General features: G+C 44.8%; 2 protein-coding genes and 1 gene segment (V, D, J or C); 2 read left to right on the forward strand and 1 right to left on the reverse strand.

Annotated features, from left to right (window-relative positions):
• Positions 1–45066: 45066 nt before the first annotated feature.
• On the forward strand, positions 45067–46023 carry LOC131197885 (olfactory receptor 6X1-like). The gene has a single exon (XM_058182382.1). The coding sequence runs from the start codon at positions 45067–45069 to the stop codon at positions 46021–46023; it is 957 nt and encodes a 318-aa protein (XP_058038365.1).
• An 11988-nt stretch (positions 46024–58011) lies between these two features.
• LOC131197886 (olfactory receptor 6X1-like) lies at positions 58012–58968 on the forward strand. The gene has a single exon (XM_058182383.1). The coding sequence runs from the start codon at positions 58012–58014 to the stop codon at positions 58966–58968; it is 957 nt and encodes a 318-aa protein (XP_058038366.1).
• Positions 58969–68326: 9358 nt separating this feature from the next.
• LOC131197317 (T cell receptor alpha variable 26-2-like) lies at positions 68327–103743 on the reverse strand. The segment is given in 2 exon segments: positions 68327–69056; positions 103608–103743. Coding segments are annotated over 2 exon segments (453 nt in total).
• Between the last annotated feature and the right edge of the window lie 40436 nt (positions 103744–144179).

The following is a 144179-nucleotide window of genomic DNA, read 5'->3' on the forward strand; positions in this document are numbered from 1 at the left end:
GTCATCTGATAACTGTCATGTTGACTCAAGATTGCCACCTTATGTTGTAAAGTGGGTGTGCCCAACCCCATGCTTAGGCAGGAAACCCTACACCATTTCAGACAAATGGTTATCCAACATTTTCTTAAAAATTTCCAGTGTTGGAGCATTCACAACTTCTGCAGGCAAGTTGTTCCACTTATTAATTGTTCTAACTGTCAGGAAATTTCTCCTTAGTTCAAAGTTGCTTCTCTCCTTGATTAGTTTCCACCCATTGCTTCTTGTTCTACCCTCAGGTGCTTTGGAGAATAGCTTGACTCCCTCTTCTTTGTGGCAACCCCTGAGATATTAGAAGACTGCTATCATGTCTCCCCTAGTCCTTCTTTTTATTAAACTAGGCATACCGAGTTCCTGCAACCGTTCTTCATATGTTTTAGCCTCCAGTCCCCTAATCATCTTTGTTGCTCTTCTCAGCACTCTTTCTAGAGTCTCAACATCTTTTTTACTTCGTGGCGACCAAAACTGAATGCAGTATTCCAAGTGTGGCCTTACCAAGGCATTATAAAGTGGTATTAACACTTCACGTGATCTTGATTCTATCCCTCTGTTTATGCAGCCCAGAACTGTGTTAGCTTTTTTGGCAGCTGCTGCACACTGCTGGTTCATATCTAAATGGTTGTCCACTAGGACTCCATTTAGATCCCTCTCACAGTTACTATTATTGAGCAAGGTACCACATATCCAGTACCTGTGCATTTTGTTTTTTTGGCCTAAATGTAGAATCTTATTTTTTTCACTGTTGAATTTCATTTTGTTAGATAGCGCCCAATGTTCTAGTCTGTCAAGATCTTTCTGTATCTTGAGCCTATCTTCTGGAGTATCCTATTCTACCTGATTTCAAGGAATCTAAACAACTCAAGATCTAAACAACTCAAGATAAACAACTCAACAACTGGCAGATGACCTGAATGAGTTTTACTGCAGGTTTGAAAGGAAACTACAGTCACCTATCTCCATAACCCCTATCTCAGACAAACCAACAACAGCCAAGCCTCCTACAACTGACCACATTTCATTGGGTTCACAACCCCTAGTGATCACAGAAAAGGAAGTGCAGGACGTATTTCACAGACAAAAGCCAGGAAAAGCTCCAGGCCCAGACAAGATAACTCCTTCTTGCTTAAAAGTCTGTGCTGACCAATTGGCCCCCATCTTCACCCATATTTTCAATAAATCACTAGAGATGTGCTATGTTCCTTCTTGCTTCAAACGCTCTACCATCATCCCAGTGCCGAAGAAGCCCACCATCAAGGAACTGAATGACTACAGACCAGTTGCTCTAACATCTGTAGTCATGAAAACCTTTGAAAGGCTAGTGCTTTCCTACCTGAAAACCATCACGAATCCACTCTTAGACCCCTTGCAATTTGCATACCGAGCAAATAGATCAACAGATGATGCTGTTAATATGGCTCTGCACTACATCCTACAACATCTTGAATCTCCAAAGACCTATGCAAGGGTCCTCTTTGTAGACTTTAGTTCAGCATTCAATACCATCATTCCAGACATTCTTCTAACTAAGCTAAACCAGCTACAGGTACCGGAACAGACTTGTAAGTGGATCACAAGCTTCCTAACAAACAGGAAGCAGCAGGTGAAGCTAAGCAAGATCACATCAAATACCTGTACAATTAGCACAGGGGCCCCCCAAGGCTGTGTGCTCTCCCTACTTCTCTTCTCTCTGTATACCAATGACTGCATCTCCAATGATTCATTTGTTAATCTACTGAAGTTCGCAGATGACACAACAGTGATTGGTCTCATTCGAGACAATGACGAATCCGCATATAGACGAGAGGTCGAACGACTAGCCTTGTGGTGCAACCAAAACAATCTGGAACTGAACACACTCAAAACCATAGAAATGGTGGTAGACTTTAGGAAAAACCCTTCCATACTTCCACCTCTCACAATACTTGACAACACAGTATCAACAGTAGAAACCTTCAAATTTCTGGGTTCTATCATATCGCAAGATCTCAAATGGACAGCTAACATCAAAAACATCATTAAAAAAGGACAACAAAGAATGTTCTTTCTGCGCCAACTCAGGAAGCTCAAACTGCCCAAGGAGCTGCTGATCCAATTCTACAGAGGAATTATTGAGTCTGTCATTTGCACCTCTATAACTGTCTGGTTCGGTTCTGCAACCCAACAAGAAAAACACAGACTTCAGAGGATAATTAGAACTGCAGAAAAAATAATTGCTACCAACTTGCCTTCCATTGAGGACCTGTATACTGCACGAATCAAGAAGAGGGCCGTGAAAATATTTGCAGATCCCTCGCATCCTGGACATAAACTGTTTCAACTCCTACCCTCAAAACGACGCTATAGAGCACTGCACACCAGAACAACTAGACACAAGAACAGTTTTTTCCCGAAGGCCATCACTCTGCTAAACAAATAATTCCAACAACACTGTCAGACTATTTACTGAATCTGCACTACTATTAATCGTTTCATAGTTCCCATCACCAATCTCTTTCCACTTATGACTGTATGACTATAACTTGTTGCTGGCAATCCTTATGATTTATATTGATATATTGATCATCAATTGTGTTGTAAATGTTGTACCTTGATGAACATATCTTTTCTTTTATGTACACTGAGAGCATATGCACCAAGACAAATTCCTTGTGTGTCCAATCACACTTGGCCAATAAAATTCTATTCTATTCTATTCTATTCTATTCTATTCTATTCTATTCTATTCTATTCTATTCTATTCTATTCTATTCTATTCTATATGCCCAGCCAAAACCTATATTCTATCACTGTGAACAAATAAATACTTACTTAAAAGTGAAACTCCCCTACCCGCAATAAAATACCATATGCCACCAGACTCCAAATTTTGGGATTAGACAATTTAGAACTACGCCGACTTCAGTCTGATCTAAGCACAGTACATACAATTATCTACCACAATGTCCTACTTGTCAATGACTACTTCAGCTTCAACCACAACAATACACGAGCAAATTTTTAAGAAAATGTTGGCTAGCCATTTGTTTGAAATGGTGTAGGGTTTCCGGCCTGGGCAGGGGGTTGGACTAGAAGACCTCCAAGGTCCCTTCCAACTCTGTTATTATATTATATTAAATAATAGATACAAACTCAAGGTAAACCGCTCCAAACTCAATTGCAGAAAATATGACTTCTCTAACAGAGTGGTTGATGCCTGGAATGCACTACCTGACTCTGTAGTTTCTTTCCCAAACCCCCAAAACTTTAAGCTTAAACTGTCTACTTGTTGTGTCCTCCTCACATCCGTCCAAACGATGGCTTAATTAGCCAGCTCTTATCGCTCTGTCAACAAAAGAATCAGCGTCTGCCAAGAGCCCTCGATAGCTGCCAAGACGCTGGTGACTCACAACCTTCAGCTCTAGTCAATCCGTGGATTTGCCTGATACAAAGAGACACATCAGCTCTTGCTGCCTTTTATATCCTGTGGGGTGTGGCTCCATGTCTCAGCACTTCCTAGGCCTGCCCCTCTCCTGTTTCTATCGTTCCCTTCTCTCCTCTACAAAACCTGGGATTGAGCCAAGCCTGATTGCTGTCAGCTGGGTCTGCAGGCATGGCCTGGGTGGGGGGGAAGAGTCAGGAGAAGGAGGCCTCGTTATCCCTTTCGCTTGGCCTGCTTCTGGCTCCTGGAGCTGATCCATGGAGGCCGGTGCTTCCGAGATAAGTCCTGACGGCCCTTCTCCCTCACTGTCCAAATCACTTTCTGGCAGCAGGCCCGGCTCTGAGTCACTTTCTGGCAGCAGGCCCGGCTCCAAGGCACTTTCGGGCAGGAGCCACAACACTACTGTTGACCTCACCCCAATCCTTAGAGGTCTGTAAGGGGTGTGCATAAGTGCACCTGAGTGCCTACCGTCCCTGTCCTAATATTCCTTTTTACTTAGTCTTTTCATGTATCCAAATTATGGTTATACTTTTACCCGTTATCTTATATATGATTGACAAAATAAATAAATTAAATTAAATTAAATATATTGTGTTTCATAGGAACAACTGAGAGGCAGATGTTTTCCTTCAGAAGCAGTTGGACAGCCAGATGTTTGCTTCACCGACTGTCCTGTGCATCCTTCTGGTCAGAAAATAATGGAGAAGACCTGACATTAGCTGGAGAGGTAAGTCTTTCTACTACTTTTGAAGCTGGTGCTGCTTGGACTTATTTTCTTACCGTCTGCACACTCCACTGCTGATTCTGAGATTCAGCTTGCACAAATTCCTTCATGGTTTTACATTTTTTACCTCATGCCCATCAACAAACACACTGAACCTGCACCCACAACCTTCTTTTCAACTAAATACATCTGTTCTTGTTGTGTAATTCCTTCCAGATAATTTAATGCCAATTTCCCAGAATCTTCCAGGGGATCCTATTCTACCTGTTTTAAGGAAGCTAAACACAAGATATGTCGAAACACAACGTATAGCTGAAAACTGTAGTCCAGGAGTCAAGGCCCACAGGCCAGAAAATGCCCGCGGAGTGCTTAATCTTGTGCCCTGTTGACCACCAGCCCCTCCAGCAGACCACCAGCCCCTCCAGCAGATGAATCAGAGGAGGAGGAGGCGGCATGGGAGTCAGGATCAACATCAGGACAACCTGGGGGCTCTGAGGGGGAAGAGGGAATGGAGCTGGCAGAGGGGGGAGAGAGAGAGGGAGGGCTCTGAGGGGGGAGACACAACAAGAGAGAGGTGGAGCCTGGGCTGTCCGTCAGATCTCAGATGGAGATTCAACAACCCCCAGGTCTGGTGGTTGTTGATGAAGAAGAGGAAGAACAACTGGGTCCAGTGCCTGATACATGGCTGCACAGAAGGCAGAGGAGAGGAGAGCAGTGGAAATCTGTGGGCCGATCCTTGGGACAGAAGAGCCACCACTGCTAGCAAAGCCCCACCCTAGCTCTGGGGATACAAGGCAGAGGGTAGAGATGAATAGATATGGCAGACAACTATTCATCTCCCTGCCGGACATATTTATTAGCCTGTGGTGATAGAAACTTTTTGCCAAGGCTGCTGGCACTCCTAATAAAGGAATCTCTTGAGTTCACATCACAGGGCTCGTCGTGTTTGGGGAGTGGCATCAGAACAAATCTGGCCTGCAGGGCCACCCTGGAAACGGCGAAGAACCAGCCTACGGGGTCTCTTCCAGTGACAACAGAGCTCCATGTTTGCTGACAGAACCCTCGGGCCGCCACAGGCGCCCCCAACACGAGTGATTTCGAGGTGGCCCACCATGGCCACACCCACCTCCCCCCCCCGAGGTCAAACAGAACCCTGATGTAGTCAAACATTGTGAAGAACTCCTAACTTAAAAGTGAGATGATGATGATGGTGATAAGAAACATTTTTCCAGATGAATAATGGGGTACTATCCCCAAAATATGATTTGGAGGATTTCAAAGCAATTCACTTTTAGAACTCCTCTGCCGATCTTTGTGTGCCTTGCAAATGAAGCTCAACACTAGTTAATGAACTGGCAGCTGTGATTTCACATTGTTATGTATCTAATAAGAGTAATAATGGTTTAGAATAGAATAGAATAGAATTTTATTGGCCAAGTGTGATTGGACACACAAGGAATTTGTTTTGGTAAATATGCTCTCAGTGTACATAAAAGAAAAAAAAAGAAAAAAAATACCTTCATCAAAGGTACAACATTTACAACACAAATGATGGTCATAGGTTGCAATTTAACCCTTAATGACAGCAACAAAAAGTTACAGTCATACAGTCATAAGTGGAAAGAGATTGGTGATGAAAACGATGAGAAGATTAATAGTAGTGTAGATTTAGTAAATAGTTTGAGGTTGTTGAGGGAATTATTTGTTTAGCAGAGTGATGGCCTTCGGGAAAAAACTGTTCTTGTGTCTAGTTGTTCTGGTGTGCAATGCTCTATAGCGTCATTTTGATGGTAGGAGTTGAAACAGTTTATGTCCAGGATGTGAGGGATCTGTAAATATTTTCACAGCCCTCTTTCTGATTCGTGCAGTATATAAGTCTTCAATGGAAGGCAGGTTGGTAGCAATTATTTTTTCTGCAGTTCGAGTGATCCTCTGAAGTCTGTGTTTTTCTTGTTGGGTTGCAGAACCGAACCAGACAGTTATAGAGGTGCAAATGAAATACTCAATAATTCCTCTGTAGAACTGGATCAGTCGCTCCTTGGGCTGTTTGAGCTTTCTCAAACTTTTCTTTTTTTCTTTTTTTTTCTTGTGATTCTATTCTATTCTAATGGTTTAATAAAATTGTACATATCTCGACTCTCAAGTAACGGATTTGGAAGGGACCTTGGAAGTATTTTATTTTATTTTATTTTATTTATTTTATTTTACTTTATTTTATTTATTTATTTTCATCAAGCATGCATTTTATTGACAGATACAATTGTAAACATAATTATAAACACATGTAAAGGGTATGAATAAAAGGAAACATTAGGACAGGGATGGTAGGCACGCTGGTGTGCTTATGCACGCCCCTTACAGACCTCTTAGAAACGGGGTGAGGTCTACAGTAGACAGTCTAAGGTTCAAGTTTTGGGGATTTGGGGAAGAAACTAGTGTCAGGTAGTGCATTTCAGGCGTTGACAACTCTGTTACTGAAGTCGTATTTGCTGCAGTCCAGTTTGGATCAGTTTACCATGCGTTTGTATCTATTGTGTGCTCTTGTATTGTGGTGGTTGAAGCTGAAGTATTCATTGGCTGGTAGGACATTGTAGCAGATGATTTTATGTACTATGCTTAGGTCAGATTGAAGATGGCGAAGTTCTAAGTTGTCTAAGTCCAAAATTTCAAGTCTCGTGGCATAAGGTATTTTGTTGTGAGCAGAGGAGTCGAGGAAATATTTTCTTGTGAAATATTTCTGGACTCGTTCAATTGTATTAATGTCCGATATGCGGGTTCCAGACAGAATATATTAAAGAATAGTCAACCCCCTCCTCATGCAGGAGACCAGAGGTGGGTTTCAGCAGGTTCTGACCAGTTCTGGAGAACTGGAAGTAGAAATTTTGAGTAATTCGGAGAACCAGTAGTAAAAATTCTGACTGGCCCTGCCCCCATCTATTCTCTGCTTCCCAAGTCCCGGCTGATCGGGAGGAAATGGGGATTTTGCAGTAACCTTTCCCGGAGTGGGGTGGGAATGGAGATTTTACAGTATCCTTCCCCTGCCATGCTCACCAAGCTACACCCACAGAACCGGTAGTAAAATTGTCCGAAACCCACCACTTCAGGAGACCTGTACTGGGGATTCGAACCGCCAAACTGCCGACTTTTCTGATCGACAAGTTTCCGTGAGGCTCGGTGAACAAGCTAAGAAGCTTGAAGCTAAGACTTCACTAGTCAAAAGTCACTGAAGCAGTAGGCATGAGTTTAAATGGACTCCAGAGGATGGTAGAGGACAGGAAGGCCTGGAGGAACATTGTCCATGGGGTCGCGATGGGTCGGACACGACTTCGCAGCTAACAACAAAAAGTCAAAAGGCATAATGTCACAGGGAAACAGAATTTATTTTATTTATTTATTTATTTATTTATTTATTTGTCATAACAATATAACAATATATATATACAAGGATAAATAAAGGGTTATATAATATATGAACGTATATATGAGGAGAAACGAGGTACTAAAAACATATATATACATAGGGGAAGAAACAGTAGGACAGGAACGGTAGGCACGTTTGTGCTCTTATGCACGCCCCTTAGAGTCCTCTTAGGAAAGTGGTGAGGTCAACCATGGACAGTTGTTTTGTTTTTTTTTATAAAAAAGTTTTATTTTTACAATCATATCAAATAATTCATCCAATGTACAATTATATACAATTAGTCGTGCTTGCCCAGTCACCACCCCCCTTTTTAACTCTCTTCCCTCTTCTACCTTCTTCTGCCTTCTTTCCAAACCTTCCTCTCCTTCTCTTATCTACATCCTCTCCTCCCTCCACCCTGCACTCCTTCTCCCTCTTCTACCCCTCTTCCTTCCTCTTCTCCTCTTTCCTACCTCCTACTCTCTCTTTTCTCCCTCCCCACCATTCTAAATGGTAACTGGGCAGATCCGACCCTACATTAATTCTTCAATAATCCCTGTACATTAACCATCACTCCATCTCTACCCTCAACCCCCAGTTCCCTCCCCTTACCCCTCACCCCCACCCCGACTTCCCAGAACAAAATGCAGGGTATCAAAACTAACAATCATAATCCAAAATAATTCCTAAATTATAATCTCTAGTCACTCCACACTTAATCACACTCTCAATTCCCCTCTCCTTCAGAAATATATCTAATACAAAATATTTCCTAAATTTACTCATATGCTATTTGATATTTTTTTATCTGATACTTATTTTGAATATAATCAATCCACATTTTCCATTCTAAAATATATTTTTCTTGTGTATAGTCTTTCAAATAAGCAGAGATTTTAGCCATTTCTGCCAGATTTGATACTTTAAGTGTCCATTCTTCAATTGTAGGTAATTCTTCTTTCTTCCAATATTGAGCAATCAAAAGTCTTGCGGCTGTTATTAAGTTCAAGATCAATTTAGTCTCTATAGCTGTACAATCCATAATTATTCCTAATAGAAAGAACTGCGGAGTAAACTTAATCTTCTTTTTCAAAATATTCTGCATGATCCACCATACTTTAATCCAAAATGCTTTAACTTTTTTACAAGTCCACCATATATGGTAATAAGTGGCATCTTCACAGTCGCATCTCCAACATTTAGCCTGTACATTAGAATACATACATGACAACTTTTTGGGGTCTAAATGCCATCTATAAAACATCTTATAAAAATTTTCTCTCATATTTTGCGCTTGTGTAAATTTCACATTCCTCACCCAAATTCTTTCCCAAGTTTCCAACATTATCAACATTCCAACATGCTGAAAATTTTGTGCCCACTTAATCATACAATCCTTAACCAGTTCAGTCTCTGAGTCTATTTCTACTAATACACTATACAACCTCTTAATATGCTGTTGGCCTTGATCTCTCATTTGTTTTAACAAATTATCCTCAGTTTGCTTAACACCTATTTTTTGATCTAGTTTCCATCTAGCTTGTAATTGTCCATATTTGAACCATGTATAATTTTTCCCTTCTTCCCCCATCTTTTCTCTGGATTTTAATTGTAATTCCCCCTTTTCCATACAAAGAAGTTCTTTATAGGTAACTACCTCCATCTTTTGATATATATTTATATTTTCTATCATGTATCTCGGGATTGCCCATATTGGAATCTTTCCATCTAATTTATATTGATATTTCCTCCAGACCCTCAATAATGCATTTCTAATTATATTATTTTTAAATATTTTATCTACTTTCTTATCATATAATAAATAAGCATGCCACCCATATAACAGACCATAACCTTCTATATTCAAAACTCTTTCCTCAGTCAAATAATCCAATCAGTATCCGTGGACAGTTTTTGAGTAAAGCCTTTGGGGTTATGAGAAGAAACCACAGAGTCAGGTAATGAATTCCAAGTATATACAATTCTGTTACAGAAATCGTGTTTTCTGCAATCTAAACTGGAGCGGTTGACATTGAGTTTAAATCTGTTGATAGCTCTTGTGATATTATTATTGAAACTAAAAAAGTCATTGACAGGAAGGACATTACAACGGATGATTTTATATGCTAAACCCAGATCTTGACGAAGGCGACAAAGTTCCAAATTTTCTAGACCCAAGATATCAAGAATTGCAACATCTCAGAAACAAGAAAGAAAGAAAGAAAGAAAAAGATGAGGATTTTAGCAGTTTCTGCTCAATTGGCCGAAAAAATGAAAAACAAAACCAAAACAAAACCCAGCTTCCTTCTTTGGCCTGGCTGGTATTATGGACAAGAAGATCAGGAGCTATTTTAAGCCTGGAGCACAGAGGCACCAATTGCAAAATTTCCCTTGTCGCTTCATTCTTTTTTTTTTTCTTCCTATTTTTGATTGGCCCGCCTTCTGCTTCCTCTCACTGTGTATCTTTGAAGGCACAGAAGTAGACAGCGGAGTCCTTCAACTGGATAGCTGGTTTCTGCATGTTGAACGTCCCTTTTTGCTTGTTTTCATGGGAAACGTGAGTAGCTTGGAATCCTGGAGCTTGTTCCGAATAAGATGCCAAAAGCAATTCGGGAAGTTGACCGGGAAGCTGAATGTACCAGAATACGTAATGTGTGTCTTTAAACTGTGCTTCATAAGAACAATTGAGAGAGACAAGTTGTCCTTCAGTAACAGTCACAATCCCAGTTGTTTGCTTCAGAGATTGTCCTGTGCTTTTTCCTGGACAGAAAATAATGCAGAAGACATGAAGAGACGTCAGCAAATAGATCCTTTTCCCTATTCCATTGAGGACCTGTATACTGCACGAGTCAAAAAGAGGGCTGTGAAAGTATCTACAGATCCCTCACATCCTGGATATAAACTGTTTCAACTCCTACCCTCAAAACGACGCTACAGAGCACTGCACACCAGAACAACTATACACAAGAACAGTTTTCTCCCAAATGCCATCACTCTGCTAATCAAATAATTCAACACTGTCGAACTATTTACTAAAGCTGCCTTACTATTACTATTAGTCTTCTCATCGTTCCTATCACCCATCTCCTCCCACTTATGACTGCATGACTGTAACTTTGTTGCTTGTATCCTGATGATTGATATTGATATCGATTGTTTCCTAGTATGATTTGATTGCTTATTTGTACCCTATGACTATCATTAAGTGTTGTACCTTATGATTCTTGACGAATGTATCTTATCTTTTTATGTACACTGAGAGCCTTTGCACCAAAGACAAATTCCTTGTGTGTCCAATCCCACTTGGCCAATAAAGTATTCTATTCTATTCTATTCTATTCTATTCTGTTCTGTTCTGTTCTGTTCTGTTCTGTTCCGTTCCGTTCCGCTCCGCTCCACTCCATTCCATTCCATTCCATTCTATTCTATTCTATTCTATTCTATTCTATTTCAGAAATAATCTTCCTGCTGCTTGGACCGATTCTCTTGCTGTGTCACAACATCTATGCTAATTATGAGGGCTACCATAGACAAATTCCTTCCTGGTTTTATATGCTTTCTACCATGCTCTCCACCAAACATACTGAAAATTTACACAAAAGATCCTTCCTTCCAGTTAAATACTCCGTCCATGTTCTTGCAATATTTCTGTCCATTTTTCAAGCCTTTTTCCAGGGGATCCTACTCTACCTCATTTCAAGGAACCTAAACAACCAAATATACAGTATATCTAGCCAAAAACCTATAGTTCAACATGGTGAGGTAGACAGGTCCAAAAGTGAAAAAAATGGACAAAAATAATACATGGCTGGAAAAAAATGATAAAAGCATATTTTTGAAACCGGAGACATTTTTTTATGTTTTAATATTTTTATTGTTTTTGTATAGCAAATTTCATTTCTATATTGAACAGTATGTTTTCTAGGTATCCAAAGTGTTAAAATATAAACATCATCATAATCATTATCAATGACATGGACAAGGGGATAGATGGGGAACTCATCAAATCTGCAGATGACACCAAGCTGGCAGGAATAGCCAATACTGCAGAAGATAGGCTCAAGATACAGAAAGATCTTGACAGACTTGAACATTGGACATTATCTAACAAAATGAAATTCAACAGTGAAAAAAGTAAGGTTCTACATTTAGGCAAAATAAAAAAAATAAAAAAACCCCAAAATGCACAGGTACCGTATATTTGGTACCTCTGTATTTATTCTATTCTATTCTAGTAGTAACTGTGAGAGGGATCTTGGAGTCCTAGTGGACAACCATTTAGATATGAGCCAGCAGTGTGCAGCAGCTGCCAAAAAAGCTAACACAGTTCTGGGCTGCATAAACTGAGGGATAGAATCAAGATCATGTGAAGTGTTAATACCACTTTATAATGCCTTGGTAAGGCCATACTTGGAAAATTGCATTCAGTTTTGGTCGTCACGATGTAAAAAAGATGTTGAGACTCTAGAAAGAGTGCCGAGAAGAGCAACAAAGATGATTAGGAGACTGGAGGCTAAAACATATGAAGAATGGTTGCAGGAATTGGGTATGTCTAGTTTAATAAAAAGAAGGACTAGGGGAGACATGATATCAGTGTTCCAATATCTCAGGGGCTGCCACAAAGAAGAGGGAGTCAAACTATTCTCCAAACTATTCTCCTACCCTCAAAACGACGCTATAGAGCACTGCACACCAGAACAACTAGACACAAGAACAGTTTTTTCCCGAAGGCCATCACTCTGCTAAACAAATAATTCCCTCAACACTGTCAGACTATTTACTAAATCTGCACTACTATTAATCGTTTCATAGTTCCCATCACCAATCTCTTTCCACTTATGACTGTATGACTATAACTTGTTGCTGGCAATCCTTATGATTTATATTGATATATTGATCATCAATTGTGTTGTAAATGTTGTACCTTGATGAACGTATCTTTTCTTTTATGTACACTGAGAGCATATGCACCAAGACAAATTCCTTGTGTGTCCAATCACACTTGGCCAATAAAATTCTATTCTATTCTATTCAAAGCACCTGAGGGTAGAACAAGAAGCAATGGGTGGAAACTAATTAAGGAGAGAAGCAACTTCGAACTAAGGAGAAATTTCCTGACAGTTAGAACAATCAATAAGTGGAACAAGTTGCCTGCAGAAGTTGTGAATGCTCCAACACTGGAAATTTTTAAGAAAATGTTGGATAACCATTTGTCTGAAATGGTGTAGGGTTTCCTGCCTGGGTAGGGGGTTGGACTAGAAGACCTCCAAGGTCCCTTCCAACTCTGTTATTATTATTATTATTATTATAATCATATCAACATACAAAAATATATTAGATAATATTGATCCAAAGACAGATTCCTTGTGTGTCCAATCAATTCTATCTATCTCTACCTATTAAAAAGTATACTATCTTCCATATTGACATCAATTATATAACCATCAAAGTATTTACTACTCAGTTTTTCTTTCCCATGTAGTCCACATTTTCACATAAATCCACTCATCTAACCTCTGTATCTATCAACTAGCCATTTGTAAAAAAAAAAAATTCCCAGGTCATAAAATATTCCAAGTCTTCTTTTTCTTGGGCATTCTACCCAAGTACAATAAAGGGAATGTATATTTGATTTTACAGGTACTGACTGCAGCTAGAATTGTATTTGTACAACGATGGAAAAGTGAAAAGATCCCAATAGATGAAAATATGATTTTAAAAAAATATTAGAATGTGCAGAAATAGATAGGCTAACACTTACAATTAAGGAAAAGAAAGAAATTGAATATTTTTTTGACTTGGGGCTTATTTTATCAATGGTTAGCTGACAAAAACAGGAGCCAGGGAAAGGTAAAAGTTCCCCTCACACATAATGTGCTAATCGTTCCCGACTCTAGGAGGCATTGCTCATCTCCGTTTCAAAGCCAAAGAGCCAGCGCTGTCCAAAGTTGTCTCCATGGTCATGTGACCAGCATGGCTAAATGCCAAAGGTGCATGGAACGCTGTTACCTTCCCACCAAAGGTGGTCACTATTTTTCTACTTGCATTTTTTTATGTGCTTTCGAACTGCTAGGTTGGCAGAAGCTGGGACAAGTAACGGGAGCTCACCCCGTTACACGGCACTAGGGATTCGAACCGCTGAACTGCCGACCTTTTAATTGACAAGCTCAGCGTCTTAGCCACTGAGCCACCATGTCCCTAGAAACAAGAGCTAGAAACAGGGAAATATATGGAAGGATCAATGATATAAGGAAGGTATGTGAAATTGGTTAAACAAATATCATTGTTGTTGTTGTTGTTGTTGTTGTTGTTATTATTATTATTATTGTTGTTGTTATTATTATTATTATTATTATAATTGATACTAATGTAATGAATACTGCTGTAAATACTTATTTCCTAAAATGAATTGTACTCAAACAACACACTGTTCAATTGAAATAGGAATTTTTATATGTTATAAAATAAAACTTTAAAAAAAACATTGTGAGGAAATAAATACTTACTTAAAAATGAGATGATGATAATGATGATAAACAGCCACATTTTTTTCCAGATGAAAGATGGGGTTAGCAACCAAAATAATAATAATAATAATAATCTTTGGAGTATTTCAAAGCTGGTGTATAAGTCACCTTCAGAGTTTTCTGACTGATTTTGCTGTGGAAGAGATGCAGAAATTTCACTTCAAGAAAGACATGGGCTTCTCACATGTAAATTTGGTGGCAAAAGAAAGACAAACCACAGGATATGGTTCACAGAGCGTATGTGCTACAGAGGATATCGTGTGTGTCACCTGGCAAAACTCAGGTTGTCTCAAGATTGCCACCGTGTGTTTCAAAGGCGGCATAAGAAAGCAGCTGGGTTGAAGGACAGATCCCAGGGCTGAAGGCGATTTCTGAAAGAAAAATATCTTGCTGGCCAGGTGAACGGGGATGAAACTGCGAAGATAAATAGACGTGAGAGGCAGTGGTGAAATCCAATTTTTTTACTACCGGTTCTGTGGGCACGGCAAGGTGGGCGGGGTGTGGCTTGGTGGGCGTGGCTTGGTGGGCATGGCAGGGGAAGGATACTGCAAAATCTTCATCCCCAACCCACTCCAGGGGAAGGATACTGCAAAATCCCCATTCCCTCCCCACTCCAGGAGAAGGATACTGCAAAATCCCCATTCCCTCCCCATTCCAGGGGAAGGATACTGCAAAATCTCCATTCCCACTCCACTCCAGGGGAAGAATACTGCAAAATCCGCATTCCCACTCCACTCCAAGGCAAGGATACTGCAAAAACTCCATTCCCACCCCACTCCAGGGGAAGGATACTGCAAAATCCCCATTCCCTCCCCACTCCAGGGGAAGGATACTGCAAAATCCCCATTCCCTCCCCACTCTAGGGGAAGGATACTGCAAAATCTCCATTCAGACCTCACTCCAGGGGAAGGATACTGCAAAATCTCCATTCAGACCTCACTCCAGGGGAAGGATACTGCAAAATCTCCATTCCCACTCCACTCCAGGAGAAGGATACTGCAAAATCTCCATTCCCTCCCTACTCCAGGGGAAGGATATTGCAAAATCCCCATTCCCTCCCCACTCTAGGGGAAGGATACTGCAAAATCCCCATTCCCTCCCCACTCCAGGGGAAGGATACTGCAAAATCTCCATTCAGACCTCACTCCAGGGGAAGGATACTGCAAAATCCCCATTCCCACTCCACTCCAGGGCAAGGATATTGCAAAAAGTCCATTCCCACCCCACTCCAGGGGAAGGATACTGCAAAATCTCCATTCCCTCCCCGCTCTAGGGAAAGGATACTGCAAAATCCCCATTCCCACTCCACTTCAGGGGAAGGATATTGCAAAATCTCCATTCCCTCCCCACTCTGAGGCCAGCCAGAGGTGGTATTTTCCAGTTCTCCGAACTACTCAAAATTTCTGCTACCAGTTCGCCAGAACCTGTCAGAACCCACTGGATCTCACTCCTGGTGAGAGGGATAGAGAAAGAGAGATATTCATAGCCTGAAATGTGAGTCTGAAAGAATCACTGTTGTTAAGTGAATGAGTTGACAATTGCAGAACACCCCCTGACACCCCCCCCCCTCGTCTCTGCTCTTAATACTTTTTTCTCCAGTTTTTGATTGGCTGCCCTTCGGCTCCTTGTCACTGTGTCTCTTGAAATGCACAGAAGTAGACAGCAGAGTCCTTCAACTGGATGGCTGGTTTCAGCATGTTGAAAGTCCCCTTTTTCTTGATTTCATGGTGAGTAGCCTGGAAGCCTTGGGCATCGTTGCTAAAATTGGTCAACAAGATCTTCAGAGACTGACCAGGAAGCTGAATGTACCAGAATGGGAAATTCGAGCTACTTAATTGTGCTTCATAGGCACATCGGAGATAAAGAGATTGTCCTTCAGTAACGGTCACAACGCCAGATGTTTGGTCCACTTTCTGTCCTGTGCTTCTTCCTGGAAAGAAGATAAATGAACAGAATAGAATAACAGAGTTGGAAGGGACTTTGGAGGTCTTCTAGTCCAACCCACTGCTTAGGCAGGAAACCCTACACCACTTCAGACAAATGGTTATCCAACGTCCTCTTAAAAACTTTGACTGTTGGAGCATTCAGAACTTCTGGAGGCAAGTCGTTCCACTAGTTAATTGTTCTGTCAGGAAATTTTTCCTTACTTCTAAGTTACTTCTCTCCTTGGTTAGTTTCCACCCATTGCTTCTTGTCTTGCCCTCAGGTGCTTTGGAGAATAGCTTGACTCCCTCTTCTTTGTGGCAGCCCCTGAGATATTGCAACACTGCTATCATGTCTCCCCTAGTCCTTCTTTTCATTAAACTAGACATACCCAGTTCCTGCAACCGTTCTTCATATGTTTTAGCCTCCAGTCCCCGAATCATCTTTGTTGCTCTTCTCTGCACTCTTTCTAGATTCTCAACAACAAATGCATAAGGCATGAGTGAGTTGAAGAAGTGGAAAAGTATTTCTTCTCCCTCTTTTCAGAGACAACCACAATGCTGGTTGGACTAGTTTCTCTGCGAACATTATGAGGGTTTATTGTTGTTAATTGCGAAGTTGTGTCCGACCCATTGCGACCCCATGGTCAATGTTCCTCCAGGCCTTCCTGTCCTCTACCATCCTCTGGAGTCCATTTAAGCTCACGCCAACTGCTTTAGTGACTCCATCCAGCCACCTCATTCTCTGTCGTCCCATTCTTCTTTTGCCCTCAATCTTTCCCAGCATTAGGCTCTTCTCCAGTGAGTTATGAGGGTTACCCTCCAGTGAGTTATGAGGGCTACCCTGTGCCAATTCCTTCTCATATTTATATTCTCTCCATCACTCTCTTTCCCAAACACACTGGACAAACACATACGCACCCTCTCCATTCCAGCTCATTACGTCTGTTCTTGTAATTCCTTGCAAATAATTTACTCTCAATTTCCAAGAAATCCAAAGCATCTATCTCATTGTCCTAAACAATCAGGAGGAACCTAAACAACGAAAGATCAAATGACCTTAATGCCAAAGCCCACTGCAACTACATAGCAAAAAAGGCCCTAAGAGTTGTAAACCTAATTTTACGCAGCTTCTTTTCTAAAAACTCTACACTACTAACTAGAGCATACAAAACATTTGCCAGACCTATTCTTGAATACAGCTCATCCGTCTGGAACCCATACCACATCTCTGACATAAATACAATAGAACGAGTCCAGAAATATTTCACTAGACGAGTTCTTCACTCCTCCAAAAACAACAAAATACCTTATACCAACAGACTTGAAATCCTGGGATTAGAAAACTTACAACTCCGTCGACTTCGACATGACCTGTGTTTAACACACAAAATCATCTATTGCAATATCCTTCCTATAAAAGACTACTTCAGCTTCAATCGCAATATTACAAGAGCAAAAAATAGATTCAAGCTAAATGTCAACCGCTTCAAACTTGATTGCAGAAAATATGACTTCTGTAACAGAGTTGTTAATGCTTGGAACTCATTACCTGACTCCATAGTCTCTACTCAAAATCCCAAAATCAACTGACCTCACCCCATTCCTGAGAGGACTATAAGGGGCGTGCATAAGAGCACAATATTGCCTACCGTTCCTGTCTTATTGTTCCCTTCATTATATCAAATTAATATAGTTGATGCATATTTTTTACTCATATATATATATATATTTTCTTCAAGACATGTTGTTTTATCTATGACAATTGTTTGTGTATACTGTTGTGACAAAAAGAAATAAAAAAAAGATATGCCCAACCAAACACAATGGTCTAACACATGGAGTTGAAATAAATACTTAATATATTCATAACGTATGGAAAGCAATCACTTACTTAAGAGACAAAGGATGAACCCAATGCATATCCAGATGAGGGACATGGATGAAGGAGAGGAGATCAGCACACCCAAAAATAGATCTGAAGGATCGGTGCAGTCCTGATCCACTATTTTGGTAGATGAGAAAGATAAATGGCAACCAGCGGATTTCTTCTCGAAGTATATAAGTTCTTTTTCTAACGAGCTATAGGTACAATACTGCAAACCAGTGGATGTGATTGGTGGTGAGGTCAACTCAAAGCCCCATAGGAAACTCTTAAGAAGACAAGGAAAAAGCTGTGATCTCAGTACTGCTAGCTGGTGTCTGTATGTGGTATGACAGTTTCAGTGGTCAGCAGAGAATGGAATGGAATGGAATGGAATGGAATGGAATGGAATAGAATAGAATAGAATAGAATAGAATAGAATAGAATAGAATAGAATAGAATAGAATAGAATAGAATAGAATAGAATTCTTTATTGTCCAAGTGTGACTGGACACACAAGGAATTTGTCTTTGGTGTATATGCTATCAGTGTACATAAGGATATTAAAATACATTCATCAAGAATAAAAAAATACAACACTTAGTGATAGTCAAGGTTACTAATAAGCTATCAAATCATACTAGGAAACAAATAAAAGAATATAAATTGTAAAGATACAAGCAACATAGTTATAGTAATAAGTGGGAAGAGATAGATACTAGTAAGGAAGAGAAGAATAATAGTAATACAGTCTTAGTAAATTATTTGAAAATATTGTGGGAATTATTTGTTTAGCAGAGTGATGGCCTTCGGGAAAAAACTGTTCTTGTGTCTAATTGTTCTGGTGTGCAGTGGCCTATAGTGTCATTTTGAGGGTAGGAGTTGAAACAGTTTATGTCCAGGATGTGAGGGGTCTGTAAATATTTTCACAGCCCTCTTTTTGACTCATGCAGTATACAGGTCCTCAATGGAAGGCAGGTTGGTAGCCATTGTTTTTTCTGCAGTTCTAATTCTCCTCTGAAGACTGTGTCTGTTTTGTTGGGTTGCAGAGCCAAACCAGACAGTTACAGAGTTGCAGATGACAAAAGATCTGGATTACGTCCAATTACATTCATGGACCTTAATCTCAAACATACCATTGGAATTTAAAACTCCCTTTGGGCCTTTTTTGTCACCCTGTCATCTACTTTGTCTCACTGTGTCTCCGAAGGCACAAAAGTAGACAGCAGAGTCGTTCAACTGGATAGCTGGTTTCTGCATGTGGAAAGTTCCCTTTTTCTCATTTTTGTTGACGTGAGTAGCTTGGAATCCTTGAGCTTTGTTGAAAAATGAATTCAGAAGGTGTTTTGGAGGCTGACCAGGAGACTGAATGTACCAAAATAGGAGATATGAGCCACTAAACACTGCTTCATAAGAACACTGGAGAGAAATAGTTTGTCCTTCAGTAACAGTCACAATGCTAGTTGTTTGCTTCACTGATTGTCCTGTGCTTCCACCTGGACAAAAAATAATTAGAGAATCCATGAGGTAAATTGGAGAGGTGGCCAAGTAGGTCCTTCACTCCCTCTTTTCAGAAGGAAACTTAGTGCTTCTTGAACCTACTCTCTTTTAATTTTCAGACATCAATTCTAATTACGAGGGCTACTCTGTGTAAATTTCTTTCCAGTTTTATATACTTTCCATCATGCGCCTCACAAAACAGAGAGAGAGACAGAGAGAGACAGAGAGAGACAGAGACAGAGACAGAGAGAGACAGAGAGACAAAGAGAGCCGGGGGGGGGGGAGAGGGAGACAGAGATTTCATTTCAACTGAATATTTCAATTCTTGTAAGTTCTGGGATATAATTAACTGCCAATTTTTAGGAAAACGTTCAGGGGATTGATTGATTTGATTTGAAGGAACCTATGAAATTGAAAACATGCCCAGCCAAAACCTATACTCAACCATTGTTAGGAATAAATAGATACTTAGAAGAGAGACGATGATGATGAAGAAGAAGAAGAAGAGCCACATTTTTTTCAAATTAAGAATTTAGGTACGAAACTCTCCCAAAATAATCTTTGGAGAACTTCAAAGCTGGTGTAGACACCTTCGGAGGTTTGCTGCCAACTTTGCTGCAACAGAGACTTAGAAGCTACATATTCTTTCCTTTCACAAAGGAATTGTCTTCTAACATGTAAATTTGGTGGTAAAAGGAAGAGAAACCACAGGAAATGGTTCAGAGAGCTCAAGAAGGTGATGTGTGTCTCCTGTTAAGACTCAAGTTATCTCAAGGTTGCCACCATGTGTTTTAAAGTAGGTGTTGAAGGTGATTTTTGAAAGAACAATGTATTATTGGCCAGGTGAATGGAGAAGGAACTCGGAGGATAAATAGCAGAGAAAGAGACAGAGAGACATAGAGAGAGAAAGACGTTCTTTATATAAAATGTCAATTGGAATCATTTTAAAGTCTGAAAAGGTTAAAAATCGAAAGATGAATCCCAGTGTTGAATGGACATGTTGTGCCTCGCTCGCCCCCCTCTCCACAGCCGGGCCCCTCTCATCTCCTGCTGGACGCTGATAGTGCAGAAGAATGTCCTGGCATGCCTCCAGCCCCCAGTCCTGGCACCATGCCCGGACAGACCAAGCAAGACGAATGGCCTGACATGCCTCCAGCCCCCAGTCCTGGCACAAACGGAGCATCTGGGCCCCTCCCCCACAGCATGTGAGCCTGGGGAGTGTGAAACCAGTCATGAGCTGGAATTGCCAGCAGCTGGAGGCTGGAGGGACCCAGGCTTCCGGAGAGTGAACTCCAGCGACGTCAGCAAAAGGAAGGGAGGGGCAGGCCTGGATAAGTGCTGAGTCATGGAGCCACATCCCATGGCCTATATAAAGGATTTGCTTTCTGGCATTCTTGGAGTCAGGCAAAGTCTAAATTGGATTGCTGAAGTCACATCCTGGTCTCCTGCCTGCCCTGAGAACTCTGACAGAACTTTGGCAAAACTGCAGAGGTACGCTTGATACGGACTTCCCCAACCTGGCCGTCAGAGGAGGAGTGGGACATGACAGGACAACTCACTATGCTGGAACCTAAATGACACGACAGCCTTCTTTGCATGACTGTGGAGATAAGATGTTCCAAATGATTAGATAATCATTATCAGATATTTTCCCAGGCGGTCCTTCTTCATGAGATCCAACACTTAGTGAACACAAATATCCCAATTTCCTACCTCTCACTTCCATTGCAAGGTTGATCTGGATTACATCCAACTATATTCATGGACCTTCATCTCGACGGAACTATTGGAATTTTCATTTCTGAGCTCACCTTTTCTCCCCTTTTTTGTGCCTTTTTTGTTGGCTTCTCCTCTACTTTGTCTCACCGTGTCTCTGAAGGCACAGAAATGGATAGCAGAATCTTTCAGATGGATAGCTGGTTTCTGGAGGTTGAAAGTCACATTGTGTGGTGTCTCACTCACTTTCCCCGCAGCCGGGTCCCTCTTATCTCCTGCTGAACGCTGAGGAATGTCCTGGCATGCCTCCAGCCCCCAGCCCTGGCTCCATGCCCAGGCAAACGGAGCAACTAGACCCCTCCCCCTCCCCCACAGCATGTGAGCCTGAGGAATGTGAATTACCAACAGCTGGACCCTGGAGAGATCCTCACTTCAGGAGAATTGAGAGGCGACATCAACAAAAGGAAGGGAGGGGCAGGCCTGGATAAGTGCTGAGTCATGGAGCCACACCCCATGGCCTATATAAAGGATCTGCTTTCTGGCATTTCTCTGAATCAGGCAAAGTCTACCTTGGATTGCTGAAGTCACTTCCTGGTCTCCTGCCTGCCTTGAGAACTTTGCTAGGCTGCAGAGAACTTTGGCAGAGCTGCAGAGGCACGCCTGATACGGACTTCCCCGACCCGGCCGTCAGCGGAGGAGTGGGACACGACACGTTGCTCTCTTCTTTATTCCACCTTGCGCTGCCTAGGATGAGGAAGGGGTGGGCTTTGGTCTTCATCTGAACCCCTTCTCCCTTGTTCCAACTCTTCCTTGCTCTGCCCAGCCTGCCTTTGCCCTTCCCAAGTTTTTTCCACAGCCAATGGATCCACTCACTCACTCTCTGTCAGCTGTTACTCTTCCCCTTCAGATTCAGATTCCCAACAGGAGCTTGACACTGTCCTTCTTCATGGGATCTGACACTGACTGACCACAAATATCCCAATTTCCTACCACTCACTTCCATTTCAAGGTTGATCTGGATTATGTCCAACTCCGTTCATGGACCTTCAGCTCAAAGGAGCTATTGGAATTTTCAGTTTTGAGCTCACCTTCGCTGCTTTTCTCCCTCTTTGTGCAGTGGTGGGATTCAATTTTTTTTTACTACCGGTTCTTTGGGTGTGGCTTGGTGGGCGTGGCTTGGTGGGCGTTGCAAGGGAAAGATACTTTAAAATCTCCATTTCCTCCCTAATCCAGGGGAAGGTTACTGCAAAATCCCCCATTTCCTCCCGATCAGCTGGGACTCGGGAGGCAGAGAATAGATGGGGGCAGGACCAGTCAGAATTTTTACTACCGGTTCTCCGAACTACTCAAAATTTCCACTACTGGTTCTCCAGAACCGGTCAGAACCTGCTGAAACCCACCTCTGCCATTGTGCCTTTTTTTGTTGGCTTCTCCTCTACTGTTTCCCACTGTGTCACAAAAGGCACAAAAGTAGACGGCAGAGTCTTTCCATTGGATGGTTGATTTCTGCATGTTGAAAGTCCTCTTTTTCTCTCTTTTAGTGTCATTGTGAGTAGCTTGGAATCCTTGAGCTTTGTTGATATATGAATTCAGAAGGTGTTTTGGAGGCTGGCCAGGAGACTGAATGTACCAAAATTGATTGTATGAGCCACTAAACACTGCTTCATAAGAACAATGGAGATAAACAGGTTGTCCTTCAGTAACAGTCACAATTCCAATGGTTTGTTTCACGGACTATCCTGTGTTTCCTCCTGGACAGGGAATAATAGAGAATTCATGAAGTAAATTGGAGACTTGGACAAGTAGGTCCTTCTCCCTCTTTTCAGAATTCTTGAGGTAAATTGGAAGTTGGACAAGTAGGTCCATCTCCCTCTTTTCAGAATTCAGGAGGTAAATTGGAGAATTGGACAAGTAGGTCTGTCTCCCTCTTTTCAGAATTCTTGAGGTAGATTGGAGAGTTGGACAAGTAGGTTCTTCTCCCTCTTTTCAGAATTCATGAGGTAAATTGGAGAGTTGGACAAGTAGGTTCTTCTCCCTCTTTTCAGAATTCATGAGGTAAATTGGAGAGTTGGACAAGTAGGTCCTTCTCCCTCTTTTCAGAATTCATGAGGTAAATTGGAGAGTTGGACAAGTAGGTTCTTCTCCCTCTTTTCAGAATTCATGAGGTAAATTGGAGACTTGGACAAGGAGGTCCTTCTCCCTCTTTTCAGAATTCATGAGGTAAATTGGAGACTTGGACAAGTAGGTCCGTCTCCCTCTTTTCAGAATTCAGGAGGTAAATTGGAGAATTGGACAAGTAGGTCTGTCTCCCTCTTTTCAGAATTCTTGAGGTAAATTGGAGAGTTGGACAAGTAGGTTCTTCTCCCTCTTTTCAGAATTCTTGAGGTAAATTGGAGAGTTGGACAAGTAGGTTCTTCTCCCTCTTTTCAGAATTTATGAGGTAAATTGGAGAGTTGGACAAGTAGGTCCGTCTCCCTCTTTTCAGAATTCTTGAGGTAAATTGGAGAGTTGGACAAGTAGGTCCTTCTCCCTCTTTTCAGAATTCATGAGGTAAATTGGGGAGTTGGACAAGTAGGTCCTTCTCCCTCTTTTCAGAATTCTTGAGGTAAATTGGAGAGTTGGACAAGTAGGTCCTACTCCCTCTTTTCAGAAGCAACCTTAAATAAAACTGGAAAACTGGATAAATAGGGGAGAGAGAGAGAGAGAGAGAGAGAGAGAGAGAGAGAGAGAGAGGGAGGGAGATGTTCTTCATAGGAAATAAGAGTTGGAATCATTTTAGAGTCACAAATGGTTAAAAATGGAAAGGTGAATCCCAGTATTGAATGAGCAACTCAGAATGCTAGAACCTAAATGTCAGGAAAGATTTCTTTGCATGACTATGGAGTTAAACGGTTCCAAATGATTAGATAACATTTTCTCTTTTCCTTGGTGGTCCTTCTTGGTATTAGACACTGAGTGACCGCAAACATCCCAATTTCCTATCTCTCACCTCCATTGCAAGATTGATCTGGATTAAGTCCAACTACATTCATGGACCTTGATCTCAAAGGACCTAATGGGATTTTCATTTCTGAGCTCAGCCTCACTGCTTTTCTCCCCCTTGGTGGCTTTTTTGTAGGCTTCTCATCTACTTTGTCTCACAGTGTCTTTGAAGGCACAAAAGTAGACAGCAGAGTCTTTCAATTGGGCAGTTGGTTTCTGCATGTTGAAAGCTCCCTCTTTCCCGAATTCATAGGCAAACCCTTCAGTTTTCCAACGTGAATCCAACAGGTATTTTGGAGGCTGGCCAGGAGACTGAATGTACCAGACTGGGTAATGTGTGCCACCAAGCACTGCTTCATAAGAACAATGGAGATAAATGGGTTGTCCTTCAGTCACAGTCAGAATGCCAATTGTTTGCTTTAACAACTGTCCTGCGGTTCCTCCTGGACAGAAAATAGTAGGGAAGTCATGAATTTAGTTGGAGAGGTGGAGAAGTTGGTCCTTCTCCCTCTTTTCAGAAGCAACCTTGGAGCTGCTTGGACCTACTTTTTTGCTGTTTTCAAACATCAGTTCTAATTATGAGGGCTACCCTGTGGTAAATTCCTTTGCAGTTTTATATTCTTTCCATCATGCACCTCACAAAACAGAGAGAGAGAGACAGACAGACAGACAGAGATGGAGGGAGGACAGAGATAAAGGCAGAGAGAGATGGAGACACACACACACACACACACAGAGAGAGAGAGAGAGAGAGAGAGAGAGATTTCATTTCAATTGAATACTTCAATCCTTATAATTTCTTGGATTTAATTTACTGCCAATTTTTAGGAAAACTTTCAGGGGATTAATTTGATTTGAAGGAACCTATGGAATTGAAAACATGCCCAGCCAAAACCTATACTCAACTATTATTAGAAATAAATACATACTTAGAAGCGAGATGATGATGATGATGATCAAGAAGAAGAGCCACATTTTTTTTTCCAGATTAAGAATTTGGGTACTAATCTCTCCCAAAATAATCTTGGAGAACTTCAAAGCTGGTGTAGACACTTCCAGAGGTTTGCTGCCAACTTTGCTGCAACAGAAGCTACGTATTCTTTCCTTTCGCAAAGGGATTGTCTCGTAATTTGTAAATTTGGTGGTAAAAGGAAGACAAACCACAGGAAATGGTTCAGAGAGCTGGAGAAGGTCACATGCGTTTCCTGATAAGAGTCAAGTTATCTCAAGGTTGCCACCATGTGTTTTAAAGGAGGCGTAGGAAAACAATTTGGTTGAAGGAAGGATCCCAGCATTGAAGGTGGTTTTTGAAAGTACAATGTATTATTGGCCAAGAGAGGGAATGGAGAAGGAATTTGGATGTTAAATAGGAGAGAAAGAGACAGAGGGACAGAGAGACACAGATAGAGAAAGAGGTTCTTCATATAACATGTGAGTTGGAATAATTTTAGAATCTGAAAGGGTTAAAAGTGGAAAGATGAATCCTAGTGTTGAATGGACAACCACAATGCTAAAACCTAAACGACATGATAGCCTTCTTTGCATGACTCTGGAGATAAGTGGTTCCAAATGATTAGATAAAAATTTCTATTTTCCATGGTGGTCCTTCTTGCTGGTAGACACCAAGTGATCACAAATATCCCAATTTCCTACCTCTCACTTCCATTGCAAGGTTGTTCTGGATTAAGTCCAACTATGGACCCAATGGGCCTCTGTGGCTCAGACTGGTAAGACAATCTGTTATTAACAGCAGCTGCTTGCAATTACTGCAGGTTCAAGTCCCACCAGGCCCAAGGTTGAGTCAGCCTTCCATCCTTTATAAGGTAGGTAAAATGAGGACCCAGATTGTTGGGGGCAATAAGTTGACTTTGTATATAATATACAAATGGATGAAGACTATTGCTTGACATAGTGTAAGCCGCCCTGAGTCTTTGGAGAAAGGCAGGATATAAATGCAAATTAAAAAAAAAATCTACATTCATGGGAAGGAAAGCTATGGCAAATATAGGCACCGTACTAAAAAGCAGAGACATCGCCCTGCCAACAAAAGTGTGTATAGTCAAGGCTATGGTTTTCCCAGTTGCAATGGATGGGTGTAAAAGTTGGACAATAAGGAAGGCTGAGCGCCAAAGAATTGAGGCCTTTGAACTCTGGTGCTGGAGAAGACAAATGCGAATCCCTTGGACTGCAAGGTGAACAAACCGATCAGTCCTAGAGGAGATCAACTCTGACTGCTCTTTAGAAGGCCAGATCCTGAAGATGAAACTGAAATACTTTGAGAAGGAAGGACTCCCTGGAGAAGAGCCTAATGCTGGGAATTATTGAGGGCAAAAGAAGAAAGGGGCGACAGAGAACGAGATGGATGGATGGAGTCACTGAAGCAGTTAGGTGTGAGCTTAAATGGACTCCAGATGATGGTAGAGGATAGGAAGGCCTGGAGGAATGTTGTCCATGGGGTCGCGATGGGTCGGACACGACTTCGCAACTAACAACAACAACAAAACATTCATGAACCTTAATCTCAAAGGATCTAATGGAATTTTCATTTCTGTGTTGACTCTCACTGCTTTTCTTCCCCTGCTATGTCTTTTCTTTCTTTCTTTCTTTCTTTCTTTCTTTCTTTCTTTCTTTCTTTTCTTTCTTTCTTTCTTTCTTTCTTTCTTTTGTCACAACAGTATATATAAGCATAAGCATGAAAATAACTATATAATTTATAAGCATATATATAAGCATAAGTATGTAATAACTATATTAATTGGATATAATGAAAGGAAACAATAGGACAGGAACAGTAGGCACGTTTGTGCTCATATGCACGCCCCTTTTAGACCTTTTAGGAATGGGATGAGGTCAATAGTAGACAGTTTTTGTTTAAAGCTTTGGGGATTTTGGGAAGAGACCACAGAGTCAAGTAGTGTGTTCCAAGCATTAACAACTCTGTACAGAAGTCATATTTTCGGCAATCAAGATTGAAGCGGTTAACATTAAGTTTAAATCTATTGTTTGCTCTTGTATTGTTGTGATTGAAGCTGAAGTAGTCTTCAACAGGAAGGACATTGTAATAGATGATTCTATGAGTTAAACACAGGTCCTGTCAAAGGCGGCGGAGTTCTAAGTTTTTTAAACCCAAGATTTCAAATCTGGTGGTATAAAGTATTTTGTTGTAATCAGAGGAGTGGAGAACTTTTCTTGTAAAATATTTCTGGACATGTTCAATTGTATTAATGTCAGAGATGTGGTATGGGTTCCAGACAGGCGAGCTGTATTCAAGAATTGGTCTAGCAAATGTTTTATAAGCTCTGGTTAGTAGTGTAGTGTTTCTGGAAAAGAAGCTATGTAAGATTAGGTTTACAACTCTTAAAGCCTTTTTTGCGATGTAGTTGCAGTGGGCTTTGACACTTAGATCATTGGATATGAAAATTCCAAGGTCTTTAATGGGATGGGGGTCATCTGTAAGGTAATGTCCATTGAGTTTGTATTTAGTGTTTAGATTTTGTTTAGATTAGTTTTCTGTTGGCTTCTCATCTACTTTGTCTCACTGTGTCGCTGAAGGCACAAAAGTAGACCGCAGAGTCCTTTGGCTGACAGGCCTGTATCTGCAAATTGAAAGTCCCCTTTCTGTTTTCAAAGGGAACGTGAGTAGCTTGGAATCCTTGAGGATTTTTCAAGTAAGACGCCAAAAGGAATTTCAGCGGTTGACCAAGAGGTTGGATGTACCAGAATGGGTAATTCGTCCCAGAAAATTCTGCTTCATAGGAACAATTGAGAGAGACCCGCATTGTCCTTCAATAACAATCACCGTGCCAGATGTTTGATCCACTGACCGTCCTGTGCTTCCTCCTGGACAGGAGATAATGAAGAAGGCATGAGTTGAGGTGGAGAGATGGACAAGTAGATCCTTCTCCCTCTTTTCAAAACCAACCACAGTGTTTCTGGGACCTAAAAGGTAAAGGTTCCCCTCGCACAGATGTGCTAGTCATTCCTGCCTCTAGGGGGTGATGCTCATCTCTGTTTCAAAGCCGAAGGGCCAGCACTATCCGAAGACGTCTCTGTGGTCATGTGGCCAGCATAACTAAATGCCAAAGACGCACGGAACGCTGTTACCTTCCTATCAAAGGTGGTCCCTATTTTTTCTACTTGCATTTTTTACCTGCTTTCAAACTGCTAGGTTGGCTGGGACAAACTTTCAAACTGCTAGGTTGGCTGGGACAAGTAACAGGAGCTCACCCCATTATGTGGCACTAGGGATTCGAACCGCCGAACTGCCAACCTTTCGATCGACAAGCTCAGTGTCTTAGCTGCTGAGTCACTGTGTCCCTCAAGTGTGAGGGCTACCCTGTGGAAATTCCTTCTCAGATTTATATTCTCTCCATCATTCCCACCACCAAACACACTGGGCAAACAGACACCCACCCCCCTCTTCATTCCAGAAGATTATAACTGTTCTTGTTCTTCTAAATCCTTGCAAATAATTTACTCTCAATTTCCAAGAAATCATCCAAGGCATCTACCTGATTTGAAGGAACCTAAACAACGGAAGATAGAGTATTTGGCCCAGCCAAACACGATGGTCTAACAGAGGTTCTCAACCTGTGGGTTGGGACCCCATTGGGGGTCGAATGACGATTTGCCAGAGGTTGCCTAAGACCATCAGAAATATAGGAAGTATACTTGCGAGTCGAAGAATCGCGCTCCAATGGTTGACTCCACAAGCCAGCTGCAGGCTCATCAAATCGCTCGCCGAATTCGGCTTCAGGCGCGATGAATTAAAAAAGAGAGAAATCTTTGCTCTGATGTCTCCCTCTCAAGCCAGCTGCAATCACTCCCAATCGCTAGCCTAATCTGGCTTCAGGCGCGATAAACTTAATAAGGGATGAGTCTCCGCTTTAATGCCTCCGTCCTCAAGGCAATCGCAAGCAGTTCAGATCGCTAGCCAATACGGCTTCAGGCGCGATAAATTCAAAATGAAAATAATTTTATGGTTGGGGTCGCCACATTGTGGGGAATTGTATTAAAGGGGTCGCAGCACTATAAAGGTTGAGAACCACTGGTCTAACATATGGAGTAGAAATAAATACTTACTATATTCATACTACGTATAGAAAGCAATCACTTATTTAAGAGACAAAGGATGAATCCAATGCATACCCTGGTGAGGGACATGGATGAAGGAGAGGAGGTCCACACGCCCAAAAACATCTGAAGGATCGGTGCAGTCCTGACCAACTATTTTGGTAGATGGGAAAGATAAATGGCAACCAGTGGATTTCTTCTCAAGAGAAATAGATTCTTTTTCTAAAGAGCTTTAGGTACAATACTGTAAACCAATGGATGTGGTTGGTGGTGAGGTCACTTCAATGCCCTATAGGAAACTCAACATCTGGCTTTCTAAAAAAGGGTAAAGGGCATCTCAGTACTGCCACCCGGTGTCTCAATGTGGTATGACAATTTCAGTGGTCAGAAAGCAGATAATGGAATGGAATGGAATGGAATGGAATAGAATAGAATAGAATAGAATAGAATAGAATAGAATAGAATAGAATAGAATAGAATAGAATAGAATAGAATAGAATTTTTATTGGCCAAGTGTGATTGGACACACAAGGAATTTGTCTTGGTGCATGTGCTCTCAGTGTACATAAAAGAAAAGATACGTTCATCAAGGTACAACATTTACAACACAATTGATGATCAATATATCAATATAAATCATAAGGATTGCCAGCAACAAGTTATAGTCATACAGTCATAAGTGGAAAGAGATTGATGATGGGAGCTAATAATAGAATAGAATAGAATAGAATAGAATAGAATAGAATAGAATAGAATAGAATAGAATAGAATAGCACTTAGAGTTATATACCATTTTTACAGTCCTCTCTAAGCTGTTTAAAGAGTCAGCATTTTGCCCCTAACAATTTTGGGTCCTCATTTTACCCACCTCGGAAAGATGGAAGGCTGAGTCAACCTTGACCTGGTGAGATTTGAACTGCCAAACTGCAGGCAGCCGGCAGTCAGCAGAAGTAGCCTGCAGTACTGCACTCTAACCATCGCGCCACCATGGCTCATAACTTTATTGTCACTTTGAATGTACACTAATCGGCATATATTAAAATGAAATTTTGTTACATACAGGTCTCAAAGGGTCTTCACCTCTAATGGACACTGTATGAACGTGACAAAATAAATAAATAAAAAGATGAATACATACATACATACATAATTATGCATATACCCATATATGGAGAACGGTTGCAGGCACTCGGTATGTAATGAAAAGAAGGATTAGGGGAGACATGATAGCAGTGTTCCAATATCTCAGGGGTTGCCACAAAGAAGAGGGAGTCAAACTATTCTCCAAAGCACCTGAGGGTAGAACAAGAAACAATGGGTGGAAACTAATCAAGGAGAGAAGCAACTTAGAACTAAGGAGAAATTTCCTGACAGTTAGAACAATTAATAAGTGGAACGACTTGCCTGCAGAAGCTGTGAATGCTCCAACACTGGAAAAATTTAAGAAAATGTTGGATAACTATTTGTCTGAAATGGTGTAGGGTTTCCTGCCTGGGCAGGGGGTTAGACTAGAAGGCCTCCAAGGTCCCTTCCAACTCTGTTGTTGTTGTTATTATTATTATTATTATTATTATTATTATTATTATTATTATTATTATTATTATTATTATTATTATTATTATTATTATTATTTGATCTATTATACGACATGGAGAAACAACACAGTCTAGTTCAGATGTATACATGTACCTGGCGAGAGAAACGAATCTTGTGAGTTTGCCAGACGGATGGCATAGGGAACAAAGCTGTTACAGAATCTGGTAATCCTGCTAGAAATACTTTGAAACCTCCTCCCAGAGGGGAGCAACAGAAACAGACTGTGAAAGGGTGTTGTTCTGTTTCCCTCCCCCTAATACTCCCAGCAAAGAGTCAGTCAGAGGCCTCCTTTTCTCCTTTTATTACATAGATACATGTCCTGGCCACGTCTACCCACGGGCCTGCCAAGTTTCTGGAGATAACGAGGAAATTATAGATAAGGCCAGAATTACTCACGAATAGATTCTTCCCTCCATTGAGACCGTTAGCTCGCGCCAATTCATTGCTTTGTCCAAGACAAAAAACCAGGAAGTCCCGCCTCCTATTTATAGTCTCTGCAGATGTCACTGCATGACAATTATGGCTTGGCTTTGTCCCAACTCTTCCGCTGCTGCGCACGCCGATCATGTCTACGTAATCTTGCATCACTCCAAAACTGTTCTTGGGGCGTTGCCAAATCAGAAGGAGGCTCCCGAGAATCAGGCTTTGCCGGCCCCTCCTCCTCCCTTTGAGTGGGTGCCAGGGAGGGAAAGGGCTCACAAGAAGCAGGGCTGGCCAGGTCTTCTCCCTCACTTTCTGAATCATCCGAGTCCAGGAGTCCGGGTCCAGGAACCTGGGTCACAACACTATCCCTCACCGCAGGGCCCTTCCCCCGGGGCTGACGATCGGGATGCGGTCGGGCTGGGTTCTGCTCATGGAAGGCCTGTACCAGGTCAGGGGCATGAACGTCAGAGGCATCTACCCAGGAGAAATCAGTCCCGTATCCCTTCCACGCGATCAAATATTGGAAACGACCCTTCAGCCAGCGGGAGTCTCGTACGCTGTGGACTTCGTATTCCTCCGATCCGTCCTCGGCGACAGTGACGGGTGCTGTTGGGCACCGAAGGGGACTCGGTGTGGCCTCAGGAACCAGAAGGGACCGGTGAAAAACGGGGTGGATCCGCATGGATCGTGGCAGGGTCAGTCGGTAGGCTACTGGGTTGATGACTGCCTCGACAGGGAACGGGCCGATGAATCGGTGGTCCAACTTCTTTACCGGGCGGTCGGACGGGAGGTGTTTGGTGGAGAGCCACACCCGGTCTCCAACTGTCAGCGGGGGCGTTGCCCGTCGGGAGCGGTCGGCGGACCGTTTGTAATCCTCCTTTGCCCGATTCAGCTGCTGACGTACCAACTGTTGGACCGCATGCAATTCCGTCAGGAAGGTCTGCGTTTCGGGAACAGGAGAGTCCGGTGGTGCCAGAGGGAAGAGCCGCGGATGGTACCCCACATTGGCAAAGAACGGGGTCATCTGAGTAGAGGTGTGCTGAGAGTTGTTAAAAGCAAACTCCGCCAGGGACAGGTAGTCGGCCCAGTTGTCCTGTTGCTGGTTGATGAAGCAACGGAGATACTGTTCCAGTATACCGATGACCTTCTCTGTACCCCCGTCGGTCTCCGGATGGTGCGATGACGACAGACACACCTGCACCTCCAACGCGGCCATCAGGCTCTTCCAGAAGCGGGCTGTGAACTGAACTCCGCGGTCCGAAACCACCCTGTCCGGTAGACCATGGAGGCGGAAGATGTGCTGCAGAAAGAGATGGGCCGTTTTTGCGGCTGTGGGCAGTCCGCGGCATGGGATGAAGTATGCCATCTTGGTGAGCATGTCCACCACCACCAGCACCGTGGTGAACCCAGAGGACGGCGGCAGGTCTGTCAGGAAGTCCATAGAGATCGCCCCCCAGGGTCTGTCGGGTGTCGGCAAGGGCTGGAGGAGCCCGGGAGGGGCCCCCGTGGCGGCCTTGGCTTGCCGGCACGGTACGTTGGATGTCACATAGGCATGTATATCATGCCGCACTCGGGGCCACCAAAAGGTTCGTGTCACCAGGTGGAGGGTCTTGAAGAACCCAAAATGTCCTGCTGCAGGGTTGTCGTGGCACTGGGTCATGACGAGAGCTCGGAGTGGTCCGGTGGGCACATATAATCGCCCCCGAAACTTGAGTAAGTCCTCCTCCAAGGTCCAAGGAGATGTGGGGCCCACCTCCGCTCTCCTTTGCTGCGACCAGGCGTCCTGGCGCTGCGCCTCTCGCACCTGGGCCCGCAAGTCCACTGGCTCCCGTGCTGCGGCCAAGGCTTCTGCCGGCAGCACTGTCCATGGAGGAAGGGGGTCCTTGGCGCAGAGGTACTCTGGCTTGCGGGACAGGGCATCCGCCCTCTGGTTGTGACCGCTGGGAATGTACGTCACGCGGAAGTTGAACCGGGCAAAAAACAACGACCACCGGATCTGCCGCTGGTTCAACTTCCGAGCTGTGGTGAGGTGCTCGAGATTCCGATGGTCCGTTCGGACCTCCACCCTGATGTCGGGCCCCCTCCAGATGATGTCGCCAAGCCTCGAATGCAGCCTTGATAGCCAGCAATCTTTTTCCCAGATAGTGTAGTTGCGCTCGGAAGGATTGAGTTTCCGGGAGTAGTAAGCGCAGGGAAAAAGTGTGCCACCATTCGTCGGAGCCTGTAGCAGCACCGCTCCCGGAGCCACATTGGACGCGTCTGTTTCCACCACAAAAGGCCGGAGCGGGTCGGGATGCCTCAGGACGGGTTCCGTGATGAAGGCTTTCTTGAGGGCTGTGAATGCTTCTTGCTGCGGGGGACCCCACCGGAACGCAACCTTCTTCCTGAGGAGCTGGGTAAGTGGAGCCGTCAGTGTGGCGAAGCCCGGTATGAAGGTCCGGTAGTAGTTGGCGAAGCGCAGCAAGCGCTGAACATCCTTCGCCCGACGAGGGGCTTCCCAGCTACACAAAGCTTCTACTTTACATGGGTCCATGGCTATGCCCTCGGGCGAGATGATATTCTATGGAAGTCCGGAAGAAGACGCATTTCTCCAGCTTCGCATTGAGTTGTTGCTCCCGCAAGCGTTGCAGAACCAGACTGACGTGTCGAAGGTGGCTTTCCCTGGACCGGGAGTAAATCAGGATGTCGTCGAGGTAGATAACCACGAACCGATCCAACATGTCTCGGAACACGTCGTTCATGAAGTGCTGGAAAACGGCGGGAGCATTGGTCAACCCAAATGGCATGACAGTGTATTCGTAGTGTCCGTATCGGGTGCCGAATGCCATCTTCCATTCGTCTCCTTCTCGCATCCGCACCAGGTTGTAGGCCCCCCGAAGATCGAGCTTGGTGAAGATCGTGGCCTCCCGCAACCTCTCCAGTAGCTCCGGGATGAGCGGCAGGGGGTAGCGATTCCGCACCGTAATGGCGTTTAGCCGGCGGTAATCACAGCATAGGCGCAAGTCCCCTGTCTTCTTCTTCACGAAGAGGACTGGGGCCGAGAGAGGGGACTTTGAAGGCCGGATGAACGCTCGGGCCAGGTTTTTGTCCAGGAAGTCCCTGAGGGCGGCCAACTCGGGCTCCGACATGGAATACAGGCGTCCCACAGGCAGTGGTGCGTTGGGCAGAAGGTCCACGTGGCAATCGTAGGGCCGATGCGGGGGTAGTCGGTCCGCCTCCTTCTCGCTGAACACGTCGGCGAAGTCCGTCAGCTCAGGAGGCAAGGTGATGGCAGCGGTGGGGACGTTCTGGCCGGCACAGGTGTGGCGGATGTGATCGACGCACTGCAGACTCGGGAAAGAGATGGCGTTCCGCGACCAGGCCACCTGAGGATCGTGGGTCCGAAGCCAGGCCATCCCAAGGACCACGGGAAAATGAAGGTCCGCCGTGACATAAAACTGGATCGCCTCCTCATGGTCCCCAATAGCCAGGCGCAAAGGCTGGGTGGCAAATTTAATGGGGCCGGACACCAGTTCTCGCCCATCAATTGTCTCTACCCGCATCGGAGGGTCCACCGGAACCACGGGGACCGCAAACTGGGTCACAAAGGCCTGATCCATAAAGTTTGTTGTGGCCCCTGAGTCCACCAGCGCATGCGCCTGGAGCCCGTCCGACTGGTTCCCCAACCATATCCGTGTGTCCAGAATCAGATGCCGAGGGGGCCCAGAGTCTACTTCCGCAACGTCCAGTGGGGGCTTAGTACGTGCCCGACCTAGGGTTTCCCCGAGGTCGGGCCTGCTCCGTTTCCCGATTGGTCATGCTGTGATTCGGGGACCGGCGTGCATGCCCACCGCTTTCTGGGGCAAGAAGCGGCGGTGGCCGGGCTCCCCACAGTACAGGCACAATCCCCTTGGCGCCTCGGTTCCGCCTCCTGGGCTGTCAGGTGAGGTCTGGCCGCTCCCAACTCCATGGCCTCTTCCGCAGCGGTTACAAAACGTGGGGCGACCCTGGGTGCTGGTGGCGCAGGAAGTGGGGGCGCAGATGTCGACGGCGGGTCCCGGGGGGTGCGATGGGACGGTCGCCGTTGCAGACGGGCATCGAGGCGGAGACAAAGGGGCACCAAGTTGTCAAGGGTCCGCGGCGCCTCCACGCGGGCCAGCTCATCTTGCAATTCCTCTGAGAGTCCCTCCTGGAACGCGTCCACCAGCGCTGCATCATTCCAGTCAGAGTCCTGGCACAAAAGACGAAATTCGGCGATGTACTCCTGCAGGGGGCGTTTCCCTTGACTGAGTTCCTTAAGGCGCCTGGCTGCCGTCAGCATTCGAACGGGGTCCTCATACATGGTGCGCAGGTGCTGCCAAAAATGCTGTTGGTCCGCCAGCAGGGGGCTGTCCTGGAGCAAGAGAGGCGTGGCCCATCGAGCAGCCGAGCCGGAAAGAAGGTTAATCACGAAGGCCACCTTAGCCCGGTCGTCTGGGAAATCCTCTGGCCTCATAGCCATGTAGAGCTGGCACTGTCCCAAGAAGGTCGGGAACATCTCAGGCTGCCCAGAAAACTTATCCGGCACGGTTATCGGGCACTTGTGACGAGGAGGAGGAGTGGGAGGATGGGGGGGGCTGCAGGCATATTCCTGGCAGCAAATTGGCCTGCCAAGTGAGCCACTTGCTGCTGGAGCTGTTGATTAGCTGCTTGTAGCTGCTCTAACTGCTGCTGTACCTGCTGCTGGTCCATCTTTGGTGGAAGATGTTTTAGTCAGGTCTTGGACAAAATGTTCTGTTTCCCTCCCCTTAATACTCCCAGCAAAGAGTCAGTCAGAGGCCTCCTTTTCTCCTTTTATTACATAGATACATGTCCTGGCCACGTCTACCCACAGGCCTGCCAAGTTTCTGGAGATAACGAGGAAATTATAGATAAGGCCAGAATTACTCACGAATAGATTCTTCCCTCCATTGAGACCGTTAGCTCGCGCCAATTCATTGCTTTGTCCAAGACAAAAAACCAGGAAGTCCCGCCTCCTATTTATAGTCTCTGCAGATGTCACTGCATGACAATTATGACTTGGCTTTGTCCCAACTCTTCCGCTGCTGCGCACGCCGATCATGTCTACGTAATCTTGCATCACTCCAAAACTGTTCTTGGGGCGTTGCCAAATCAGAAGGAGGCTCCCGAGAATCAGGCTTTGCCGGCCCCTCCTCCTCCCTTTGAGTGGGTGCCAGGGAGGGAAAGGGCTCAAGAGAAGCAGGGCTGGCCAGGTCTTCTCCCTCACTTTCTGAATCATCCGAGTCCAGGAGTCCGGGTCCAGGAACCTGGGTCACAACAGGTGTGTGGGGTCTCTAACAATGCTTTCAGCTCTAAGCATAGAGCACTTACAAGACAACATTGTTTTATCATCTCAGCCCAGGTGATGCTTCTTCTTGGGATCAGACACTGATTGGCATCAGCTAATCCAATTTCCTACACTTCAGTTCCATTGCAAAGTTGATCTGGATTACGTCCAGCTATGTTCGTGGACTTTGGTCTGAAAGGAACTATTGGAATTTTCATTTCTGAGCTCACCTTCCCTGTTTTTCTCCCCCTTTTGGGCCTTTTTTGTCAGCCTGTCATCTACTTTGTCTCACCGTGTCTCCGAAGGCACAAAAATAGACAGCAGAGTCGTTCAACTGGATAGCTGGTTTGTGCATGTGGAAAGTTCCCTTTTTCTCGTTTTTGTTGACATTGTGAGTAGCTCGGAATCCTTGAGCTGTGTTGAAATATGAATTCAGAAGGTGTTTTGGAGGCTGGCCAGGAGACTGAATGTACCAGAATAGGACGTGTGAGACACTTAACCCTGCTTCATAAGAACAATGGAGATAAACAGGTTGTCCTTCAGTAGCAGTCACAATGGCAATCATTTGCTTCACCGACTGTCCTGTACTTCCCCCTGGACAGAAAATAATAGAGCATTCATGAGGTTAGTTGAAGAAGTGGACAGGTAGTGGACAGTTTTTCAGAAGCAACCTTAGTGCTGCTTGGACCTACTTTCTTGCTACTTTCAAGCACCAATTCTAATTATTTTATTTATTTATTTATTTTATTTATTGTTTCAATTTCTATACCGCCCTTCTCCAAAAGGACTCAGGGCAGTTTACAGCCAAAGTAAAGACAATCAGTACAATTTTTAAGACCAGTTTGAAAGGAAAATTTAGAGTTGGTTGAAGAACTTAAAACCAATAAAACCCCTTATTAAAACCCCACTAGGCCGGTCCTGCACGGTTATTAGGGCTTATTTAATTATTAGGGCTACCCAGTATAAATTCCTTCCCAGTTTTATATTTTTTCCATCGTCCGCCTCACAAAACACACAGAGAGCGAGAGACAAAGAGAGACAAAGAGAGAGACTTCTGTAACAGAGTTGTTAACGCTTGGAACTCATTACCTGACTCCATAGTCTCTACTCAAAATCCCAAAATCTTCAACCAAAAACTGTCTACTATTGACCTCACCCCATTCCTAAGAGGGCTATAAGGGGCGTGCATAAGAATACAAAAGTGCCTACTGTTCCTGTCCTATTGTTCCCTTCATCATATCAAATTGATATAGTTAATGCATATTTTTTTTACATATATGTATATATTTTCTTCAAAATATGTTGTTTTATCTATGACAATTGTTTGTGTATTCTGTTGTGACAAAAAGAAATTAAAAAAAGAAAAAGTGTGTGTGAGAGAGAAAGAGAGACACAGAGAGAAGGGGGAGAGGGAGAGGGACAGAAAGGGACAGAGAGAAAGGGACAGAGGGAGACAGAGACACAGAGAGAGAGAGAGAGATTCTGTTTCAATTTCACTTCAGTTCTTGTAATTTCTGGGATATAATTTACTGCCAATTTTTAGGAAAACGTTCAGGGGATTGATTGATTTGATTTGAAGGAACCTATGGAACTGAAAACATGCCCAGCCAAAACCTATACTCAACCATTGTTAGGAATAAATACATACTTAGAAGAGAGACGATGATGATGAAGAAGAAGAAGAAGAGCCACATTTTTTTCAAATTAAGAATTTAGGTACAAAACTCTCCCAAAATAATCTTTGGAGAACTTCAAAGCTGGTGTAGACACCTTCGGAGGTTTGCTGCCAACTTTGCTGCAACAGAGACTTAGAAGCTACATATTCTTTCCTTTCACAAAGGAATTGTCTTCTAACATGTAAATTTGGTGGTAAAAGTAAGGGAAACCACAGGATATGGTTCAGAGAGCTAGAGAAGGTGATGTGTGTCTCCTGTTAAGACTCAAGTTATCTCAAGGTTGCCACCATGTGTTTTAAAGTAGGTGTAGGAATACAATTTGGTTGAAGGTGATTTTTGAAAGAACAATGTATTATTGGCCAGGTGAATGGAGAAGGAACTCGGAGGATAAATAGCAGAGAAAGAGACAGAGAGACATAGAGAGAGAAAGACGTTCTTTATATAAAATGTCAATTGGAATCATTTTAGAGTCTGAAAAGGTTAAAAGTGGAAAGATGAATCCCAGTGTTGAATGGACAACTCACTATGCTGGAACCGGTGGTGGGATTCAAGTAATTTAACAACCGGTTCTCTGCCCTAATGATTTCTTCCAACAACCAGTTTGCCAAACTGCTCAGAAAGTTAACAACCGGTTCTCCCGAAGTGGGGCGAACTGGCTGAATCCCACCACTGGCTGGAACCTAAATGACATGACAGCCTTCTTTGCATGACTATGGAGATAAGATGTTCCAAATGATTAGATAATTGTCGTGTCCCCCTCCCCCTCCGATGACCGGGTCTAGGAAGTCTGTATCAAGCGTGGCCACGAAGCCTCTGCAGCTTTGCCAAATTCCTTTCAGATTTCTCAGGGCAGGCAGGAATCCAAGTTGTGACTTCAGCAAACCAGATGAGACTTTGCTTGACTCAAATTGCTTGACTCAAGCTGGTCCTTTATATAGGCCATGGGGTGTTGCACCACGACTCAGCACTTATCCAGGCCTGCCCCTCCCTTCCTTCTGCTGACGTCGCCTCTCAGATCTCCAGAAACAAGGATCCGTCCACTGTAAATTCCCTTCCTCTGAATCTGCTGCCGGTAATTCTAGCACGTGGCTGGCTCCCTGCTCACATTCTGTAGGAGTGAGATTTGTTTGTTCATTCCTGACATTCTGTCCAGGCATGGTGCCAGGGCTGGGGGCTGGAAGCATGCCAGGCCGTTCCTCTTCATTATCGGACTCTGGATCTGATAGCAGGCCCGGGAGGAGGCGGGTGGGGCCCGGCTGAGGAGAGGAGGGAGGGCAAGGCACAACAATAACCATTATCAGATATTTTCCCAGATGGTCCTTCTTCCTGGGATCTGACACTGAATGACCACAAACATCCCAATTTCCTACCTCTCACTTTCATTGCAACATTGATCTGGATTACCTCCAACTACGTTCATGGAACTTCGTCTCAAAGGAGCTATTGGAATTTTCAATTCCGAGCTCACCTTCGCTGCTTTTCTTCCCCTTTGGGCCTTTTTTTGTTGGCTTCTCATCTATTTTGTCTCACTGTGTCTTTGAAGGCACAAAAGTAGACGGCAGAGTCTTTCAATTGGGTGGTTGGTTTCTGCATGTTGAAAGCTCCTTTTTTCCCGAATTCATAGGCATCATGCGTAGCTTCAAACCCTTCAGCTGTTTTCCAACGTGAATCCAAAAGGTATTTTGGAGGCTGGCCAGGAGACTGAATGTACCAGAGTGGGTAATATGTGCCACCAAACACTGCTTCATAAGAACAATTGAGATAAACGGGTTGTCCTTCAGTAACAATCACAATGCCAGTCGTTTGCTTCACCGACTGTCCTCTGTTTCCTCCTGGACAGAAAATAATAGACAATTGATGAGGTGAGTTGGAGAGGTGGACAAGTAGCTCCTTCTCACCCTTTTCAGAAGCAACTTTGATGCTGCTTGGACCAACTCTCTTGCTGTTTTCAAACATCAGTTCTAATTACGAGGGCTACCCTATGTAAATTCCTTTCCAGTTTTATATTCTTTCTATTATGCCCATTACCAAACATACACAGGGAGGGAGGGAGGGAGAGAGGGAGAGAGAGATTCTGTTTCAATCGAATACTTCACTTCTTGTAATTTCTGCGATATAATTTACTGTCAATTTATCGAAAAACTTTCAGAGGATTGATTTGGTTTGAAGGAACCTATGGAATTGAAAACCTGCCCAGTCAAAACCTATAGTCTACCATTATCAGGAAGTAAAAAACATACTTAGAAGTGAGGTGATGATGAAGAAGAAGAAGAAGAAAAGCCACATTTTTTTTCAGATTAAGAATGTGAGTACTAAACCCTCCCAAAATAATCTTTGGAGAACTTCAAAGCTGGTGTAGACACCTTCAGAGGTTTGCTGCCAGCTTTGCTGCAACAGAGACTTATTCTTTCCTTTTGCAAAGGGACTGTCTTCTAACATGTAAATTTGGTGGTAAAAGGGAGACAAACCACAGGAAATGGTTCAGAGAGTATATCTGCTACAGAGGGTCATGTTTGTAACCTGGTAAGACTCAAGTTATCTCAAGGTTGCCACCATGTGTTTTAAAGTAGTTGTAGGAAAACAGTTTAGTTGAAGGAAGGATCCCAGTATTGGAGGGGATTTTTGAAAGGAAATTGTATTACTGGCCAGGTTAGGGATCTGCAACCTTAAACACTCAAACAGCCATTTGAGTCGTTTCCCACAGAAAAGAAAACACCAGGAGCCACAAAACCCTTCCCGTGCCTGACTATTTTTTGAGCGGCCACAAAACTAGCATCTGTAGTTGAATTAAACATTCTGTTTTCTTCTGAAACTTTTCTTTTCTTGGATTTATCCATGGTTGGCCTACCAGGGGTTGAAAAGCTCATTACATCGTGTGCCGGCAGGTGTCGCACATTGGCGGTTGTGACGCATATTTTGAGTGGCAGAGAGCCACAGCAGAGGGGCGAAAGAGCCACATGCAGCTCCAGAGCTGCAGGTTCTGTGTCTGGAACCCACACTTCATTTCGGACATTAATACAATTGAGTGTGTCCAGAAAGATTTTACAGGTCCTCCACTCCTCTGATCACAACAAAATACCTTATGCCACCAGACTTGAAATCCTGGGTTTAGAAAATTTAGAACTCCGCTGCCTTCAACATGACCTGAGTTTAACTCATAGAATCATCTGTTACAATGTCCTTCCTGTCAAAGACTACTTCAGCTTCAACCACAACATTACACAAGCACACAATAGATTTAAAGTGAACTGCTCCAATCTTGATTGTAGAAAATATGACTTCAGTAACAGAGTTGTTAATGCCTGGAATGCACTACCTGACTCTGTGGTCTCTTCCCAAAATCCCCAAAGCTTTAACCAAAGACTATCTAGTTGACCTCACCCCATTCCTAAGAGGTCTGTAAGGGGCATAAGAGCACCAGCGTGCCTACCGTTCCTGTCCTAATGTTCCCTTTGATTGTATTCAATTCATATGGTTATTTCATGCTTATCCTTATATATATTGTTGCGTTTGACAAATAAATAAATAAATAATAAATAAAAGGTTGCTGACCCCTGGGCCAAGTGAATGGACCCCTGGACCAAATGAATGGAGAAGGAACTTGGATTATAAATAGGAAAGAGAGAATATTTCAGAGCAGGGGTGAAATATAGCAGGTTCTGACAGGTTCTGGAGAACTGGTAGTGGAAATTTTGAGCAGTTTGGAGAACCAGTAGCGGAAATTTTGAGTAGTTCAGAGAACTGGCAAATGCCACCTCTGGCTGGTCCCAGAATGGGGAGGGAATGGGGATTTTGCAGTATCCTTCCCTTGGAGTGGGGTGGGAATGGGGATTTTGTAGTATCCTTCCCCTGGAGTGGGGAGGGAATGGATATTTTGCAGTATCCTTCCCCTGCTACGCCCACCAAGCCATGCGCACCAAGCCACGGCCACAAAACCGATAGTAAAAAAAATTGGATTTCACCACTGTTTCATAGGAAACGGTGGTGAAATTATTATTTAGTGACCTTTAAAGACTCTGCAGAGGTAATCATACACAGAAGATGACTAATCATGGAGCAAAGATTAATATTTGATCCTAACTGTATCATGCCACAGTGATTCAAAATAGTATCTTCCTAGCATCATAATTTCACATGGGAAATTAAGAGACGGATTCCTCTGGAGATGTTATCCCAAGCAAGATTCTATTTTAAAAAATCACTCCATAACTATTCAGGTCTATGATGTAATGTGCAGAAAAAGGCTTTAAAATACTAGGTAAAACTTGTTTTTTTTACAAGTTAGAGTGGATAAAATGTTCCTTTGAAATCTACCGAAATTTGATTCTCCTGTTTGTGGACCTAGACTCTCCATTAAGAAGTTCTAACAAGACATTTATTTTGAAATTTAATTAATAGATGTCTCTATTGCTGCTTTTCTTGTCTCAGCTTGAAATGGAGAACAACTTCTCACTGTTGATCAGCTTGACTTCTTGTTCCTAAGAATACCTGGGTATGTATATGTGAACATATTTTATTTGGGTTCTTTCTGTAGTTTAGGAAAAAAACCAAGATTATCCAGGGAGAGGGGAATTTCCCAAATATTCATTTGCAGACTGTTGATGCCTACAAACGACAACCGATGTTGATGCCTACAAATCCTGAATCTTATTGTTGATTTGATGGGACATGCTTTATTGTTGTTCTTCAAGATCTCAACACATTTCTTATTTGCTCAATGTCATGCTGTTCTATCTTAGATTTATAGCTGCTTATCCATTCACCCCTCTTCATTTTCTTTCTTTCAGGAACACATCTGTATCACATATCCAGACGAGTTTCCACCTACAAATGTTCTCCTAAATGTTTTCAGCATCTTCCATCACACTTGGTATTTTGTCCGTCAACATTTTCCATCTACACAAGATGCAAAAACTAGGAGGATAGATAATACTTTAAATGAAAGATCTGGGATGACAATAAAGTAAGTCTTGGCAATAGTACAGCTGCCCTTGTCGTGCTAAATATCCAAGTATATTTTGTGTGTTGCGAACACAATAGCAATTCATGAAAATGATGTTTAGAAATGTAGCCATCTCACAAAATTGAACAAAATTGAAATGTTAGTACATGATGTATGCTAATGAAAGAGAAAAGCAATCATTGAAGTGGGAATAAGAATCTAGGAAGTAAAGAAAACAAGAGATGGAAGATTAACTTAGCCAAAAGGTTTTAAGGTAAAAAAGGAATATGTTGAAATACATTATTAATAATTTAAAAATATGAAGAGAATTTTGAGAAATACATTTAATAAATGGAAGAAAAATTGGGGTTGCCTGGGCACCATGGTGGAAAATACTGAATTGGAAATGAATACAACAGAGAGAGATAAGAGGGGGAAGAGAGATGGAAGGAAGGGAGAAGGAGAGAGAGGAATAGAAGAAAAGGAAGAGGGAAGGAAGAAAGGGAGGAGAAATAAGAGTAGGAGAGAAGGTTAGATAGGGAGGAAGAAAGGAGGAGGGGAGAAAGGAAGGGGAAGTAGAGAAGGAGTAGGAGAAGAGGGAAAAAGAAAGTAGGAAGGATAAAAGAAGGGAGGGAGAGGAAAGAGAAATAGAAGAATGATTGCTGTAAAACAAAAAAGATGAAATGGAAGAAAGGCAACCCCGAACACGTTTAAATCTATCAGGATGAAGAATGAATTATCAAAAAAAAATGAGAATATATATGAGTAAAAATGGAGAAATTAGAACTTGAGTGCGAAAGAAGATGTTCTTTATATAAATAAGCAAAGAAATATTAAGACATGATTAAAAAATATGGAAAAAGGATATTTTGGCAGAAATTGTAACTAATTGTAACTAAGTAAAATGTATTTGGATATGACAAGTTGTATAAGATATGATATGGTCAATACTCTGTTCATAAAATATGGGGGGGGGGGGTCTGTGAAGAAAAAAAAATCCATAAAATTTGATTTTAAAAAAAGAGAAAGTATCTTCGCCATTTCAGCCAAATTGGCAACTTTCAATATCCATTCTTCTATTGTAGGTACTTCTTTTTTCTTCCAGTATTGTCCTAGTAGTAATCTTGCTGCTGTTATTAAATTTAAAATCAATTTAGTATCAATTACTGTACAGTCCGTCATAATTCCCAAAAAAAAATATTGCGGCAGGAACTTTATCTTCTTTTTCAAAACATTTTGTAAAATCCACCAAATTTTTATCCAAAAGGCCTTTATATCCTTACAAGTCCACCAAATATGAAAATATGTAGCATCATCACAATTACATCTCCAACATTTTGCTTGCATATCTGGATACATACATGATAATTTCTTAGAATCTAAGTGCCATCTATAAAACATTTTATAAAAATTTTCCCTCAGATTCTGTGCCTGCGTGAATTTAACATTTCTAACCCAATTTTTTTCCCAAGTTTCCAATAATATTGGCTCCTGAAAATTTTGTGCCCACTTTATCATACAGTCCTTTACCAAGTCCCTTTCAGAATCTATTTCAAGCCTTTTTGAAAGACAATACGCAAGAAAGATACTTAAAGGAATGGGAAAAATGGATTGACTATATTCAAAGTAGATATCAGACTAAGAGTTATCAGACTGTTTTTGAATGATTATGATGTATTATTTTTTATTGTTTTCGGGGGAAGTTAGGAATTGATGATTGTAGGGGTATAATTAAGTTGGGATGAAAATTTTTTAGCATATGTTTGTTTTATTTTTAACTATACCTTGTGCTCGTTCCGGGAAGTTGGGGGGGGAGGGGGGTTGTGAAGGGAGGGGGGAGGGGAGGGGGGGAAAGGGGGGGAATTTTTCTGTAAAACTTTTTGAATAAAAAAAAGAGAGAAAGTAATGTAGCTAAAGACCGGCTCAGTGAAGACTCCAGATTTTCTCTTTTTATAGGAGAACATGAATTTGACAAACTGTACAAGAGCGGTAGAGTTTATCCTGGTCGGATTGCCAAGTGTAGGGCGAATGGAAAGTGTGATGCACGCAGGCATCTTTCTGCTCTACCTCCTGTGTTTGATGGGCAACGGGCTCATCATTGTCATGGTCATTATGGACCGCCATCTCCAGAAGCCCATGTATTTCTTCCTTAGCAACCTCTCGTGCATTGACATTGGACACACCACGGCCTTTATTCCCAAACTGCTGGTCAACTATCTCTCTGCAAAGAATTCCATCTGTTTCTACTGCTGCATAACACAACTGTACTTCTACTTCCTCTTTGGGGTCACGGAATTTTTTATCATGACTTTGATATCCTTGGACAGGTACCTAGCCATATGCTATCCCCTGAGGTACGGTACGATCATGACTTCTGGGGTCTGTCTTAAACTAGCCATAGGTGCCTGGCTGGGAGGCTTTTTCTCCATCCTTTATCAGATAGTGATGATAGCAGACCTACCCTACTGCACGACCAACATCATCAACCACTTCTACTGCGATGTGGGACCCGTGCTGAAGATTGCAGGAGGAGACATACAAGTCATCGAAGTACTCGGTTTTCTAGTTACGGTGGTTGTGATTATGTCCTCCCTGCTTTTCACCCTCATTTCTTACCTCTTCATCATTTCCACCATTCTCCGAATGCCTTCAACTATCAGGCAGCAAAGGGCTTTCTCTACCTGTGCTTCCCACCTGGTTGTGGTGTGCATTTTGTACGGGTCAGTCTTTTTCGTCTATTTAAGACCTACCGTCAAGAACTCCTCCTTCAGTAGGTTGAAGTCTGTCTCCATATTGTACACCATGGTTGCCCCAGTGTTAAATCCCTTCATTTACACCATTAGGAACAATGAAGTCAAGGATGCAGTGAGGAAAGTTTTAGAAAGAAAGACTCCAGGTCTCCCAAATCTCATGACATAGCCTTGGAAATGTTGGAAAATTATTCTGATATCCTGTCAGAAGCTTTGGAGCTTCAGAATCCATCTCCAAGTCTATTGTGCAGATAGTCTTAATAAGTCTACCTTAACAAAAATGGAGAAAAACAGTGGGTAAACTGACAGGTTACAAATAGCTATGGGCAGGGGTGTGATTCAGCCGGTTCAGACCGGTTCGGGTGAACCGGTAGCTCCTACGATCAGCTGAGTGCGAACAGGTTCAGTCTGATGATCAGCTGTGCCTGCCCACCCCTTCACTATACCGACCTATATTTCTTTTGTTTGAAGCCCAGCTGGTAGGCGTGGATGATCACATTGCCATTCCTCAGCTGTTTCACTCACTGGAGCTGCAGTAGAAGGTAAGTTTTAGAGCTGTTTTCAAAGGCACTGCACATGAACCAGTTGTTACACTGGTTGAATCCCACCACTGGCTATGGGGATATATGGGGGTCATTGAGGTCATGGTTGTCCCAAAGATTTTTTTTTTATTTGCATTTATATCCCACCCTTCTCCGAAGACTCAGGGTGGCTTACACTATGTCAAGCAATAGTCTTTTTTTTTTATTATTGAAAAAGTTTTAAAAAAACAAAAACATTTTTCCCCCTTTTCCCCCCCCTCCCACCCAGAAAGCCCCTTCCCCTCCTTCCCCCGGCTTCCCGGGTCAATCACAAGGTATTGTTATACATAAACCAAACATAGAATAAAATTTTCCCTTCCAATCCAATTAACCTCATCCAAAGCTTTCCATCTCCCAACCCCCTCCCCATTACATAAAATAACTTCCTAATTATTCAAAGGCAATCTGATATTTCTTAATCTGATATCTGTTTTGTAGATAATCAATCCATTTTTTCCATTCAATTAAATATCTTTCCTGCGTATTGTCTTTTTAAAAAGCTGAGATTTTAGCCATCTCAGCCAAATTAATGACTTTCAGTATCCATTCTTCTATTGTAGGTACCTCTTCTTTCTTCCAGTATTGTCCAATCAACAGTCTTGCTGCTGTTATTAAATTCAGAATCAGTTTAGTCAAGCAATAGTCTTCATCCATTTATATACAAAGTCAATTTATTGCCCCCAACAATCTGGGTCCTCATTTTACCTACCTTATAAAGGATGGAAGGCTGAGTCAACCTTGGGCCTGGTGGGACTTGAACCTGCAGTAATTGCAAGCAGCTGCTGTTAATAACAGACTGTCTTAGCAGTCTGAGCCACCAGAGGCCCCTACTTCCTTTGAAAGATGCTTTTTCAAGGGGCAACTGGACTTCCTTTGTTTTTCCTTGAAGATGTTCTTCAGCTTTTGAGTTGAGAAGCAAAAAAGTCTTCAAGGAAAAACAAAGTCTAGTTGCCCCTTGAAAAAAGTACCTTCGGTAAGTTACCAATTTTCTTTTCTTAATGTGAAACTGTGTGATGATCACAGGGTAAAGGGGTTGGCGGGAAGCTCCTGTGATCTATTTATTATTTAGCGTAGGATGAGAATGCAACAAAAGAAGTAAACATGTACACACAATCCATGCAACAATATAGAAAACTTATATGGATGCATGGCGAGTTATTGGCCCCAACAGAGAGGGTGCGCAACTTGGGTGTCCTCTTGGATGGGCGGCTGTCATTTGACGATCATTTGGCGGCCGTCTCCAAGAGGGCCTTCCACCAAGTACGCTTGGTGCGCCAGTTGCGCCCCTTCCTTGACCGGGATGCCTTATGCATGGTCACTCATGCCCTCGTAACTTCCCGCCTGGATTATTGCAATGCTCTCTACATGGGGCTGCCCTTGAAGTGCACCCGGAGGCTGCAGTTAGTCCAGAATGCAGCTGCGCGGGTAATAGTGGGAGCAACTCATTGCTCCCATGTAACACCACTCCTGCGCAGTCTGCACTGGCTTCCTGTGGTCTTCCGGGTGCGCTTTAAGATCTTGGTCACCACCTTTAAAGCGCTTCATGGCTTAGGACCCGGGTACTTACGGGACCGCCTGCTGTTACCGTTTGCCTCCCACCGACCCCTACGCTCTCACAGAGAGGGCCTTCTCAGGGTGCCGTCCGCCAAACAATGTCGGCTGGCGGCCCCCAGGGGCAGGGCCTTCTCTGTGGGAGCTCCCACGCTCTGGAATGATCTTCCCCCTGGTTTACGTCAAGTACCTGATCTTCGGACCTTTCGCCGTGAGCTGAAAACGCACTTATTTATTCAAGCGGGACTGGCCTAAAATTTTATTGGGTTAAAATTTTATTGGGTTATTTATATTTTAATATTTTAATTTGTTTTAAATCTGGCCACTTTATAATATGTTTGTTTTAATTTCTTTTAATGTTGATATTGTGATTTTTTACTTGGCTGTACACCGCCCTGAGTCCTTCGGGAGAAGGGCGGTATAAAAATTGAATAAAATAAAATAAAAATAAAATAACTGGATGTCCAGTTCAGCTATCTAGGAGATCACCTGGTGTTGCTTCTTGCAGGTCTTCTAAGGACCCAGAGTGGGCAATCTTGCACAATATCAATCAGAATAGAGCTGGAAGGGGCCTTGGAGGTCTTCTAGTCCAGCCCCCTGCTCAAGCAGGAGACCCTATACTATTTCAATCAAGTGGCTGTCCAGTATCTTCTTAAGAACCTCCAGTGATGGAACACCCACAGCTTCTGAAGGCAAGTTGTTCTACTGGTTAATTGTTCTCACTGTTAGAAAGTTTCTCCTTAATTCCAGGTTGCTTCTCTCCTTGTATAGTTTCCATCTATTGTTTCTTGTCCTGCCCGCTGGTGCTTTATGTCTGTTTTCATTTGTGATCTATTACTACAAGACATAAAACTAACAATGTTATTGCATGGTCATCAGCCACTTACTTAGAATCACAGCTTTTTGAATCTACTTCATTCTGGATTAAAGAGATACCTCTGTATAGGCTACAATACTCATTTAGTATCTGGAGTCATGGCCATTTTGATGAAGAAATGACAGCCTATCATTTCAAATTATATTTTATTGAATGTTCACCGGACTCAGAGAAAAAAACCCTGGTGTAAAAGAATAGGACTTCTTTCCTATTGCCAACGTTCGATTTTAGTTGCGAAGTCGTGTCCAACCCATCGTGACCTCATGGACAAAGTTCCTCCAGGCCTTCCTGTCCTCTACCATCCTCTGGAGTCCATTTAAACTCATGCCTACTGCTTCAATGACTTCATCCAGCCACCTCGTTCTCTGTCGTCCCCTTCTTCTTTTGCCCTCAATCGTTCCCAGCATTAGGCTCTTCTCCAGTGAGTCCTTCTTTCTCATTAGGTGGCCAAAGTATTTCAGTTTCATCTTCAGGATCTGGCCTTCTAAAGAGCAGTCAGGGTTGATCTCCTCTAGAGCTGACTTGTTTGTTTGCCTTGCAGTCCAAGGGACTCGCAGGAGTCTTCTCCAGCACCAGAGTTCAAAGGCCTCAATTCTTTGGCGCTCAGCCTTTCTTATGGTCCAACCTTCACAGCCATACATTGCAACTGGGAAAACCATAGCTTTGACTATACGCACTTTTGTTGGCAGGGTGATGTCTCTGCTTTTTAGTACGCCATCTAGATTTGCCATAGCTTTTCGCCCCAGGAGCAAGCGTCTTTTAATTTCTTAGCTGCAGTCCCCATCTGCGGTGATCTTGGAGCCCAGGAAAATAAAATCTGTCACTACCTCAATTTCTTCATCATCTATCTGCCAGGAATTGAAAGGGACGGATGCCATGATTTTAGTTTTCTTAATGTTGAGTTTCAAGCCAACTTTTGCACTCTCCTCCTTCACCCGCATCAACAGACGTTCGATAGATGAACCTAATTAGCACTGCTCATTAAGTATTGATCGGGACTTCAGCATCAAAAGATTATCACCAAGCAGGAAAAGAAACCTTAGGATCTATTCCAGAGATTCTCAACCTTTGAGGACTGTGATATCATTACGGGGAGGGGGTGCCCATGAAATCTTGAAGAAATGTTATGATTTAAATCTTGAGTTAAGTCTTGGTGGTCCGTGGATACAAAAAGTATTTAAAAGGGGCTTGCAGTGAAGAAAAGGTTGAGAACCACTGATCTATTCAATTGTCTCCATCGCTCATGGCAGAAGAGCAGCTTCATCTTCTGTTATATTGGAAGGTTCCAGAAAGAAATGGACCTTTTGGGCAGGGGTGAAATCTATTTAACTTCCTTAGTGGTTCGGAAGAGCACGCGCTGACCCCCTGTGCATGCGCAAACCCTTCTGCACATGCGCAGAGGGTAAAAAATGGATTACTACCTGGCGACCAGGCAGGTGGGTGGAGCCTTGAGCCGCCATCACTACCGGTTCGGCCAAACCGGTCCAAACTGAGTTCATTTCACCCCTGCTTTTGGGGTAAAACTGGGTGGACTAATGTAACTAACACCATAAATTCATCCCTGTCTTAAGAGCAGTTCACTGAAATTGGAAGTACATGACTTTATATCCTTGTTGCAAAGCTTCTGTCTGCATCCCTTTTTTGCCATCACGTGTTCATAAAAACACTTAAATCTGATGGCTGCCTTGTTCTTCTTCTCATCTTTATATTTCAGTTACCTTCTTCTGTCATTTGTCTGTCTGTCATTTGCATCTCTATAACTGTCTGGTTCAGTTCTGCAAGCAGCAATTTTCAACCAGCAAATGCTCAGTCTTACATATAGGAAAAAAGAACCCTAAAACTAAGTACATACTAGATGGACATTACCTTACAGACGACCCCCATCCCGTTAAAGACCTTGGAGTTTTCATGTCAAATGATCTAAGTGCCAAAGCCCACTGCAACTACATAGCAAAAAAAGCTCTAAGAGTTGTAAACCTAATTTTGCATAGCTTCTTTTCCAAAAACACCACACTACTAACCAGAGCATATAAAACATTTGCTAGACCAATTCTAGAATACAGCTCACCTGTTTGGAACCCTCACCACATCTCTGACATCAATACAATTGAACGTGTCCAGAAATATTTTACAAGAAGAGTTCTCCATTCCTCTGAAAACAACAAAATACCTTATCCCACCAGACTTGAAATCCTAGGCTTAGAAAACTTGGAACTCCGTCGCCTTCGACAAGACCTAAGTTTAACTCACAGAATCATCTATTGTAATGTCCTTCCTGTCAAAGACTACTTCAGCTTTAATTGCAATAATACAAGGGCAACCAATAGATTTAAACTTAATGTAAACCGCTTTAATCTAGTTTGCAGAAAATATGACTTCTGTAACAGAATCATCAGTGCTTGGAACACTTTACCTGACTCTGTGGTCTCTTCCCATAATCCTAAAAGCTTTAACCAAAAACTTTCTACTATTGACCTCACCCCATTCCTAAGAGGTATATAAGGGGTGTGCATAAGCGCACAAACGTGCCTACCGTTCCTGTCCTATTGTTTTTCTTTTCTTCTTCCTATATATGTTTATATGTGTATATACTATATAATCTTTTTGTATGATGTTGTGACAAAATAAATAAATAAAATAAATAAATAAACCCAACAAGAAAAACACAGACTTCAGAGGATAATTAGAACTGCAGAAAAAATAATTGCTACCAACCTGCCTTCCATTGAGGACCTGTATACTGCATGAGTCAAAAAGAGGGCTGTGAAAATATTTGCAGATCCCTCACATCCAGGACATAAACTGTTTCAACTCCTGCCCTCAAAACGACGCTATAGAACACTGCACACCAGAACAACTAGACACAAGAAAAGCTTTTTCCCGAAGGCCATCACTCTGCTAAACAAATAATTCCCTCAACACTGTCAAACTATTCACTAAGTCTGCACTACTATTAATCTTCTCATCGTTTTCATCACCAATCTCTTTCCACTTATGACTGTATGACTGTAACTTTTTGTTGCTGCCATTAAGGGTTAAATTGCAACCTATGACCATCATTTGTGTTGTAAATGTTGTACCTCCTCCCCTCCCCTCCCCCCCCCCCCCATCAATGGTGTCCCACTTTGCCATCGCTGAAATCTGGTCACTTTATGTAAAGGAGATTTCTCGTAAATAAGATTTCATTAAGGGAGTTTCTTGTAAATGAGACTTCATTGCAGGGACCTATGGAAGTTAGGGGACTTTCCAGAGGAAGAAGACACAGCTGAATAAGCCAAAACTGTTATGTAATGTGTGAAAAACAATGATGGGTGAGGGCACTGTAATTGCTCTTTTGATTGTCTGCAAATGTATTTAAACCATGTATTTGGAACTGTAGGACATTCTCTCCCTTGCGGAGAATCTGTTTTGCAAAAGCTTTTTAATATATATACAGTATCTTCCAAGGTATATATATTTATATTTTTATATATGTCTTTCTTTAATAAATCTGTTGTACACTTGTTCATGGTTTTCATTGCTTTTTACGACGCTATAGAGCACTGCACAACAGAACAACTAGACACAAGAACAGTTTTTTCCCGAAGGCCATCACTCTGCTAAACAAATAATTCCCTCAACACTGTCAGACTATTTACTGAATCTGCACTACTATTAATCTTCTCATAGTTCCCATCACCAATCTCTTTCCACTTATGACTGTATGACTATAACTTGTTGCTGGCAATTCTTAGGATTTATATTGATATATTGACCATCAATTGTGTTGTAAATGTTGTACCTTGATGAACGTATCTTTTCTTTATGTACACTGAGAGCATCTGCACCAAGACAAATTCCTTGTGTGTCCAATCACACTTGGCCAATAAAAATTCTATTCTATTCTATTCTATTCATTCAACCTGGTGTCGTCCCAATAAGTTAGATAATTCTGTTTTCATATGACCAAATCCTTCTTCCTTGAAAATCAGATCTGCGTACACTGATGGGAATTTATTTCCCCCATTTTGGTTTTTTTTTTTTTCCTCCTTTGATATATATTTCAAATCCTGTTTTCTGGATTATACAGATGAGGAATTAAAGCTTTCCCCAATTGTAATATCTGCCCAACCTATCATTTCTCTAAAATAATGTAGATTTGAACATCATTGACTCAGAGATTAGAATGGCCCCCACTCTAACACTCTTTCAAAAGGCGCTGAAGACCTGGTTCTGCCAGTGGGTTTAGGGAACCGAGAGTGGGATGGAGCCCATTCAATGGCTCGTGGGATCTGCTGTTGCCAGGGTGAGGGGGTGGGAGGTAGAGTTGATTTTGTTATATTGTAATATATTAATTGATTTGATTCTTTTTGTTAGTTTTTTATTGGTTTAAATGTGGTTTTATATTCTGTAAGCTGCCTTTTTATTTTATTTATTTATTTATTTATTTTTCAAATTTACATACCGCCCTATCTCCCTAAGGACTCAGGGCAGTTCACAGGCAGTTAAAATACATATAAATACAGATTAAAAACAACAATTAAAAAACTTATTCTATTGCCCAAATTTAAAATAGTATAAATAATAAAAACCCCTTAAAACCCATAACTTTAAAATCTAATCCAGTCCCGCGCAGATGAATAAGTGTGTTTTAAGCTCGCGACGAAAGGTTCGGAGGTCCGGAAGTTGACGAAGTCCTGGAGGGAGTTCGTTCCAGAGGGTGGGAGCCCCCACAGAGAAGGCCCTTCCCCTGGGTGTCGCCAGACGGCACTGCCTAGCTGACGGCACCCTGAGGAGTCCCTCTCTGTGAGAGCGCACGGGTCGGTGAGAGGTATTTGGTAGCAGTAGGCGGTCCCGTAAATAGCCCGGCCCTATGCCATGGAGCGCTTTAAAGCGCCTTGAGTCGCCATGGACGAATAGGAAGCAATATAAATCCAAGGAAGGAAGGAAGGAAGGAAGGAAGGAAGGAAGGAAGGAAGGAAGGAAGGAAGGAAGGAAGGAAGGAAGGAAGGAAGGAAGGAAGGAAGGAAGGATATTTATATACTGTGTTCATATCATAGACACACATTTTTATAAAGCGTCTGTTTAATATCCCTTGCTTTTAATATACGTCATGAAAGATGACTGCATAATTTTGATCTAACCTACCGATTCAAAGAAAAAACATTATGTAAGTAAAAACTTATGCGGAAGATAAATTTGATTTTTTTTCCACATCAGTGGTGAAGATTGAGGGTCGATGATGATCCCAGACCTGTTGAAATATTAGGTTTATCACAGTGAATTGACGTTGTATCATGATGTCTTTTCAATAAAGTTGGCTTTCTAAGCCTTTTCCTTGGTCTGCAATACTTGGGGATTCTGTAGGGTGAAACTAGGATTCTGTAGGGTGTGGTCTATGGGTTCATGCTCACTTCGCGCACGCATGTTTCTGCGCATGCACTTTGCTTGCTCGCACACCTTCTGTCAGTAGTGAAATCCAATTTTTTTTTACTACCAGTTCTTTGGGCGTGGCTTGGTGGGCATGGTGTGGCTTGGTGGGCGTGGTGTGGCTTGGTGGGCGTGGCAGAGGAAGGGCCCTGCAAAATCTCCATTCCCACTCCACTCCAGGGGAAGGATACTGCAAAATCCCCATTCCATCCCCACTCCTGGGAAAAGGATATTGCAAATTCTCCATTCCCACCCCACTTGGGGTCAGCCAGAGGTGGTATTTGCCAGTTCTCCAAACTACTCAAAATTTCCACTACTGGTTCTCTGAACTAGTCAAAATTTCCGCTACCGGTTCTCTAATCTACTCCAAATTTATGCTACCAGTTCTCCAGAACCTGTCATAACCTGCTGGATTTCACCTCTGCCTCCTGTGCATGTGCCCAGCCTCGAAAACATGCCTAAATAGGATGGTGTAAAGCCATGATCTCCACTACTGGTTCGCCTGAACCGGTATGAACCGGCTGGATACCACCTCTGCATGGGTTGATATCTTTGTCCTGGAATGGAGCAGCACAGATTTATTATAATAATAATAACAGTAACAGAGTTGGAAGGAACTTTGGAGGTCATCTATACTAGGGATTTGAACCGCTGAATTGTTGACCTTTCTGATCGACAAGCTCTTAGCCACTGAGCCACCTAGGCAGGCTGATTTAAGTTCCCCTTAGTCCACAAAGCTTGTGGGTGACCTTCGGTCTATCCTATCTCTGCCCTTTATGGAGAAATATTGGAGGCAGAAGAAGAAAAATCACTTTTCACATTCTCCTGTTCCTTGAGTAGTATCGTTTACTAAAAGGACATCGTATCTGCAGAGCTTTCCATATGCCACAAATGCATGAATTTTTTTCTCTATGAGGAGAACAAATAGAAACCAAGAAAATGGATGGAGTGGAGAACAGAAGAAAATGGTATAAACAAGAATCGAACTGTGAACTTTGAGCTCTAAAAAGGATCCTTCTTTAGTGTAACATGTTCAAGTCTATATCTGTTACCATCCTGTTGACCATCTGAACTGATTTACTGGGTCCATTCTAGATCCCACATTTTGGAGCTTCTGCTCTTAAGCAACATTCTACTGCAGCAAAGAATTAAATCTTCATAAAAGACCAAAACTGAAAGGGGACATTTAAGTCAGTTACATTCTACCTCCTGCCTCCATTTTGATGCACATATCCCAAAGAGATAATTAAACACTCTAGTTTCCACATAAATGCAAGCAGTCTCGAAGAGACAACCTTTTGCAATGAAGATGAATCAAATAGAGGAAAGGGTGGGACACAACACTGAATGGAACTGTTGTGGTCCACCAGCAGCCTGCAGAGCTGGCAATGGACTCGGACAGTGATGAGGCTGAGGAAGAGCATGTGCCAGTCCTGGAGGCTGGGGAAGGCCCAGATGAGGGCTCTACATCAGAGGCTGAGGTGGGGCCAGGGCCATCAGGGAGTGAAGTGCGGACTCCAGAGCCTCCAGAGACTGACAGTAGTGAGGCAGAGGAACAGGAGGAGCCTGTTCCTAATGCATGCATGAGAAGAGCTGCTAGAAGGCAGGAGCAGCTCAAGCAGAGAGGACAACTCGGGAGAAGGTCCAAGAGATGATTGGCCCCTCCCATAAGGCTTAAAAGACCAGCAATGGCATTTGGGCTCTTTGCCGGAAAACAATGTTGATAGAATTGCTCCTTGTCTTTTTGTGTTTATTTTGTATCGGTGTCTTCTGAACTTTTGGCAAGAAAGGGGCTTCTTTTCTGAAGCTTCGTTTTGAGAAGCTGGGCAGGGCTACATTTGGAGTCGCATCCAGATTTCCACCTTCTTTTTGGGGGGGGAAAGGTGTGTCTTATACTCCAAAAAATACGGTAAGTGCTGAAACAGTGAAGTTTTTACACATTCTCTTTTCTGCAAAGGAATGGGAATTAGACGAACTTTATAAAATAAAGTTACACAGTTTGTCCTTGTTGGATTGCTTCCAAGGGATCTCCAGAGAACCTTTTATCTTGGGATGGCACTTGAGATTTGATCCAAATGATGTCAGCCTTAAATATATTCTAGATACAGTGCATGGATACTCATGAGAAATTAAAAGCAAATTTCCTTAGGGACTGAGTCCTGAGTTTCTAAAGAGAAAAAGTAAATAAACTTTCTATGATGCAAAACTGCTGCATTTTCTTCGGGTGTTCAAGGAAAATATTTTTCAAAAGGTCTGTCAGCTTTGCCCAATATACAATGCGGTATTTTATATGGTTCTCCAAAACTTTGATTTGTCGAATGGATAGAGAAATGGAGTGAAAGGCATTTGGAGAAGACAAGGAAGGTAATGAGAGGAGAACAAGCCAAGGTAAATTTTTAAAAATCTTTGGGCCCACCTTTTATAGAATGAGAACATGAGAACTTTACTGCAAAAGGGACCAATTGTTTTTTCTGCAGTTCTAATTATCCTCTGAAGTCTGTGTCTGTCTTGTTGGGTTGCAGTGCCAAACCAGACAGTTCTAGAGGTGCAGATGACAGATTCAATCATTCCTCTGTAGAACTGGATCAGCAGCTCCTTGGGCAGTTTGAGCTTCCTGAGTTGGCTCATTTAATTACCATAGTTAAATAAAACATTTACCGGAAATGACTTTAATTAGCATGATGTGAAAATCCAGTCTCATGTTCCCTGTGCTGCGTTCACAGTAGTAGTGTATTGTCAGAAACAGACTAAATGCAAATCCCATAAAAAGCAATGAAAACCATGAACAAGTGTACAACAGATTTATTAAAGAATTACATATATATATATATATATATATATATATATATATATATATATATATATATATATATATATATATATATATATATGTAGATCTTTGGTTATTTGGGTTTTCTCCCACGTAAAATTGGAAGTGTCTTGGTGATGTTTGACAAAGTCTCATTCGTCATCTTCAGGCTGGTGTTTACAGCTTCGTGTTTCTAGGAGCAATGTGTGAAACATGAAGCTGTAAACACCAGCCTGAAGATGACGAATGAGACTTTGTGAAACATCACCAAGACACTTCCAATTTTACATGGGAGAAAACCCGAATAACCAAAGACCTACATACAAACACCCGCGAGAACCTCAGAAAACACACACACACACATACACACACACACATATATATATCCGGAAATATATATATATATTAAAAAGCTTTTGCAAAAGGGTTCTCCGCAAGGAAGAGAATGTCCAACAGCTCTGAATACATTTTTCAATAATCAACAGGGCAATGACAACGCCCCCACCCAACATTGTTTTTCACACATTACATAACATTTTGGCTTATTCAGCTTTGTCTTCTTCCTCTGGAAAGTCCCCCAAATTCCAAACTTCCCCTTGTCTCATTTACAAAAACAATGTTTTTGCTTGAATCAGCTTGTCCTGATTAGAGGGTACAGAGATATTTTTCTAGTTTATTTCCACAGAACAGGTATTACATAAACTTCCCCTCATAAATGTTTTACACTGCTAAAATAGTACAGGTTATTCAAGGTTATAGAAGTACAATATGGCATTACTTTGGCTATGTTCTTCCTTACAGGAATAATTCCACTTCTCGTGTATGAAAAATATTCTTAGGAATAGAGCTAACATTTGACACAACAATAAATACATAAATGTCGATTCAAGCAAGATTTCAAATGTTCTCTTTTCATAGCAGAAGGAGAAGATGAATTTGACCAACTGTACAAGAGCGACTGAATTTATTCTTGTTGGCTTGCCCAGTGTTTGGGGAATGGAAAATATGATATTTGCTTGCATCTTTCTGCTCTACCTCCTGTGTCTGATGGGAAACGGGCTCATCGTTGTCATGGTGATTTTGGACCGCCATCTCCAGAAACCCATGTATTTCTTCCTTAGCAACCTTTCTTGCATTGACATCGGACACACCACAGCCTTTATTCCCAAACTGCTGGTCAACTATCTCACTGCAAACAATTCCATCTGTTTCTACTGCTGTATAACACAGCTGTTCTTTTACTTCTTCTTCGGCGTCACGGAATTTTTCATCATCACATTGATCTCCTTGGACAGGTTCCTAGCCATCTGCCATCCTTTGAGATACTCCGCAATCATGACTTCTGGAGTTTGCTTGAAACTAGCCATGGCAGCCTGGTTCGGAGGCCTTTTTTCCATTCTGTATCAGGGAGTTTTGACCGCAAACCTACCCTACTGCATGTCCAATGTTATCAATCATTTCTATTGCGATGAGGGACCTTTGTTGAAGATTTCCGGAGGAGACACACATGTGATCGAAGCCCTGGGCTTCCTAGTGACAGTGGTTGTGATTATGTCCTCCCTGCTTTTCACCCTCATTTCTTATCTCTTCATCATCTGCACCATTCTCCGAATGCCTTCAACCACCAGACAGCAGAGGGCTTTTTCTACCTGTGCTTCCCACCTGGTTGTAGTCTGCATTTTGTATGGGTCAGTCTTTTTTGTCTATTTAAGACCTACTGTCAAGAACTCTTCTTTTAGTAGGACCAAGTCTGTCTCCGTACTGTATACCATGGTTGCCCCAGCGCTAAACCCTTTCATTTACACCATTAGGAACAACGAAGTCAAGGATGCGGTAAGGAAACTTTTGGAAAGAAAGAGTGCAGGTGCCCCACATCTCATGGCTTAAGCTTCTGTTGAGAAGTGATGCAAAATGACTTTGTTGTCCTATGGAAAGCAACAAGGTTTGGCATTTCAGGATCATCTTCAAAGCTACTGTGCAGGTATCCTGTAACAAACCTACCTTAATAAAGATGGAGAGAGCAGTGAGTAACCTGGCAGGTTTGCCAATGGATTTTTTTTTTCCTTATCTTAACGTGCAATTTTGTGATGATCCCATGGCAAAAGGATTGTTCCAGAAAAACCTCTTCTGCATAAAAAAAACTCAGAAGCCATTGTCTTTCAGAGTTCTTTACTAGCATGACGAAACTGGCACACGATGAGTGAAATTCCAAAACTGAATTTCCGGATTCTTTTCCCAGTTATACAAACCCCAAGAGTCCCACCCCCCTGACCCCTTTGCTGGTCACATGGTCCCACGTTCTCCCAGTTCATTCGAATATCTTCTCACCACTCTTCCTGCAGATGTGAACACCATCCGACCTTGACCGCTTGAAGAATGTTACCATACCTCTCAGCCCCCCTTCCTCCCCTCAGGGGAAAAATGTGGCAGCGTCTGGAACCCTAAAGTCTAGTATGGTTTCCAGGCCTGACATTGTGGGCTCAACTCCCAGAATTTCTCAGTCAGCATGAAGTTGATGGGAGCTGAAGTCCACCATTCTTAAGGTTGCCAAGATTAGAGGCCCCTTGGTGTAAGGCATAACACTTAATGTCAGCCTCTGCATGCTACCTTTATTGTTTTATTAAAAGATAAAGGTTCCCCTCACACATACATACTAATCGTTGCCGACTCTAGGGGGTGGTGCTCATCTCCGTTTCAAAGCCGCTGTCCGAAAAAGTCTCCGTGGTCATGTGGCCGGCATGACTCAACGCCAAAGGCACACGGAAAGCTGTTACCTTCCCACCAAGGTGGTCCCTATTTTTTCTATTTGCATTTTTAGGTGCTTTCGAAACTGCTAGGTTGGCAGAAGCCGGGACAAGTAACGGGAGCTCACCCTGTTACTTGTTACTTATTGTTTTATTACTCTTAGTTAATTGTTTTATTGCTGTCTTTTAGTGTTAAGCATTGGGAAGGGGTAATGTATCCTTAATTAAGGGCTAGCTGCTTCAGCTATCATGAAATGGAGGGAGAGGGGAGGGGGTTAAGGCAGAAACGAAAGTTAAATTGCTAGAGTTTAGTAGACTGTATTCAAAGAGTAGATAACACCCAAAGCTAACGGTCCATGCATACCAGAAGGATGAAACCATCTGGAGTTGATCCGCACGTGACACCTGAGAAGAAGGTGGATTTGGACAAGGCTGCATGACCTTTGAGGGGAGGAGGGATTAAATTCCGAACTTGTATGTGTAAACCACACCTATTGTCCAGACCTTGCTTTACTTTCATTACGATCAGTTCATTCTCAGTAAAAGATACCTTTCTCTACAAACAATGTAGTTGGGGTTTTTCTTTCTTGAGTTTTGAAAGGAGGCACACCTGACACTTTTAATTTATTGCTTGGTCATTAGTCACCTGCCTGAAATCATAGCTTTCAATAGATAGATAGATAGATAGATAGATAGATAGATAGATAGATAGATAGATAGATAGATGATAGATAGATAGATAGATAGATAGATAGATAGATAGATATGTCTATCTATCTTCTGGGAGCAATGTCACACATTGCTCCCAGAAGCACGAAGCTGAAGCCTGAAGATGACGAATGAGACTTCGTCGAAACATCGCCAAGACACTTCCAATTTTACGCGGGAGAAAACCCGAATAACCAAAGACCTACATAGATAGATAGATATGATAGATAGATAGATATAGATAGATAGATAGATAGATAGATAGATAGATAGATAGATAGATAGATAGATAGATAGATAGGGTTAAATTTACTGACAAAGAAATAAAGAGAGACTAGTATAGATCTATTTCAAGCTATTTAGCTCTCATCAGCTAGCCATATCCTTCTGGGATTCGAACCTAGGCTTGCTTGCATATTAGGCAGATGTATTAACCATTAAGCCACAGGTTCTCCTCTTTGTCAGCTGTACCAGGGGAAAGATTAAGTGGGTTTTCTATCGAAGCAATCTGGTCCACCTAAATATGGGAGCGAGCATAGTTTGTCATGAAAGCGACTGCCTGGACGGCTCCTGGATTGGGGCGAAAGGGGAGCTTCCTCCCATATTTGGATAGACTAGCTTGCTTCGATAGGAAAAAACACACTTTATACATATAAATTACATATACATATACATATACATAGGGACACGGTGACTCAAGGGGCTAAGAGGCTGAGCTTGTCGATCAAAACGTTGGCAGTTCAGCAGTTCAAATCCCTGATGCTGCCGTGTAATGGGGTGAGCTCCCATTACTTGTCCCAGCTTCTGCCAACCTAGCAGTTCGAAAGCACATAAAAAATGCAAGTAGAAGAATAGGGACCACCTTTGCTGGGAAGGTAACAGCGTTCTGTGTGCCTTTGGCGTTGAGTCATGATGGCCACATGATCACGGAGACGTCTTCTGACAGCGCTGGCTTTTCAGCTTTGATGAGGAGATGAGCACCACCCCCTAGAGTCGGAAACAACTAACACGTATGTGCAAGGAGAATCTTTACCATATACATATACATATACACATACATATACATATACACATACACATACATATACATATACATATACATATACATATACATATATATATACATATACATATACATTATTTTTTGTTATAGTAATTCCATCTTCAATTGAACAGCGTGTCTTCTAGGTACATGTATCTTTGTAGCATAACAATAAAAGTTTGCAACAATATTAATTACATTAACATTGATTCCTTAAATGAATAAGAATCTAACACCACATTGTTGGAAATGTAACTCAGCACTAAGATCATTTTATCATATGTGGTGGTCATGTACGAAAGCCAAGGAATTTTGGCATCAGATAAAGACACGGTTGGAAGAGAGGTTAAACCAGAATATAGATTTGAAACCCGAACTATTCCTATTAGGAATTATAAAAGGGTCCTTGAGTGGCTCAGACTGCTAAGACAGTCTGTTATTAACAGCAGCTGCTTGCAATTACTGCAGGTTCAAGTCCCACCAGGCCCAAGGTTGACTCAGCCTTCCATCCTGTATAAGGTAGGTAAAATGAGGACCCAGATTGTTGGGGGCAATAAGTTGACTTTGTATATAATATACAAATGGATGAAGACTATTGCTTGATATAGTGTAAGCCTCCCTGAGTCTTCGGAGAAGGGTGGGATATAAATGCAAATAAAATAAATAAATAAAAGAGAAATATAATAAAGGATTGATATACTTAATGTTGCAGACTTAGTGAATAGTTTGACAGTGTTGAGGGAATTATTTGTTTAGCAGAGTGATGGCCTTCAGGAAAAAACTGTTCTTGTGTTTAGTTGTTCTGGTGTGCAGTGCTCTGTAGCATCGTTTTGAGGGTAGGAGTTGAAACAGTTTATGTCCTGGATGTGAGGGATCTGCTAATTAAAGTCATTTCCGGTAAATGAGCCATTTGGGGTAAAACTGGGTGGATTAAACTAATATCATAGCAGGGGTGAAATCCAGCAGGTTCTGAAAGGTTCTGGAGAACCGGTAACAGAAATTTTGAGCAGTTCAGAGAACCGGTAGCGGACATTTTGAGTAGTTCGGAGAACTGGCAAATACCAACTCTGGCTGGCCCCAGTGTGCAGTGGGAATGGAGATTTTGCAGTATCCTTCCGCCAGGAGTTGGGAGGGAATGGGGATTTTGCAGTATCCTTCCCCTGCCACGCCCACCAAGTCACACCCCACCCACCAAGCCACACCCACAGAACCAGTAGTAAAAAAAGTTGGATTTTGCCACTGTACCATAGGTTCAACCGTCTTTGTCAGGGTGAAAGAAAGATGTTTTCTTTCAAAAAGCAACTGGACTTTCTAGTTTTGCTTGAAGACATTTTGCTTCTAGTCAGACAACCACGACCTCCATAGACATGTCTGTCAGAGCATTTCATTGAACTTGGAGGGGCGTGTAATGAACATGAATATCCTCATTACAAAGCTTCTACCTGTTCCTATTGAACATTCCTTGCTTCTGATATGGGCAATGAGAAATGAATAAATGAATGTGTGTTGAACATGATATAAGTAAAGATTCAGACAGAGGTGAAATTAGTTTCTTCCCCACCTCTAGGTTATCAGTGATTAAAAACGGTGGGATGGGTGATTTCAGAGCAGTTGGCTCATTATCACAATTCATTGACTTTATAGAGGTACGTGTTTTCAATAAAATCTATTTTCTAAGCCTTTTTCTTGGATTGATATTCTTGGCTGTGTTGCATGCAAAAACGGTGTGGTACGTTTGTTGATGTGTTTCTAGTCCTCTTCAGTCCTCAAAGGGTGACTTTGGGTCAGTCCCATCCAATAGTGTCTTTCAAATTTTTTTACTACTGGTTCTGTGGGTGTGGCTTGGTGGGTATGGCGTGGCTTGGTGGGCGTGGCTTGGTGAGCATGGCAGGGGAAGAATATTGTAAAATCTCCATTCCCTCCACAATCCAGGGGAAGGTTACTGCAAAATCCCCATTTCCTCCCGATCAACTTGGACTCGGGAGGCAGAGAATAAATGGGGGTAGGGCCAGTCACAATTTTTACTACCGGTTCTCCAAACTACTCAAAATTTCCTCTACCGGTTCTCCAGAACTGGTCAGAACCTGCTGATACCCACCTCTGGTTCCATCCCTGATAGAGAGCACTTCCTGTAGTGAAGTGTTGGTGTTGTGCCTTGCCCGCCCTCCTCTCCGCAGCCGGGCCCCTCCCATCTCCTGCTATCTCTGCCAGAGACTGATAGTGAAGAAGAATGGCCTGGCATGCCTCAAGCCCCCAGCCCTGGCACCATGCCCGGATAGAATGAGCAAACAAACCTCCCTCCTATAGCATGTGAGCATGAAGCCAGCCACAAGCTAGAATTGCCAGCAGCTGAGGAGGAAGACGAAAAGTGGACAGATCCACGCTTCCGGAGAATAGAGAGGCGACATCAGCAAAAGGAAGGGAGGGGCAGGCCTGGATAAGTGCTGAGTCATGGAGCCACACCCCATGGCCTATATAAAGGATCTGCTTTTTGGCATTCCTTGAGTCAGACAAAGTCTCATTTGGTTGCTGAAGTCACACCTTAGATTCCTGCCTGCCCTGAGAACTCTGACAGGAATTTGGCAAAGCTGCAGAGGCTTCATGGCCATGCTTGATACAGACTTCCCAGACCCGGCCGTCAGAGGAGGAGTGGGACATGACAGTTGGAGGGATATCCATCTGACATGAAGAATATCATGCTTGACATTCTTGTTCTTCTTCACATTGAGTTGTGTCATTTACACACTGGACACCGTATCTGTAGAACTTTCCAAATGCTACAAATGCATGAATTGTCTATCATCATCATCATCTTTAACCATAATACTTTGTGAGGTAGAATCTGGGCAACTCAATGGAGCTGAGTGTTTACTGGCCGGATGCCTTTCCTGTCACCAATGCGGAGATTTGTTCAGCAGATATATTCTCATTGTGCCCAGAGAGAGAAGTATCTGCCTTTTTTGTCCCCCTCGCCTCAGTCCGAGCAATGACTTAATTAGCCCGCACTATCAGCTCTGGCAGCAAACTAGTGAGCATCTGCCAAGTGTCTCTGTTATCTCCCTTGATGCCAATGAGTCAACAAACAGTACTTCAGCTCTAGTCAAGCAGTTGATTTGCCTGCTACGAGGCATAGCAGCCCTCACTGGTTTTATATCCTGTGGGGTGTGGCTCCATGACTCAGCACTTCCTAGGCCTGCCCCACCCCTGCTTCTGTTGTTCCCGCCTCTCCTGCCTACGAAATCTAGGGTCCAGCCAGGCCTGATTGCCATCAGCTGGGTCTGAAGGCATGGCCTGGGGGGGAAAGAGTCAGGGGACGGAGGCCTCATCTCCTCCACCTGGCCTGCCTCTGGCTCCTGGAGCTGAGCCAGGGAAACCGGTGCTCCCGAGGTAAGTCCTGATGGCCCTTCCCCCTCACTTTCCAAGTCATTTTCTGGCAGGGGGCCCGGCTCGGGGGGCACAGACACAACACTGCCTCCACCTAGGATTGAACTCACAACCTCTTGATTGTGAGGTGAGAGCTCCACCTCTAGGCCATCGCACCACTCAAATGCATGGACTGTCTATGAGGAGAATAAATAGAACTGAGAACATGGAAGGAGTGGAGGACCGGAAAAAAGTGTCCTAGAGAAGACATGATGATTTACTGTATCCATTCTAGATCCCATGTTTAGTGGGTTTCATTCTTAAGCAACATTCTACTTCAACATAGAATAATATCATCATGAAATCCCAAAGTTGAAGAGGATATTTAGGTCACTGCATTTGACCTGTTTCCTCCACATAGCTTCTTCTCTGGTAGTATTGTACTACTAACTAGAGCATACAAAACATTTGCTAGACCAATCCTAGAATACAGCTCACCTGTCTGGAACCCGCACTGCATATCGGACATAAATACAATCAAGAGAGTTCAAAGATATTTCACAAGAAGAGCCCTCCACTCCTCTGCTCGCAATAAAACACTTTATGCCACCAGACTCCAAATTTTGAGCTTAGACAATTTAGAACTATGCAGACTTCACTCTGACCTAGACATAGTACATAAAATTATCTACCACAATGTCCTACCTGTCAATGACTACTTCAGCTTCAACCACAACAATACACGAGCAAATAATAGATACAAACTCAAAGTAAACCGCTCCAAGCTTGATTGCAGAAAATATGAAAATATTCTATTCTATTCTATTCTATTCTATTCTATTCTATACTATTCTATACTATTCTATACTATACTATTCTATTCCTTTTCATTCCATACCTATTCCTTATTCCCTATTCCATTCCATTCCATTTCATTTCTCTTTTTGCCCTTGAAGGAAAATGTGAATTAGAAGAACTATACAAAAAATTATTTATTTATTTTGGGTGGGGAAGGGGGAGGGACTGCCTCAAGAGGACCACCTCTCTTGGTATGGCACTTAAAATTTGGTCCAACAATATCAGTTTTCAGTATATTGTACCTATAGCGCATGGATGCTCATGGGAAATTAAAGACAACTCCCCTTAGAGACCGTCCCCCACGTCTCTTAGACAAGATTTAAATAAACTTTCTAAGATGCTGTATGTTCTTTAAATGTTCAGGAAAATATTTCTCAAAGCATACTCTGTAATGTTTTGTATGATTCTTCAAAACACTGCCTTGATGACTGGATAGAGAGATACAATAAAAGGCACTTGGAGAAAACAAGGCAGGTGAACAAGGAAGAAGAAGTCAAGGTAAGCGTGGAAATGTATATTTTAAGTCCATGTTTTATACAATTAGTATGTGGAAAAGAATTTCACTGCAGATGTGACTGGGACATCCTACCAGGGACAGACATCCACTCCTGCATAGCCACACCAAGAAACATCTTGGCATTGACATTTGTCTAATTATTTATTTACCCACATCTTCAAGCAATGAATGAAAATGTCATGTCCCACTCCTCCGCTGACGGCCGGGTCAGGGAAATCCGAATCAGGCTCTGCAGCTCTGCCCAAAGTCCTAGCAAAGTCCTCAGAGCAGGCAGGAGACCAGTAAGTGACTTCAGCAAGATAAGTTCGACTTTGCCTGACTCAGAGACTGCCAGAAAGCAGATCCTTTATATAGGCCATGGGGTGTGGCTCCATGACTCAGCACTCATTAAGGCCTGCCCCTCCCTTCCTTCTGTTGCCTCCGCCTATCCAATCTTCTGATGCGAGGGTCACTCCAATCAGCTGTTGGCAGTAAACTTTCCTCAGGCTCACCTGCTGTGGAGGAGGGGGAGGGGTCTAGCTGCTCCGTTTGCCTGGGCATGGAGCCAGGGCTGGGGCTGGGGGATGCTCCCTCCTCTGCAGCCTGCTTGGGCATGGAGCCAGGGCTGGGACCGGGAGGTGCCCCATCCTCTGCAGCTTGTCTGGGCATGGAGCCAGGACTGGGGCCGGGAGGCATACATTCCTCCGTGTTCGGGAGCAGATAAGCAGACCCCGGCTGCGGTGAGAGCGGACAAGACACAACAGAAAAGTAAAATGTTGAATAATAATAATAATAATAATAATAATAATAATAACAACAACAACAACAACAACAACAACAACAACAACAACAACAACAGAATTGGAGATCTTCTAGTCCAACCCCCTGTCCAGGCAGGAAACCCTACACTATCTCAGACATGTTGTTATCATGTTGTTATCATTCTCCAAATGTTATCCAACATTTTCTTAAAAATTTCCAGTGTTGGCGCATTTACAACTTCTGCAGGCAAGTTGTTCCTCTGGTTAATTGTTCTAACTGTCAGGAAATTTCTCCTTAGTTCTAAGTTGCTTCTTTCCTTGATCAGTTTCCACCCATTGCTTCTTGTTCTACTCTCAGGTGCTTTGGAGAACAGCCCGATTCCCTCTTCTTTGTGGCAGCCCCTGAAATATTGGAATACTGCTATCATGTCTCCCCTAGTCCTTCTTTTCATTAAACTAGACATAACCAGTTCCTGCAACAGTTCTTCATAGGTTTTATCCTCCAGTCCCCTCATTATCTTGGTTGCTCTTCTCTGCACTCTTTCTAGAGTCTAGCTGCTGCCGGCAATTCTAGCACGTGGCTGGCTTCGTGCTCACATGCTGTAGGAGTGAGGTTTGTTTGCTCATTCCTGACATTCTGTCTGGGCATGGTGCCAGGGCTGGGGGCTGGAGGCATTCCAGGCTGTTTCTCTTCATTATCAGACTCTGAATCAGATAGCAGGAGATGGGAGGGGCCTGGCTGAGGAGAGGAGGGCGGGCGAGGCACAACACAAGTTTATTTGGCTGGGAGATCTTTTGAAACCAAGAGCTGAAGAAGGCAACAGTGACAATTCCAAAATACTGTGTTTCCTCGAAAATAAGACCCTGTCTTACATTTTTTGAACCTCGAAATAAGCACTTGGCCTTATTTTTGGGGAGGTCTTATTATTTGGGGGGGGGCGTGGAGCAAGATGGAGTACCTCTTGCTGTCTTACTTGATTTCCAGCTTTGTCTCCCTAACCTTAACCAGAGGAAATGGTGGGGATCAGCTGGACATGTGTTTAAATATTTTCAGGGAGGGCTTATTTTCAAGGAGGGGTTATTTTCAGGGAGGGGTTATTTTTGAGTACGTCTTATTTTCAGAGAGGGCTTAGTTTTTGGGTGGGGTTATTTTCTGGGAGGGCTTATTTTCAGGAGGACTTACTTTCAGGGAGGGCTTATTTTCAGGGAGGGCTTATTTTCAGGGAAGGCTTATTTTTGGGGACAGATTATTTTCAGATTATTTTCAGGGAGGGCTTATTTTCAGGGACAGCTTATTTTCAGAGAGGGCTTATTTTTGAGGAGGGCTTATTTTCCGGAGGGGGGATATTTTAGCACAGGCACTCAAAAGCCCGATTTGGCTTATTATCAGGGGATGTTTTATTTTCAGGGAAACACAACACAATGCAGAAAGAAAACCACAGCAAAACCCTTTCACATAACTGGCAGGAAAACCACAGCAATGTGTCTGTGGAAACACCAGGTGAAGCAGTCAACCCAAGGGGAAATTTAGTGTTGTAATCTGGCCCGCCACAACTGTATCGGATCACATCACAAAGGGATGGCTTAGCCCCTTCTGATATTCTTCTGCACTTCATCTGCTCCGTCTCACTTTGCAACAGCTCCTCCTCTGTTCAGTCTCTGAAGGAGGTTCATGAAGGCAACGGATCCGTCCGTGAGACACTGTGTGTCTCTCAGAGCGCAGAAGTAGACAGCAGCATCTGCTAGGGTGACTGCATCGATCACGAGTGTGCTGAATGTCTTGTCTTCAAAAAAATACAATTTTCCCTTTGGATTTTCAATTTCATCTTCATACTTTGGGTAGGCCCCACCAAGGTACCTTGGTGTCTGCCCAGAAACTTGCTGATACCATTGGATCATTTCTGAAGTAACAGAAGAAAGATTGCAGCGAAGGTGATATGGGTTTCTCTCCAAGGCTGTTGCTGACATAGGTTGTTCGATCGTTTTTGCTCTTCCAAGAGAACCTGCAGCAAAGATGAAAATGGAAATCTGATCAACATCGGTACATATGTAATGCATTTTCTTGATCTCTCTAGAAAACTGAAATACGTAGACAACTAAACTTCTCTGAATAATTTAAGACAGTGTTTCTCAACTGTGACAAGATGACAATGTGTGGACCTCAACTCCCAGAATCCCCCATCCTGCCATATTGGCTGAAGAATTTTGGGAGCTGAAGTCCAACTTGCCAAGAAACACTAATATAGGAGATCGGTGAACATCTGTAGGTCATCAAGTCCAACCGCCCGGCCAAGCAGGAGACCCTACACCATTTCTGACAGATGGCAGTCCAGTCTCTTCTTGAAAGCTTCCAGTGATGAAGCTCCCACAAGTTCCAAAGGCAAGTTGTTCCATTCGTTGATGTCTTCCATTGATCTCTCTAGAAGCCTGAAATACATGAGACAACTAAACCGCTCTGAATAATCTAGGGTAGTATTTTTCAACCTGGACAAGTTGACAATATGTGGATTTCAACTCACAGAATCCCCTGTCCAGCCATGCTGGCTGAAGAATTCTGAGAGCTGAAGTCCAACTTGCCAATTCTGGAAGTTGAAGTCCAACTTGCCAAGAAACACTCATCTAGGAGATCGGTGACCATCTGTGGGAAAACTCCAAATTATCCTGTAAGTTGGAATGACAGCAAGGTTTATATTTAAAAAAAATATATTATGTTATAATATATAACAAAACAAAACATAACGAAAATGCGGACAACGTTTTGAGATCCCCAAGCTACAGTGAGATGGTTTAATATTCTTTTGGCGCCCCAATTATTGATGCTACGATATTGTTAGAAATTGTCCCAGAAAGACAATAAGTTAGAAAATGCTAACAATACAATATATTTTCCTCTTTTATAAATAATTATTCCTTCTTAATTCTGATGAGATCAATTACATAAGAAAAGAATCCGGATGAGTGGGTTATACAGGGCTACCCAAAATCCTGAAGCCATCCTCAAGGAGAACGTTGACTCAAATGTGACTTCTGAGGAGATGTAGAAGACACTTGTGAAATTTAGTTGCTTCCACCCCCGACAACTACGAAAGAAAAGGGGAAAAAAACGACTCTTGAGGTTGATAAACACCTGCTAGTCTGGAAAAGAAAGAGATAATCTTTCTTGCCATCTAGTGGAAGAAAAAGGTATAATAAATGTAGCAATTGTTCCTCTTAGGAACCTGGAAGACTTCACAGAATAACACAGTTGGAAGGGACCTCGAGGTCACCTACTCCAACACCATGCCTAAGTAGATCTTAGACCCTTTTTGACAGATGGCAGTCCAGTCTCTTCTTGAAAGCTTCCAGTGATGAAACTCCCAAAACTTCTGAAGGCAACTTCTGCTCCATGGGTTGATTGTTCTCACTGTCAAAAAATTTCTCCTTATTTCTAGGTTGAATCGCTCCTTGATCAGTTTTCATCCATTATTCCTTTTCTGGCCTTCAGGTGCTTTGGAAAATAGGTTGACCCCTTCCTCTCTGCAGCAGCCCTTCAAATATTGGAACTGCTATCATGTCTCCCCTGGTCCTTCTCTTCACTAGACTAGCCATGCCCAGTTCTTTTTTAACAGATTAACAGAGTTGGAAGGGACCTTATAGGTCATCTAGTCCAACTCCCTACTCAAGCAGGAGACCCTACACCATTTCTGACAAATGGAAGTCCAATCTTTTTATTTTATTTATTTTTATTTTTGTCATAACAGTATATACAATCATCAACATAAAATAACTCATCATGAGATAAATTATTGAGTCTGTCATCTGCACCTCTATAACTGTCTGGTTCGGTTCTGCAACCCAACAAGAAAAACACAGACTTCAGAGGATAATTAGAACTGCAGAAAAAATAATTGCTACCAACCTGCCTTCCATTGAGGACCTGTATACTGCACGAATCAAGAAGAGGGCCGTGAAAATATTTACAGATCCCTCACATCCAGGACATAAACTGTTTCAACTCCTACCCTCAAAACGACGCTATAGAGCACTGCACAACAGAACAACTAGACACAAGAACAGTTTTTTCCCAAAGGCCATCACTCTGCTAAACAAATAATTCCATCAACACTGTCAGACTATTTACTGAATCTGCACTACTATTAATCGTCTCATAGTTCCTATCACCAATCTCTTTCCACTTATGACTGTATGACTATAACTTGTTGCTAGCAATCCTTATGATTTATATTGATATATTGACCATCAATTGTGTTGTAAATGTCGTACCTTGATGAACGTATCTTTTCTTTTATGTACACTGAGAGCATATGCACCAAGACAAATTCCTTGTGTGTCCAATCATACTTGGCCAATAAAAATTCTATTCTATTCTATTCTATTCTATTCTATTCTATTCTATTCTATTCTATTCTATTCTATATATAAGTAAAAGTATAAGTAAGAGTATGCATATAATATTATAATGAAGGGAACAATAGGACAGGAACCGTAGGCACTTTTGTGCTCTTATGCACTCCCCTTATAATCCTTTTAGGAATGGGGTGAGGTCAATAGTAGACAGTTTTTGGTTGAAGATTTTGGGGTTTTGAGTAGAGACTATAGAGTCAGGTAGTGAGTTCCAAGCGTTAACAACTCTGTTACAAAAGTCATATTTTCTGCAATCAAGTCTGAAGCAGTTGACATTAAGTTTGAATCTATTGTTTGCTCTTGTATTATTGCGATTGAAGCTGAAGTAGTCTTTTACAGGAAGGATATTACAATAGATGATTCTGTGTGTTAAACACAGATCATGTTGGAGTCGGCGGAGTTCTATGTTTTCTAAAGCCAGAATTTCAAGCCTGGTGATATAAGGTATTTTGTTGATTTCGGAGGAGCGAAGAACTCTTCTAGTAAAATCTTTTTTGACACGTTCGATAGTATTAATGTCAGAGATGTGGTATGGGTTCCAGACGGATGAGCTGTATTCAAGAATAGGTCTGGCAAATGTTTTGTATGCTCTGGTTAGTAGTGTAGAGTTTTTGGAAAAGAAGCTGCGTAAAATTAAGTTTACAACTCTTAGAGCTTTTTTTGCTATGTAGTTGCATTGGGCTTTGGCATTTAGGTCATTTGATATAAAAAAAAAGTCTCAAGATATGTAGCTTCCACAATTTCCGAAGGCAACTTCTATTCCATCAGTTGATTGTTCTCACTGTCAGAAAGTTCCTCCTCATTTCCAGAGGAGGAGATTCCACCGAATCTCTCCTTGGTCGGTTTCCATCCATTATTCCTTGTCTGGCCTTCAAGTGCCTTGGAAAACAGCTTGACCTTCTTCCTTTCTGTGGCAGCACCTCAGATATTGGAACACTGCTATCATGTCTCCCCTGGTCCTTCTCTTCTCTAGACTAGCCATGCCCAGTTCATGTAACCGTTCTTCATATGTTTTAGTCTCCAGTCCCCTAATCATCCTAGTTGCTCTTCTCTGCACTTTTTCTAGAGTCTCAACATCTTTTTTATAGTGTGGTGACCAAAACTGAATGAAATACTCTAGGTGTAGTCTTACTATGGCTTTATAGAGTAGTATTAGTACCTCACTTGATCTTGATTGTATCCCTCTGTTAATGCAATTTAGGATTTCATTGGCTTTTTTGGCTGCCACCTCACACTGCTGGCTCATATTTAACTGGTTGTCCACTAAGCATCCAAGATCCCTCTCACAGTTACTGTTGTTAATCCTGGTTTCACCCAGTTTATATACGTACTTTTGGTTTGTCTTGCCTAAGTGTAAGACTTTACTTTTCTCTACATTGAATTTCATTTTGTTAGATAGGGCCCAGTGTCTGTCAAGTCTGTCAAGATTTGTTGAGAGGACAGTAAGGGGTTTGTGATCAACCTTGCACTTAGAAATACACAACCTTCTCTCAAATAAACAATTTGGCTTCAGGAAAAAATTATCATGCAATTTACAACTTCTCCACTGTAAAAACCTATGGACTACAAATCTTGATCTAGGTAAATCAATAGATGCAATATACATAGACTTCTGTAAAGCTTTTGACTCAGTAGTACATGATAAACTATCTTACACAACTGGATATCTGCTTTTCTGTCAAACAGACTACAAAAAATTAAAATTGGTAATGCTCTATCAAATCCTGTTCCTGTCAAGAGTGGTGTTCCTCAAGGTAGCGTTCTTGGACCAACTCTCTTTATAATAAAAAGCCTCTACGCATGCGCAAGAATGGCGGCTTACTGAATGATCGGAACGGCGGCTGGCAAGATCCCTGGCTGATGGCGACGTCCTGCTGCCTCTTTTGCCACTTGCACCCCCCGGCCCGGTGAATTTTACATCCCAGCGACCATGGGTGGGGTCTTAGGACCTTCTTGGACCCGCGGTTGCTGTGCTTGAAGTCGGAGAAGCCGGAGACAGGGTGGGCAAAGAGGGCGGCCTCGCGGAGGTGCGTGGGCGGGCGACCGGTCCTCAGCTGTCTCTCAGCTGTTTGGCGGTTAGCGGCATTTGTTTCTAGCGCCGCTAACTGCATTCATCGGACTAGACTCCCCGGACTGAGCCTCATGGCCTTGGGTCCCCAGCTCTTTTACCATCTCCCTGTTGAATGCAGGGTGAGCGGTGGGAGACGAACGGCCATGTGAAGGTGTGGAAGGGGCAGCGTGTACCAACTACGCCACGAGGCCCGGACTGCGTTACTTGGAGATTTGGCCCTCGCTTCGCCACAACATCTTCCCCGCCGGCAGTTGAGGCTTGGTGGACATGTGGAGGTGGCCATGTGGAGATGTGGGGAGAGGGCTGCATGTTTTCAGCTGAGATGGCACCCATTCAGCGGTGCCCTGATTGCACCCCTGGACTACGCCTCCTGGTCTTCTGGGTCCCAGCTCGTCGGACCATCTCCCCCACTGAGGGTGGGGGCGAGTGGTGGACTTGACGACCATGTTGAGGCATGGGGCAGGACGGTGTATTTTCCAGCTGACATTGTGGCTACCCTTTTACCCCACCCTCGGACCTCCTCCCTGGACTGCTGGAACATCTCTCCTGCAGACGGCATTCTCCGGCCCAGCGGAACATCTATCTGGTGGCCGTTGGACGAGGTTTAGGCCTCTTGATAACCACGGCTGCCATGCACGGTACTGGAGGAGTGGTGAGCGATGAAGGACAGCAGACAGGATGAGCTGTTGGAGGGAGTTGGTGGTCCGGCCGGATCGATGCTTTCTGTTCTGTTCCTCTAGCCGCAAGACCAACTGCGGCATTTTTGACGGCCGAATCCTTCGGGTTGTGGCCTGGTTCTGCCAGGAGGGGCGTGGGAGGTAAGGAAGACGGCCCCTTGGATGGCATTTACAGGTACCTGTGGAGGTTAGAGCCGGAGATGAGAGGAACGTCGGAGGCATTGTGGTCTCTGCTCGACGAGTCCCCTTTTATAGGGGGGACAACGACGGACAGTGAAGGAGGCGACGGTAGTACCATCTACTTCCCTGAGGGAATTCGGACTATGGAACAGAGCAGTCATGCTTTGGCCCTGGTTGGGTTAAGATGGTTTACGATCTTTTGTCTGTTTACCCACCAGGATATCAATGGATTTTACATCTACCCAGGAAGGACTATCGGTCCTCTTTTTCCATCTGATACCGGACCCTGGAAAAACATCTCAGCATAACATCTCAGCTGCTAAAGGGGACATAGTTAGCTGTCGGTCGATTCCATGCGTTATTTGCCACATGAACTCTTGCGCCTGCGAGGTGCCCCCGCCTCGCAGGAATGGCCTGCTACATTACCTAGGGCCGGCCTCAATGACGGGTCTTGGGACCCACAGAGGTGGCATGCGTCAAGAAAGAGTCTTTGGGGATTTTTAAATAGGGAATTTTTAAGGGGGGGGAGGGTAAGGGCGGGTGTTGGGGGAAACCCGTCAGGGAGGGTATGTCCAGTCCCAGCGCACGCTCACGACATTATTTCAGCTGGTCCGAAGACAGGGGGGAGGGGAATGTGCAGAGCAAAGAGTGTTATTCCATCTGTACGGTAAGTGGGAGAGGCAGATATGGCGGAGGCAGGGGGCCGCATCGTTCTTCGGGAGCACGTGTTCGATGTTTAAAAGTGATCACGTGCTCCGGCCCCTCAGTCCTCACTTGTTCCCCGGATGGTCAAGTCCCTCAGAGCTTGGGTCTTCGGCTGATGCTTTGCAATGCCCGGTCCGTGGTCAATAAGGCTCCCCTGATTTGTGACCTTATTCAGAGGGAGTCCGCGGACTTTATGGGCATTATGGAGACCTGGTTGGGCACAGAAGGGGGTGTACCCCTGGTTGAACTGTGCCCTCCGGGTTTCCATGCATTCCATCAGCCGAGGGCCCAAGGTAGGGGTGGGGGGGTGGCGGTTGTGATTAAAGAAAGTCTGGAGCCGAGGGAGTCCACTGTTCCTCAGATAGCTGGCTGTGAATCCCTCCTTGTGAAGTGGGGCCACCGGAATCAGATGGGGCTGTTGATCATGTACCTGGCTTCTTGCTGCGTGACTACAGCCCTACCTGAGCTACTAGAGGTGCTTGCTGGCGTGGCGGTTGAGATTCCCAGACTTTTGGTCTTGGGGGATTTCAACTTGCCATCGGCCGGCGTGTCATCAACGGTGGTTCAGGAGTTCCAGGCCTCCATGACAGCCTTGGACCTGATTCAAGTAACTGATGGTCCTACACACATTGGGGGAGGCGCGCTAGACTTGATTTTTATCTCTGGTCAGTAGGTTAATGATCTGGATTTAGGAGATATAGTGAAGGAACCGGTGTCATGGTCAGATCATTTTCTTCTTCGCCTAGACTTTCGGACCGCCGCTCACCACCGCAGGGAGATGGAGCTAATGCGTTGGTTCCGTCCCAGGCGCCTGATGGACCCGGAGAGGTTCCTGATGGAGCTTGGGCCGTTTCCTGAGGATCTTACCCACGGCACGACTGAAGAACTGGTTGCGGCCTGGGAACGGGCCGCGGCTGGGGCTTTGGACCATGTCGTGCCTTTGCGGCCTCTGACCCGGCGTAGATCTCAATTGGCTCCCTGGTTCTCCGAGGAGCTGAGAGAGATGAAACGCCGGAGAAGACGCCTAGAGAGTACTTGGAGGTCCAGCCATTCCAAGGCTGATCGGACACTAGTGAGGTCTTTTACTAAGACCTACCTAGTGGCAATGAGGGAGGCGAAACGTTCTTACGTTTCCACCCTCATTGCATCGGCAGATAACCGCCCGGCCGCCTTGTTTCGGGTGACCCGCTCCCTCCTTCATCAAGAGGGACTGAGCTGAGGAGTTTAACGGTTATCTATACGATAAAATCGTTCAGCTTCGGGATAGTCTGGACCAAGATTGCGATGATCCAACCGAGATGACGGAGACACGTCTTGTTGAGGCTATTTGGGATGAGTTTGATTCTGTGGCTCTCGAGGACGTGGACAGGTTGCTGGGGAGGTTACATGCAACTACATGTTTACTGGATCCGTGTCCTTCCTGGTTAGTGCTGGCTGCTCAGGAAGTGACACGAGGCTGGCTCCAGGGGATTATAAATGCTTCTTTGATGGAAAGGGTTTTTCCCGCCGCCTTGAAAGAGGCGGTGGTGAGACCTCTCCTCAAGAAGCCTTCCCTGGACCCAGCTATTTTGGGAAACTATCGTCCAGTCTCCAACCTTCGCTTTGTGGCGAAGGTTGTAGAGAGTGTGGTTGCATGGCAGCTCCCCCGGCACCTGGAGGAAGCTGTCTATCTAGACCCGTTCCAGTCCGGCTTCTGACCCGGTTACAGCACGGAGACGGCTTTGGTCGTGTTGGTGGATGACCTCTGGAGGGCCAGGTACAGGGATTGTTCCTCTGCCTTGGTCCTATTAGATCTCTCAGCGGCTTTTGATACCATCGACCATGGTATCCTGCTGCGCCGGCTGGAGGGATTGGGAGTGGGAGGCACCGTTTATCGGTGGTTCTCCTCCTATCTCTCCGACCGGTCGCAGATGGTGTTGACAGGGGGGCAGAGGTCGTCCACGAGATGCCTCACTTGTGGGGTGCCTCAGGGGTCGATTCTCTCACCTACCCTGTTCAACATCTATATGAAGCCGCTGGGTGAGGTCATCAGTGGTTTCAGGGTGAGTTATCATCTGTACGCTGATGATACTCAGCTGTACTTTTCCACCCCGGACCACCCCAACGAAGCGGTCGAAGTGCTGTCCTGGTGCCTGGAAGCTGTACGGGTCTGGATGGGGAGAAACAGACTCAAGCTCAATCCCTCCAAGACGGAGTGGCTGTGGATGCTGGCACCCCGGTACAGTCAGCTGCATCCGCAGCTGACTGTTGGGGGTGAGTTAGTGGCCCCAAAGGAGGTGGTTCGCAACTTGGGCATCCTCCTGGATGGTCGGCTGTCCTTTGATGAACATCTGGCGGCCGTCTCCAGGAGGGCTTTTTACCAAGTTCGCTTGGTCCGCCAGTTGCGTCCCTTCCTTGACCGGGATGCCTTATGCACAGTCACCCACGCTCTGGTTACGTCTCGGTTGGATTACTGCAATGCTTCTACCTGGGGCTGCCCTTGAGATACACCCAGAGGCTGCAGTTAGTCCAGAATGCGGCTGCGCGAGTAGTAACGGGAGCCGTTCGTGGCTCCCACGTAACATCACTGCTCCGTAGTCTGCACTGGCTTCCTGTGGTCTTTCGGGTGCGCTTCAAGATTTAGGTTACCACCTTTAAAGCGCTCCATGGCTTAGGACCCGGGTACTTACGAGACCGCCTGCTGTTACCCTATGCCTCCAACCGACCTGTACGCTCTCACAGAGAGGGTCTCCTCAGGGTGCCGTCTGCCAAACAGTGTCGGCTGGCGGCCCCCAGGAGTAGGGCCTTCTCTGTGGGAGCATCGATGCTCTGGAATGAACTTCCCCCTGGCCTACGTCAAGTGCCTGATCTTCGGACCTTCCGTCGTGAGCTAAAAACACACTTATTTATTCAAGCGGGACTGGCATAATAGTTTTGATTTTAATTTGAGGTTTTATTGATATTTTTAAAATTTTAAATTCAAATTCTTAAATAATCAGCCTTTTGCAATTTGTTACGTTTTAATTGTTGGTTTTAATTGTATATATTTGTCTTATATATACAATATATATCTTATATATTGTCTTATCTCTGGCTGTACACCGCCCTGAGTCCTTCGGGAGAAGGGCGGTATAAAAATTTAATAAATAAAATAATAAATAAATAAATAATATATATAAATGATCTTTGTAATCATATCTCAAGTAACTGTGTTCTCTTTGCTGATGATGTCAAACTTTTCAACACCACTGACAATACATCCACAATTCAAAAGGACCTTGATCATCTCTAACTGCTTGGTCTAAAATTTGGCAACTACAAATCTCAACCAGTAAATGCTCAGTCTTGCATATTGGAAGAAAGAACCCAATCACAAAGTACATGCTTGATGGACATTGCCTCGCAGATGACCCCCACCCTGTCAAAGACCTTGGAGTTTTTACATCTAATGATTTAAGTGCCAAAGCCCACTGCAACTATATAGCAAAGAAGGCTCTAAGAGTTGTTAACTTAATTCTACATAGCTTCTTTTCAAAAAACACCATGCTACTGACCAGAGCATGTAAAACATTTGCTAGGCCAATTCTTTCACCCAGTCTGGAACCCATACCATATATCTGATATCAGTTGAGCGTGCCCAAAGGTATTTTACGAGAAGAGTTCTCCACTCCTCCGAAACCAATAAAATACCTTATTCCATCAGACTTGATATCCTGGGTCTAGAAAACTTGGAACTTCGTCGCCTTCGACAGGACCTGGGTTTAGCTCATAAAATCATCCGTTGTAATGTCCTTCCTGTCAATGACTTCTTTAGTTTCAATAACAATATCACAAGAGCTACCAACAGATTTAAACTCAATGTCAACCGCTCCAGTTTAGATTGCAGAAAACACGATTTCTGTAACAGAATTGTATATGCTTGGAATGCATTACCTGACTCTGTGGTTTCTTCTCATAACCCCAAAAGCTTTACTCAAAATCTATCCACGGTTGACCTCACCACTTTCCTAAGAGGACTCTAAGGGGCATGCATAAGAGCACAAACGTGCCTACTGTTCCTGTCCTATTGTTTCTTCCCCTATGTATATATATGTTTATAGTACCTCGTTTCTCCTCATATATATGTTTATATATTATATAATCCTTTATGCAATGCTTGTATATATTGTTATGACAAATAAAAATAAATAAATAAATAACCACTAAAAAACCCATGGTCAAATAACCGACAGAGGCATCACTTATGTTTGAGTTCATTCAATTATCTGTTTAAAACTGCTTAAATCCAACTTCCTGGGGAAAAATGGCAGACTGAAGAGGGGAGCCCACTTTCATGGTAAAACAGGACTCAGTGAATACATCAGCACCCCAAATTTCTCTCTGAAAAGAGGATCAGGATTGTTCACAAGAGCTTCCTACAGAAGATCTCCATAGTAAAGGTAAAGGTTCCCCTCGCACATACATGCTAGTTGATTCTAGGGGGCAGTGCTCATCTCCGTTTCAAAGCCGAAGAGCCAGCGCTGTCCAAAGACGTCTCTGTGGTCATGCGGCTGGCATGACTCAACACCAAAGGCACACAGAATGCTGTTACCTTCCCACCAAAGGTGGTCCCTATTTTTCCTACTTGCATTTTTTTACGTGCTTTCGAACTGCTAGGTTGGCTGAAGTTGGGACAAGTCACGGGAGCTCACCCCGTTACGCGGCACTAGGGATTCGAACCGCCGAACTGCCGACCTTTCAATCAACAAGATCAGCGTCTTAGCCACTGAGCCACTATAAAATCTCCACGAGGGACCCTAAAACAACATATACAAAAGCATCATTCAATAGATTACCAGGGTCGTTTGCACCATTTCTTATCTTGGGCTTTCTACAGCAATTTGCAGAGGACTAACATGTGGACCAACGAGGGAGAGAATGTCTAAGGTGAAAAATAAGCAGATGTTTGTTTGTGAAGCTGCAGCTCAAGAGGTTCTTCTGCTGTTTCTTTCAGAAAGACACCAGTAGGCAGCTCTAGTTCTCCTCGGTTGCCTTCTACCTTTGGTGACAACCAGCAGGTGTCTTTCTACCACTGTGCTTCACTGCACAGAAATAGACAGATGAATCCTTAAGTTGGGTGTTGTTCAGATACAAAGAGGTGGTTTTCTCATCTGTGTCCAGAGTCATTTCGAAATTATCCTTTGCTTTAGTCTCCGATATAGTCAACAACATCATGAAGTCTGGTGGGCTCCCTGGATATTGCTTGTACCACTGAACACTGTATTCCGTTCCCTGATACGAGCATTCCAGCAGGATGGGTTCTCCTTCCTTAACAGATAGAAATCGGTGCTCCTGGGCGACAGTAACTTGACCTGATACAACTGGAAGGAAATGGAAACATTAGGAAAAATGATGGAGGACAGAAGGTAGGAAGGAAGAGAGGGAGGGATCCGCCAACAAATATATTTAGCTGACCTTTTAGAATTTCCAGAGGAGCAATTATATTCAATAATTGTTCAATAAATTCAATACATGTTTATCATCCTACATTACATTATAAGGTATTTAACAGATAGAAATTGGTGATCCTGGGTGACAGTAGTTTGACCTGATACAGCTAGAATGGAATTGAAATATTCAGAAAGAGGGAGGGAGAGAAAAGAGAGAGAGAGGGTGGGAGGGAGGGAGGGAGAGAGAGAGAGAAAGAAAGAAAGAAAGAAAGAAAGAAAGAAAGAAAGAAAGAAAGAAAGAAAGAAAGAAAGAAAGAAAGAAAGAGAAAGAAAAAGGAAGGAAGGAAGGAAGGAAGGAAGAAAGAAAGAAGAAGAAAAAGACAGAGGGAGGAAGGGGGGAAGGAGAGAGGGAAGGAAGGAAGGAAGGAAGGAAGGAAGGAAGGAAGGAAGGAAGGAAGGAAGGAAGGAAGGAAGGAAGGAAGGAAGGAAGGAAGTTCCTTTCAACAGATTTAGTTAGCTGAAACTTTAGAATTGTGAGTTTCCATAGAAGCAACTGCCATACACTCCTACTTTTACATGTGCAAGTATCTCCAGCTGAATTTTTATAGATGGGTCAGACTATACTACTTCACATCCAAAGACAGTCACATGCAGCTGAGAGTATTTTGCATTTGACAAAGTTAAAGTTCTACCTTGGTAATTATGGAGAAAGCACTTCCAACATTTACTGGCTGGGTGGTCTCAAACAACAAGATATTTCGGATGGGATCCCAGACTTGTTCTCTCGAATTAGCTTTGAAATGTAAGTTATCAGGTCCCAGATTTAAATGAGGGCCCCCCAGTAGGGAGCTCAATTTCTTCCTCTTGGTTGTCCTCTACCTTTGGTGACAACCAGCAGGTGTCTTTGTAGCACTGTGCTCCATGCACAGAAATAGATAGCTGAATCCTTAAGTTGTGTGTTCTTCAGATTCAAAGAGGTGGTCTTCTTAGCTGTGTCCAGAGTCATCTCGATATTATCCTTTGTTTCAGTCTTTGATGAAAACAAGATCATCATTAACTCTGGCTGGCCTCCTGGATATTGTTTGTACTACTGAAGACTAGCAGCTGTTTCCAAATAGGAGCATTTCAAAAGGATGGGATCTCCTTCCTTAATTGAAAGAAAATGGGGCTCCTGGGTGACTCTAGCTTGACCCGATACAACTGTAATAGAAGAAGTTTGTTAGGAAAGGAGAAGGGAGGGAGGGAGGAAGGAAAGGAGAAAGAAAGAAAGAAAGAAAGAAAGAAAGAAAGAAAGAAAGAAAGAAAGAAAGAGGGAGGGAGGGAGGGAGGGAGGGAGGGAGGAAGGAAGGAAGGAAGGAAGGAAGGAAGGAAGGAAGGAAGGAAAGAAAGAAAGAGGAAAAATGAAGGAAGGAGGGAGGGAGAGGGAAGGGAGGAGGAAGGAAGGAAGGAAAGAAAGAAAGAAAGAAAGAAGGAGGAGGGAGGGAGGAGGGAGGAAGGAGGGAGGAGGGAGGGAGCGAAGAGAGAAAGTGAGAAAGAAAGAAAGAAAGAAAGAAAGAAAGAAAGAAAGAAAGAAAGAAAGAAAGAAAGAAAGAAAGGAGGGAGGGAGGGAGGGAGGGAGGGAGGCAATGGTGGGATTCAAATAATTTAACAACCGGTTCTCTGCCTTAATGATTTCTTCCAACAACGAGTTCACCAAACTGCTCAGAAAGTTAACAACCGGTTCTCTCGAAGTGGTGCGAACTAGCTGAATCCCACCACTGGAGGGAGGGATGGCAGGAGGGAGGAGGGATGAATGAAGGAAGGAAGGGGAGAGAGAAAGACTCTGAGAGAGAGAGAGAGAGAGAGAGAGAGAAGAAGAAGGAAAGAAAGAAAGAAGGGAGCAAGGATGAGGTTTTGCTGACTTTCTTTCTATGGCTTAGAGGAGGACGTGCTTCAGAAAAAAACAAAAAATAAGCTGAGCATGATTTCCATCAACAAATGAAGCAATAAAAGGAGGAGGATACCTGTGGAGATGGCCAACAGCAAAGCAACGATCCTGCTCCCCAGATCTCCCATCCTTCTTCCTTTCTCCGCAACAGGCAGGACAACTCTGTCACCAAAAACACAGGGAAGTGAGAACCCAGGCACGGTCTTGCGGGTGGCTTCCTGCTCAGATCTTCCTGGGGACTGAAGATCTGCTCAGCTCTGCTTTGACTCACGTAGATCAAAGGATGAACATACCACAAAGCCAGAAGATAGAAACTTTGTCTTAATGCACGCACTAACTCACACACACACGCGCGCACACACACACACACACACTCGCACACGCGCACACACACACTTGAGCAAGCAAACCAAACAGTGGTGAAATCCAATTTTATTTACTACTGGTGCTGTGGGCGTGGCTTGGTGGGCGTGGTTTGGTGGGCATCCATTCCCACCCCACTCCTGGAGGAAGGATACTGCAAAATCCCCATCCCCACCCCACTCCTGGGGGGGGGAAGGATATTGCAAAATCCCCATTCCCACCCCACTCCTGGGGGAAGGATACTGCAAAATCCCCATTCCCACCCCACTCCTGGGGGAAGGATACTGCAAAATCTCCAATCCCACCCTACTTCAGGGGAAGGTTACTGCAAAATCCCGATTCCCTCCCCACTCCCGGAGGAAGGATACTGCAAAATCTCCATTCCCACCCTACTTCAGGGGAAGGTTACTGCAAAATCCCGATTCCTTCCCCACTCTAGGGGAAGGATATTGCAAAATCTCCATTCCCACCCCACTCTGTGGGCAGCCAGAGGTGACATTTGCCGGTTCTCTGCACTACTCAAAATTTCCGCTATTGGATCTCCAAAACCTGTCAGAACTTGCTGGATTTCATCCCTGTGATCACTGTTGTGTCATCTGCGAACTTTAGTAGTTTAACAGATGGATCGTTAGAGATGCAGCCATTGGTATACAGAGAGAAGAAAAGTGGGGAGAGCACACAGCCTTGGGGGGGCCCTGTGCTAATTGTACAGGTATCTGATGTGATTCTGCTTAGCTTCACCTGCTGCTTGCTGTTTGTTAGGGAGCTTAGGATCCACTTACAAGTGTGTTCAGTTACCTGTAGCTGGTTTAGCTTAGTTAGAAGAGTGTCTGGAATGGAACAGAGTAGAATGGCATTATACAGGTCCTCAATGGAAGGCAGGCTGGTTGAAATAGTTCTTTTGCACGGTCACAATTATTTTATTTTATTTTTATTTTGTCAAAACAGTATACACAAGCATCAACATAAAACAACAACACATCATATAAGCATATATATATAAGCAAAAGTATGCAATAACTATATTAATTTGATATAATGAAATGGAACAATAGGACAGGAACGGTAGGCACTCTTGTGCTCTTATGCATGTCCCTTATAGTCCTCTTAGGAATGGGGTGAGGTCAATAGTAGACCGTTGGTTGAAGTTTTTGGGATTTTGAGAAGAGACCACAGAGTCAGGTAGTGTGTTCCAAGAATTAACAACTCTGTTACAAAAGTCATATTTTCTGCAATCAACATTGAAGCGGTTAACATTAAGTTTAAATCTGTTGTTTGCTCTTGTATTATTGCGATTGAAGCTGAAGTAGTCTTTAACAGGAAGGACATTGCAATAGATGATTCTGTGTGTTAAACACAGGTCTTGTCGGAGTCGGCGGAGTTCTAAATTTTCTAATCCCAGGATTTCAAGTCTATAAGTATAAGGTATTTTGTTTTTTTCAGAGGAGCGGAGAACTCTTCTTATAAAATATTTCTGGATGCGTTCAATTGTATTAATGTCAGAGATGTGGTATGGGTTCCAGACAGGTGAGCTGTATTCAAGAATAGGTTTAGCAAATGTTTTGTATACTCTGGTTAGTAGTGTAGAGTTTTTGGAAAAGAAGCTATGCAAAATTAGGTTTACAACTCTTAGAGCCTTTTTTGCTATGTAGTTGCAGTGGGCTTTGGCACTTAGATCATTTGATATGAAAACTCCAAGGTCTTTAACAGGGTGGGGGTCATCTGTAAGGTAATTTCCATCAAGCTTGTACTTAGTGGTTTTTCCAATATGTAAGACTGAGCATTTGCTGGTTGAGATTTGTAGTTGCCAAGTTTTAGACCAATTGGATACAAAGTCAAGGTCTTTTTGAAGGGTGGTAGTATTGTTGGTGGTGTTAAATAGTTTGATACTGTCAGCAGAGCTCAACACAATAACTTGAGATAAGGTCACAGAGATCATTTATGTATAGTATGAAGAGCATTGGTCCAAGAACGCTGCCTTGAGGAACGCCACTTTTGACAGGAACAGGATTTGATAGAGCATTGCCAGTTTTGACCACTTGTTGTCTGTTTGACAGGAAAGCAGTTATCCAATTGTGAAGAGGTCCTGAAATGCCATAGGATTTTAGTTTTAGGAGAAGTTTATCATGTACTACTGAGTCAAAGTTTTGCAGAAGCTTTATCATTATCCATCAAAGTCTGTTCCTGCCCTGTTTGGCTGCTGTACCAAACCAGACTGTTATAGCAGTACAGATGACAGGCTCAATAAGTCCTCTGTAGAACTGTATCTGTTATGTATAACAGTTGTGCCTTTAAATATTTGAGCGGGAAATCAGCACGTTGCTGATTGGACGAAGCCTCCAGCAGAACTGTATAAAAGGAGAGGTTTTTGCCCCAGCCTGTTGCTGGGTTCACCCTATATTAAAGAGCTGTTGTTACTACCCTGGTCTCCAGCCTCGTTACTTCCCGAACTTAACATTGGCGACGAAGGTGGGATCTCGAGGCTAAGGAGAACCAGAACCGAGCTGAAGCACGCTAGTCCCGAACCCAGCAAACTCAGGGCAGAAACGCGGAAATGGCAAACACGCCACCCGCACTGCATAACCCGGCAAGGAGAAATGGGAACATATATGACCCGTTTCAAAGCTTTCTAGAAGCCAACGAACTACAGGATCCTGATAACCGCAAACGGGCTTACTTCCTAAGCCATTGCGGGCCGGAGGTAATCGAGATTGCGGAAGCCCTGGCAGAGCCAACGCCGATACAATCGGTATCGTGGCCGACTCTGCAGACTTTGCTGAAGAACCATTTCGCACCGACGCCGTCCAAATACGTGCAGCGGTTTGAATTCGGAGAACGTAGACAGATGGAGGGCGAGTCCATCGGTGACTACATGGCCGCTTTAAGAAGAGCGTCCAAGGACTGCGGATACCGAGACTTAGACGAAGTGCTACTCGAGCAACTCATCCGAGGGGTCAAGGATATCCGCCTACGGCGACGACTGCTAGCCAGGAGCAACCTGACACTAGCCACCGCTCTGGACGAGGCCAGAGCACACGAAATGTCTACTAAAGCAGCAGAGACTCTGCAAAAGCCTCTTCAATCCAAGGCGAGCGCAAAGCCAACGCCAGTACACCAGGAGGAGATTCAGTCCGAATCCGAAGGTGAGGGCGAGGATGAGGAAGGGGTCTGCCGGACCGAGAAACGCGACACTGAGGACCGTGACGAGTCACGGAAGCTGCGGAGGGCAGCATCAGCGCCAACGCTGCAGGTTTAAAGACGCAACATGCCGGCGGTGTGGGAAGAAAGGACACTTAGCTCAGGTTTGCAGAGCGCCCAACCTTCCTACCGAAAATTCAAATCGGCCAATCAAAACGCTGAACCGGAAAGGCGGCCCGCGATTGGTTCAAACAAGAAAGGCGCGAAGTCTAACCAAACGACTGTCATTATAGGCGCGCCTCAACCAAAGTGGAAAGAAGATTTTCACAAAGCCCAAGATCGAGGGAGTACGGTGCAGGCTTGAAGTAGACACGGGATCAGCGATCACCATCATGTCCTGGGACACCCTGGCGAAGTCGCTGCCGTCCGTCGGGAAGCGCCATCTGCAAGCACAGCGGCTACGAGTGCACGACTACCAGGGAATCGCATCCCTGTTCGAGGGACCACCTCCGTCCGAGTCGAGTCGGCCCACACAAAAAGACCCTGCCCATCACAATCGTCGAAGGAACTCTGCCCAGTCTGTTGGGACTAGACTGGTTTCGTGCCCTGGGCATGGGAGTGACTGGCATCTACAGAAGTGACTGCAATTTGAAAGACATTCTCTTTAACGAGTTCAAGATGTCTTCAAGGACTGCCTGGGCAAGTACAAGGGGACCCCTATTTCCTTCAACTTAGACCCCAGGTAGCCCCCATTAGGCTTAAGGCGAGGAGAGTCCTTTGCCCTAAAACCAAAATTGATAAGGAGCTGGACAAGCTCATAAATCAGGGTTTTGGTGCCAGTCGATCACGCAAAGTGGGAGACGCCAATCGTCACCCCATCAAATCGGACGGGTCAATTAGAATTTGCGCTGACTACAAGGCGACGCTTAACAAAGCCTTACAGAAAAGCGTACTGTTCCGTAGTGCAACATTTATTGCACTCCTTGGCGCAAGGGCAAGTCTTTGCAAAGTTAGACTTGGCCCAAGCCTACCAACAACTGCCAGTAGACGCCCGCACAGTCAAGCCCAAACGATTGTGACGCACAGGGGGGCATTCAAGTGCACCCGATTGCAATTTGGGGTTAGTGTGGCACCAGGGCTGTTCCAAAACCTGATGGAACGACTACTGCAAGGGCTCCCAGGGGTAGTTCCCTACTTCGATGATGTCCTAATTTCAGGGGAAAACATGGAGGAATTGGGGGAGCGGTTAAGAAAGGTCTTGAGCATTTTCCGGACAGCCGGATTAAAAGTCAAGACAAATAAATGTCAGATAGGGGTCGAATCGGTCGACTTCTTGGGCTACCGGATAGACAAGAAAGGAATTCACCCTACTGAGAGCAAGTTAAGGCAATTAGGAAGGCTCCAGCGCCCAAAAACAAAGCAGAGCTGCAGGCATTCCTGGATTGGTTAATTTTTACGCGGTCTTTTTGAAGAACAAAGCAACCGTTGCGGAACCGCTGCATAGGCTCTTAGGGAAAAATACTGTTTGGTCTTGGGGAAAGTCAGAAAATAGGGCTTTTGAAGCAGTAAAGAACCTGCTCTCAAGTGATAGCCTGCTCATCCAATATCACGACTCATTACCCCTAGTGCTGGTTTATGCGTCCCTTATGGGGTGGGGCTGTACTCAGCCATAGACTTCAAACGGCACAGAAGCCCCTATAGCGTTTCTACTCTAGAACGATGTCCTCCCCAGAGAGGAACTACAGCCAATTAGACAAAGAAGCATTAGCCATTGTATCAGGGGTCAAAAAATTCCATGAGTATGTCTTTGGGCGGAATTTTGAAATCGTGACTGACCACAGACCGTTACTGGGATTACTGGCTGGCGACCGCCAACGCCTGTGGCACTTTCGCCACGCTTGACTCGATGGACTATATTTTTAGCCGCTACTCATACAAGCTGCAGCATCGACCGGGAAAGAAGTGGGGCATGCAGACGCATTGAGCCGATGCCCACTGCCAGGGGCGATCAAGACCCCACTCCGGGACACCCATCCTCCTTATTGACTCGTTGACTCTGGCCCAGTCACATCAAAGGAAGTGGCTCGGCATCATACCGACATTGTGTTAAGGACTGTACCGGTTGGGTACAGAGAGGTGGCCGCTGCGCCGGGCGAACGGTTCAAAGAATTTGTTAAGAAACGTGATGAGCTCTCGGCTCAAGGGGGGTGCCTGTTATGGGGTGATCGTGTAATAATTCCTGTTAAGTTAAGGGGCAAGGTATTGGACCTCCTCCACGAGGGTCACCCAGGCATCGTAAGGATGAAGGGGTTAGCTAGAAGCTATGTATGGTGGCCACTCATGGACGCAGAGATTGCTGAGAGGGTAGGGAAATGCCAAGCTTGCCAAGAGTCCAGACCGCTACCCCCAACAGCCCCAGTCAGAGAATGGGAAAAGCCCCAAGGGCCTTGGTCAAGAATCCACATTGACTTTGCTGGCCCCTTTCACGGCCAAACGTTCCTAGTGGTGGTGGACGCATTTTCCAAATGGTTAGAGATCATACTTATGAAGTCCACCACAGCCAAGCAGTAATCGCAACCCTGCGCCACCTATTCGCAACTCACGGGTTGCCGGACACTCTGGTGTCCGACAATGGGCCCCAATTCACGGCAGCCCAGTTTGAAGAGTACCTGGCAGAGGAAGGCATCCGACATGCCCTCTCTGCACCTTTCCACCCTGCGTCGAATGGCCTCGCAGAGCGTTCCGTCCGGGCGCTAAGGAGGCATTGTCCAGGCTCAAGCCAGGTGACTGGCAAACAAAATAGACTTTTCCTAGCCGTCCAGCACAGAACCCCAAGCACAGCCACTGGAAAAGCCCAGCCGAATTGCTAATGGGACGAAAACTCCGGTGCCCACTTGACCGTTTGAACCCCATTACACACCCGAGGGTTACAAGGGGAGCTAGAAAAACAAGGAAATGAGCATAGGCGACCGGGTGTGGGCCCGAAACTATGGGGACGGCCCGAGTTGGGTCGCCGGACAAGTAACAAAAGTAACAGGGCCAAAATCGTACGTGGTAGAGCTACCAGACAACCGAATGTGGCGGCGCCACATAGATCAGTTAAGGAAACGAATAACTGACCAAACCAAACCAACAGAGACAGGTAATGACCAATACCACTTTGAATCCACAGCCGACAATGACCCGGGGGAGGCGCAAGACTTAGCTGAGGTCCCAGAGTTCCAGCGACGCCATCAGGTCCCCGAGGGAAACAGCAAGGAAAATTCCAAAATTAATCCAAGGCCGGATGGTCAAGAAAAAGAGTCGGCCAATAATCCAGAGCCCGATGGCCTAGAGAGGGAGCTGGGAGGAGAGGACAGCCCCTCCGACCAGCTCAGAACACCACCCAGAACTGAACCGCGCAGGTCAGAAAGAACTAGGAGACGCCCAGGTTATTTGCGTGACTACGTCGAAAAATAACATGTGAATAAATATGTAAATAAGACCAAGTGTTTTCTGGGAGGGGAGGAGTGTTATGTATAACAGTTGTGCCTTTAAATATTTGAGCGGGAAATCAGCACGTTGCTGATTGGACGAAGCCTCCAGCAGAACTGTATAAAAGGAGAGGTTTTTGCCCCAGCCTGTTGCTGGGTTCACCCTATATTAAAGAGCTGTTGTTACTACCCTGGTCTCCAGCCTCGTTACTTCCCGAACTTAACAGTATCAGTAGCTGCTTGGGCAGTCTCAACTTTCCTGAGTTGACGAAGGAAGAAGATTCTTGGTTGAATCTTTTTCATAATGGTTCTAATGTTAGGTGTCTGTTTCAAATCCTGGGAGATTATAGAACGCAGAACCCTGAAGTTTGTGGCTCTTTTGCCCTCCTCTTGACTCCTCTGGCTCTCCCTGATAGGACAGGGCAGAAATGTCAAGAAATATTTGAGTGATGTCTCCGGATGTAGAGCAATATCTTTGGGGTAGAGTTATGACATCTTGGCATTATGGGAAGCAAGGGAAGGAGACTTGTTTTCGTTTCCCCCAGTCCTACCAAGAGAGTACAGGTAGTTCTCCACTCACAGCAGTTCATTTAGTGACCATTCAAAGTTAAAATGGCAATGAAAAATGTGACTTCTGACCAGGGTGAAATGCTTCTGGTTCAGACCAGGTCGGGCGATCCGGTAGCGATGGGGGCAGGTAGTTCGGAGAACCGGTAGCAAAAATCTCTGCCCCCCCCCCATCCATGCCCACCCAATCGCCCGGTCCCCACTTGCCTACTTGGCAGCTTGCTGCTTCTTTCGGGCTCGTTCCTGCCATGCTTCGGCTGCTGCAATTGATTGCATCAGCTAGCAACTCAATCTGCCTGCCTGCAATCCATTTCATGGTGAGCAACTCAATCTGCCTGCCTTGTCACTTCAATCAGGTAAATAACTGGGGGTTTTTGGGGGTGGGGAGCTTTAAAAAAATAGTTATTTGGGGTTTTTTTAGGAGTTTTATTGTATTTTTTTAGACATAGCAATTTAAAGTTAAGGAAGTTTTAAATTTAGCTGCGTTTATCTAAAAATATAAATAAAATAAAATAAAATATTTGTGCAGTTTTCTGAGATTTGGTGTGTTTCTGTAGTGTTTCACTCTAACTACACAAACACACAAAATCTCACAAAGCTGTATGTGGCATTGTGTGTGTGAGAGAGAATCAGTTGTGTTGTGTTGTGTTGTGTGTGTGTGTGTATGTGTGTGTGAAGTGTTAAAGTTGGGTTTTGAGCTTTTTGTGGCTGTGTGAGTTTCCTGTTTGTTGCAGGGGTCATTTTAGGTGAAGTGCAGCTGCTTTTACATTGTGTGTGCCATGCCCACCAATTAAGCCCACAGAACCGGTAGGGAAAATTTTTAGATTTCACCCCGAGTGATCGGTCTCATTCGAGACAATGATGAATCCGCATACAGACGGGAGGTTGAACAACTAGCCTCGTGGTGGAACCGGAACAATCTAGAACTGAGCACACTCAAAACCGTAGAAATAATGGTAGACTTTAGGAGAAACCCTTCCATACTTCCACCTCTCACAATACTAGACAACACAGTATTAACAGTAGACAATTCCAAATTTCTAGGTTCTATCATCTCAAGACCTAAACTGGACACCTAACATCAAAAACAGCATCAAAAAAGCACAACAAAGAATGTTCTTTCTGCGCCAACTCAGAAAGCTCAAACCGCCCAAGGAGCTGCTGATCCAGTTCGACAGAAGAATTATTGAGTCTGTCATCTGCACCTTCACAACTGTCTGGTTTGGTTCTGCAACCCAATAAGGCACACACAGACTTCAGAGGATAATTAGAACTGCAGAAAAAACAATAGCTACCAACCTGCCTTCCATTGAGGACCTATATACTGCACGAATCAAGAAGAGGGCCGTGAAAATATTTATAGATCCCTCACATCCTGGACATAAATTGTTTCAACTCCTACCCTCAAAATGATGCTATAGAGCACTGCAAACCAGAACAACTAGACACAACTACAGTTTTTCTCCTGAATGCCATCACTCTACTAAACAAATAATTCCTTCAACACCGTCAAACTATTGACTAAATCTGCACTACTATTAATCTTCTCATCGTTCCCATTACCCATCTCCTTCCACTTATGACTGTATGACTGTAACTTTGTTGCTTGTATCCTTATGATTTATATTGATATTGATTGTTTCCTGATTGCTTATTTGTATCCTATGACTATCATTAAGTGTTGTACCTTATGACTTTTGATGAACATATCTTTTCTTTTATGTATACTGAGAGCATGTGCACCAAGACAAATTCCTTGTGTATCCAATCACACTTGGCCAATAAAAAAATTGTATCTATTTATCTTCTATCTATCTATCTACTCAACTCGACTCGACTCGACCCTACCCTACCCTACCCTACCTTATCCTCCTATTTATTTTTATTTATTTATTTATTAATTAAATTTCTAGACCGCCCTTCTCCCGAAGGACTCGGGGCGGTGTACAGCCTTATTAAAATACATAGATAGACAATAAATTTAAAATAATTTTAAAATGAAATATTTAATCGGCCAATTTAACTAAAAATAGCAAAACCAATTAAAATCAGTACAAAATTTAAAATTTAAAAAACTAAAAAATCTAATCCAGTCCTGCGCATCTGAATAAGTGTGTTTTAAGTTCACGACGGAAGGTTCTAAGGTCCGAGAGTTGGTGAAGTCCTGGGGGGAGCTCGTTCCAGAGGGCGGGAGCCCCCGCAGAGAAGGCCCTTCCCCTGGGTGTCGCCAGACGACACTGCCTAGCTGACGGCACCCTGAGGAGTCCCTCTCTGTGAGAGCGCACGGGTCGGTGAGAGGTATTCGGTAGCAGAAGGCGGTCCCGTAAATAGCCTGGCCCTATGCCATGGAGTGCTTTAAAGGTGATCACCAACACCTTGAAGCACACCCGGAAGGCCACAGGTAGCCAGTGCAGTCTGCGCAGGATAGGTGTCACCCGGGAGCCACGAGGGGCTCCTTCTATCACCCGCGCAGCCGCATTCTGGACTAACTGCAGTCTCCTGATGCCCTTCAAGGGGAGCCCCATGTAGAGAGCATTGCAGTAGTCTAGGCGAGACGTCACGAGGGCGTGAGTGACCGTGCATAGGGCATCCTGGTCTAGAAAGGGGCGCAACTGGCGCACCAGGCGAACCTGGTAAAAAGTTCTCCTGGAGACAGCCGTCAAATGATCTTCAAAGGACAGCCGTTCATCCAGGAGGACGCCCAGGTTGCGCACCCTCTCCATCGGGGCCAATGACTCGCCCCCAACAGTCAGCCGCGGCTGCAGCTGACTGTACCAGGATGCCGGCATCCACAGCCACTCTGTCTTGGAGGGATTGAGCTTGAGCCTGTTTCTCCCCATCCAGACCTGTACGGCTTCCAGACACCGGGACAGCACTTCGATAGCTTCATTGGGGTGGCCCGGTGTGGAAAAGTACAGCTGGGTGTCGTCAGCGTACAGCTGGTACCTCACACCGAAGCCACTGATGATCTCACCCAGCGGCTTCATATAGATGTTGAACAAGAGGGGCGAGAGAATCGACCCTCGGCACCCACAAGTGAGGCGCCTCGGAGCCGACCTCTGCCCCCCCCCCGTCAACACCGTCTGCGACCGATCGGAGAGATAGGAGGAGAACCACCGATAAACGGTGCCTCCCACTCCCAATCCCTCCAACTGGCGCAGCAGGATACCATGGTCGATGGTATCAAAAGCCGCTGAGAGGTCTAATAGGACCAGGGCAGAGGAACAACCCCTATCCCTGGCCCTCCAGAGATCATCCACCAATGCGACCAAAGCCGTCTCAGTGCTGTAACCGGGCCAGAAACCGGACTGGAACGGGTCTAGATAGACAGTTTCATCCAGGTGTAAGGGAAACTGATATGCCACCATACTCTCTACAACCTTCGCCGTAAAGCGAAGGTTGGAGACCGGACGATAATTGCCTAAAACAGCCGGGTCCAAGGCAGGCTTCTTGAGGAGGGGTCTCACCACCGCCTCTTTCAAGGCGGCCGGGAAGACTCCCTCCACCAAGGAAGCACTTGTAATTGCCTGGAGCCAGCCTCGTGTTACCTCCTGGGTGGCCAGTACCAACCAGGAGGGGCACGGGTCCAGTAAACATGTGGTGGCATTCAAGCTACCCAACAACCTGTCCATGTCCTCGGGAGCCACAGGGTCAAACTCATCCCATAAAATATCACCAAGACCACCCTCAGACGCCTCCCCTGAGTCACTGCAATTTTGGTCCAGACCGTCCCGAAGCTGAACGATTTTATCGTATAGATAACCGTTAAACTCCTCAGCACGTCCCTGCAACGGGTCATCCCGCTCCCCCTGGTGAAGGAGGGAATGAGTCACCCGAAACAGGGCGGCTGGGTGGTTATCTGCCGATGCAATGAGGGAGGAGGCGTAGCAACGCCTCGCATCCCTCAATGCCACTAGGTAAGTCCTAGTATAGGACTTCACTAGTGTCCGATCAGCCTCGGAACGGCTAGACCTCCAAGAACTCTCCAGGCGTCTTCTCCGGCGCTTCATCCCCCTCAGCTCCTCGGAGAACCAAGGAGCCGTTTGGGACCTGCGCCGGGTCAGAGGCCGCAAAGGCACGACACGATCTAAGGCCCCCGCTGCGGCCCGTTCCCAGGCCGCAACCAGTTCCTCAGCCGTGTCGTGGGCCAGACCTTCAGGAAATGGCCCAAGCTCCATCCGGAACCTCTCCGGGTCCATCAGGCGCCTGGGACGGAACCAACATAATGGCTCCGTCTCCCTGCGGTGTTGAATGGCGGTCAGAAAGTCCAGGCGAAGAAGAGAGTGATCTGACCATGACAAAGGTTCAATAGCTAATTCCTTCAAATCCAGATCTCTCAACCACTGACCAGAGATAAAAATCAGATCCAGAGTGCCGCCCCCAATGTGAGTAGGGCCATCAACTACTTGAGTCAGGTCCAAGGCCATCATGGAAGCCATGAACTCCCGAGCAACTGTCGATGACGAGCCGGAAGATGGCAAGTTAAAGTCCCCCATGACTAAAAGTCTGGGGGTCTCAACTGCCACCCCAGCAAGCACCTCCAGGAGCTCGGGCAGGGCAGCTGTCACGTAGCAAGGAGCCAGGTACGTGACCAGCAAGCCCATCTGACATCTATGACCCCATCTCACAAAGAGGGATTCGCACCCGGCAATCTGAGGTACAGTGGTCTCCCTCGGCTCTAGACTCTCTCTAATCACAACCGCCACCCCACCACCCCTACCCTGGCCCCTCGGCTGATGAAATGCTCGGAAACCTGGTGGGCACATCTGAACAAGGGGCACGCCCCCTTCTGGGCCCAACCAGTTCTCCGTAACACCCATAAGGTCCGCGGCACCCCCCTGAATAAGATCGTGAATTAGGGGGGCCTTATTGGCCACGGACCGTGCATTGCATAACATCAGCCGAAGGCCAGGGCCCTGAGGATCCTGACCATCCGGGGAACGGGAGAAGTTTGAGGGCTCGGGGCGCACGATCGCCTGTAAACATCGAGCACGCACCCCCCTAACACGATATGAGCCCCCACTTCCGCCATATCTGCCCCTCCCCCTTACCGTGGAAATAGCACCACCCTCAGCCAATGGAACACCGACTCCCCCCATGACCCTCGGACCCACCAACCCCCCGCCACGAGCATGCGCAGGAACTGGACTCCCCCCGACGGGTTACCCCCAACACCCACCCATTCCCTCCCACCCCCCAACCCAAGCCCGTCGGTTTCCCTCCCCCTCCCTTAAAATCCCCTTTAAAACTCCCCTTAAAAAGTCTATTAAAACAGCCAATTAAAAAACCCCTAAGCCTCCTATTTTTCGCATGCCACCTCTCGGGACTCCAAAGCCCGTCCTCAAGGTGGGCCCTCGATAATCTGGAGGGCCAGACCCACGAGAGAGGGGCATCTCGCAGGGCAAGTAGGTCAGCCGCGATAAATGTTTGCATCACTGAGACGGTCCGGCCAAGGCCCATCCTGGGCTGGTCAAGTTGGCAGCAAAAGTCAAAACAGATGGTAAAGTGACCATGACCAGTCTATCTTGATGGGAAACAGTTTGAGGTAATCCATGTGCGGTAGATGACCAAACCGCTGACTCAGTCAGTTCACCACCCCATACAAACGACCTGGGGTGGGCTAAGGAAGAAGGGGAGAGGAACGATGGTAGAGATGTTATAAAGATGGTAAATAGTGGAGGGGTGTCCGCTGGGCCCGCGGGCCTTCCTCCGGCGCTGCCAAATATCCGCGCCACTAGGGCAAGGTCACAGCCACCCTGGGCCTATCGGGCCATCCGCCACTTCAAAACACCGGGGCAGGCCGCTGCCGCCTACCGCCTCCGCCAGGCCATCGCCACCGGGAACGCCCTATCGCCACCGCGAGCAGGCCACTGGAGTTCCCCCAGTTGAGAGGGGACACCAGTCGCTAAACCCGCCAGCAGACCCAGGGCTCACCGGCGCCAATGCCCGACGGAGAGGGAAGGGCCAGGCCGCCGCCCTCGCCACCGCAAGTTCAAAGAGGCCGATGGAGCCCGGGCGGCCCTCCAGATCTTCATTGGGGCGCAGCCCCTCCGGGGCTCCTCCCATCACCACCGGAGACGCCCAAACTCCAAACCCATCTTCGAAACTGGCCAAGTCTTCCAGGCAGGAGTCCAGGGGGCACTGCCAACGCCCCCCCACTCCCCGCCGCTGCCGCCGCGCCGCCGCCAGACCGCCGAAAAAGGCTGGCGGCGGCTCGGCAGGCCGCCAGGCCGCCAGGATTACCTCTGGGGCGCCGTGACTCCGCCGTGGCTCCGGGGCTTCTCCCCACGCCCCTCGGTCGCTGGCCTCAGCCACCCTGTTTTCGGGTGGCTGGATCTTCCTCCATCAGGGCGGGGGCCTATGATGGTATTAAGGCCCCCCCAGACCCAAAAAAAGCCCAGAAATGCTCGTCGCCGCGCCCCCGATCAGCAGGGTGGCGCCATCTTGGACATCTCTCTGTTCTGTTCTGTTCTGTTCTGTTCTGTTCTGTTCTGATCTGTTCTGTTCCGTTCCATTCCATTCCATTCCATTCCATTCCATTCGTCTCTATTCCAGTCTTACACTATCCCCCTTAAGAGAGCTTTGCTAATATCTGGTTGTGGTTCTACTGCCCTCTTGTGGGGAGAAGGAACCAAGGTTTAAGTGAAAAAGGAAATCCTACATCCATCAAAACTGAAGCCAGGTTAGGCTTTTGTATGCATGGTGGTATGCATGGTGGCTCAAGGCTATAAGAAGCCTGTTATTAAAACCAGCTGCCTGCAATTACTGCAAGTTCAAGCCCCACCAGATCCAAGGTTGACTCAGCCTTCCATCCTTTATAAGGTAGGTAAAATGAGGACCCAGATTGTTGGGGGGGCAATAAGTTGACTTTGTAAATATACAAATAGAATGAGACTATTGCTTTACACACTGTAAGCCGCCCTGAATCTTCGGAGAAGGGCGGGATATAAATGTAAACAAAAAAAAAATTCTCCTTCTATCTATTAAGTAACAATTAGACTCATATCACCTTTCTGGTTGGAGCAGCAAGAGAGAGCAGACCCCAAAGTCATCTGCCTATATAACTTCTAAAGTGCCTGTCATGTCTGATCGAGTTTCCTTTGGAAAAAGCATGAGCCTCTTGATGTTCAGATTGGCAAGACTACGTGGAGCTCAGAAGCAAACCTTTGGATATTAGCTCCACTGAATCTACTTTGGTGAAAAAAGATGTCCATCTGGGTTCAGTTCTAAGTGGGGAGAAAGACACTGAAAACGTGGATTGGAAAGATGGTTTAATGATGAAGCAGAACCACCAAGCACGTGTGATTCTTGGTAGCTGATCACATGGAGTTGAGAGAGAGGGAGAGGTATTTATAGTCTCCCTTAGGCCTTGCCCTTGAGCTTCCTGTTCCTGTGTAAGAAATGTATCCTGTTGGTTGTTTTAGGGGTCACTGCTAACTTTGTAGGCTGTCTAAGTCAAGCTTGGTTGAAACTTGGGCTGATGCAATGCAGTTCCTATTGTGGCTGAATGGCTTTGCCCTGAAGGATAATCCCATCATCCTGGAACTGAAGATCTTTTGTCTTGTAGATAGGTTGGCCCAGTCCTGCTGGGGGCTATTAGCAAAGGCCGAGGCAGCTTTCCAAAGAGCATATTTCATCTTTAGGGAAATATAATACTCTGCCTTTTTAATATTTCTCAAAATATTTCATTCTTCTAGGAGAGAGGCGAGTGCTAATTTTCTACAGTGATCCCAGTATTGCAAGCTAATTCTACCCACAGTCTGGAGGTCAATACTGACAGGGTGTCCCATAGATCCCTATTGGGATGCTGCCATTCTGGCAGGGAGGGGCCTAGGATGCTCCTTTATAATCAATTCTTATTTCTGGCCTTTCTTTCACTTTGATGTACGTTTTTGGGAAAGGAAGGGGGAGGGATAGGCCCCGTGCCATCTATTTTGTCTCAGTACCAAAGGAACAGGGAAAGTGGCACTTGAGAATAACTTCTTATCACCTTCTCAGCTCACCTCAGATGGGACACAGGGAAGGGGTTTCTGCAATGTTTAATCTAATGGTTCTGAGCGGGAATTTCAGGTCCTGCCTTATTCTATTCCTGTGATGGTGAACCTATAGCCCGCATTCCGCTGGTGGCACACATAGCCATATCGGTGGACAGGCGAGCTCAGCCAATATCCGGGCCTTCTGGGCTCACCAGAAGTAGAGAAATAGGCTGTTTCCTGCCTCCGGAGAGTCTCGGGGGTGGTGGTGGGGAAGGCCCGTTTTTCTCTCTCCCCAGACTCCTAGAAAGGCTCTAGAGCCTGGGGAGAAAGAAAAATGGACCCACTGGTCCATTGCATGCCAGGAGCAGGGGAGTGGGGGGGGTCACACACGCATGCACGGGTGCATGGAATTATGGGTGTGAGCACCCTTGTGCACAACCCCCCCCATGGTCACCCCACTCCTGGCATGCAATGGCAAACAGGTCATCACTGTTCTATTCTGTCCTGTCCTGTTCTGGTCTGGTCTGGTCTGGTCTGTTCCGTTCCGTTCCGCTCAGTCCCATCCTGTCCCATCCCATCCCATCATTTCCCAATCTACTTTGCCAATCACAAGGACAGCAGTAAACTCGATGCCAGGAGTGTTATTCCTTTAGATTGGGGACAAGGTTGGGTAGGATCATTTTGTCCATCTCACATCATTCCTCTTACTTGTAGATAAATGATGTTTAAGAGAAATGAGAGAAATGATATGGCATCAGATGAAATGATCCCACCCAACTTGTTTCCCAAACTAAGCTGCCTCCAAGTGCTGCAGACAACAATTACTCTATCATTCTCAGTCCCTCTCAGACCCAATTAAGGATGAACTTCCTTGTTACCGATTGTTTGGGTTCTCGATCCTTCCCCATTTCCCCCATGCTTGGTTGAGTTATTTGTAGAACCAGGTTGCACATTTTAAGAACAACACAGATCGTCAGTCATCTCTACAGCTGAGGGTCACCAGCTTTTCTATCCACAAAAGCTTGATTGTCAGACACAGGAAATCAGGAGTCCAGGAGATTCAAATGAATAGGGGTTTATTGTATGCTAATGGTCTCGATCGTTCAGCTTGGAGGCTAAAGACACAGCATGGCCTTCTCCAATTCGAAGAGACGTTTGTTCGGCAGGCTGAGGGAAAGAAGTAGTCCCGGAACCAGCGAAATCTGGGGGCTGGGCAGGGAACAGACTGTATCTGCCCTCAGTGTGGAAGGGATTGCCACTCACAAATTGGCCTTTTTAGCCACACTAGATGCTCTTTCCAGAGCACGATACCATCATCTTTTGAGACTGAAGGATGCCAATAATGGTCTCTACAAGAATCTGAACTACTAACGGTCAAAGCAAATTTGCGGTACAGTGTTTCCCTGACCGATCCGGTAAATAAGCCCTAGCATATTGGCATGTGTGCCTAATATAAGCCCTACCCCCCTAAAATAAGCCCTACTTAAGAGCCTGCGCAGCCATTCCGTCTGGCTGCTTGCAGTGTCGCTGACACTATGTGAGGTGAGGTGAAGGGTGTCTGTGTGGGGGGGGGGTTACCAGCTTACCTCAGAGCCACCACAGCCAGGCCATCCATGCCCTAACAACTGCTTCATGGCAGCAGCATGAGCAGCCATGTGCCGCAGTAGACCCCGTGGCTGCCGGCCCACTTCTTCTCCTTGCCTGTGGTCGCAACAAAGCAGGAGGCCAAGTGGTTCTAGTGCCACCACTGTAAGGCGAGGTAGGTGTCGGGGCATGGGTGGCCTGTCTGCGGAGGCCCTAAGGTAAGCTGGTGTGGGGTGCGTGGGCCAGCTCCATCCCCCCACCTTGACTCATGGCCATGGCACCACTGCGTTGCTTGGCCTCCTGCTCCATTGTGGCCATGAGCAAGCAGAAGAAGTTGGCATACGTCCACGCCAGAGGTGGATTTCAGCAAGTTCTGACCAATTCTGGAGAACTGATAGCAGAAATTTTGAGTGGTTCGGAGAACCGGTAGTAAAAATTCTGACTGGCCCCACCCCCATCTATTCTCTGCCTCCCAAGTCCCACCTGATTGGGAGAAAATAGGGATTTTCCAGGAATCTTCCCCTGGATTGGGGAGGGAATGGAGATTTTACAGTATCTTTCCCCTGCCATGCCCATGAAGCCACACCCACCAAGCCATGCCATGCCCACCAATCCACATCCACAGAACCAGTGGTAAAAAAATTTGAAACCCATCATTGGTCCACGCGGGGTCCTGCTGGATGGGGATGCCAGAGCCACTGCCCTGAGGTGAGGCAGGTGTTGGGGTATGGGTGTTGTGACTCGTCCTCCCTCCTCTCCTCAGCCGGGCCCTTCCCGTCTCCAACCGGGCCTTTTATCAGACTCCGAGTCTGATAATGAAGATGTACGGCCTGTCATGCCTCCAGCCCCCGGCCCTGGCTCCATGCCCAGAGAGGATTCAAGGAGTGACAGGAGAAGTCCGATAAACCTCACTCGTACAGCGTGTGTTCCTTTGGCTCAGCCTTCAGAGCAGGAAGCCAGCCAGGTGGTGGAATTACTCGGCCCTACTCCTTCTGACCCCTCCCTTTCCCAGACGCTGACAGCAGATCCAGCTGAAGACAATTCAAAGTGGGAGGACCCTCGCTTCTGGAGATCTGAGAGGCGACGCCAGCAGAAGGAAGGGTGGGGCAGGCCTGGATAAATGCTGAGTCATGGAGCCACACCCACAGCCTATATAAAGGACCTGCTTTTGGCATTCCAACCTTGAGTCAAGCAAAGTCTTATCTAGTTTGCTGATATCGGACTCTATCGCTGAAGTCACAACTTGGACTCCTGCCTGCCCTGATAAACCTTGAAGGAGCTTGGCAAGCTGCAGAGGCTTCGTTGCCAAGTTTGTTACGGACTTCCTTGACTCATTCGTCGGAGTGGCAGTGGGACACGACATCGGGTGGTTTGGCTGCGGGGGCTCTGAGGTAAGCCAGTGTGGAGAGTTTGGGGCAGCTCCGCTCCCCATCTCGTGGTGGCAGCATTTGCGCATCACGTGGCCTCCTGCCCTGCTGTGAGCAAGCAGAAGAAGTGGTCCTCCCATACATAGGGAGGAAAAAATATGACTTCCCCTGAAAATAAGCCCTAGTGCTTATTTTGGAGCCAAAAAGAAAATAAGACCGAGTGTTGTGGCTCCCACTCCCGAACCTGGCCCCATGCCCAAAAGTGCCTTGGAGCCGGGCCTGCTGCCAGAAAGTGACTCAGAGCCGGGCCTGCTGCCAGAAAGTGATTTGGACAGTGAGGGAGAAGGGCCATCAAGACTTACCTCGGAAGCACCGGCTTCCCTGGATCAGCTCCAGGAGCCAGAAGCAGGCCAGGTGGAGGACATAACGAGGCCTCCTTCTCCTGACTCTTTCCCCCCCCCAGGCCACGCCTGCAGACCCAGCTGACAGCAATCAGGCTTGGCTCAATCCCAGGTTTCGTAGGCAGGAGAGAAGGGAACGACAGAAACAGGGGAGGGGCAGGCCTAGGAAGTGCTGAGTCATGGAGCCACACCCCACAGGATATAAAAGGCAGCAAGAGCTGGTGTGTCTCTTTGTATCAGGCAAATCCACGGATTGACTAGAGCTGAAGGATGTGACTCACCAACGTCTTGGCAGCTATCGAGGTCTCTTGGCAGACGCTAATTCTTTTGCTGCCAGAGCTGATAAGAGCCGGCTAATTAAGCCATCGTTCGCACGGAAGCGAGGAGGACACAACACCGGGTCTTATTTTTGGGGAAAACATGGATAGGTAAGAACAATGGAATTCAAGGTGGGTTGGACTTAGATTTCTTGCGATCATGAAGACTGATGACATGCTTGACCCCTTCCTTGGGCTTAGCTGATCATCTCCCCCATTGGCTCTCAAATTTTGTGCGCTGAAAATTGATGCTTCTTCTAACCCAGTTATTCTGCTTTCATCTCCACCAACTAGACCAGTGGAAGTCAACCTGGTCCCTACCGGCCACTAGTGGGCGTTCCAGCTTTCACGGTGGGCGGTAGGGATTTTGTCCGATACTGAAGCACTTTTTTTTTAAATTAAATTGACTTTTAAAACAAAATGTCATAGCATTATTTTAAAACATTTTCATTAGGTTTTCAAAAAATTCCCCGTGACAATTTAAATTTCTGAAAATATACTATTTGTATCCCCCGCGCATAAGTTTAGTTCACGTTACGTAAGTGAAACTAAATGGCGCTATAGTGCGACCGCAAACAAAAGAGCCTCGTCCCAGAATAGCTTGTGCATCTCCCTCCACACCACCCGGCTTTAACAGACAAGCAGAGCTGGAAGCCGGTGCCCCCCCACCAAACCCAATCCACGATGCGCGAGAGGCATGCACAGACGACGATACACGGCGCATTAGTGTGGAACCGGTGGGCGGTTAGAAAATTTTACTACCAACAGAGATACAAATGTGGGTGGTAGGTATAAAAAGGTTGACTACCCCTGAACTAGACCATAGGAACATGTGCACCAGAGTAGCACAGAGAATGCAGACACCTCTGAAACTTCAGAAGAACTGAGGTTTGAGTTGGGAAGTGTCTCCTTCCTACACCACTGTGTCTTCTACAGCACAAAAGTAGTTTCCTGAATGCTGAAAAGCTGAGCTCTAGAGCATCTCAGGTGGCTTTCCTTCCCATTCTCCAAATACTCTGCTACAAAGCATTCCTTGGATGTGCTTCCTAGGGAATTCACAAATAGGATCAGCGATGGAGGCGCTTGAGGAAGCTGATGGTACCAAAAATAGGGACGATACTGGCTGGAATAGTTGCACTTCAGAATGAAAGAATGTCCTTCTTGAACTTCCAGATTTTCAGGAGTTTGGATAACTTGAGCATCCAAGCTGCAGACTGAAGAAGGAAAGAAAAGAAAGGATGGCCTTACAGGTAGATGTTCCATTCTCATATGCTCTTCCATTCTCCATATTCTTCCATTCCCATTAAAGGGAAGAGGAAACTAAGAAACAATTGCAAGGTCTCCCTTATTTTTTGCCTTGCCATGGTTCGGGTTAGGGCTAGGAACAGCTCTCATTATCTTTCCAAGAGAGCCAGTTTGATCTAGTTATTCAAAAGGTAAAACACATATGCGCTAGTTGTTCCCAACTCTAGGGGGCGATGCTCATCTCCCTTTTAAACCCAAAGAGTCAGCGCTGTCCGAAGATGTCTCCGTGGTCATGTGGCTAGCATGACTAAATGCCAAAGGCGCACGGAACGCTGTTACCTTCCCATCAAAGGTGGTCCTTATTTTTCTACTTGCATTTTTTACATGCTTTCGAACTGCTAGGTTGGCAGAAGCTGGGACAAGTCACGGGAGCTCACCTCATTATGCAGCACTAGGGATTCAAACCGCTGAACTGCCGACCTTTCGATCGACAAGCTCAGCGACTTAGCCACTGAACCACTAGAACTAGATCCCTTGATCTAGTTATTAAGGAACAGAATGAGAAACTGGGAGATGGTGACTTCTAGTCCTTCTTTAGCATGGAATCTAACTGGGACAATTTTTGGACCACACCTCCCAGAATTATTGCTAGGAAGAAAATGGGAAGGAGACTATTATCTATGCCTCCCCTGACTTGTACAAATTAAAGCTGAAATATAAATCTTATAATTCTTGGAATACTTTTACTTACACAGAACGAATAATCCAATGAGAAGCGTCCTCCACTGAGCTTTCCAAGTTCTTGAGAACATTCTAAAGGTATCCATGCTTCGGCGGGTGTCTCGCACTTCCTGGAAAAACAAGGAAAGCAACAATGCAGCTTCTCCTTTCTCAAACTGAGTCACTTACTCTGTTTTCAAGGCGGCTGTTTGGTTTCTCCATCTAGTGATTTTTAAAAAGGGCCTTGTGGTTAAAAGAGAGAAGAAAAAAACATGTTCAGCTGTAACTGACATCTCCCCCCTGTTAGGAATGAAAACAAAATGAGTGCCATCTAGTGAGAAAAGTGCAAATAGTCATAATTTAACATTGAAAGAGCGACGGAGAACAGAACTTTTCTCAGAAAATGGCAGCTCCGCATAATTTTGGCTGATCTGTTTTGGAATCACCTAAGGTAGATTAAGAGATGTGGTGGCTCAGCAGTTAAGACGCTAAACTTGTCAATCGAAAGGTCGGCAGTTCAGCGGTTCGAATCCCTAGTGTCGCGTAACGGGGTGAGCTCCCGTGACTTGTCCCAGCTTCTGCCAACCTAGCAGCTCGAAAGCATGTAAAAAATGCAAGTAGAAAAATAGGGACCATCTTTGGTGGGAAGGTAACAGTACTCCCTGCACCTTTGACATTTAGGCATGCCGGTCACATGACCACGGAGATGTCTTGGGACAGCGCTGGCTCTTCGGCTTTGAAATAGAGATGAGCACCGGCCCCTAGAATCAGGAACAACAAGCACATATGTGCAAGGGGAATCTTTACATCTGCACCCAGTTTTGGTCACCATATTACAAAAAAGATCTCAAGGCTTTGGAAAAAGTACAGAAAAGAACAACTAAGATGATTTAATGTCTATGGAGATTCTCATTCATCCAGATCAGGGGTGAAATCCAGCAGGTTCTGACAGGTTCTGGAGAACCGGTAGCGGAAATTTTGAGCAGTTCAGAGAACCGGCAAATACCAACCTCTAGCTGGCCCCAGAGTAGGATGGGAATGGAGATTTTGCAGTATCCTTCCCCTGCCAGCACACCAAGCCATGCCCACCAAGCCACGCCCACAGAACCGGTAGTAAAAAAAATGTGAATTTCACCACTGATCCAGATCATGGTTGTCCCGTGAGGCAACTGGACTTTTCAAGTGGTAACTGGATTTTCTGGATTTTTTCTTTGAAGACATTTCGCTTCTCATCCAAGGAGCTTCTTCAGCTCTGACTCGCTGGTGGGAAATGGAGGGATTTATACTCCTTACAGACAGCTGGTCATTTGCATTTTTTTTAGTGAGTCATTAAGGTCACCTGGAGATTTATCTGTGTCCTCAGGGTTACTTCATAAACACATGGCACAACATAGGACTGTGATGGCGAACCTATGGCATGCGTGCCATAGGTGGCACATGGAGCCATATCTGTGGGCATGCGAGCATTACCCTAGCTCAGCTCCAACGTGCATGTGTATGCAGCTGGCCGGCTGATTTTCGGGCCTTCTGGGCCCACCAGAATTCAGGAAACAGGCTGTTTCCGATCTCCAGAAAGCCTCCAGGGTGTGGGGAAGACCGTTTTTGCCCTCCCCAGGCTCCTAGAAAGCCTCTGGAGGCTGGAGAGAGTGAAAAATGGGCCTTCTGGGCGTCAGGAAACCTGCCGTTTCCGGCCTCTGGAGGGCCTCCGGGGGCGGGGGTGGGGAAGGCCATTTTCACTCTCCACAGGCTCCAAGAAAGCCTGTGGAACATGGGGAGTGTGTGTAGAGGTCGCGCATGCATGCGCAGGGTGCAGGGGGGCTTTGAATTATAGGTATGGGTATGCATGCGCACGGCCCCCCTGCGCTCCCCCCGCTTTTGGCATGCGACGGCAAAAAGGTTAGTGTTCGCTGACATAGGAGAACAAACCCATCAGGACTAGATTCAGCAGCCCATCTGCATTTGAAATACAAAGGCCACTCTTTTAAAGTCCATATTTTAACCAGAGAGGACCACTGGTTTGAAAGAGGGGTCAAGGAGGCCATCTACGTCAAAATTGAACAGCCCTCTCTCAACAGAGGGGGAGGGATACGACATCATCTATCTCCGGTCTACAACACAGTCCTTTCAGCAATTCTAGAAGGCTCCACACCCATTTGCACCACTCAGGTGACCCTGAGGACACAGATAAACCTCCAGGTGGCCTTAGCGACTTGCTAAAAGGTTTCAAATGACCAGCTGTCTGCAAGGAGTATAAATCCTTCCGTTCCCCACCATCCAGTCAGAGCTGAAGAAGCTTCTTGGATGAGAAGCCAAACGTCTTCAAAGAAAAACCAGAGAGTCTGGTTGCCTCTTATTTATTTATTTATTTATTTATTTGATTTTTATACCGCCCTTCTCCCAAAGGACTCAGGGCGGTGTACAGGCAACAATAAAATACAAAACACCACAATATACAATTTAAAATACAAATTAAAAACTTATTATAATTAGCCTAAAACCTTAGAGAAGCAACCTGGAATTAAGGAGAAACTTCCTAACAGGAGGACAATGAAGCAGTAAAGGCCTGGAGACTAAGGCATATGAAGAACAGCTGCAGGTATTGGGCATGGCTAGTCTAGAGAAAAGAAGGACTAGGGAGGACATGATAGCAGTATCCCAGTGTGTGAAGGGCTGCCACAAAGAAGGGGGGAGATCAACTTATTTTCCGAAGCACCAGAAGGGAAGACAAGAAACAATCGACGGAAACTAATCAAGAAGAGAAGCAACCTGGAATTAAGGAGAAACTTCCTAACAGGGAGGACAATGAAGCAGTGGAACAGCTTGCCTTCAGAGGTTGTGGGTGCTTCATCACTGGAGGTTTTAAAGAAAAGACTGGACATGGTATAAGGTCCTCTGCTTGTGCAGAGGGTTGGATTAGAAGACCTCCAAGGTCCCTTCCAGCCAGGGGTGAAATCTAAAAATTTTCCCTACCGGTTCTGTGGGCATGGCTTAATTGGTGGGCGTGGCTTGGTGGTCAGATGACTTGGTGGGCGTGGCCAATAACAATAAATAATAAACAAAGTATAAAAAAACAATAAGAGGTACCAAAAACCAACTTTCACACTTTACACACACACAACACAACACAACTGACTCACACACAATGTAAAAGCAGCTGCACTTCACACTTCACACAGCCACAAAAAGCTCAAAAACCAACTTTCACACTTTACACATACACAACTAACACACACACACACACACACACACACACACACAATATGCCACATACAGCTTTCTGAGATTTTGTGTGTTTTTGTAGTTAGAGTGAAATACTACAGCAACACACCAAATCTCAGAAAGCTGCACAAATATTTTATTTTATTTTATTTTATTGTGGACTTCAAATCCCAGAGTTCCTCAGCCAGCAAATCCAGCCAGTTGATCACCGAGGAAATAGATTAGCTGAGCGATTGATTCTGTCTGGGCTGAAACGGAAACAGCTTTCGGGCTGTGGCCATGCGTTCATCAGTAATCAGGTAAGTGCCTTAGAATCTCTACTCTTACTTGTAGAAAACATGTTGGATAACCATCTGACTGAGATGGTGTAGGGTTTCCTGCCTGGGCAGGGGGTTGGACTAGAAGGCCTCCAAGGTCCCTTCCAACTCTGATGTTATGTTATGTTATGTTATGTTATGTTATGTTATGTTATGTTATGTTATGTTATGTTATAACATAACATAACATAACATAACATAACATAACATAACATAACATAACATCAGAGTTGGAAGGGACCTTGGAGGCCTTCTAGTCCAACCCCCTGCCCAGGCAGGAAACCCTACACCATCTCAGTCAGATGGTTATCCAACATTTTCTTAAAAATTTCCAGTGTTGGAGCATTTACAACTTCTGAAGGCAAGTCATTCCACTTATTAATTGTTCTAACTGTCAGGAAATTTCTCCTTAGTTCTAAGTTGCTTCTTTCTTTGATCAGTTTCCACCCATTGCTTCTTGTTCTACCCTCAGGTGCTTTGGAGCCCGACTCCCTCTTCTTTGTGGCAGCCCCTGAGATATTGGAACACAGCTATCATGTCTCCCCTAGTCCTTCTTTTCATTAAACTAGACATACCCAGTTCCTGCAATCGTTCTTCATATGTTTTAGCCTCCAGTCCCCTAATCATCTTTGTTGCTCTTCTCTGTACTCTTTCTAGAGTCTCAGCATCTTTTTTACATCGTGGCGACCAAAACTGAATGCAGTATTCCAAGTGTGGCCTTACCAAGGCATTATAAGGTGGCACTAACACTTCACGTGATCTTGATTCTATCCCTCTGTTTATGCAGCCCAGAACTGTGTTGGCTTTTTTAACAGCTGCTGCACACTGCTGGCTCATATCTAAATGGTTATCCACTAGGGCTCCAAGATCCCTCTCACAGGTACTACTATTGAGCAAGGTACCACATATACGGTACTGGTGCATTTTGTTTTTTTGGCCTAAATGTAGAACCTTACTTTTTTCACTGTTGAATTTCATTTTGTTAGATAGCGCCCAATGTTCAAGTCTGTCAAGATCTTTCTGTAACTTGAGCCTATCTTCTGGAGTGTTGGCTATTCCTGCCAGCTTGGTGTCATCTGCAAATTTGATGAGTTCCCCATCTATCCCCTCGTCCAAGTTATTGATGAAGATGTTGAAGAGTACTGGGCCTAAAACAGAGCCTTGGGGTACTCCACTACATACTTCCCTCCATGTGGATGTAGTTCCATTGAGGACTACACGTTGAGTGCGGTTGGTCAGCCAGTTACGAATCCATCTGGTGGTGGTGCTGTCTAACCCACATTTTTCTACTTTATCTAGTAGTAGGTTATGGTCTACTTTATCAGATGCTTTACTGAAGTCCAAGTAAATTATATTGACAGCATTCCTCTGGTCTACTAATTTTGTCATTTTGTCAAAGAATGCGATAAGATTAGTCTGGCATGATCTGTTTTTGACAAACCCATGTTGGCTTTTGGTTATTACTTTGTTTGCTTCTAGGTGTTCGGTGATTCGTTGCTTGATTATCTTTTCCAGAATCTTCCCCGGTATTGAATATATATATGTATATGTTGTATGTTTATCTTATGTTTTAATGAGTTCAAATAAAAATTAAAAATAAAATAAAAATAAAAAATAAAAAATAAAGAAAAAATACCAGTCCCACCAATAAATGTCATGACTTCCCACTACTTGTAGACTAACTCCATAGCCAATGCTTCGGATTGGCAAATCAGGATGTAGCTGTCATGTGCAAGGAATTCCAATGTACTTGAGCCATGCAAGTGGTGGTAATGTCCTTCTTGGATAGATCGAAGTAGGAGGTGACCAGGTTGAGCCCAAGGGAGAGGTCAAATGCGCCATCAGTGACGGGTCCCTTTGTGCCCACAAGAGATCTAAGTCCATCCAACTTTGAATTCCACTGACTCTTATCTACCTCCAATTTGCTTGAAACGTTAGTAGCTCAGATTCTTGTAGAGAGCTTAAATTGCAATGCATCTTTATAGCCATTTGAACTGCCTGGTACGTCTGATTTCCTTGATGCTTGTCTATCACTGTTTTTCCATCTTGCAACACCACAGGAATGCTTCTTTTTTTTCACTTTCTGGTTGACGTCAGTGCAGATTGTACCCACCTGCGGCTTGTTTTGGGTCAGCTGGTGCATCTCTGCATTCCAGTTCCCCAGCTGAGATTCATTTCCCCTTCACAGAACGGCTCAGCCTTAGAAGGTTTTTGTACAAACAGCAGGTGCCTCTGTGTTGCTGTGGATCTCCGGTCCCACAGAAATAGACAGCGGCATCTTTCAACTGCACTCTTGTGATGTTCAACCGACTCTCCTTCTGCTTCTCGAAAGAGGCATGGAAGTGTTCATGTGTCTCCAATCCCATCGATGTAACCGTTAGGAGAAACGCAGGTCCTTCTCCTGGATATTGCCTGTACCAGTGCATGTTATAGAAAGTTTTGGAGCTGAACTGACAGGCGATGGTAGAATCCTCTCCTTCTTTGATGACTTCCACAGGCTTCTGCTCCACTCGGTCCTGGCAGCGGACACCTGGAAGAGAAAGACATGGGGATCATTCAATTGATTTTTGAAAAACCTTTGAACCATTTCTCTGTCTTGGGCATTCTGCTGCAATTTTCAGATGACTTACAAAGGAATCAAGAAGGAAGAACAGGCTCAGTTGAAAAATAAGCAGACTTTTCTCTACGGAGATTCTCAGTCATCCAAGTCATGGTTGTCCCAAAGGTGCTTTTTCCAGAAGGTTTTGCTTTTCATCAGTCAGTTAGAACTGAAGAAGCTTTTTGGGTGAGAAGCAAAGCATTTTCAAGGGAAAAAAGAAGAAAGTCCAAGTGCCTTTTTAGAAGAAGACCCTTGGGACAAGCAGATCTTTGGTTATGAAGCTGTAGCTCAAGATGTTCTCCTGCTCTTTCTTCAAAGGGAACCCAGTAGGGAGTTCACTTTCCTCTTGTTTGGCCTCCACCTTTGGTGACAACCAGCAGGTCCCTTTCTAGCACTGTGCTCCATAAACAAAAATAGATGGCTGAATCTTTAAGTTGGGTATTCCTCAGATGCAAAGAGGTGGTTTTGTTATCTGTGTCCAGAGTCATCTCAATATTATCCTTTCTTACAGTATTTGATCCATACAAGATCATCATAAACTCTGGCTGGCCTCCTGGATATTGCTTGTACCACTGAAGATTAGAAGCTGTTTCCGAATAGGAGCATTTCAAACGGATGGGGTCTCCTTCCTTAATTGAAAGCGATTGGGGCTCCTGGGTGACTCTAGCTTGACCCGATACAACTGTAATAGAAGAAGGCTGTTAGGAAAGGAGATGGATGGAACGATGGATGGATGGATGGATGAGAGGGAGGGAGGGAAGGAGGGAAGGAGGGAGGGAGGGAGGAAGGAAGGAGGGAAGGAAGGAAGGAAGGAAGGAGGGAGGGAGGGAGGGAGAGAGGGAGGGAAGGAGGGAGAGAGGGAGGGAGGGAGGGAGGGAGGGAGGGAGGAAGGGAGGAAGGAAGGAAGGAAGGAAAGAAGGAAGGAAGGAAGGAAGGAAAGAAGGAAGGAAGGAAGGAAGGAAGGAATTCCACCAATAGATTTAATTAGCCAAACCTTTAGTATATCCAAAGGAGCCATTGTTATTCAAAGGTTGTAATCCTACCTTTACACTCTTAACTGTTTAAATGAATGAATTTTCTCCTGGATGCTTTTGCTGGTTTCCTTTTTATGGCTTTGAAAATATTCATTTCCAAATACTACTTTGAAGAGCCCTTCTACAGAGGAATTATTGAGTCTGTCATTTGCACCTCTATAACTGTCTGGTTCGGTTCTGCAACCCAACAAGAAAAACACAGACTTCAGAGGATAATTAGAACTGCAGAAAAAATAATTGCTACCAACTTGCCTTCCATTGAGGACCTGTATACTGCACGAATCAAGAAGAGAGCCGTGAAAATATTTGCAGATCCCTCGCATCCTGGACATAAACTGTTTCAACTCCTACCCTCAAAACGACGCTATAGAGCACTGCACAACAGAACAACTAGACACAAGAACAGTTTTTTCCCGAAGGCCATCACTCTGCTAAACAAATAATTCCCTCAACATTGTCAGACTATTTACTGAATCTGCACTACTATTAATCGTTTCATAGTTCCCATCACCAATCTCTTTCCACTTATGACTGTATGACTATAACTTATTGCTGGCAATCCTTATGATTTATATTGATATATTGATCATCAATTGTGTTGTAAATGTTGTACCTTGATGAATGTATCTTTTCTTTTATGTACACTGAGAGCATATGCACCAAGACAAATTCCTTGTGTGTCCAATCACACTTGGCCAATAAAATTCTATAAAATTCTATTCTATTCCAAAACAAACAAGCTAAGCATGATCTCCATCCATAAATGAAGCAATAAGAGAAAAAAGGTACCTGTAGAAATGGCCAACAGTAAGGCAACAATCCTGCTGCCCAGATCTCCCATTCTTCTTCCTTTGCCTTCAACAGGCAGGACAACTCTGTCACCAGAAATACAGGAAAGTGAGAACCGAGACACAGTCTTGTGGGTGGCTTCGTGCTCAGATCTTCCTTTTGCTTTCACATACGTAGATCAAAGAAAGGACATACCAGAAACCAGAACATAGAACCTCACGCTCTTCAGCAAACAATCCAAAATAGGAAATCTATTGTTTTCTAGCTGGAATAATTCATGCTAGGAAATATATATATATATATGTATGTATGTATGTATGTATGTATGTATGTACGTACGTACGTACGTACGTACGTACGTATGTACATACGTATGTATATGTATATGTATATGTATATATACAGTATATGTATGTATGTATATATACATATATTTGTCAATCATATATAAGATAACAGGTAAAAGTATAAACATAATTTGGATACATGAAAAGAGTAAGTAAAAAAGGAATATTAGGACAAGGACAGTAGGCACGTGGGTGCACTTATGCACGCCCCTTACAGACCTCTTAGGAATGGGGTGAGGTCAACAGTAGACAATTTAAGCTTAAAGTTTTGGAGGTTTGGGGAAGAAACTACAGAGTCAGGTAGTGCGTGGCTTGGGGCCTGGGTACTTACGGGACTGCCTGCTGTTACCCCATGCCTCCCACCGACTTGTGCGCTCACACAGAGAGGGACTTCTCAGGGTGCCGTCCGCCAAACAATGTCGGCTGGCGGCCCTCAGGGGAAGATCCTTCTCTGTGGGGGCTCCTACTCTCTGGAACGAGCTTCTCCCTGGTTTATGCCTGGGATACCTGACCTTCGGACCTTTCGCCGCGAATTGAAAACACATCTGTTCATTCGCGCGGGGCTGGCTTAAGGCTTTTCTTTTTAAATTGCCTAGATTTAAATTTTAAATTCTATTTATGTTTTAAATTGGGGTTTTTAGATTTTTTAAATATTTTAATTTCTCGGCCATCTGTATAATAAGTTTCTTAATTCATTTTTAATTGTATATGGTTTATATTTTATTTTGGCTGTACACCGCCCTGAGTCCTTTGGGAGAAGGGTGGTCTAGAAATCTAATAAATAATAATAATAATAAAATGCATTCCAGGCATTGACCACTCTGTTGCTGAAGTCATATTTTCTGCAATCAAGTTTGGAGCGGATTACTTTGAGTTTGTATCTATTATTTGCTCGTATATGGTTGTGGTTGAAGCTGAAGCTGAAGTCATCATTGACAGGTAGGACATTGCGATAGATAATTTTATGTACTATGCTTAGGTCAGATTGAAGTCTGCGTAGTTCTAAATTGTCTAAGCCCAAAATTAGGAGTCTGGTGACATAAGGCATTTTATTGTGAACAGAGGAGTGGAGGATATATCAATACATCAAAATCTCAACACAGGTGAGAACAGGGATAACTATTAAACAAGAAATGCAGTAAATAGTCAGTGTTGCATCCAACTGGGATCCTTCCAGTGGGTTACCTTTCAGCTTCATTGACCTTTATTGAGGAAAGCATCCTCCAAAGAAAGGATCCTCTGGGTCTTCTGATTTCTCTTGGTACTTGGAATTTAAGAAAGGATTCTGGGTTTCTTTATGGAATTCTAACTACACAGCTTGTTTCAAATAGAGAGCATCCATGTGTGAGAGATTACATCTCCCAAATCATTGTAGTTGTGTTCTAGCGGATATTGGGAATGACAATGGGACTCTTGGTCACAAGGTTTGGAAGCTGCTACTCAGGGATCTGGAGGAAAGGCTGCATCTCCAGTGGGCCTTATAAGAAGGCAGCAAGTGAATCAGAGGCCCTGCAAAATCACAAGAGAGTTTACATCCTTCTTCTAACCATCATTCTGGTTCCCACCAGACACAGGTCTATTCCAAATTAAGGAACATGGAATGAGAGGACAAGGACATAATTTTCATTCCTCCTTTTCCCCTTCCAGACATCACTTGAGAGCAGCACTCGAATACCCTGAAATGAATTTTTCCATCCTTGTTGGGATTGGGAAATTACTCAGCATCAGGCTGGGTTGCTACTTGGGTGGGAAACTACAAGGAGATCTCTATGTTCTAGCAAGTAGAACAAATATCCTGAGAATAAAGCAAATCACTTTCCTAACTTGGCCAAGAAAACTGGAGCCTGCTTACCCTTCAGCACCAGAGGTCAAGCTCAGCGTCAGGACATTATTAGCCTACCTTACTCATTTGATAGGACTGTGGGAAAGGAAAACTGCAAGACTCATGTCTTCTTCTCTTGTCTCCCAGCATGCCAAGAAGATATATCTCTCCCTGAAATAATTTCTCTCCATCCTTTTGACCCCAGAAGTTAGGATTGTTATTTCTACTTCAAGTAATGGAAGTTTTCACTCAACATTTCTTGAGATTTATGATCTGTCCTATCAGGGGGAAATTCAGAGAACCAATAGAGTCAATAGACCCATAAAAGTCTTACAAGTGTTTCCAGTTGACAGATCTCTAGTAGAATCTGGTTGTTGTCTATGGCCCTCTTGTGGGGAGAAGGAAAAAACCCACATTCATCAAAACTGGCCTGTAATCCCCAAAATTTCCTATTGGCCTGTAATCCCTAACATTTTCCCAGCTGAGAATCATTTCCTCTTCACAGAACTGCTCAGCCTTAGAGGGTTTTTGTACAGGCAGCAGGTGCTTCTGTGTTGCTGTGGATCTCGGGTCCCGCAGAAATAGACCGCGGCATCTTTCAACTGCACTCTTGAGATGTTCAACTGACTCTCCCTCACCATGTCAAAAGAAGCACTGAAGTGTTCGCGTTTCTCCAATTCAGTAGCTAAAACTGTTAGGAGAAACGCAGGGCCTTCTCCTGGATATTGCTTGTACCAGTGCATTATATTGACAGTATTGGAGTTCAAGTGACAGGTGATGCTGGAATCCTCTCCTTCTTTGATGACTTGCACGGACTTTGGATCCAGGTGGTCCTGGCATTGGACACCTGTAAGAGAAAGACATGGGGATCGTTCAGATGATTGTGGGAAACCTTTGAACCGTTCCTCTGTCTTGGGTACTCTGCTGCAATTTGCAGATGATTTACAAAGGAATCAATAAGGGAGAACAGGCGTAAATTCAAAAATAAGAAGATATTTGTCTGTGGAGATTCTCAGTCATCAAGGTCCCAAAGGTGCCTTTTCCAAAAGGCAACTGTGTTTTCTTGGGGTTTTTTATTTTTTTTTCTCTTTGAAACGTTTTGCTTTTCATCAGTCAGTTAGAACTGAAGATGCTTCTTGGGTGAGAAGCACAGCATTTTCAAGGAAAAAGAAGACAGCAGTTCAGTGGCCTTTTGAGAGAAGCAGGTTATGAAGCTGAAGCTCAAAGATGTTCTCCTGATCTTTCTTCAAAGGGAATGCAGTAGGGAGCTCAATTTCGTCTTCTTGGTTGCCCTTGGTGACTTTTGGTGACAACCAGCATGTGGCTTTCTAGCACTGTGCTCCATAAACAAAAATAGACGGCTGAATCCTTAAGTTGGGTGTTCTTCAGATACAAAGAGGTCATCTTCTTATATGTGTCCAGAGTCATCTTGAAATTATCCTTTCTTACAGTATTTGATCCATACAAGATCATCATAAACTCTGGCTGGTCTTCTGGATATTGTTTGTACCACTGAAAACTAGCAGCTGTTTCCGAATAGGAGCATTTCAAACGGATGGGGTCTCCTTCCTTAAGTGAAAGAAGTTGGGGCTCCTGGGTGACTCTAGCTTGACCCAATACAACGGTAATAGAAGAAGGCTGCTAGGAAAGGAGATGATGGATGGATGGGAGAGAGGGAGGGAGGGAGGGAGGGAGGGAGGAAGGAAGGAAGGAAGGAAGGAAGGAAGGAAGGAAGGAAGGAAGGAAGGAAGGAAGGAATTCCATGAATAGGTTGACCCAATGCAACTGTAACAGAAAGGGCATATTAGGAAAGGAGTGGATGGATGGATGGATGGGATGGAGGGAGGAAGGGACGAATGGAAAGAAGGGAGGGAGGGAAGGAGGGAGGGAGGGAGGAAGGAAGGAATTCCACGAATAGGTTTAATTAACCAAAACTTTAGTATATCCAAAGGAGCCATTATCATTCAAAGGTTGTAAATGAATGAATTTTCTCCTATAGGCTTTTGCAGGTTTTCTTTTTATGACTTTTGAAATATTCAGGTCCAAAACTACTTTGAGGAGCCCTTGCTTCCAAAACAAACAAAAAGTAGGGCATCATTCCCATCAATCAATGAAAATGAAGCAATAAGAGGAGAAGGATACCTGTGGAGATGGCCAACAGCAAAGCAACAATCCTGCTCCCCAGATCTCCCATCCTTCTTCCTTTCTCTGCAACAGGCAGGACAACTCTGTCACCAAAAACACAGGGAAGTGAGAACCCAGACACGGTCTTGTGGGTGGCTTTCTGCTCAGACCTTCCTGGGGACTGAAGATCTGCTCAGCTCTGCTTTGACTCACGTAGATCAAAGGAGGAACGTACCACAAACCCAGAACATAAAACCTTTGTCTTAACTCACACTCTTGGGCACACAAGCCAAAATAGAAAATCTATTGTTTTCTAGCTGGAATTATTCATGGTAGGAAACATAGGTCAATATCTCAACACAGGTGAGAACACGGATAACTATTAAACAACAAATGAGGTAAATAGTCAGTGTTGCATCCAACTGGGATCCTTCCAGTGGGTTACCTTTCAGTTTCATTGACCTTTATTAGGAAAGCATCCTCCAAAGAAAGGATCCTCTGGGTCTTCTGATTTCTCTTGGTGCTTGGAATTTAAGAAAGGATTCTGGATTTCTTTATGGAATTCTAACTACACAGCTTGTTTCAAATAGAGAGCATCCATACGCGAGATATTACAAGGCCCATCTCCCAAATCACTGTAGTTGTGTTCTAGAGGATATTGGGAATGACAATGGGACTCTTGATCACAAGGTTTGGAAGCTGCTACTCAGGGATCTGGAGGAAAGGCTGCATCTCCAGTGGGCCTTATAAGAAGGCAGCAAGTGAATCAGAGGCCCTGCAAAATCACAAGAGAGTTTACATCCTTCTTCTAACCCTATGACACATGCTTCCATCATTCTGGTTCCCACCAGACACAGGTCTATTCCAAAATGATAAACATGGAAAGTGTCGTGTCCCACCCCCCACTCTGACGAACGAGTCAAGGAAGTTCGTAACAAACTTGGCAATGAAACCTCTGCAGCTTGCCAAGTTCCTTCGAGGTTTATCAGGGCAGGCAGGAGTCCGAGTGTGACTTCAGCGATAGGGTCCGATATCAGAAAACTAGATAAGACTTTGCTTGACTCAAGGTTGGAATGCCAAAAGCAGGTCCTTTATATAGGCTGTGGGGTGTGGCCATGATTCAGCATTTATCCAGGCCTGCCCCACCCTTCCTTCTGCTGGCATCGCCTCTCAGATCTCCGGAAGCGAGGATCCTCCCACTTTGAATTGTCTTCAGCTGGATCTGCTGTCTGGAAAAGGGAGGGGTCAGAAGGAGTAGGCCCGAGCAATTCCAATACCTGGCTGGCTTCCTGCTCTGACGGCTGGGCATGGGGCCAGGGCCAGGGGTTGGAGGCATGACAGGCCATTCATCTTCATTATCAGACTCGGAGTCTGATAACAGGCCCGGTTGGAGACGGGAGGGGCCCAGCTGAGGAGTTCTCTAAGTTCTAGATTTCACTAAGAAGTGGAACAAATATCCTCAGAATGAAGCAAATCACTTTCCTAACTTGGCCAAGAAAACCTGAGCCTGCTTACCCTTCAGCACCAGAGGTCAAGCTCAGCGTCAGGACATTATTAGCCTACCTTACTCATTTGATAGGACTGTGGGAAGGGACAACTGTGAGACTCAGAGTCTTCTTCTCTTGTCTCCCACCATGCCAAGAAGATATATCTCTCCATGAAATTATTGCTCTTCATCCTTTTGACACCAGATGTTAGGATTGTTATTTCTACTTCAAGTAATGGGAGTTTTCACTCAAACATTTCTTGAGATTTATGATCTGTCCTATCAGGGGCAGTTCAGAGAACCAGTGGAGACAAGAGGAGGGGAAAACCCTTACAAGTGTTATGATTTTTAGTAGAATCTGGTTGTTGTCTATTGCCATCTTGTGGTGAGAAGGCATGAGTTAGGTGAAAAAAACCACATTCATCAAAATTGGCCTGTAATCCCCAACATTTCCTATTGACTCGTTTGATTGTAAGGTTCATGCCAGGTGCCCTGAAAAATAGTTTATGTGATGTCCTCATGCCATTGTCATCTCATCCCATACCCATAGCAGGTACATTTTAAAATCAGCTTTAAAATTCAGAGGATAATTAGAACTGCAGAAAAAATAATTGCTACCAACCTGCCTTCCATTGAGGACCTGTATTCTGCACGAACCAAGAAGAGGGCCGTGAAAATATTTACAGATCCCTCACAACCTGGACATAAATTGTTTCAACTCCTACCCTCAAAACGACGCTATAGAGCACTGCACACCAGAACAACTAGGCACAAGAACATTTTTTTTCCCGAAGGTCATCACTCTGCTAAACAATTAATTAATAACAATTAACCCGTTACCCGGAAGGCCAAGACCCTCAGAGCTTGGGTCTTCGGCTGATGCTGTGCAATGCCCGGCCCGTGGCTAATAAGGCTCCCTTGATTTGTGATCTTATCCAGAGGGAGTCCACGGATTTTACGGGCATTACGGAGACCTGGTTGGGCACAAAGGGGGGTGTACCCCTGGTTGAACTGTGCCCTCCGAGTTTCCGTGCATTCCATCAGCCGAGGGCCCAAGGTAGGGGTGGGGGGATAGCGGTTGTGATTAAAAAAAGCCTAGAGCCGAGGGAGTCCACTGTACCTCAGATAGCTGGTTGTGAATCCCTCCTTGTGAAGTGGGGCCATAGGAATCAGATGGGTCTGTTGATCGCGTACCTGGCTCCTTGCTGCGTGACTACAGCCCTACCTGAGCTACTGGAGGTGCTCTCCAGGGTGGCAGTTGAGATTCCCAGACTTTTGGTCATGGGGGATTTCAACTTGCCCTCGGCCGGCTTGTCATCGACGGTGGCTCAGGAGTTCCAGGCTTCCATGACGGCCATGGACCTGATTCAAGTAATTGATGGCCCTACACAACGGGGGGAGGCACACTAGATCTGATTTTTATCTCTGGACAGTGGATTAATGATCTGGAATTAGGAGATTTAGTGACGGAACCGGTGTCATGGTCAGACTATTTTCTCCTTCGCCTGGACTTTCGGACCGCTGCTCACCACCGCAGGGAGACAGAGCCAATGCGCTGGTTCCGTCCCAGGCGCCTGATGGACCCTGATAGGTTCCGGATGGAGCTTGGGCCATTTCCTGAGGATCTTGCCCACGGCACGACTGAAGAACTAGTTGCGGCCTGGGAACGGGCCGCGGCTGGGGCTTTTGACCATGTCATGCCTTTGCGGCGTAGATCTCAATTGGCTCCTTGGTTTTCTGAGGAGCTGAGGGAGATGAAACGCCAGAGAAGACTCCTAGAGAGCACCTGGAGGTCTAGCCATTCCGAGGCTGATCGGACACTAGTGAGATCTTTTACTAAGACCTACCTAGTGGCAATGAGGGAGGCGAAACGTTCTTACGTTTCCACCTCATTGCATTGGCAGATAACCGCCTGGCCGTCCTGTTTCGGGTGACCCATTCCCTCCTTCATCAGGAGGGGCGGGATGACCCCTTACAGGGACGTGCTGAGGAGTTTAACGGTTATCTATACGATAAAATCGTTCAGCTTCAGAATAGTCTGGACCAAAATTGCGATGATCCCATTGGGATGACGGAGACGCATCTTGTTGAGGTTGTTTGGGATGAGTTTGATTCTGTGGCTCCTGAGGACGTGGACAGGTTGCTGGGGAGGTTACATGCAACTACATGTTTACTGGACCCGTGTCCTTCCTGGTTAGTACTGGCTACACACGAAGTGACACGAGGCTGGCTCCGGGGAATTATAAATGCTTCATTGGCGGAAGGGGTTTTCCCCGCTGCCTTGAAAGAGGCGGTGGTGAGACCCCTCCTCAAGAAGCCTTCCCTGGATCCAGCTACTTTAGGAAATTACTGTCCAGTCTCCAACCTTCGCTTTGTTGCAAAGGTGGTAGAGAGTGTGGTTGCATGGCAGCTTCCCCAGTACCTGGATGAAGCTGTCTATCTAGACCCATTCCAGTCCGGCTTCCGGCCTGGTCATAGTATGGAGACAGCTTTGATCGCGTTGGTGGATGACCTCTGGAGGGCCAGGGATAGGGGTTGTTTCTCTGCCCTGGTCCTATTAGATCTCTCAGCGGCTTTCGATACCATCGACCATGGTATCTTGCTGCACCGATTGGAGAGTTTGGGAGTGGAAGGCACCGTTTATCGGTGGTTCTCCTGCTATCTCTCCGAACCGGTCGCAGACGGTGTTGACAGGGGGGCAGAGATCGACCGCGAGGCGCCTTACTTGTGGGGTGCCTCAGGGGTCGATTCTCTCGCCCCTTCTGTTCAACATCTACATGAAGCCGCTGGGTGAGATCATCAGTGGCTTCGGTGTGAGGTACCAGCTGTACGCTGATGACACCCAGCTGTACTTTTCCACACCGGGCCACCCCAACGAATGTTCTTTCTGTGCCAACTCAGAAAGCTCAAACCGCCCAAGGAGCTGCTGATCCAGTTCGACAGAAGAATTATTATTGAGTCTGTCATCTGCACCTTCATAACTGTCTGGTTTGGTTCTGCAACCCAACAAGGCACACACAGACTTCAGAGGATAATTAGAACTGCAGAAAAAACCAATAGCTACCAACCTGCCTTCCATTGAGGACCTATATACTGCACGAATCAAGAAGAGGGCCGTGAAAATATTTACAGATCCCTCACATCCTGGACATAAATTGTTTCAACTCCTACCCTCAAAACGACGCCATAGAGCACTGCACACCAGAACAACTAGACACAACTACAGTTTTTTTCCCGAACGCCATCACTCTACTAAACAAATCATTCCCTCAACACTGTCAAACTATTGACTAAATCTGCACTACTATTAATCTTCTCATCGTTCCCATTACCCATCTCCTTCCACTTATGACTGTATGACTATAACTTGTTGCTGGCAATCCTTATGATTTATATTGATATATTGACCATCAATTGTGTTGTAAATGTTGTACCTTGATGAACGTATCTTTTCTTTTATGTACACAGAGAGCATATGCACCAAGACAAATTCCTTGTGTGTCCAATCACACTTGGCCAATAAAATTCTATTCTATTCTATTCTATTCTATTCTATTCTATTCTATTCTATTCTATTCTATTCTATTCTATTCTATTCTATTAACTGTATGACTGTAACTTTGTTGCTTGTATCCTTATGATTTATGTTGATATTGATTGTTTCCTGATTGCTTATTTGTATCCTATGACTATCATTAAGTGTTGTACCTTATAATTCTTGATGAACATATCTTTTCTTTTATGTATACTGAGAGCATATGCAACAAGACAAATTCCTTGTGTATCCAATCACACTTGGCCAATAAAAAAATTGTATCTATTTATCTTCTATCTATCTATCGACTCGACTCGACTCGACCCTACCCTACCCTACCCTACCTTACTCTCCTCTGTTCTGTTCTGTTCTGTTCTGTTCTGTTCCATTCCATTCGTCTCTATTCCAGTCTTACACTATCCCCCTTAAGAGAACTTTGCTAATATTTGGTTGTGGTTCTACTGCCCTCTTGTGGGGAGAAGGAACCAAGGTTTAAGTGAAAAAGGAAACCCTACATCCATCAAAACTGAGGCCAGGTTAGGCTTTTGTATGCATTCTCCTTCTAGCTATTAAGTAGCAATTAGACTCATATCACCTTTCTGGTTGGAGCAGCAAGAGAGAGAAGACCCCAAAGTCATCTGCCTACATAACTTCTAAAATGCCTGTCATGTCTGATCGAGTTTCCTTTGGAAAAAGCACGAGCCTCTTGATGTTCAGAATGGCAAGACTACGTGGAACTCAGAAGCAAACCTTTGGATATTAGCTCCACCGAATCTACTTTGATGGAAAAAAATGTCCATCTGGGTTCAGTTCTAAGTGGGGAGAAAGACACTGAAAACGTGGAGGCTGATTGGAAAGATGGTTTAATGATGAAGCAGAACCACCAAGCACGTGTGATTCTTGGTAGCTGACCACATGGAGTTGAGAGAGAGGGAGAGGTATTTATAGTCTCCCTTAGGCCTTGCCCTTGAGCTTCCTGTTCCTGTGCAAGAAATGTATCCTGTTGGTTGTTTTAGGGGTCACTGCTAACTTTGTAGGCTGTCTAAGTCAAGCTTGGTTGAAACTTGGGCTGATGCAATGCAGTTCCTATTGTAGCTGAATGGCTATGCCCTGAAGGATAATCCCATCATCCTGGAACTGAAGGTCTTTTGTCTTGTAGATAGGTTGGCTCAGTCCTGCTGGGGGCTATTACCAAAGGCCGAGGCAGCTTTCCAAAGAGCATATTTCATCTTTAGGGAAATATAATACTCTGCCTTTTTAATATTTCTCAAAATATTTCATTCTTCTAGGAGAGAGGCGAGTGCTAATTTTCTACAGTGATCCCAGTATTGCAAGCTAATTCTACCCACAGTCTGGAGGTCAATACTGACAGGGTGTCCCATAGATCCCTATTGGGATGCTGCCATTCTGGCAGGGAGGGGCCTAGGATGCTCCTTTATAATCAATTCTTATTTCTGGCCTTTCTTTCACTTTGATGTACGTTTTTGGGAAAGGAAGGGGGAGGGATAGGCCCCGTGCCATCTATTTTGTCTCAGTACCAAAGGAACAGGGAAAGTGGCACTGGAGAATAACTTCTTATCACCTTCTCAGCTCACCTCAGATGGGACACAGGGAAGGGGTTTCTGCAATGTTTAATCTAATGGTTCTGAGCGGGAATTTCAGGTCCTGCCTTATTCTATTCCTGTGATGGTGAACCTATAGCCCGCATTCCGCTGGTGGCACACATAGCCATATCGGTGGACAGGTGAGCTCAGCCAATATCCGGGCCTTCTGGGCCCACCAGAAGTAGAGAAACAGGCTGTTTCCTGCCTCCGGAGAGTCTCGGGGGTGGTGGTGGGGAAGGCCCATTTTTCTCTCTCCCCAGACTCCTAGAAAGGCTCTGGAGTCTGGGGAGAGCAAAAAAATGGGCCTTCTGGTCCCACCAGAAGTTGGCAAATGGGCCATTTCCAGTGTCCAGAGGCCTCTGGGGGGTGAGAAAGGCTGTTTTCACCCTTCCCAGGCTCCAAGAAAGGCTCTTGGGGAGCCTGGGGAGAGAGAAAAATGGACCCACTGGTCCATTGCATGCCACGAGCAGGGGAGTGGGGGGGTCACACATGCATTTATGGATGCATAGAATTATGGATGTGAGCACCCTTGTGCACACACACCCCATGGTCCCCCCATTCCTGGCACACAATGGCAAAAAGGTCATCACTGTTCTATTCTGTCCTGTTCTGTTCTGTTTTGTTCCGTTCCATTCCGTTCAGTCCCATCCTGTCCCATCCCATCCCATCATTTCCCAATCTACTTTGCCAATCACAAGGACAGCAGTAAACTCGATGCCAGGAGTGTTATTCCTTTAGATTGGGGACAAGGTTGGGTGGGATCATTTTGTCCATCTCACATCATTCCTCTTACTTGTAGATAAATGACGTTTAAGAGAAATGAGAGAAATGATATGGCATCAGACGAAATGATCCCACCCAACTTGTTTCCCAAACTAAGCTGCCTCCAAGTGCTGCAGACAACAATTACTCTATCATTCTCAGTCCCTCTCAGACCAAGTTAAGGATGAACTTGCTTGTTACCGATTGTTTGGGTTCTCGATCCTTCCCCATTTCCCCCATGCTTGGTTGAGTTATTTGTAGAACCAGGTTGCACATTTTAAGAACAACACAGATCGTCAGTCATCTCTACAGCTGAGGGTCACCAGCTTTTCTATCCACAAAAGCTTGATTGTCAGACACAGGAAATCAGGAGTCCAGGAGATTCAAATGAATAGGCGTTTATTGTATGCTAATGGTCTCGATCGTTCAGCTTGGAGGCTAAAGACACAGCATGGCCTTCTCCAATTCGAAGAGACGTTTGTTCGGCAGGCTGAGGGAAAGAGGTAGTCCCGGAACCAGTGAAATCTGGGGGCTGGGCAGGGAACAGACTGTATCTGCCCTCAGTGTGGAAGGGATTGCCACTCGCAAATTGGCCTTTTTAGCCACACTAGATGCTCTTTCCAGAGCACGATACCATCATCTTTTGAGACTGAAGGATAACAATAACGGTCTCTACAAGAATCTGAACTACTAATGGTCAAAGCAAATTTGCGGTACAGTGTTTCCCTGACCGATCCGGTAAATAAGCCCTAGCATATCGGCATGTGTGCCTAATATAAGCCCTACCCCCCTAAAATAAGCCCAACTTAAGAGCCTGCACAGCCATTCCGTCTGGCTGCTTGCAGTGTCACTGACACTATGTGAGGTGAGGTGAAGGGTGTGTGTGTGTGTGGGAGGGTTACCAGCTTACCTCAGAGCCACCACAGCCAGGCCATCCATGCCCCAACAACTGCTTCATGGCAGCAGCATGAGCAGCCCTGTGCCGCAGGAGACCCCGTGGCTGCCGGCCCACTTCTTCTCCTTGCCTGTGGTCGCAACAAAGCAGGAGGCCAAGTGGTTCTAGTGCCACCACTGTGAGGCGAGGTAGTTGTCAGGGCATGGGTGGCCTGTCTGCGGAGGCCCTAAGGTAAGCTGGTGTGGGGTGCGTGGGCCAGCTCCATCCCCCAACCTTGACTCATGGCCATGGCACCACTGCGTTGCTTGGCCTCCTGCTCCATTGTGGCCACGAGCAAGCAGAAGAAGTTGGCCTACGTCCACGCCAGAGGTGGATTTCAGCAAGTTCTGACCAATTCTGGAGAACTGATAGCAGAAATTTTGAGTGGTTCGGAGAACCGGTAGTAAAAATTCTGACTGGCCCCACCCCCATCTATCCTCTGCCTCCCAAGTCCCACCTGATTGGGAGAAAATAGGGATTTTCCAGGAATCTTCCCCTGGATTGGGGAGGGAATGGAGATTTTACAGTATCCTTCCCCTGCCATGCCCATGAAGCCACACCCACCAAGCCATGCCATGCCCATCAATCCACATCCACAGAACCAGTGGTAAAAAATTTTGAAACCCATCATTGGTCCACGCGGGGTCCTGCTGGATGGGGATGCCAGAGCCACTGCCCTGAGGTGAGGCAGGTGTTGGGGTATGGGTGTTGTGACTCATCCTCCCTCCTCTCCTCAGCCGGGCCCTTCCCGTCTCCAACCAGGCCTTTTATCAGACTCCGAGTCTGATAATGAAGATGTACGGCCTGTCATGCCTCCAGCCCCCGGCCCTGGCTCCATGCCCAGAGAGGATTCAAGGAGTGACAGGAGAAGTCCGATAAACCTCACTCGTACAGCGTGTGTTCCTTTGGCTCAGCCTTCAGAGCAGGAAGCCAGCCAGGTGGTGGAATTACTCGGCCCTACTCCCTCTGACCCCTCCCTTTCCCAGACGCTGACAGCAGATCCAGCTGAAGACAATTCAAAGTGGGAGGACCCTCGCTTCCGGAGATCTGAGAGGCGATGCCAGCAGAAGGAAGGGTGGGGCAGGCCTGGATAAATGCTGAGTCATGGAGCCACACCCCACAGCCTATATAAAGGACCTGCTTTTGGCATTCCAACCTTGAGTCAAGCAAAGTCTTATCTAGTTTGCTGATATCGGACTCTATCGCTGAAGTCACAACTTGGACTCCTGCCTGCCCTGATAAACCTTGAAGGAGCTTGGCAAGCTGCAGAGGCTTCATTGCCAAGTTTGTTACGGACTTCCTTGACTCATTCGTTGGAGTGAGAGTGGGACATGACATCGGGTAGTTTGGCCGTGGGGGCCCTGAGGTAAGCTAGTGTGGGGAGCTTGGGGCAGCTCCGTTCCCCATCTTGTGGTGGCAGCATTGGCGCATCATGTGGCCTCCTGCCCTGCCATGAGCAAGCAGAAGAAGTTGTCCTCCCATACATAGGGGGAAAAAATATGACGTCCCCTGAAAATAAGCCCTAGTGCTTATTTTGGAGCCAAAAAGAAAATAAGACCGAGTGTTGTGGCTCCCGCCCCTGAACCTGGCCCCATAAGGCCCGAAAGTGCCATGAAGCCGGGCCTGCTGCCAGAAAATGACTCAGAGCCGGGCCTACTGCCAGAAAGTGATTTGGACAGTGAGGGAGAAGGGCCACCAGGACTTACCTCGGAAGCACCGGCCTCCCTGGATCAGCTCCAGGAGCCAGAAGCAGGCCAGGTGAAGGAGATAACGAGGCCTCCTTCTCCTGACTCTTCCTCCCCCCCAGGCCATGCCTGCAGACCCAGCTGACAGCAATCAGGCTTGGCTCAATCCCAGGTTTCGTAGGCAGGAGAGAAGAGAATGACAGAAACAGGGGAGGGGCAGGCCTAGGAAGTGCTGAGTCATGGAGCCACAACCCCACAGGATATAAAAGGCAGCAAGAGCTGGTGTGTCTCTTTGTATCAGGCAAATCCACGGATTGACTAGAGCTGAAGGTTGTGACTCACTAGCGTCTTGGCAGCTATCGAGTGCTCTTGGCAGATGCTGATTCTTTTGCTGCCAGAGCTGATAAGAGCTGGCTAATTAAGCCATTGTTCAGACGGAGGCGAGGAGGACACAACACCGGGTCTTATTTTTGGGGAAAACATGGATAGGTAAAAACAATGGAATTCAAGGTGGGTTGGACTTAGATTTCTTGCGGGCATGAAGACTGATGACATGCTTAACCCCTCCCTAGGGCTTAGCTGATCATTTCCCCCATTGGCTCTCAAATTTTGTTCACACAAAATTGATGCTTCTTCTAACCCAGTTATTCTACTTTCATCTCCACCAACTAGACCAGTGGCAGTCAACCTGGTCCCTACCGCCAACTAGTAGGCGTTCCAGCTTTCATGGTGGGCGGTAGGGATTTTGTCCGATACTGAAGCACTTTCCTTTTTTTTTAATTAATTTTTTTTTATTTGCATTTATATCCCGCCCTTCTCCGAAGACTCAGGGCGGCTTACACTATGTTAAGCAATAGTCTTCATCCATTTGTACATTATATACAAAGTCAACTTATTGCCCCACAACAATCTGGGTCCTCATTTTACCTACCTTATAAAGGATGGAAGGCTGAGTCAACCTTCGGCCTGGTGGGACTTGAATCTGCAGTAATTGCAAGCAGCTGCTGTTAATAACAGACTGTCTTACAAGTCTGAGCCACCAGAGGCCCTAATTGACTTTTAAAACAAAATTTCATAGCATTATTTAAAAACATTTTCATTAGGTTTTCATAAAATTCCCCGTGACAATTTAAATTTCTGAAAATATACTATTTGTATCGCCTGTGCATAAGTTTAGTTCACGGTACATAAGTGAAACTAAATGGCGCTATAGTGCGACCGCAAGCAAAAGAGCCTTGTCCCAGAATAGCTCATGCATCTCCCCCCACACCACCCGGCTTTAACAGACAAGCAGAGCTGGAAGCCGGTGCCCCCCCACCAAACCCAATCCACGATGCACGAGAGGCATGTGCAGACGACGATACACGGCGCATTAGTGTGGAACCGGTGGACGGTTAGAAAATTTTACTACTAACAGAGATACAAATGTGGGTGGTAGGTATAAAAAGGTTGACTACCCCTGAACTAGACCATAGGAACATGTGCACCAGAGTAGCACAGAGAATGCAGACACCTCTGAAACTTCAGAAGAACTGAGGTTTGAGTTGGGAAGTGTCTCCTTCCTACACCACTGTGTCTTCTACAGCACAAAAGTAGTTTCCTGAATGCTGAAGCTGAGCTCTAGAGCATCTCAGGTGGCTTTCCTTCCCATTCTCCAAATACTCTGCTACAAAGCATTCCTTGGATGTACTTCCTAGGGAATTCACAAATAGTATCAGCGATGGAGGCACTTGAGGAAGCTGATGGTACCAAAAATAGGGACGATACTGGCTGGAATAGTTGCACTTCAGAGTGAAAGAATGTCCTTCTTGAACTTCCAGATTTTCAGGAGTTTGGATAACTTGAGCATCCAAGCTGCAGACTGAAGAAGGAAAGAAAAGAAAGGATGGCCTTACAGGTAGATGCTCCATTCTCATATGCTCTTCCATTCTCCATATTCTTCCATTCCCATTAAAGGGAAGAGGAAACTAAGAAACAATTGCAAGGTCTCCCTTATTTTTTGCCTTGCCATGGTTCGGGTTAGGGCTAGGAACAGCTGTCATTATCTTTCTAAGAGAGCCAGTTTGATCTAGTTATTCAAAAGGTAAAACACATATGCGCTAGTTGTTCCCAACTCTAGGGGGCGATGCTCATCTCCCTTTTAAACCCAAAGAGTCAGCGCTGTCCGAAGACGTCTCCGTGGTCATGTGGCTAGCATGACTAAATGCCAAAGGCGCACGGAACACTGTTACCTTCCCACCAAAGGTGGTCCTTATTTTTCTACTTGCATTTTTTACATGCTTTCGAACTGCTAGGTTGGCAGAAGCTGGGACAAGTCACGGGAGCTCACCTCATTATGCAGCACTAGGGATTCAAACCGCTGAACTGCCGACCTTTCGATCGACAAGCTCAGCGACTTAGCCACTGAACCACTAGAACTAGATCCCTTGATCTAGTTATTAAGGAACAGAATGAGAAACTGGGAGATGGTGACTTCTAGTCCTTCTTTAGCATGGAATCTAACTGGGACAATTTTTGGACCACACCTCCCAGAATTATTGCTAGAAAGAAAATGGGAAGGAGACTATTATCTATGCCTCCCCTGACTTGTACAAATTAAAGCTGAAATATAAATCTTATAATTCTTGGAATACTTTTACTTACACAGAACGAATAATCCAATGAGAAGCGTCCTCCACTGAGCTTTCCAAGTTCTTGAGAACATTCTAAAGGTATCCATGCTTCGGCGGGTGTCTCGCACTTCCTGGAAAAACAAGGAAAGCAACAATGCAGCTTCTCCTTTCTCAAACTGAGTCACTTACTCTGTTTTCAAGGCGGCTGTTTGGTTTCTCCATCTAACAATTTTTAAAAAGGGCCTTGTGGTTAAAAGAGAGAAGAAAAAAACATGTTCAGCTGTAACTGACACCTCCCCCCTGTTAGGAATGAAAACAAAATGAGTGCCATCTAGTGAGAAAAGTGCAAATAGTCATAATTTAACATTGAAAGAGCGACGGAGAACAGAACTTTTCTCAGAAAATGGCAGCTCCACATAATTTTGGCTGATCTGTTTTGGAATCACCTAAGGTAGATGAAGAGACGCGGTGGCTCAGCAGTTAAGATGCTAAACTTGTCAATTGAAAGGTCGGCAGTTCAGCAGTTCGAATCCCTAGTGTCGCGTAACGGGGTGAGCTCCCGTGACTTGTCCCAGCTTCTGCCAACCTAGCAGTTCGAAAGCATGTAAAAAATGCAAGTAGAAAAATAGGGACCATCTTTGGTGGGAAGGTAACAGTGCTCCCTGCACCTTTGACATTTAGGCATGCCAGTCACATGACCACGGAGATGTCTTGGGACAGCGCTGGCTCTTCGGCTTTGAAACGGAGATGAGCACCACCCCCTAGAATCAGGAACAACTAGCACATATGTGCAAGGGGAATCTTTACATCTGCACCCAGTTTTGGTCACCATATTACAAAAAAGATCTCAAGGCTTTGGAAAAAGTACAGAAAAGAACAACTAAGATGATTTAATGTCTATGGAGATTCTCATTCATCCAGATCAGGGGTGAAATCCAGCAGGTTCTGACAGGTTCTGGAGAACCGGTAGCGGAAATTTTGAGCAGTTCAGAGAACCGGCAAATACCAACCTCTAGCTGGCCCCAGAGTAGGATGGGAATGGAGATTTTGCAGTATCCTTCCCCTGCCAGCACACCAAGCCATGCCCACCAAGCCACACCCACAGAACCGGTAGTAAAAAAAATGTGAATTTCACCACTGATCCAGATCATGGTTGTCCCGTGAGGCAACTGGACTTTTCAAGTGGTAACTGGATTTTCTGGGTTTTTTCTTTGAAGATGTTTCGCTTCTCATCCAAGGAGCTTCTTCAGCTCTGACTCGCTGGTGGGAAATGGAGGGATTTATACTCCTTACAGACAGCTAGTCATTTGCATTCTTTTTAGTGAGTCATTAAGGTCACCTGGAGATTTATCTGTGTCCTCAGGGTTACTTCATAAGCACATGGCACAACATAGAACTGTGATAGCGAACCTATGGCATGCGTGCCACAAGTGGCACATGGAGCCATATCTGTGGGCATGCGAGCATTACCCTAGCTCAGCTCCAACGTGCATGTGTATGCCGGCCAGCTGATTTTCGGGCCTTCTGGGAATTCAGAATTCAGGAAACAGGCTGTTTCCGGTCTCCAGAAAGCCTCCAGGGTGTGGGGAAGACCGTTTTTGCCCTCCCCAGGCTCCTAGAAAGTCTCTGGAGGCTGGGGAGAGTGAAAAATGGGCCTTCTGGGCATCAGGAAACCAGCCGTTTCCGGCCTCTGGAGGGCCTCCGGGGGCGGGGGTGGGGAAGGCCATTTTCACTCTCCACAGGCTCCAAGAAAGCCTGTGGAACATGGGGAGTGTGTGTAGAGGTCGCGCATACATGCGCAGGGTGCAGGGGGGCTTTGAATTATAGGTATGGGTATGCATGCGCACGGCCCCCCTGCGCTCCCCCCGCTTTTGGCATGCGACGGCAAAAAGGTTAGCGTTCGCTGACAGGAGAACAAACCCATCAGGACTAGATTCAGCAGCCCATCTGCATTTGAAATACAAAGGCCACTCTTTTAAAGTCCACATTTTAACCAGAGAGGACCACTGGTTTGAAAGAGGGGTCAAAGAGGCCATCTACGTCAAAATTGAACAGCCCTCTCTCAACAGAGGGGGAGGGATACGACATCATCTATCTCCGGTCTACAACACAGTCCTTTCAGCAATTCTAGAAGGCTCCACACCCATTTGCACCACTCAGGTGACCCTGAGGACACAGATAAACCTCCAGGTGGCCTTAGCGACTTGCTAAAAGGATGCAAATGACCAGCTGTCTGCAAGGAGTATAAATCCTTCCGTTCCCCACCATCCAGTCAGAGCTGAAGAAGCTTCTTGGATGAGAAGCCAAACGTCTTCAAAGAAAAACCAGAGAGTCCGGTTGCCTCTTATTTATTTATTTATTTATTTATTTGATTTTTATACCGCCCTTCTCCCAAAGGACTCAGGGCGGTGTACAGGCAACAATAAAATACAAAACACCACAATATACAATTTAAAATACAAATTAAAAAACTTATTATAATTAGCCTAAAACCTTAAAATTTATAAACCAAACCCCATTTAAAATTAATAGAAAATTTAAAATCGATAAAATTTATGTAATTTAAAATTTAAAATTTAAAAATTAAAATATAAAATTTAAAATTTAGGCCAGCCCCACGCGAATAAAAAGGTATGTCTTCAGTTCGCGGCGGAAAGTCCGAAGGTCAGGTGAAAAAGCACCTTTGGGATAAGACGATTAAAGGCCTGGAGACTAAGGCATATGAAGAACAGCTGCAGGTATTGGGCATGGCTAGTCTAGAGAAAAGAAGGACTAGGGAGGACATGATAGCAGTATCCCAGTGTGTGAAGGGCTGCCACAAAGAAAGGGGGAGATCAACTTATTTTCTGAAGCACCAGAAGGGAAGACAAGAAACAATCGACGGAAACTAATCAAGAAGAGAAGCAACCTGGAATTAAGGAGAAACTTCCTAACAGGGAGGACAATGAAGCAGTGGAACAGCTTGCCTTCAGAGGTTGTGGGTGCTTCATCACTGGAGGTTTTAAAGAAAAGACTGGACATGGTATGAGGTCCTCTGGTTGTGCAGAGGGTTGGATTAGAAGACCTCCAAGGTCCTTTCCAGCCAGGGGTGAAATCTAAAAATTTTCCCTACCGGTTCTGTGGGCATGGCTTAATTGGTGGGCGTGGCTCGGTGGTCAGATGACTTGGTGGGCGTGGCCAATAACAATAAATAATAAAAATAATAAACAAAGTATAAAAAAACAATAAGAGGTACCAAAAACCAGCTTTCACACTTTACACACACACAACACAACACAACTGACTCACACACAATGTAAAAGCAGCTGCACGCCACTCTTCACACAGCCACAAAAAGCTCAAAAACCAACTTTCACACTTTACACACACACAACTAACACACACACACACACACACACACACAATATGCCACATACAGCTTTCTGAGATTTTGTGTGTTTGTGTAGTTAGAGTGAAACACTACAGAAACACACCAAATCTCCGAAAGCTGCACAAATATTTTATTTTATTTTATTGTGGACTTCAAATCCCAGAGTTCCTCAGCCAGCAAATCCAGCCAGTTGATCACCGAAGAAATAGATTAGCTGAGTGATTGATTCTGTCTGGGCTGAAACGGAAACTGCTTTCGGGCTGTGGCCATGCGTTCATCAGTAATCAGGTAAGTGCCTTAGAATCTCTACTCTTACTTGTAGAAAACATGTTTTCTACAAGTAAGAGTACAAGTAAGGTTCTGCTGTTTTTTACTTTTAAAGGCCTGTTTCTGCTGAAGCAAAACCCGCTTTTAAAAGTGAAAAAAAACAAAAAAAAAACCTCTGAAGATGGTGCGGCTCAGCAGAGGCATGGGGGGCGGGGCCAGGGATTTTTGCTACCGGTCCTCCGAACCAGCAGCTGCCATCGCTACCGGATCGGACGATCCCGTCTGATCCGGCAGCATTTCACCCCTGCTTTGCCAGCTCTATTGTGATTGACTTAAAACAACCTGTACAGTGGACGTTGAGATACTTATGAAGTGCTAGATAGGCAAAATCTGACAGCATTCTTCCCAGAAAAGAATTCCTGAATGCTCCCCTGAAACCATGGAGTAGGTGGTCAATTCCTAAGAGTCATAGTGTCTTCTTCTTGAATTCGACTCTTTTAAAGATTTTAAAGTGATTTAAAATCACCCAGGATGTGTTTTTTCTTTAATTTGCTAATTAAATTTACACACACCCTAATTCCATGTGGTCCCATTCAGGTTGTCCTAATCTAACTTAAAGGTAAAGGTTCCCCTCGCACGTATATGCTAGTCGTTCCCGACTCTAGGGGGCGGTGCTCATCTCTATTTCAAAGCACATATATATATGTTGTATGTTTATCTTATGTTTTAATGAGTTCAAATAAAAATTAAAAATAAAATAAAAATAAAAAAATAAAGAAAAAATACCAGTCCCACCAATAAATGTCATGACTTCCCACTACTTGTAGACTAACTCCATAGCCAATGCTTCGGATTGGCAAATCAGGATGTAGCTGTCATGTGCAAGGAATTCCAATGTACTTGAGCCATGCAAGTGGTGGTAATGTCCTTCTTGGATATATCGAAGTAGGAGGTGACCAGGTTGAGCCCAAGGGAGAGGTCAAATGCGCCATCAGTGACGGGTCCCTTTGTGCCCACAAGAGATCTAAGTCCATCCAACCTTGAATTCCACTGACTCTTATCTACCTACAATTTGCTTGAAACGTTAGTAGCTCAGATTCTTGTAGAGAGCTTAAATTGCAATGCATCTTTATAGCCATTTGAACTGCCTGGTACGTCTGATTTCCTTGATGCTTGTCTATCACTGTTTTTCCATCTTGCAACACCACAGGAATGCTTCTTTTTTTTCACTTTCTGGTTGACGTCAGTGCAGATTGTACCCACCTGCGGCTTGTTTTGGGTCAGCTGGTGCATCTCTGCATTCCAGTTCCCCAGCTGAGATTCATTTCCCCTTCACAGAACGGCTCAGCCTTAGAAGGTTTTTGTACAAACAGCAGGTGCCTCTGTGTTGCTGTGGATCTCCGGTCCCACAGAAATAGACAGCGGCATCTTTCAACTGCACTCTTGTGATGTTCAACCGACTCTCTTTCTGCTTCTCGAAAGAGGCATGGAAGTGTTCATGTGTCTCCAATCCCATCGATGTAACCGTTAGGAGAAACGCAGGTCCTTCTCCTGGATATTGCCTGTACCAGTGCATGTTATAGAAAGTTTTGGAGCTGAACTGACAGGCGATGGTAGAATCCTCTCCTTCTTTGATGACTTCCACAGGCTTCTGCTCCACTCGGTCCTGGCAGCGGACACCTGGAAGAGAAAGACATGGGGATCATTCAATTGATTTTTGAAAAACCTTTGAACCATTTCTCTGTCTTGGGCATTCTGCTGCAATTTTCAGATGACTTACAAAGGAATCAAGAAGGAAGAACAGGCATCAGTTGAAAAATAAGCAGACCTTTCTCTACGGAGATTCTCAGTCATCCAAGTCATGGTTGTCCCAAAGGTGCTTTTTCCAGAAGGTTTTGCTTTTCATCAGTCAGTTAGAACTGAAGAAGCTTTTTGGGTGAGAAGCAAAGCATTTTCAAGGAAAAAAAGAAGAAAGTCCAAGTGCCTTTTTAGAAAAAGACCCTTGGGACAAGCAGATCTTTGGTTATGAAGCTGTAGCTCAAGATGTTCTTCTGCTCTTTCTTCAAAGGGAACCCAGTAGGGAGTTCACTTTCCTCTTGTTTGGCCTCCACCTTTGGTGACAACCAGCAGGTCCCTTTCTAGCACTGTGCTCCATAAACAAAAATAGATGGCTGAATCTTTAAGTTGGGTATTCCTCAGATGCAAAGAGGTGGTTTTGTTATCTGTGTCCAGAGTCATCTCAATATTATCCTTTCTTACAGTATTTGATCCATACAAGATCATCATAAACTCTGGCTGGCCTCCTGGATATTGCTTGTACCACTGAAGATTAGAAGCTGTTTCTGAATAGGAGCATTTCAAACGGATGGGGTCTCCTTCCTTAATTGAAAGCGATTGGGGCTCCTGGGTGACTCTAGCTTGACCCGATACAACTGTAATAGAAGAAGGCTGTTAGGAAAGGAAATGGATGGAACGATGGATGGATGGATGAATGGATGGGAGGGAGGGAGGGAAGGAGGGAAGGAGGGAGGGAGGGAGGGAGGAAGGAAGGAGGGAAGGAAGGAAGGAAGGAGGGAGGGAGGGAGGGAGGGAAGGAGGGAGAGAGGGAGGGAGGGAGGGAGGGAGGAAGGAAGGAAGGAAGGAAGGAAGGAAGGAAGGAAGGAAGGAAGGAAGGAATTCCACCAATAGATTTAATTAGCCAAACCTTTAGTATATCCAAAGGAGCCATTGTCATTCAAAGGTTGTAATCCTACCTTTACACTCTTAACTGTTTAAATGAATGAATTTTCTCCTGGATGCTTTTGCTGGTTTCCTTTTTATGGCTTTGAAAATATTCATTTCCAAATACTACTTTGAAGAGCCCTTCCTTCCAAAACAAACAAGCTAAGCATGATCTCCATCCATAAATGAAGCAATAAGAGAAAAAAGGTACCTGTAGAAATGGCCAACAGTAAGGCAACAATCCTGCTGCCCAGATTTCCCATTCTTTTTCCTTTGCCTTCAACAGGCAGGACAACTCTGTCACCAGAAATACAGGAAAGTGAGAACCGAGACACAGTCTTGTGGGTGGCTTCGTGCTCAGATCTTCCTTTTGCTTTCACATACGTAGATCAAAGAAAGGACATACCAGAAACCCAGAACATAGAACCTCACGCTCTTCAGCAAACAATCCAAAATAGGAAATCTATTGTTTTCTAGCTGGAATAATTCATGTAGGAAATATATATATATATATATATATATATATATATATATATATATATATATATATATATATATATATATATATATATATATATATACGTACGTACGTACGTACGTACGTATGTATGTATGTATGTATGTATGTATGTATGTACGTACGTATGTACGTACGTATGTATATGTATATGTATATGTATATATACAGTATATGTATGTATGTATATATACATATATTTGTCAATCATATATAAGATAACAGGTAAAAGTATAAACATAATTTGGATACATGAAAAGAGTAAGTAAAAAAGGAATATTAGGACAAGGACAGTAGGCACGTGGGTGCACTTATGCACGCCCTTACAGACCTCTTAGGAATGGGGTGAGGTCAACAGTAGACAATTTAAGCTTAAAGTTTTGGAGGTTTGGGGAAGAAACTACAGAGTCAGGTAGTGCATGGCTTGGGGCCTGGGTACTTACGGGACTGCCTGCTGTTACCCCATGCCTCCCACCGACCCGTACGCTCACACAGAGAGGGACTTCTCAGGGTGCCGTCTGCCAAACAATGTCGGCTGGCGGCCCCAGGGAAGATCCTTCTGTGGGGCTCTACTCTCTGGAACGAGCTTCTCCCTGGTTTATGCCTGGGATACCTGACCTTCGGACCTTTCGCCGCGAATTGAAAACACATCTGTTCATTCGCGCGGGGCTGGCTTAAGGCTTTTCTTTTTAAATTGCCTAGATTTAAATTTTAAATTCTATTTATGTTTTAAATTGGGGTTTTTAGATTTTTTAAATATTTTAATTTCTCGGCCATCTGTATAATAAGTTTCTTAATTCATTTTTAATTGTATATGGTTTATGTTTTATTTTGGCTGTACACCGCCCTGAGTCCTTTGGGAGAAGGGCGGTCTAGAAATCTAATAAATAATAATAATAATAAAATGCATTCCAGGCATTGACCACTCTGTTGCTGAAGTCATATTTTCTGCAATCAAGTTTGGAGCGGATTACTTTGAGTTTGTATCTATTATTTGCTCGTATATGGTTTGGTTGAAGCTGAAGCTTGAAGCTGTCATCATTGACAGGTAGGACATTGCGATAGATAATTTTATGTACTATGCTTAGGTCAGATTGAAGTCTGCGTAGTTCTAAATTGTCTAAGCCCAAAATTAGGAGTCTGGTGACATAAGGCATTTTATTGTGAACAGAGTAGTGGAGGATATATCAATACATCAAAATCTCAACACAGGTGAGAACAGGGATAACTATTAAACAAGAAATGCAGTAAATAGTCAGTGTTGCATCCACCTGGGATCCTTCCAGTGGGTTACCTTTCAGCTTCATTGACCTTTATTGAGGAAAGCATCTTCCGAAGAAAGGATCCTCTGGGTCTTCTGATTTCTCTTGGTACTTGGAATTTAAGAAAGGATTCTGGGTTTCTTTATGGAATTCTAACTACACAGCTTGTTTCAAATAGAGAGCATCCATGTGTGAGAGATTACATCTCCCAAATCATTGTAGTTGTGTTCTAGCGGATATTGGGAATGACAATGGGACTCTTGGTCACAAGGTTTGGAAGCTGCTACTCAGGGATCTGGAGGAAAGGCTGCATCTCCAGTGGGCCTTATAAGAAGGCAGCAAGTGAATCAGAGGCCCTGCAAAATCACAAGAGAGTTTACATCCTTCTTCTAACCATCATTCTGGTTCCCACCAGACACAGGTCTATTCCAAATTAAGGAACATGGAACGAGAGGACAAGGACATAATTTTCGTTCCTCCTTTTCCCCTTCCAGACATCACTTGAGAGCAGCACTCGAATACCCTGAAATGAATTTTTCCATCCTTGTTGGGATTGGGAAATTACTCAGCATCAGGCTGGGTTGCTACTTGGGTGGGAAACTACAAGGAGATCTCTATGTTCTAGCAAGTAGAACAAATATCCTGAGAATAAAGCAAATCACTTTCCTAACTTGGCCAAGAAAACTGGAGCCTGCTTACCCTTCAGCACCAGAGGTCAAGCTCAGCGTCAGGACATTATTAGCCTACCTTACTCATTTGATAGGACTGTGGGAAAGGAAAACTGCAAGACTCATGTCTTCTTCTCTTGTCTCCCAGCATGCCAAGAAGATATATCTCTCCCTGAAATAATTTCTCTCCATCCTTTTGACCCCAGAAGTTAGGATTGTTATTTCTACTTCAAGTAATGGAAGTTTTCACTCAACATTTCTTGAGATTTATGATCTGTCCTATCAGGGGGAAATTCAGAGAACCAATAGAGTCAATAGACCCATAAAAGTCTTACAAGTGTTTCCAGCTGACAGATCTCTAGTAGAATCTGGTTGTTGTCTATGGCCCTCTTGTGGGGAGAAGGAAAAAACCCACATTCATCAAAACTGGCCTGTAATCCCCAAAATTTCCTATTGGCCTGTAATCCCCAACATTTTCCCAGCTGAGAATCATTTCCTCTTCACAGAACTGCTCAGCCTTAGAGGGTTTTTGTACAGGCAGCAGGTGCTTCTGTGTTGCTGTGGATCTCGGGTCCCGCAGAAATAGACCGCGGCATCTTTCAACTGCACTCTTGAGATGTTCAACTGACTCTCCCTCACCATGTCAAAAGAAGCACTGAAGTGTTCGCGTTTCTCCAATTCAGTAGCTAAAACTGTTAGGAGAAACGCAGGGCCTTCTCCTGGATATTGCTTGTACCAGTGCATTATATTGACAGTGTTGGAGTTCAAGTGACAGGTGATGCTGGAATCCTCTCCTTCTTTGATGACTTGCACGGACTTTGGATCCAGGTGGTCCTGGCATTGGACACCTGTAAGAGAAAGACATGGGGATCGTTCAGATGATTGTGGGAAACCTTTGAACCGTTCCTCTGTCTTGGGTACTCTGCTGCAATTTGCAGATGATTTACAAAGGAATCAATAAGGGAGAACAGGCGTAAATTCAAAAATAAGAAGATATTTGTCTGTGGAGATTCTCAGTCATCAAGGTCCCAAAGGTGCCTTTTCCAAAAGGCAACTGTGTTTTCTTGGGGTTTTTTATTTTTTTTTCTCTTTGAAACGTTTTGCTTTTCATCAGTCAGTTAGAACTGAAGATGCTTCTTGGGTGAGAAGCACAGCATTTTCAAGGAAAAAGAAGACAGCAGTTCAGTGGCCTTTTGAGAGAAGCAGGTTATGAAGCTGAAGCTCAAAGATGTTCTCCTGATCTTTCTTCAAAGGGAACGCAGTAGGGAGCTCAATTTCGTCTTCTTGGTTGCCCTTGGTGACCTTTGGTGACAACCAGCATGTGGCTTTCTAGCACTGTGCTCCATAAACAAAAATAGACGGCTGAATCCTTAAGTTGGGTGTTCTTCAGATACAAAGAGGTCATCTTCTTATATGTGTCCAGAGTCATCTCGAAATTATCCTTTCTTACAGTATTTGATCCATACAAGATCATCATAAACTCTGGCTGGTCTTCTGGATATTGTTTGTACCACTGAAGACTAGCAGCTGTTTCCGAATAGGAGCATTTCAAACGGATGGGGTCTCCTTCCTTAAGTGAAAGAAGTTGGGGCTCCTGGGTGACTCTAGCTTGACCCAATACAACGGTAATAGAAGAAGGCTGTTAGGAAAGGAGATGATGGATGGATGGGAGGGAGGGAGGGAGGGAGGAAGGAAGGAAGGAAGGAAGGAAGGAAGGAAGGAAGGAAGGAATTCCATGAATAGGTTGACCCAATGCAACTGTAACAGAAAGGGCATATTAGGAAAGGAGATGGATGGATGGATGGATGGGATGGAGGGAGGAGGGAGGAAGGAAGGAAGGAAGGAAGGAAGGAAGGAAGGAAGGAAGGAAGGAAGGAATTCCACGAATAGGTTTAATTAACCAAAACTTTAGTATATCCAAAGGAGCCATTATCATTCAAAGGTTGTAAATGAATGAATTTTCTCCTATAGGCTTTTGCAGGTTTTCTTTTTATGACTTTTGAAATATTCAGGTCCAAAACTACTTTGAGGAGCCCTTGCTTCCAAAACAAACAAAAAGTAGGGCATCATTCCCATCAATCAATGAAAATGAAGCAATAAGAGGAGAAGGATACCTGTGGAGATGGCCAACAGCAAAGCAACAATCCTGCTCCCCAGATCTCCCATCCTTCTTCCTTTCTCTGCAACAGGCAGGACAACTCTGTCACCAAAAACACAGGGAAGTGAGAACCCAGACACGGTCTTGTGGGTGGCTTCCTGCTCAGACCTTCCTGGGGACTGAAGATCTGCTCAGCTCTGCTTTGACTCACGTAGATCAAAAGAGGAACGTACCACAAACCCAGAACATAAAACCTTTGTCTTAACTCACACTCTTGGGCAAACAAGCCAAAATAGAAAATCTATTGTTTTCTAGCTGGAATTATTCATGGTAGGAAACATAGGTCAATATCTCAACACAGGTGAGAACAGGGATAACTATTAAACAACAAATGCAGTAAATAGTCAGTGTTGCATCCAACTGGGATCCTTCCAGTCGGTTACCTTTCAGTTTCATTGACCTTTATTAGGAAAGCATCCTCCAAAGAAAGGATCCTCTGGGTCTTCTGATTTCTCTTGGTGCTTGGAATTTAAGAAAGGATTCTGGGTTTCTTTATGGAATTCTAACTACACAGCTTGTTTCAAATAGAGAGCATCCATACGCGAGATATTACAAGGCCCATCTCCCAAATCACTGTAGTTGTGTTCTAGAGGATATTGGGAATGACAATGGGACTCTTGATCACAAGGTTTGGAAGCTGCTACTCAGGGATCTGGAGGAAAGACTGCATCTCTAGTGGGCCTTATAAGAAGGCAGCAAGTGAATCAGAGGCCCTGCAAAATCACAAGAGAGTTTACATCCTTCTTCTAACCCTGCTATGACACATGTTTGCATCATTCTGGTTTCCACCAGACACAGGTCTATTCCAAAATGATAAACATGGAAAGTGTCGTGTCCCACCCCCCACTCTGACGAACGAGTCAAGGAAGTCCGTAACAAACTTGGCAACGAAACCTGTGCAGCTTGCCAAGTTCCTTCGAGGTTTATCAGGGCAGGCAGGAGTCCGAGTTGTGACTTCAGCGATAGGGTCCGATATCAGAAAACTAGATAAGACTTTGCTTGACTCAAGGTTGGAATGCCAAAAGCAGGTCCTTTATATAGGCTGTGGGGTGTGGCTCCATGATTCAGCATTTATCCAGGCCTGCCCCACCCTTCCTTCTGCTGGCATCGCCTCTCAGATCTCCGGAAGCGAGGATCCTCCCACTTTGAATTGTCTTCAGCTGGATCTGCTGTCTGGGAAAGGGAGGGGTCAGAAGGAGTAGGCCCGAGCAATTCCAATACCTGGCTGGCTTCCTGCTCTGACGGCTGGGCATGGGGCCAGGGCCAGGGGTTGGAGGCATGACAGGCCATTCATCTTCATTATCAGACTCGGAGTCTGATAACAGGCCCGGTTGGAGACGGGAGGGGCCCGGCTGAGGAGTTCTCTAAGTTCTAGGTTTCACTAAGAAGTGGAACAAATATCCTCAGAATGAAGCAAATCACTTTCCTAACTTGGCCAAGAAAACCTGAGCCTGCTTACCCTTCAGCACCAGAGGTCAAGCTCAGCGTCAGGACATTATTAGCCTACCTTACTCATTTGATAGGACTGTGGGAAGGGACAACTGTGAGACTCAGAGTCTTCTTCTCTTGTCTCCCACCATGCCAAGAAGATATATCTCTCCATGAAGTTATTGCTCTTCATCCTTTTGACACCAGATGTTAGGATTGTTATTTCTACTTCAAGTAATGGGAGTTTTCACTCAAACATTTCTTGAGATTTATGATCTGTCCTATCAGGGGGAAGTTCAGAGAACCAGTGGAGACAAGAGGAGGGGAAAACCCTTACAAGTGTTATGATTTTTAGTAGAATCTGGTTGTTGTCTATTGCCATCTTGTGGTGAGAAGGCATGAGTTAGGTGAAAAAAACCACATTCATCAAAATTGGCCTGTAATCCCCAACATATCCTATTGACTCGTTTGATTGTAAGGTTCATGCCAGGTGCCCTGAAAAACAGTTTATGTGATGTCCTCATGCCATTGTCATCTCATCCCATACCCATAGCAGATACATTTTAAAATCAGCTTTAAAATTCAGAGGATAATTAGAACTGCAGAAAAAATAATTGCTACCAACCTGCCTTCCATTGAGGATCTGTATTCTGCATGAATCAAGAAGAGGGCCGTGAAAATATTTACAGATCCCTCACAACCTGGACATAAACTGTTTCAACTTCTACCCTCAAAACGACGCTATAGAGCACTGCACACCAGAACAACTAGACACAAGAACATTTTTTTTCCCGAAGGCCATCACTCTGCTAAACAATTAATTAACAACAATTAACCCGTTCCCTGGAAGGCCAAGATCCTCAGAGCTTGGGTCTTCGGCTGATGCTGTGCAATGCCTGGTCCGTGGCTAATAAGGCTCCCTTGATTTGTGATCTTATCCAGAGGGAGTCCGCGGACTTTACGAGCATTACGGAGACCTGGTTGGGCACAGAGGGGGGTGTACCCCTGGTTGAACTATGCCCTCCAGGTTTCCATGCATTCCATCAGCCGAGGGCCCAAGGCAGGGGTGGGGGGGTAGCGGTTGTGATTAAAGAAAGCCTAGAGCCGAGGGAGTCCACTGTACCCCAGATAGCTGGTTGTGAATCCCTCCTTATGAAGTGGGGCCATAGGAATCAGATGGGTCTGTTGATCGCGTACCTGGCTCCTTGCTGCGTGACTACAGCCCTACCTGAGCTACTGGAGGTGCTTGCCGGGGTGGCAGTTGAGATTCCCAGACTTTTGGTCATGGGGGATTTCAACTTGCCATCGGCCGGCTTGTCATCGACGGTGGCTCAGGAGTTCCAGGCTTCCATGACGGCCATGGACCTGATTCAAGTAATTGATGGCCCTACACACACGGGGGGGGAGGCACACTAGATCTGATTTTTATCTCTGGACAGTGGATTAATGATCTGGAATTAGGAGATTTAGTGACAGAACCGGTGTCATGGTCAGACCATTTTCTCCTTCGCCTGGACTTTCGGACCGCTGCTCACCACCACAGGGAGACGGAGCCAATACGCTGGTTCCGTCCCAGGCGCCTGATGGACCCAGATAGGATCTGGACGGAGCTTGGGCCGTTTCCTGAGGATTATTTTATTTATTTTATTATTATTTATTTTATTAGATTTCTAGACCGCCCTTCTCCCGAAGGACTCAGGGCAATGTACAGCCAAGATAAAAATAAACAATGTACAATTAAAAGTAAATTAAAAAACTTATTATACAATTTGGCCGAAAAATTAAAATATATAAAAATCTAAAAACCCCAATATTAAAACATAAATAGAATTTAAATTTTAAAAAACTAGACAAATTTAAGAAAGCCCCGCGCGAACAAACAAATATGTTTTCAATTCGCGGCAAAAGGTCTGAAGGTCAGGTATTTGGCGTAAACCAGGGGGAAGTTCGTTCCAAAGAGTAGGAGCCCCCACAGAGAAGGATCTTCCCCTGGGGGCCGCCAGCCGACATTGTTTGGCGGACGGCACCCTGAGAAGTCCCTCTCTGTGTGAGCGTACGGGTCGGTGGGAGGTATGGGGTAACAGCAGGCGGTCCCGTAAGTATGGGATCTTTCCCACGGCACGACTGAAGAACTAGTTGCGGCCTGGGAATGGGCCGCGGCTGGGGCTTTGGACCGTGTCGTGCCTTTGCGGCCTCTGACCCGGCGTAGATCTCAATTGACTCCTTGGTTTTCCGAGGAGCTGAGGGAGATGAAACGCCGGAGAAGACGCCTAGAGAGCACCTGAAGGTCTAGCTGTTCCGAAGCTGATCGGACACTAGTGAGATCTTTTACTAAGACCCACCTAGTGGCAATGAGGGAGGCGAAACGTTCTTACGTTTCCACCCTCATTGCATCGGCAGATAACCGCCCGGCCGCCCTGTTTCGGGTGACCCGTTCCCTCCTTCATCAGGAGGGGCGGGATGACCCCTTACAGGAACGTGCTGAGGAGTTTAACGGTTATCTATACGATAAAATCGTTCAGCTTCGGGATAGTCTGGACCAAAATTGCGATGTTCCAAGTGGGATGATGGAGACGCGTCTTGTTGAGGTTGTTTGGGATGAGTTTGATTCTATGGCTCCCGAGGACGTGGACAGGTTGCTGGGGAGGTTACATGCAACTACATGTTTACTGGGCCCGTGTCCTTCCTGGTTAGTACTGGTTACACAGGAAGTGACACGAGGCTGGCTCCGGGGAATTATAAATGCTTCATTGGCAGAAGGGGTTTTCCCGCTGCCTTGAAAGAGGCGGTGGTGAGACCCCTCCTCAAGAAGCCTTCCCTGGATCCAGCTATTTTAGGGAATTACCGTCCAGTCTCCAACCTTCGCTTTGTTGCGAAGTTTGTAGAGAGTGTGGTTGCATGGCAGCTTCCCCAGTACCTGGATGAAGCTGTCTATCTAGACCCGTTCCAGTCCGGCTTCCGGCCCGGTCATAGTACGGAGACAGCTTTGGTCGCGTTGGTGGATGACCTCTGGAGGGCCAGGGATAGGGGTTGTTCCTCTGCCCTGGTCCTATTAGATCTCTCAGTGGCTTTCGATACCATCAACCATGGTATCTTGCTTCACCGGTTGGAGAGTTTGGGAGTAGGAGGCACCGTTTATTGGTGGTTCTCCTCCTATCTCTCCGACCGGTCGCAGACGGTGTTGACAGGGGGGCAGAGGTCGACCGCGAGGCACCTTACTTGTGGGGTGCCTCAGGGGTCGATTCTCTCGCCCCTTCTGTTCAACATCTACATGAAGCCGCTGGGTGAGGTCATTAGTGGTTTCGGGGTGAGTTACCATCTGTACGCTGATGACACGCAGCTG

This window comes from Ahaetulla prasina, chromosome 4 (genome assembly GCF_028640845.1).
Source record: "Ahaetulla prasina isolate Xishuangbanna chromosome 4, ASM2864084v1, whole genome shotgun sequence".
NCBI lineage: Eukaryota > Metazoa > Chordata > Lepidosauria > Squamata > Colubridae > Ahaetulla > Ahaetulla prasina.

Coding starts and splice junctions, on each gene's coding strand:
- LOC131197885 (XM_058182382.1), top strand. CDS start 45,067: ATGAATTTGACAAACTGTACAAGAGCGGTAGAGTTTATCCTGGTCGGA.
- LOC131197886 (XM_058182383.1), top strand. CDS start 58,012: ATGAATTTGACCAACTGTACAAGAGCGACTGAATTTATTCTTGTTGGC.